The sequence below is a fragment of the Ceratotherium simum genome, chromosome 8 (assembly GCF_057802395.1).
Source record: "Ceratotherium simum simum isolate JZ-2026a chromosome 8, ASM5780239v1, whole genome shotgun sequence".
Lineage (NCBI taxonomy): Eukaryota > Metazoa > Chordata > Mammalia > Perissodactyla > Rhinocerotidae > Ceratotherium > Ceratotherium simum.
The window spans coordinates 81,979,230-82,123,408 of NC_141907.1; the positions used below are offsets into that span (position 1 = coordinate 81,979,230).

Below are 144,179 nucleotides of genomic sequence, written 5' to 3' on the forward strand. Positions count from 1 at the left end.
ATACTTTTTTTTATGCTTCAGTTTTGAGTTTCTGTATGTTTTTATAAATTTTTTTTATTCTTCCCTTTTGAGTTAACAGTATATAGCAGCATTTATCTATGTTAATGCATATCTTTACAAACAATTTTAAAGAGTGGTACAATTTTCTATTAAATGTAGGTTCCATAATTTATTTATCTAGTCCCAGATCATAGGATATTTAGGTTGATCTAGTTTTAACTCTCATAAAGTATGGTACTGTGAATATCTTGGTGCATAGAAAACATTCTTTTTTTTTTTTTTTTGTGAGGACGATCAGCCCTGCGCTAACATCCGCCAACCCTCCTCTTTTTTTGCTGCGGAAGACTGGCCCTGGGCTAACATCTGTGCCCATCTTCCTCCACTTTATATGGGACGCCACCACAGCATGGCCTGCCAAGCGTTGCCGTGCTGCGCGCCTGGGATCCGAACTGGCGAACCCTGGGCCCCCGCAGCGCGTACTTAGCCGCTTGTGCCATTGGGCCGGCCCCCAGAAAATATTCTTAATTTTGAATTTTAGATTATTTATTTAGGCTATCTTCTCAGAAGGGAAATCATATTTAAAGATCTTTTTTAAAAAAAAGGACACTACCATCAGAAATCTACGAGAATGCTTTGCTTTACTGTACTCTTGCCAGCATGGAATAGTGTTATGTATATGACTTCCCATTAAACATGGCACTATGACTATATACATTTATTTTCTCTTCTACTCAAATCTTCATTAAAGAGGCAGTAAAAGAATAAAATATATATTCAAACTCATAAGATCAAAGAAAATGGGAACAAAAACATGAGATTTGGACCAGAGGAAGCTGTGACTCCAGGAGCTGACCAGGAGAATAAAGTGAAAATATGCAGACTCTTTGCTGGGGGTTGAGGAGGTCAGATATATACAACTTCTTGGCAGAAGACAAGAGAATTATTTTCTTGAATAACTTAAGATCAGGAGAAAAGACCACCAAATAATAACATTTTAGGTTCCTAACACAAGGGTTGGCTTGTTATCTGAAATATTCAGACAGAAACTTGGAGAAGAGAAAGGATAAAAAATATAAAAAAGAGCATAAGAGTCATATGGGATGTGGAGAAGAAATTGAATATATGTGTAATTGAAATTTACTTTTAACATATATGTAATGAGAGCTATTGACTAAGAATTTTCAAAATCTGACAAGAGATATCAAGCCATAGAGTCAATAAGCTCTCGACTCCAAGCAGGATAAATACAAAGAAAATCACATCTCAGCACATCGTAGCAAAACTACTGAAAACCAAAGACAAAGGGAAAACTTTAAAGCATTCAGAGAGGAAAAAAAATCACTTTCAAAGCAACAAAAACAAGACTACAGCTGGCTTTTAAATAGAAACCCTGAAAACCAAGAGACATTGGAATGACCACTTTAAAGTCCTTCTGAGGAGTACCTCCACGTGTCCATCTTTATGTCTTTCTTTTCTTTTTTTGTTTCAATGTAACTTTTAAAAATTGAGATATAATTTGTATACCATAAAATTCATCACTTTAAAATGTGCAATTCAGTAGGTTTTAGTATATTTACAAGGTTGTACAACTTCACCACTATCTAATTCTGGAATATTTTTATCATCCAAAAAGAAACCCTCAGTCACTCCCCATTCTCTCTTCCCCCCGACCCCTGGAAACCACGAATTTAATTTTTGTCTCTATGGATTTGCCTATTCTAGACCTTGCATATAAATGGAATCATACAGTATGTGGCCTTTTGTGTTTGGCTTCTTTCACTTAGCGTATAGCTTTGGAGGTTCACTCATGTTGTAGCATGTATTAGCACATCATTTGCTTTTATGGCTGAATAATATTCCATTATACAGATATAACACATTTTTAAAAATTCATGCATCAGTTTATTTCTAGACTCTCAATTCTATTCCATTGTTTAATGTCTGTCTATAAGCCTGTACCACACAGTTCTTTATTTTTCTTGACAGTAATTATGCACCCCTGACATTTATTTACTTGATTCTTGTCAGAACCTCCAAGAATACAAACTCTGTGTTGTCTGTTGTCCAGTGATATATCCTAAGAATCTGGAATATTGCTTAGGATATGGTAGGTGCTCAGTAAATACATGATATAGTTGAATTTGGATTTATTCTTCTGTTTTTAATCATTTCTAAACATAGAATTTTAGAAAATCTTTCAGACGTTTTCTAAATACCTAATTTTATTTCTTTTCTTTTTTTTAAATTTTATTTATTTATTTATTCCCCCCAAAGCCCCAGTAGATAGTTGTATGTCATAGCTGCACATCCTTCTAGTTGCTGTATGTGGGACACGGCCTCAGCATGGCTGGAGAAGCGGGGCATCGGTGCACGCCTGGGATCCGAACCCGGGCCGCCAGCAGCGGAGCTCACACACTTAACTGCTAAGCCACGGGGCCGGCCCCCCTAATTTTATTTGTCAGCAATTCTTTGGCTAATTTTATTACCTTTAATTTTTTACCTTTGCTCTTTGATTCATCATTTTTAAATTTATTTTTTTCCAAATTGCTACTTAATTTCCCTAAGATTATTTATTCAGTCATTCTTCCCTTTCATATTACTTTGTAATACTTTCATCATATATCATGTGTGAGTAAATTCTCATATATAGGAGGGGGACAAGGAGAAACTAACTGGAAAGGGGATGAATTAGAATCTGAACTCAGACATCCCTATTTTTCCCACTTCATCACTCTGCTTTCTCGACTATTTTGTCCCATGGGACTGTATTATTATACTGGTACCTTATATTGTTTTATATATGGTAGAATTAGGCTTCTCTTTTCATTTATTATTTCTCTTCCACAATTTTGTGGCTATCCTTGACTCTTTTTAAAAAATGAATAAAATTGAAAATTATTTCAATAACAATTAACAAAACAATAATAACCTATTTCACTGGTATTTTAATTGTAATTATAACTAACCTATATATTAACTTGGGAGAAAGGGACATTTTTTAAAAAGTCTGTCTTCCTATACATAAATACTTGTGTGTGTTTCCATTTATTTGTCTCTCAATAAGGTTTTCTAAATTTCTTCCTCTTGATATTAACAAATTTTCAATAAGCAACTTGTTGATATTTTTAAAATTGGTATTGTAAAAAACCTTTTTTTGTTATATTTTCTAGTTTCTCACATCTAGTAGAAGTCATTTATAAAGTGTGAAAATCATCCTTTTAAAAGCATTAACAAATATTTATCAACTAATATTTACTATGTCCATTTTTAATATGGTCTTAAATACATGTCATATTTTGAATATTTTAAGAGCCTGTGTATTTACGTGTAAGGTGGGTGTGGAAACTTTTTTCCCCTGGTGATGATTCCACATACACATTGGTAAATCAAGACTAACAGAAATTTTGTTTTTCATACAATTTAATCAAAGCATCTATTAAAATGCATTTAGTGCTTTATAATTGAATAAGAACAAGAAATCATTGCTCAGAGTTGTAAACAGCCTATTATAATCTATTTAAAAATTTAAGAAGTATATTGCAAAAAAGTCACTGTATGGCAATACAGTAAAGGAAATACTGACTTCCAAAGAGGTTTTAGCAAAATATGCTAATTCTATTGCAGTTCTTAAGTAAAAATCACTATTGGAGATACAATTTACCATTTCCATTGTCTAATGAACACATGGGCATTGTACATAAGCACAGGGCTACGTTTTATGTGGTTCATGGCTGACATGTACATTTATGTGATTCCATCGTTCTGTTATTTTGTTACTCTGTGTACAAAGACACATAAAAAATAGACGAGTGTGTACATTATTAATATTAATTGTAAAAACCACTCTAGTAGAATTAAAATACATACATGCTAAAATTAAAACATTTGAATCAAGGTCAAGCTATCACCTCAAAGTAGGTCACGCAATTTTCACAATACTTGTATGGCACTGGCTCTGCCTATAATTAAAAAAAGAAAATTATTTCACTATGCATTAGAAAAATTAACTAGCATACATAAAATATTACTTTGTAAATATCTTGCTTAGGATCAGTCTACATTTCTTGAAACAATCTCAAACTTAGAGAAAAGTTGTAAGTACAGTACAAAGATTAATTTTTCTTAAGCCATTTATGAGTAAATTGCCTACCTGATGTCCCATCACCACCTAATACTGTAGAGTATATTTCCTACAATGAGGACATTCTCCTACATAACCACACACAATTTTCTGATAAAAATCAGAAAATTGCCATTGATAGACTACTACCATCTAAGCCTGTTCAAGTTTTGCCAGTAGTTCAAATAATGTCTTTTAGAGCAAAAGGATCCATTTCAGAATCATGAGTTGTTTTTAATCATCATGTTGTTTTAGCCCCCTTCATTCCAAAACAGTCCCTCAGTCTTTCCTCTATTTTCACAACCTTAACTCTTTTTCCATTACAAGGTAGTTCTTTGTGTAATGTTCCGCAATTTCGGTTTGTCTGATGTTTCCTCGTGATTAGATTTGCGTTATGCACCTTTGGAAGGAACACACATTCTTCTCATTGGATCCAGTCAGGTGGAGCACAATTTCAATGTGTCCCTTTGCTGATGGTGTTTACTTTGATCACTTGATTAAGGCGGTGTCTGCTAGGCTTGTCAATTCTGAAGTTAATTTTCCTCCTTTATAATTAATAAGCATTTTATGGGGAAGTACTTTGAATCCACGTAAATAGTCTATTCCTTATCAAACTGTCAATTTATTCATTTATCATTTTATAGCCGCATTGATTAATTGTTTCCTACTTTATTCAATGGGCTATAATCTACTACTATCATTATCTTTATTTTGGTTCCTTTTAGCAAAGATTGATATTTAGAAGCCGAGATCTGGGCACAAGATATGATTCTTGCTGTTGGGATGCTGCAGGTCTCAGGCTCCGTCAGCGGACAGAGCTGGGGAATGTGTGTGTTTATACACACACATGTACTTACATTCACATCTATATTTATGTCTATAGCCATCTACATGCATTGAAAACCATAGCTCACACCGATTCCTCCAATTCCAGTTCAACACCACAGGGTTTGTTTTAGCTTTCTACCTTTCCATATTTGTAACTGCCTTCCCTGACAGGGAGAAAACTGGCTTCAATTAACCTTAACATATTTATGTATTTGATGGATGCAGGATATACAAACAATCTCATTGCTACTGCAGCCCTCCCTGTGCACATTTTCTTTATACCACATGTGGGCTCCAAACACCCCACATCGGTCTCCCCCTTCCACATGGATGACTTCCTCACTTGGCTCAGGCTCTCACACTCTGCACCTGCCCCTATCCCCAGAGATCTCTTCCTCAAAGCATTCAGGCTCTGACTCCCCATGTTGGTCCACCCCTCTGGGGAGATGCCCACCTTACTCCCATCAGGCTCTGACTTTCTGTGCCCCTGTACAGGCATCCTCCTCACCACACTCAAGCACCGACTCCCTGCGCCAGGCTGTCCCTCTGTGAGAATGCCCTTCTCACCCTGCTCAGGTCCAGACATCCAACTTGAACCATCACTCTGCAGAGATGTCCTCGATACTGTGCTGGGCTCTGACACCCTACTCCAGACCATTCCCCTTGGGGACTCCCTCTTCACACCAAGTGTCGGGGCTTGAGCAGGATGAAAAGGGAGTCCCCAAAGAGAGGCAGCCAGCATGGGTGTCAGCCTGAGCGAGGGGTGTGAGGCGCCATGCTACCTCCTTGCATGGACCCCCTCCACACCGTATTTAGGTTCTGACACCCTATTCTGAGCTGCATGGACCCTCACGCCTGCATAGACCCCTTCCTCACTTCTGAGCTCTGACACCCTGTCCCAGGTGGTTCCACTCACTGTCCCGTGGACACTGTCCTCACCCTGCTTGGTGCTAAGGACTGAATCTCTTGAAAAAAGAGTAACTAAGTGAAGAACTTGCTCTTTTAGATATGAATACTTATTATAAAGCTATAGTAATTAAGGCAGTACAGTATAGAGGTAAGGGATAGCCAAATAGACTAATATAATTAAATAGTCTCAAGACACGAATCCACTCACATGTAGATACTTGATTTAAGGCAAAGATGGCATGCAGAGCAGAGGGGAAAGGGTGGCCTTCAATAAATGAAGCTTTTATGTCCTGTTTAAGAAATCGTTGCCTTCTACAATGTCATGAAGACACTTTTCAATGTTATTGTCTAGAAGCTGTATTGTTTTAGGTTTCACATTTATATCCACAGTGCCCTCACACTGAATTTTTATGTGCCTATCCAGAAAAAAAATATGACCCCTACACAAAAGTCTCAGGGTGGTTAGACTTCTTTCATGGTAGTTAGGTACTGAGACATAGAGTTCCAAGAGGAGTTTAAGTTGAGGCTGCAACTCTCTTGAGGCCTGACCTCAGATGTTTTAATGTTCATTTGATCCAGGGGTGGTGACCTGTGAAGAAGATTGTAGAGGGAAAGCTGCAAATCCTTAGGTGGAGCCCTCGTTGCTTTAGAATGAAGTAGAAAAGGGTTAATCTCTTGGCTAGCAGGTCCATATTACAAGCCACCCATGTGAGATTTTGAAAGTAACATTTCAGGAAAAAAAGCTTCTGGCTTTGTTTCCTAAGGAAGGTAGACACCGCCATGATGTCATTAGAGAATGGGTCCAGTAATGCAGCAGCAGCAGCGTTTGATAACCAATGCCTGCAAAACCCACCTCTGGGAAATGGGACTCCTGAGAAACTGCTAGGTTCTCAACGGGGCTTAACAGCACACACAGTGAAAACGCTTTAGCCACTTTAGTTGACGCAAGGTCAATACTAAGGCATTATTGAGAAGCTAAAAAAAAATGTGGATATTAGGTTGCATTCATATGTGTATATTTCATTCATTTATTTATTTGACAAATATTTATTGAATGTCATAGCAAATACTGGCTAGACCCTGATCAAACTCATTTCTCTTATTTTGAGGCCACAGCTAAACTACACTTTCTAGCCCCCCTCAGTGTAAGACGTGGCCAGTGACTGACTTGTGGCAGTAGAGTGGGCCAGAGCGAAGCACAGCGCTCCCAGGGTTGGCCTGTTACCTCTCAGGCGCAGGAAGGAACGCTCATGCACAAGGTCCAGCCTATTCTCGGGTAAGGATTCCAAGGACTGAGGAAGGGTAGAGATAAAAGATGGATCTGGAATCTCTGATTGACTGAGAGAGCAGCCCTTCCCTGGCTGACCTATAGCTGACTCTGACATAAGAGAGACATAAACTTTGATTTTCTTAAGGCACTGAGAGTTTTGGAATTGTTTGTTATAGCAGTTAGCCTTCCCTGATTAATACTAACGCAGTGCCTATTCTGTGCTGGCCCCCATCCTAGATGCCAGGGACACAACAGCAATGGACAAGAGAGACAAGGTTCCTGCTTTCACAGGATATGTTATACAAAGAAGAGGAGCAGACAATAAGCAGTGACCATTTACATTTGCATGATGCTTTACAGTTTACAAAGTGCTTTCCTAGGCACCAACTCATTTGATTTTCATACCAATGTTTTACAGATGAAGACACAGAAGCTCAAAGATTTTAAGTGCCTTGCACAAGACAAAGAGTTAGGAACTAGACACATGGATCAGAGTTTTCTGACTCCCAACCCATTATTCATACCATGATGCTTCTTAAGAATGAGGATAATACAGAGCAAGGAAAGTGTGAGTCCTTGTCAGAAAATTTCATTATTCAATTTTATTTTAAAAACAACATATTATGCAGAAGTGTAAGAATCTTTATGGCAGCACACTAACAGCAAAATAGGGAAACAAAGTAAATGTCCATCATCAGGAGAAGGCATATATTGTAGTATATTCAGAGAACAGAATACTATATGGTAGAGAATATAAACAAACTGAGTGAGCTGCAAGTATTAACGAGGATGAATTTCCAATTATAATGAAGAATGATGAAGGTAAGATGAAGACTACACACAGTATAATGCCATTATAAAGTTTTAAGACATTCTTGGGAACAATAAACACCAATTTTAGGATAATGACTCCCCTGCAGGAGAAGAAGTAGGGGGATGTGATTGGGGAGGGGTACACTGAGGACTTGGACTGTCTTGGCCATATTCCATTTCTTAAGATAGGTGGTAGGTACAACATGATTCTGGATTCTCTTCCATTTGCCCCACCAGATCCATTTTCTGCCCTTCTCAGTCTGGCCCTCTGTTCTGGGAGGCTGACTTTTATGGTCTATTGTAGATCAATGAGTCTCCTTATCCTTCTAGCTTTAGAGGACTGGAAGGAGGGAAGAGGATGAGGTCCCAGATTCCTGACTTCAGGGTAACCTTGGGCTGGCTTGGTCTCTTGACCAAAAGTCACAACTCCGTTAGAGGCCCTCTCCTTCCAGCTCATTCTGGTCTTTGGTATTTGTCCAGTCTCCTTACTCCTTCAGGCCCAGGAATGGAAGTTGCCCCAGTGTTAACTTTCAGCTATTGCACCATTCCTTTTGGTTTTCTAAGACACTGCCCACGCCTTAGTACATGGTCCCTTTATTAAACTCTTTACTCTTCTCAATTACCAGCTTGAGAGTGTCCTCTGCTTCTTGGTGGGTTCTGACTGATAGACTAGGTATTCTTTTTCTGTCTCTCTGTCTCTCTCTCTCTCGGTCTACACACATACACACACACACACACACACACACACGCACACACCTTTTTATCTTTTTTGTATATTTGAAATAACTCATGTTTACAAAAAACTTAAGAAGGAAAAACATTTATTGAGCATTTATTATATGTCAAGCATTGTGATAGGGTTAAGGGTTGGGAATAGAGAGAGAAGCAAGACATAAATCCTCCTGTCACAAGGAAGCCACGTCTAGTAGGAGAGACAGGTGAACAAGTAAAGGCAATGAAGCACAGTGGTTAAGAGCACGGGATTTGTAGTCAGATAGACTTGAGCTCAAGTCCAGGCTCAGCCACCTACTGGTGCCTGATTGTGATCATAAGCTAGAGAGGTTAAAATGGGATTAGTTCTAGTATCTTCCTCACAGGGTCCTTGTGAGGATTAAAAGTAAATCCATTAGCACCTATACTTGTACATATTTCCATATGCTTAGTATAGAGTAAGTTCTTAATAAATGTTACTTAGAATTATTGTTAATTGCAACAGTAGCATTTTGTACCTGGTTTAGAGGCAGCACCTAGGAGGCACTGACTGGCTAGAGCTGAGGAGGTCAAGCAAAAGTTTAATAGGGGAAGTAATGTCTATGCTAGATCTTGAAGAAACAGTAATTTCACCAAGAGATCAAATAGGGAAAGGCAGAGGGAACAGCACGTATAAGAACCTGGAAGAATGAAATAGTATTGTGTGTTCAGGGCACAATGAGCAGTTTGCTATTGCTGGAGGCTCAAGGCCAAGGCATGAAGAATAGTTAGAGATGAGGCTAATGAGTTAAGCAAGGGGTATAGACAAACAGCCTGGTTTGGACTTGATTCTGCAGGTCAGGAGCATCTAGGAAGGATTTTTAAAACTTTCTTTTTTTTTTTAAAGTTTCTTCTTTTTTTTTTTTTAGGGAGATTGGCCCTTTGCTAACATCTGTTGCCAATCTTCCTCTTTTTCCTTTTTTCTCTCCAAAGCCCCAATACGTAGTTGTATCATAGTTGTAGAGTTGTAGCTCTGCTGTGTGGGACGCCGCCTCAGCATGGCTTGATGAGTGGCAAGTACGTCCGTGCCCAGGATCCGAACCAGTGAACCCTGGGCCACTGGAGCGGAGTGCGCGAACTTAACCGCTATGCCACCGGGCCGGCCCCAAAACTTTCTTTTATTTTGAAATAATTTCAAACTTACAGAAAAGTTGCAAGAATTGTAAAAAAACCTCTGGTATACCCAGGTTCCTCAATTGTTAACATTCTACCACAAATGCCTTATCATTCATTTTCTCTCTCTCTATATATATATACTCTGAACCAATGGTATGACTACAGTGTAACTGTCAAAATCAGGGAATTCTTAAGGATACAGTACAACCAACTTCCTTTATAGCAAAAACATTTTTTCTTTTGGTCCAAAATCCAACCCAGATTCAAGTTGTCATGTCTCTTTAGCCACATCACGTCTCTATAGTCTCTTTCTATATGGAACAGTTTCTCGACTCTTTCTCTGTCTTTGGGACACTGGCATTTTGAAGAGTACAGGTCAGTTATACCATAGATTGTCTTCACTTTGGGTCTGTCTGGCATTTCCTCATGATTAGAATCAGTCATGCATTTTTGGCAAGAACACCACAAAAGATACACTGTGGTCTCAGTGTCTCACATCAGGAGGTGCACAGTCAATTTTGTCCCATTACTGATGATTTTAACTTTGATAACCTAGTTAAGAGAGTATCTTCAAGGTTTCTCCATCGTGAAGTTACTATTTTGCCTTTTTATTTATTTATTTTTTTATTTTTTTGTGTGAGGAGGATCAGCCCTGAGCTAACATCCAATGCCAATCCTCCTCTTGTTTTGCTGAGGAAGACTGGCCCTAGGCTAACATCTGTGCCCATCCTCCTCTACTTTATATGGGACGCCACTACAGCATGGCTTGCCAAGCAGTGTGTCGGTGTGCACCCGGGATCTGAACCGGCGAACCCCGGGCTGCCCCAGCGAAGTGCGCGCACCCAACCTCTTGCGCCACCGGGCCGGCCCCGACTATTTTGCCTTTTTAAGTGATAAATATTTTGTAGGCAGTTATCCTGAAACTATGTAAATATCCTGTTCCTTAACAAACTTTCATCCAATGTTTTAGCATCTATTGATGCTTCTTGCCTGAATAAACTATTACTATAATGGCTGCCAAATGGTGATTTTCTAATGCCATCATTCCTCCCACATTTATTAGTTGACATTCTATTGTAAAGAAGAGCTTACTTTTGTCCCACATTTTTTTTTTTATTAGTGTATTTTTATCAGTATGGGCTCATGGATTACTATTTTCTTCAATGGGTTACAATCTGACACTATCATTATTTATTCTGATGCTCAAATTGTCTCTAGTTTGGCCAGTGGGAGCACCTTCAAATTGGCTTCTGTATTCTTTTCATAGTCTCCATCATTTTTGAGCGCTACCTTATATTCTGGTACAATGAGACTTTCTAGACTTATCTTGTACTTTCCCTGCTCTGGCCCTGGAATGAGCCAGTTCTCCAAGGAGCTCTGATTCCTTTTAGTGGAAAATGGTCTTTAGAAGCCAAGATCTGGAAATTAGGTGTGCTCATTGCCCTTAGGCCCCATTAGTGGTCAGAGCTTTACACATACAGACACCCCCCCCACACACACACACAGAGTCTATGGTCTCTATCTATCAATCAAAACTTTGAGTTCACATGGGTACTTCTGCTTCTACTTCTACTTCCAATACCACATGATTCATTCTAGCCTTCATCCTTTCCATATTTGTAATTCCCTCCTCAGACAGTGAAAATTTGGTTCTCAATGTCCTTAATTTAGTTACTTATTTGATTTCCCCTTTATGTACCAAGCCCCTGATCTCCTTGACTGTCTCCTTATCTTTGGCCTTGGTGGTCCCACAGATGCCATTAGCTCTGTTTAATTGGCCCCAACTCTGCAGGCTCCGGTCACTTCTTTGACCCTGTCTCCAGCTCCACAGGCCCCACATTAGTGAAGGATTTTAAACAGGGGAAAGGCATGATCAGATTTGTCTCTTAGAACTGTCAGTTTGATGGCAGGGTAAATTCAATGGATTGGAAGCAGTTAAGAGGCTACTGTCATGGTCCTAGCAAAGGCTTAAAATGTCCTAAACTAAAGCTGCAGCCAAAGAATAGAGAGAACATGTAAAAGAAATATTTAGAAGATAAAATCTACAGAACTGAGTGATTGATGTGGGGGAATGAGGAAGGGGGAAGAGCTTAAATTTCAACTCGAGAGATAAGAGTAGATAGAGGATGTCGCTAAGCAAGATAGGGAATTCAGGAGAAAAAGCAGATTTAAAAGGGGTGGTGAAAGTGGGTACATAGAAGAGAACTGTTTCTTTTTGGCCATGTTGAATTTGAATCGTCCATGGACACTGGCAGTGTAGTAGCTAGTTGGGCAGATGGCTTTGCGCTTGTGATTAAACACTATCTCAAAACTGCTCTTCTCTGTGCAAAATTCCAGGGAACCTAGTGCCTCAGGGCCAAAGGACCCTTTAGAAACGCCAAATTCTCATCTGAGACTCTTGAAGTCCATTTTTCCTCCTGGAAGTGGGCTGGCTGAACTTTGCCCACAAAAATTAAAACAGAAATTGGATGTCCAATGGGGACTTGGTAAAATCTCAGAATAAAGAGAAGAATAAAACAGGGACTACGACTGACAGAAGTTAGTAAAAATCTCTTACGTTTTGTCACCTTTTTTATACTTAAACAAAAGGGATATAGGTAATGATCTTAAGAACAGCCAGAAAGCTGGTCTTAGGAAGTTGATCTCACTCAGCAGCTTGTCTTGTGGGGGTGAAGAGGACCAAGGAAGAAGGAGCTGCTGGCAAGGCTAACTAATAATGATAATAAGTACCACTTACTAAGTTCTAAAGCACTTCACAAAGTCCATCTCATTTAATTAACATAAAACTCTATGAGGTAGGTACTCTAACCTGTATTTTTCAGACATGGAAAATGAGGTTAAACAAGTTACTCAAGGAAAAATGACTAAGGAAGAGCGGTTGCAGGCAGAGGTTTCAACTCAGGTCTGCCTATCTTAATGCAACATCTGTGCTCTTAACTGCCCACAGCACTGCTTTCCTAAACAAGGAAGCAGCAGCCTCCAGAGCAGACCGCCAGCAAGAGCAGGTGAGTTTCCAGTCTCCCTGTGCCCGAGAAGAACCCTGAGGGTTTTCTGGACTAGAATTTTAAGGAATTCCTGTTCCTCTGTTTGATTAGCCCAATCCTGGACACAACTGGAATTCCCCCTGAGTAGAAGGACAAACATTGCAAGGGATCTAAACATACTATAAACTACAAAGGACTACTGTAAGAACTGACAAAACCATAAGACATGATAGTGTCAAATATATTAAGAGCCATCATATAGAAAAGGAATAGGACTTACTGTTTTTTTCTAAATCTGAGTAATTTATGGCATAGCGCTATGTGAAAATGTAGAATAAAAAATTCTATCAATAACTGCAAATAAGTAAACATTGAATATGCACGTGGATAAGGATTGAAGGTAACAAGGACAACATGGTTGTTGTATTGTGGCCAATTTGTGTCTTGGCTTTGATTTTTTTTTAGTATTGTTCTGCAGAAAAGAAATTTCAACAAATAAAGCAAACACATAAAAGAAGAAATACAAATGCTATAATCAGAAAAATGTTCAGCCACATTATCTAATAAAAAATAAAAAAAGATATCATTTTCCATTTATCAAAATGACAAGCCTTAAAAACAGATAATACCCAGCACTAGTAAGGTCTCAGAAAATAATATCTCTAGTATAATTCTGACCAGAGTGTAAATTTGTATACACTTTCTGAAGAAAAATTTGTCAAACTATAAAAAAACAGTAAACAGTGACAACCCTTTGATGCAGCAATTCCACTTTTTCTTTTTTTTTGTGAGGAGGACTAGCCCTGAGCTAACATCTGCTGCCAATCCTCCCCTTTTTTCTTGAGGAAGACTGGCCCTGGGCTAACATCCGTGCCCATCTTCCTCCACTTTATATGGGACGCCGCCACAGCATGGCTTGCCAAGTGGTGCGTCGGTGCATGCCTGGGATGGGAACCTGCTAACCCTGGGCCACCGCAGCGGAGCACGTGCACTTCACCGCTGCGCCACGGGGACCCCAGCAATTCCACTTTTAAGAATATACCCTAAGTAAATAAGGATATATGCAAAGTTCTAGCTAAAAGAGTATTCACAGAAGCCTTGTTTATAATATATAACAATGAAAAATAACCTAAATGTCTATTATTAGTGAATTTGGTTCAGTAAATTATGCATACAATAGAACATTATGCAGACATTAAAATTATGTGGTAAAAGTATATTTAATGATAGTAAAGGAAGTTTACAACATAATAACTGAGGAAAGCAGGTAACTAAATACTCTGCATGATATAGTCCAGTTTTTGTTAAAAAATATTTTATATATACGTATATATACACATTACATATATACATACACATATACATATATTTGGTGGTTGATTTCTTTTTGCTTATGTGTATATAACACTTAAATTTATTACTTGATTTTATGACATTATTTGTATTGCTTATACATAGCAAAACAAAGTTATTTAAAATAAAATATGAGGTTTTCTCATCTATTAAATATGGAAAGTTTTTAAAAAATATATGGATTATATATTTTTTAACACAAAAAGTTGACAGCACTTAGTTGATGATCAATAAATAGGAGTTCCTCTCTTCTCCCTAGTGACAGTAGGTATTTAAGCACAAGTTACAAAATGGCAGATCTGGGATGTAGTTGCACAGATTTAGGCACCAGGTTTGCATCAGATGACCTCTAAAGCTCCTTTCAACTCTGACATTTCATGATTAATACAATTCTCCCCCATCTACTTCTTAAACAATCAACTGAGAATAATACAAAAAATTATTGTTTGTATTGAATATCTAGTAGCTGTTGTTTTACCATTACTAGCACTGTAGATTGTGAATGCAGGGGGGCAGTGTGGAAAAAAATTTGGGCACGAGGGAGGGCCGATGCAAATCCCAGCCCACCTCCTCAATGACAGCTCTCTGGTTGGCTCCCTTTTTTTGTGAATGAGCGGGGGTGTGTGAGTGGGGGGGGTCCCGAGGCCTCAGAGCAGACGCTATCAGTGAGCAACAGAACTTAAAAAAGGGAATTAGCTCCCTTTCCCAAGGGTAGACCAACGCAGAGGAGTGGAAAACCCTTTCCAACCGCCTGGGTGTGTGGGGCACATTCAGGACCCTGGGGTCCAGTCAGCAAGGGACGACTGGGCAGGGCTTCTCCGCGACGGCCGCACCTGGCTTTCTCTGCCCGGCGCCGGAGGTCGCGCCCGCGGGAGCAGAGACGGGACGGCGCCCGGAGGCGGAGGTCTCGGCGGAGCTGCTCGCCCGCTGCCCCACGTGCGCGCCGGCGGCCGGGAGGCGGGGCGAGGGCCGCGGGGCGGGGCGCCAGCGGCGCGCGCGGGGCGGGGGCGCGCAGCGTGGTCCCGGCCGTCCCGGCGCCCCGCCTCCTTTCGCGTCCAGGCCGGGCGGGCCGAGCTCCTCCCCCGGCTCGGCCTCCCTTCCCTCCCCTGCCCTCCTTCCTCCACCTCTTCCTCGGTGCGGCGCTCCTCCAGCAGCCAGGCAGCATGGCGGCCGTGGAGACGCGAGTGTGTGAGACGGACGGCTGCAGCAGCGAGGCCAAGCTCCAGTGTCCCACCTGCATCAAGCTGGGCATCCAGGGCTCGTACTTCTGCTCGCAGGTAGACGCCCGCTCCCCGCGCCGCCGCCGGCGGACCCCCTCCCTTCTCCGCCTGCCCTCGCGGCGGGTCGCGACGCTCCTCCTCTTCCCCGGGCGGGCGGGCGCGCGGGCCGCGCTTCCTCCTCCCGCGTCCGCAGCCTGCCGCCCCCTCCCGCCTCCGGGGATCCTGGGCCCCTCGGAACGGGGCGGCGCGGGGCGCACGCGGGGCGGGGGCGCGGCCGGCCGCGGCCATGTGGGCCGGGGGCGGAAGCGGACTTGCCCCGAATCGCCCGGCAGCGCTAAGGGCGCCGCGTTTGGGGGCCGGTTCCCGCCGCGCATCCCGGCCAGGGGCCGCCAGGTGTGCGGGCTACCGGGACAGGTGGGGACGCTGGGGGAAGGGAGCAGCGCCAGCCGTGCGAGTCGCCACAACCGCAGCTCCCGGCAGCTCTGGTCTCGGTCGCGGGGAGCTGCGGGGCTGGGTAGTCACTCGTCCCGGCGGGATTGGGGGTCGGCAGAGACCCTCCGGGCTTTGAAGAGTGGGTTGCCTGGGGGCAGTGGGAGTCACAGAGAGGAGGACGGGTGACTCCAGCCCCACGTCTGTCCTTCCGCGCTTGACACTTAAGCAACTTTGAGGGTGAGGATGGAAGAGGGTCTGTGTAATGCGTTCTTTTCTTTTGGCATCCAAAATTATTAATTTAGAAAACCATAAGTGAACAGTATGTCATCTCTCTTTTACTGAATTTCCCACTGAGTGAAAAGGACAGTCCCATTAAGGGTTATGCTTCAAGGCCGTAGTTTTGTGCGCTGGAGCAAACCCGGCCTTGAACGGGGTCCTGACTGAGCGTGTGCTAGTGTTGGCTTTGAGGAGCACTGGTGTTGCGGCTGCTCTGCTCCGCGCCGATTGTTGGCAGGCGGCGGTGGTCTGGCTCTCAGCTACAGTCCGCTTTGTTGAAGAGAGACACGTGAATATTCAGGTATTAGTAGTGTCGCGGGGAGAAGAGCATCAACAAAGAGTCCGAAGGCCTGGTTAGGGCCCTGCACTTGCCGATTACTGTGCGAACTTGAACTAGTCAAGTCACCTAACCTTTCTGAGCTCCAATCCCACCACTGTACGGAGGGGAAGATGATACTTTTCCGTACGTATTTCACAAGGTGGTTCTGAGGCCCGAATTATCCAATGAATGTGAAATGTTGGTAAAACCTAAGGCATTTTTTTTTTTTTAAATAATGTTGCCAGTACAGTTAACACTGCCGTGTATAAAAATATAAATGAATAGAATGGAAACATGTATAAGAACAATAAATACAAATAATATAAATATTTTAAATATAAAATATATAAACGTAAAGGTGCATGTAAAATAAACATATAAATAAAACGCTTAAGGTCACAACACTTGTAGATAAGCCATTGTAAGAGATCCTTGCTATGTGGTATAGGTCTTGTTTTTAGATAGGATTCGATCCTTGACCTTGTTAGTATTTGGAAAAAGTTGGACGTGAAGTGGTGTTGCTTGTTCTAAAAATAGCATTGGGACTACTCAACATGCTAGACCTGTATGAGTCCTTTTGTTTTTTTTGAAATAATTTTCAAATTCTAATTTGTTGAGGACTCCGTGGGACCTGGACTTCAAACAAAAAAACATCAGTTTGCTTTTGGAAGTTGTGACCCATCTGAGTAGCATAATGTGGTTTTACGCTATGTTTAAAGTCAGGGGGCATTTTGTAATGCTAAATGAGTTAATATGTACAGCCACTTACCTGTTGAGGTTTTGAAGAGATCCTGTGAAACCATATTCATCAAGCATAAGTGATATTCTCTTAGGCATGGTATTATTCAGTAGAAAGAACGTTGACTCATTGGAGTTTGTGGGAAAATTCCGACACATTTGTGAAAATTTGTAGGGTTTATTCAGTATGGTAGGATTGGGGGTATTTCATGTTGAATTCTGCGGATATATTTCTGGTACCATTGCTGTACCTGTAGTCAAACATATCCCAAGTGGCTCTCACAGCTGTCTCTCCTCATTCTTATTACCACCTCCTATGATCCGTTTTTTAAATTTCTCACTAAGTCAGTTGTAGTGATCTCTTAATTAATTTTGCTGCTATAGTTCCCCACCTTGCAAACACCCACAAAAAACCAACCAAACAAAACTTTTTGTCTAAAGTTATTTTTCAGGCCGGCCCCATGGCTTAGCGGTTAGGTGCGCGCGCTCCGCTGCTGGCGGCCCGGGTTCGGATCCTGGGCGCGCACCGACGCACCGCTTCTCCGGCCATGCTGAGGCTGTGTCCCACATACAGCAACTAGAAGGATGTGCAACTATGACGTATAACAATCTACTGGGGCTTTGGAGGGAAAAAAATAAATAAAATCTCTAAAGTTATTTTTCCCCTAGCGTAGCACCGTCTGCTTATGCTTATCCCCCCCCCATGACATGTAGAGTTACCGTTGCTTGCAGGATTCTAGCCCCATAGGACCACTTCTGAGTCCAGCTTTATTCTCTTGCACTAACTAGAGGCTATATTGATACTCTTTCCTTCACCCAAAATGTCACCTGTCTTCTGAAATCGCAGCTATTCTTTCAGTCCCAGCTTGAGACTTGGACCAAATCACAAACTTGACCTAAGCCCGTTTCCACATCTGTGGTGAAACTAGGGCTTCTCTTTGCCACTTCTGTGATCATCTTCACCAGGAGTGTGGTCTGTTTTCTCTCTACTCCTTGCTCCTCTGGTCCCCAGCCTGGCTGTCTGGCCAGCTTGTCTTTGGGAAGAAACTGAAAACAAAACTACAAGAGGCCATAACAGAAGTAAGCCTTTCTCAGTCGCTCTCTCACACTACTTTGCTTATTTCCTTTATAACATTTTATACAATCTATAATTAACTCATTTTTTTCCCTTCTTTTTTTGCAGGGAAAGATTCGCCCTGAGCTAACACCTGTTGCCAATCTTCCTCCTTTTTTTTTCTTCCCCAAAGCTGCCGTACATAGTTGTATATCCTAATTGTAAGTCGTTCTAGTTCTTCTATATGAGCTGCCGCCACAGCGTGGCAACTGATAGACTGTTGGTGTGGCTCTTCAACCGGGCAGTGAACCTGGGCCGCAGAAGTTATGCACGCTGAACTTTAACCTCTAGGGCATCAGGGCTGGCTCATTTGTTTTCTTATTCATCTGTCTTTCAGTCAGAAGGGGAGCTTCATGAATAAGCTTTCTTGTTCACTGCCCTATCCTCATTTCTCAACATAATGCTCTGTATGCAGTAGGTGGTCAATAAATGTTTGAATCAATGAATAAATGTATCAAAAGGCAGAATAGAGAGGTAGACTGCTGGATTTGAATCAGTACTCCATCATTTACTAGCTGTGTGACTTTGGGCAAATAACAACCTGTTTTCTGTTATGTGCTTTTAAAATGGGGCCATTAATAGTACCTACCTCAGGGTTTTGGTGAAAACAAGATATTAAGTGTATATAAAACACTTAGCACATTAGTAAGTTGAATCAATGTTAATTTTTTTAGTTGTTATACTGTGTTTTATGCTTGGGAAGGTAAGAATATTTTTATCTAAGATGCTTAATTTTAGGAAAAGTTTTGTTCCTTTAAGTGAGTAAAACTGTTTTACTTGAAAATTGAGCTTTTCACGAGTTCCTGAAGTTTGATTGTATTGCTTTATAGACGTGTTCATTCTAATTTAATGGTAGTTTATATATGTCTTATCTTTCCTAGGAGTTTGTAAGAGTTTTCTGAGGATGGAGGCTGTGCTTTACTCGTTTTTGTCTTTCTCCAAGTGCCCTTGCACACCGTGGGCACTCAGTGCGTTACATGAAAGAAAAGAAGTCGATGGGCCTGACAAGCAAGGCACAGTCAAGCCCTGAGTGAACACCCAGGGCAGATACTCGCTTGTCCTTAAAGGATCAGCTGAGAGGGACCTGAACTTAAAGGTAGAATAGTGTAAGTGGAAGGAGACTGGGTTTGGAGGCAGCCCTGGGTGTAAATCTTTGCTACCTTGTCCTTGGGTAAGTCATCTCTTAATTTTGTAAGAGAGGGCTAATGGCACACCCTCTTTGTGGAGTTGAGGGAAAGGTGAATAAGAGAGAGCGTGCAGAGTGCCTGGCTCAGTCTTCAGGAAGCGGTTTTATTATGCATGTAGCCTCGTGTGTAGTACTATTACAATCAGTTATTAGGAAGGTTTACGAATGTTTAAGAAGTATCATTTGTTTATGAACATTTTGAGCAAATTCTTGCAACTGCTTCTTTCAAGGAAGCAGTGGCATGGTAAGGTAATTCACTGACTGGGTCTCCAGGAAGAAAGGGAGTGGCTAGGCTTCTCGTAGGTTGGAGTTGGAAAGTGAGGAAGGAATTGCCCTTCCAGCATGCAACATCTTTGAAATGCAACCCTGCCCTCTGAAACTCCCCTTCGGTAACAGAGTTCTTGACAATGTGGAGTGTTTTTGGAACTCATCTTCATTATTAATGGAGATGTTACCATATTATACTTTTTATTTATAGGAATGTTCTTTCAGTCCCTCTCATTACCTCCGACCACCCCTAGATATTGCTGTAAGTTAGTGATTGGCTACAACTGTCGTAGCTTCTTATAAACAAAGGATAGGATGAAGGTATAGAGAGGTTGTGATTTTGTTTTAAACAAAAATAACTTCACTAATATATTTATTCTAGAAAAATTAGAAAATACAAGTGAAAAGTTACCTAGTGATAATTTCTGTAAAATTTTTGTCGTGTTCTTACAAACATTTATGTATTCTTATATACATTTATGTGCAGATACTTGTATATGTTTTTATAAAAATGGCACCATAATCTGCATAATCTTAGGGAATTTGTCCATCCTTATGTTTTAACCAATAAATTGGGAGTGTCTGTCATGACTACATTTACATTATTTTTGTAATGGCTGAATAGTATACTGTGTTATAGATGTATTATCCTTTACTTAGGTTGAATTTAGTTTCTTTTCAGTGTTTTAGTTGGTGTTAACTATTCTTCAGTAAATGCTCCTGTAAAATGTAAATCATTTTGATTTGCTCAGGGACATAAAATAATGATAGGACTGGTACATGAACCCAGGATTCAACCATCCCAAGCTGCTAGTTGTTCTCACAGTGTAGTCAGTGAATCATTAGTGGTTTGAGGGCTTTCTGTGGTCACTGGGGATCTCCTTTTATTGACATGCTTATATTGTAAATATTTATGTTGGGGTTTGGCATGAATTACACTTATATTCCAGTAGAACTTGTAAAAGCAAGCATCCTTTGGTTGGTAGGTAATCAAAAGTTGAACAAGTCTTCAACTCTTACTTTTGTAGAGCTTGAAGTGCTAATGGAAACAGGTGTGATCTTATACTGTTCATATGGTTTGTGGATAGAAGTTTTAGTCGATTTCTTTGTGCCTGTGTGTGTCTTTTTCATGTTTGGCATACTTGCAGAATTTTTAGTTTGGTCTTAGTAAATTTGATGGCGGTGACAGACACATCGCACATAGCTAAACACTTACCCGGCTCTAGATGTTAGGAGGGAGAAGCAGTAGCATGGTAACTCCTTCTGTATTAACGAGGAATTGTCTTTGGTGTCAGTAGCAGACCCATTTAGTAGATGTAATATAGGCAGGAATACTCCATAGAGCAACCACTGGGATTCTCTCCATATTAAAGTTTTAATGTAATGGAGTATAATGTAATTATAACCCCTTCTGCTTGGTCCTGAATCTCTCCTGACCTCACAGTTTTAACACAAAGCATTCTCTTATTTATGCTTGGGCAAGTAGTGCACCCAGCTGAAAAGTTGTAAGTCTTTTTATTTTGATTTCTTTGATTAGTATGAGTCTGTATCTTGCTTTGGATAAAGAACAGTTCAACACACTCTGTAAGCCAGGCCTGCTTTCTCAACATGTGTGTTTGAACCCAGGAGAAAGGACCCTGTGAAACTTCCCCTGAATTACACATTGCACATAAGTTCTCTTCTTGCACCACTGTTCACAGTAGCTAAGTTGTGGAAACAACCTAAATGTCCATGGACAGATGAATGAATAAACAAAATGTGGTATATTCATACAGTGGAATATTATTCAGCCTTAAAAAGAAGGAAATCCTGTCATATGCCATAACATGGATGAAGTTTGAGGACATGATGCTAAGTGAAATAAGCCAGAAAGACAAATATTGCATGATTCCATTTATACAAAGTATCTAAAATAGTCAGCTTCATAGAATTAGGGTGGAATGGCGTTTTCCTGGAATGGCGTTTTCCTGGGGCTGGGAGGAGGGGAAAATGGGGAGTTAACTAATCAACAGGCGTGAAGTTTCAGTCAGGCAAGACGAATAAGCTCTAGAGATCTGCTATTCAACATTGTACCTACAACAATGAAAATTGTATTGCTGCTTAGAATTTGTTAAGAGAGTAGGTCTCATGTTAACACGTTCTTACCAAAAAAAAAAGTTCCTTCCTGTTTTTGTCTCTAGTAACTTACCTGTTTTATTGCTAGGTCTAGTAGGGACTTCTTCCTGCCATACCAGACTGTGCCGTGTCTCTTGGAACGCATTCCTGAAAACCCTGTCAGCTGGGGTCTGTTAGTGTGGTATTTATCTGGGTCATAGGCTCAGGCCTCGAAAGAGTGGTTAGAGTATAAATAGTAAGTGAAGTTATGACTTCAGCAGTTTCCTTGTCATCATAAAGTGGGAGGCAACAGAGACTTCTCTGTCTTGTGAACCTGTATTTCATGGTTCTGCCTTGATAGAAGGTGTAAAAGGTAACCCTCTGCATCAGATTCTGGGGCTTACCCTGTTTCATCCATCAGGCTTTGAGCATAACTTATTCAGTAAAATATTAGATGTGAGTGCTATTAGGGTTTAGATATGGCATGGCTTTTTTTCCCCCCTGAATTGGGATTTATTTTATTCCTGATTATTTTGCTAATTGGTTTGCGTATTTGAATACTGATAATTTTGCATTCTTCACTACTAAACAAATATAGAGGAGAATATAAATGCAGTTATTAATGTGAATAATTTAGTGAAGCTTTTGAGTTGAAGTTTATGTTAAAGTCAGGATCTATATAAATACGTATTATTTTTCTTTACTGAATTGTTTTTATTAGATGTTGAGTAGAATAAAAAACAATTAGTAGATCATCCATTGGATCTAAAGAAATGGTACAGAAATTACCTGTATGCTTACCACCTAATTTATTGAAAAGTACATTGCTAGAAAGACAGATAAAACCAGAAGGCTCCTTGGGGCCTGGCCTGGTGGCGTAGTGGTTAAGTTCGTGCACTCCGTTTTGGCACCCGAGGGTTCCCAGGTTTGAGTCCCAGGCACAGACCTGTGCAGCGCTTATCAAGCCATGCTGTGGTGGCATCCCACATATAAAATAGAGGAAGATGGGGACGGATGTTAGCTCATGGCCAACATTCCTCACCAAAAAATAAATAAATAAATAAAAATAAAAAAACCCCCCAAAAAACAGAAGATATTCATTAAAAAAAAAAACCAGAAGGCTGCTATGTGTCCCTCACCTAAGAGATACTCCCTATCCTGAATTTTGTGTTCATTATTCATTTGTTTTTCCCTATGTTTGATTCCTTAGATAATGTATTGTTTACTTTTGAAGTTTTTGTAAATGAAATCAGTGCAAGTATTCTTCTGTAACTTGCTTCCTTTGTTAACATTATGTTCCTGAGATTCATCCGTGTTGCATGTAGCTCTAGTTCATTCATTTTCATTGCTGTATGGTATTCCAGTGAATTAATATATCACAGTTGATTCATTCCTTTGTTAATGGAAATTTGGGTTGTTCCAGGTTTTTGCTATTATAAACAGGGCTGCTCTGAACATTCTTGTACCTAACTCCTGGTGCCTATGTGCAAGAGTTTCTCTTAGATTCACACCTAGGAGAAAAATTCTTGGGTTATAGGCTATGTATATGTTCAGCTTTGTTTTGATGGTGCCAAATTGTTCCCCCAACATGGTTATACTTACACTCCCATCATCAGAAAATTATGTTGTTCTGTATCCTAGCTAGGACTTGATATTAACAGACATTTTGATTTTTGCCAATCTGGTCTTTTGTGTTACTTAAGAATAACAACATTCATTGGGCTATTTTCATATCTGTAAACGTACAAAAATTTAACTGTCCTCAAGACCCTTATGGTTACTTGTACAGGCAGGCAGTACTTAAAAAAAGGTAAATGACAAGGAGGTGCTAAGTGAAAGTTATATTTTTTCTTAATTATTTTATAACTGTATTGTTTCCCTAGCGGTTTTTTTTTTGATGTTTTAATAGTTTATAATGTGAAATTTTGGGTTGTACATTTTTGTTTGTCCATCACCATATATATGTCTCCCTTTACCCCTTGTGCCCACCCCCCACCCCCATTGCCCCTGGTAACCACAATACAGGTTTCTCTGTCCATGTGTTGGTTTATATTCCATGTGTGAGTGAGATCATACAGTGTTTGTCTTTCTCTTTCTGGCTTACCTCACTTAACATAATACCCTCCAGGTCCATCCATGTTGTTGCAAATGGGACGATTTTGTCTTTTTTTGTGGCTGAGTAGTATTCCATTGTATATATATACCACATCTTCTTGATCCAATCATCAGTTGAAGGACACTTGTGTTGCTTCCACTTCTTGGCTATAGTGAATAATGCTGCAATGAACATAGGGGTGCTATAAGCTTCTTTGGATTGTTGATTTCAGGTTCATTGGATAGATTCCCAGTAGTGGGATAGCTGGATCATAGGGCATCTCTATTTTTAATTTTTTGAGGAATCTCCATGCCGTTTTCTATAGAGGCTGCACCAGTTTGCATTCCCACCAGCTGTGTGTGAGGGTCCCTGTTTCTCCACATCCTCTCCAACATTTGTTGTTTTTTGTCTTGGTGATTATAGCCATTCTCAGGGGCGTGAGGTGATATCTTAGTGTTGTTTTGATTTGCATTTCCCTGATGATTAGTGATGTTGAACATCTGTTCATGTGCCTATTGGCCATCTGTATATCTTCTTTGGAGAAGTGCCTTTTCATTTCCTCTGCCCGTTTTTTGATCGGGTTGTTTGTTTTTTTGTTGTTCAGTTGTGTGAGTTCTTTATATATTATGGAGATCAACCCCTTGTCAGATATATGTTTTGCAAATATTTTCTCCCAGCTGATGGGTTGTCTAGTCATTTTGGTCCTGGTTTCATTTGTCTTGTAGAAGCTCTTTAATGTGATGAAGTCCCACTTGCTTATTTTTTATTTGGTTTCCCTAGTCTGAGTAGGCATGTCATCTGAAAAGATTCCTTTATCACCAATGTCAAATAGTGTGTTGCCTGTATTTTCTTCTATGAGTTTTATAGTTTCAGGTCTCACCTTCAGGTCTTTGATCCATTTTGAGTTGATTTTTGTGAATGGGGATAGCAGATGGTCCCTTTTCATTCTTTTGCATGTGGCTGTCCAGTTTTCCCAGCACCGTTTATTGAAGAGACTTTCCTTTCTCCATTGTATGTTCTTAGCTCCTTTGTCGAAAATTAGCTGTCCGTATATGTGTGGTTTTATTTCTGGGCTTTCAATTCTGTTCCATTGATCTGTGTGTCTGTTTTTGTACCAGTACCACTCTGCTTTGATTACTATTGCTTTGTAGTGTGTTTTGAAGTCAGGGATTGTGATGTCTCCAGCTTTGTTCTTTTTTCTCAGGATTTCTTTAGCTATTCGGGGTCTTTTGTTGCTCCATATGAATTTTAGTATTCTTTGTTCTATTTCCGTGAAGAATGTCATTGGGATTCTGATTGGGATTGCATTGAATCTGTAGATTGCTTTAGGTAATATAGACATTTTAACTATGTTTATTATTCCAATCCATGTGCATGGGATGTCTTTCCATTTCTTTATGTCATCATCAATTTCTTTCAATAATGTCTTATAGTTTTCATTGTATAGGTCTTTCACCTCCTCGGTAAGATTTATTCCTAGATATTTTATTCTTTTTGATGCAATTGTAAATAGTATCTTTTTGAGCTCTCTTTCTGTTAGTTAGTTATTAGCATACAGAAATGCAACTGATGTTTGTAGATTGATTTTGTACCCTGCAACTTTGCTGTAGTTGTTGATCATATTTAACAGTTTTCCAATGGATTTTTTAGGGTTTTCTATATTTAAAATCATGTCATCTGCAAATAGTGAAAGTTTCACTTCTTCCTTGCCTATTTGGATTCCTTTTATTCCTTTTTCTTGCCTAATTGCTCTGGCCAAAACCTCCAGTACTATGTTGAATAAGAGTGGTGAGAGTGGGCAGCCCTGCCTCGTTCCTGTTCTCAGAGGAATGGCTTTCAGTCTTTCCCTGTTGAGTATGATATTGGCTGTGGGTTTGCCATAAATAGCCTTTATTATGTTGAGGTACTTTCCTTCTATACCCATTTTGTTGCGAGTTTTTATCATAAATGGATGTTGGATCTTGTCAGATGCCTTCTCTCCATCTATTGAGATGACCATGCGGTTTTTATTCTTGGTTTTGTTGATGTGGTGTATCATGTTGATTGATTTGCAGATGTTGAACCATCTCTGCGTTCCTGGTATAAATCCCACTTGATCATGGTGTATGATCTTTTTAATGTATTGCTGTATTCGGTTTGCCAATATTTTGTTGAGGATTTTTGCATCAGTGTTCATCAGCGATATTGGCCTGTAATTTTCCTTCTTTGTATTGTCTTTGTCTGGCTTTGGTATCAGGGTGATGTTGGCCTCATAGAATGAATTAGGAAGAGTTCCATCTTCCTCTGCTTTTTGGAATAGTTTGAGAAAGATGGGTGTTAAATCTTCTTTGAATGTTTGGTAAAATTCATCGGAGAAGCCATCTGGTCCTGGACTTTTATTTTTGGGGAGGTTTTTGATTACTATTTCAATCTCTTTACTTGTGATTGGTCTATTCAGATTCTCCATTTCTTCTTGGTTCAGTTTTGGGAGGTTGTATGAGTCTAAGAATTTATCCATTTCTTCTAGATTGTCCAATTTGTTGGCATATAATTTCTCATAGTATTCTTTTATAATCCTTTGTATTTCCGTGGTATCCGTTGTAATTTCTCCTCTTTCATTTCTAATTTTATTTACTTGAGCCTTTTCTCTTTTTTTCTTAGTAAGTCTGGCTAAGGGTTTGTCAATTTTGTTTATCTTCTCAAAGAACCAGCTGTTTGTTTTGTTAATCCTTTCTACTGTTTTTTTGGTCTCAATTTCATTTATTTCTGCTCTGATTTTTATTATTTCTCTCCTTCTGCTGACTTTGGGCTTTGTTCTTCTTTTTCTAGTTCTGTTAGGTGTAATTTAAGGTTGCTTATTTGGGCTTTTTCTTGTTTGTTAAGGTGCGCTTGTATCACTATGAGTTTCCCTCTCAGGACCGCTTTTGCTGCATCCCGTATGGTTTGGTATGGCATATTTTCGTTTTCGTTTGTTTCCAGATATTTTTTGATTTCTCCTTTAATTTCTTCAATGATCCATTGGTTGTTCAGTAGCATGTTGTTTAATCTCCACGTTTTTGTCACTTTCCAAGTTTTTTTTTCGTGGTTGATTTCCAGTTTCATAGCATTATGGTCTGAAAAGATGCTTGTTGTGATTTCAATCTTTTTAAATTTATTGAGGCTTGCTTTGTTTCCCAACATATGGTTTATCCTTGAGAATGTTCCACGCGCGCTTGAGAAGAATGTGTAGTCAGCTGTTTTTGGGTGGAGTGCTCTGTATATGTCTGCTAGTTCCATCTCGTCCAGTTTTTCATTTAAGTCGACAGTTTTTTTTTTTGTGAGGAAGATCAGCCTTGAGCTAACATCCATGCTAATCCTCCTCTTTTTGCTGAGGAAGACCGGCTCTGAGCTAACATCTATTTCCAATCCTCCTCCTTTTTTTTTTTGTCCCCCAAAGCCCCAGTAGGTAGTTGTATGTCATAGTTGCACATCCTTCTAGTTGGTGTATGTGGGACGCAGCCTCAGCATGGTCGGAGAAGCGGTGGCTCTGTGTGTGCCCGGGATCCGAACCCGGGCCGCCAGTAGTGGAACGTGCACACTTAACCCCTAAGCCACAGGGCCAGCCCTAAGTCTACTGTTTCTTTATTGACTTTTTGTCTGGATGATCTATCCATTGATGGAAGTAGGGTATTAAGATCCCCTACTAATATTGTGTTGTTGTTAATATCTCATTTTAAGTTTGTTAATAGTTGCTTTATGTACTGTGGTGCTCCTATGTTGGCTGCATATATATTTATAATTGATATGTCTTCTTGGTGGAGTGTCCCTTTTATCATTATATATTGCCCTTCTTTGTCTCTCTTAACCTGTTTTATCTTGTAGTCTGCTTTGTCTGATACGAGTATGGCAACACCTGCTTTCTTTTGTTTGCCATTAGCTTGGAGTATCATCTTCCATCCTTTCACTCTGAGCCTGTGCTTGTCTTTAGAGCTGAGATGTGTTTCCTGGAGGCAGCATATTGTTGGGTCTTGCTTTTTAATCCATCCTGCCACTCTCTATCTTTTGATTGAATAGTTCAATCCATTTACATTTAGGGTGATTATTGATATATGAGGGCTTAATGTTGCTGTTTTGTCACTTATTTTCCGGTTCTTTTGCATTTCCTGTGTTTCTTGTCCCATTTGTTTCAGACTGCCAATTCAGTTTGGTTGTTCTGTCTTATGACTCTTCTAGTTTTTTCTTTGTTTATCATATGTGATTTTGTTCTGATTATTTGTTTAATGGTTACCTTGAGGTTTGTATAAAAAATCTCATGTATGAGATAGTCCATTATCTGATTGCCTCTTATTTCCTTATACGAAGTCAATTCAATCACTTTCCTCTTCCCCTTCTAAGTCGTTCTTGTTACACCTTATTCTATCTTGTGTTGTGGGTGTGTGTTTACAGTGATGAGGTTATATTTATTTTTGGTGAATTCTTTTCTTTGATCTTTGATTTTGGTATTTAAGTGGTTGCTAACCTATTCTGGTAAAGATCTACTATTTTTCTGAGTTTGTCTACCTGTTTTTCTCCTTGCTCCAGGCTTTGTATTCCCTTTCTCTTCTTTTTTTCAGGCCTGAGGGCCTTCTTGAGTATTTCTTGTAGCGGGGGTCTCATGGCCATGAACTCCCTTAGCTTTTGTTTATCTTGGAAAATTACTATTCCTCCATCATATTTGAAGGATAGTTTTGCTGGGTAGAGTATTCGTGGCTGGAAGTTTTTGTCTTTCCGTATTCTGAATATATTATTCCAGTCTCTCCTAGCCTGTAAAGTTTCTGTTGAGAAATCTGCTGAGAGCCTGATGGGAGTTCTTTGTACGTTATGTTTTGTTTTTGTAGCTGCCCTTAACATTGTTTCTTTGTCATTGACTTTGGCCAGCCCTACCACTGCATGTCGTGGAGTGGGCCTTTGCCTGTTGATGTATTTAGGTGCCCTGTTGGCTTCACTTACTGGTATTTCCTGCTCCTTCCCCAAATTTGGGAAGTTCTGAGCTATTATTTCCTTGAATAGGCTCTCTGTTCCTCTTTCCTTCTCTTCTTCCTCAGGAATACCTATAATTCTTATGTTACATTTCCTAATAGAGTCAGATATTTCTCGGAGACTTTCTTCCTTTCTGTTGAGTCTTAGGTCTCTCTCCTCATGTGTGCTTGTGTGTTTATTGCATTTGTGTATATATTTGTTGAAACATTTGAGAATAAGTCACAAACAACATGACACTACACCCATTAAAAATATTCAGCATCCATCTTCTAATGACAGGGACATTCTTCTTTCTTAACTGCAATGCCATGATTACTTTTAAGAAAATTGACAAGAAATCCCTAATATCTAATAGTCAATTCTATTCAAATTTCTCAGTTATCCCCCAAGCATCTTTTATAGCTGTTTGTTTTTTTGTTTGTTCGTTTGTTTGTTTTTGAATCAAGATCCTATCAAAGCTCACAACTAGCATTTGTTTGTCACGTCTCTTAGTCTCTTTTAATTTAGAACCGTCCTCTCATCTTTATTTTCATGATGCTGACTTTTTGAAAAGACTAATCAGTTGTCCTGTAGAATGTCACATTCTCAATTATCTGATTATTTCCTCATAGAGTCTTTAAGTTGTTCTTTCATCCTCTGTATTTTCTGTAAGCCAGAAATTAGGTCCAAAGGCCAATTAGATTCTGTTAAGATCAACTTGACAAGAAGACCCCTAGGTGATGCTGTGTACTTCCTGTTGTGTCACAGCAGGAGGTACAGAATGCCTGGTCATCCCACTCCTAGTGGTACTAAATTTGATCACTTGGTTAAGGAGGTTGCTACCAGATCACCATTGTAAACATATATTTTTCACTTTACATTTACCATGTACTCTGTGGGATGACGATACTCTGGCACTGTGAGAATATGCATTTCTTCAGCAATCTTTCTCCAACTGGTTTTAGCATCCATGATGATACTTACCTGATAATTATTTCAATGTGGGCTGCAAATGGTGATTCCCACCGTCCCGCCACCCCCCATTCTATATTTAATAGCTGATTTTTTTTTTCCATAAGGAAGAGTTTTTCCTAATCAACTGGTCAATAATCTATGTTCCACCTAAAAATGGTAGTATAATATTCCTACTGAAAAGACATGAAATGATAATATACTGTTTACTTCCAGTGGTCAAAAATGTTTGTTTTTGTTTTCTTAATTTTTCAGTTGAGGGACCTTTGGACTTTTTTCCTTCATTCAATATGAAAATCAGTTATAGTCCTTATTCTTTTTTTTGTTGTTGTTCTGTTGAGAAAGATTGTACCTGAGCTAACATCTGTGCCAGACTTCCTCTATTTTGTACGTGGGACACCGCCACAGCATGGCTTGGTGAGCGGTGTGTAGGTCTGCACCCAGGATCTGAACCCGTGAACCCTGGGCCACCGAAGCAGCGCTCGCAAACTTAACCACCGTGCCACCTGGCTGGCCCCAACAGTCCTTATTCTTTTCGATGTTCATATTGTCTCAAATTGGGTCAGTGATACCATCTTCAGAGTGGCTTCTGTATCCTTTTGACCCTTCTCCGTTAGTCTCTGATTGCTTCCTAGCTTTCTGGCACAAGACAAATCAGGTTTACTTTGTAATTTCCGTATCCCAGATCTGGAATCAGTCCTGTCTCCAAGGAGCCCTTGTTTCTGGTAGGAATGTCTTAGAAATCTAGATCTAGGTGCTAAGTATGCTGCATACTACTGGAGTGTCCTTGCCTGTAGGAGAAAGGGTAATGACATATTCAAGGAACTTTGCTGATGGCTCTGTGGAGGAGGCACATAAAACTGCCAAGGGGCAATTTTTCAAAGCAGCATACTAAATAGGTAAAAAATGATGTAGGTAAGGACAGGTCCTAGAAGACCTGAAGGAGGAGAATTAAGAACTGGATTTTTTCGGGCCGGCCCCGTGGCTTAGCAGTTGGGTGCGTGCGCTCCGCTGCTGGCGGCCCGGGTTCGGATCCCGGGCGCACACCGACGCACCGCTTCTCCGGCCATGCTGAGGCCATGTCCCACATACAGCAACTAGAAGGATGTGCAGCTATGACATACAACTATCTACTGGGGCTTTGGGGGAAAAAAAATAAAAATAAAATTAAAATAAAAAAAAAACTGGATTTTAATAAATTAAAAAAAATAAAGAAAAAGAAAAAGGTAAATAAAACGGAGTGTATTGGAGTGAAGAAGAGGACACTCTCTGGGGAAAGGATGTGTTTATGGAAGTAGGAGCAAGCTGAGGCTTGTGCGTTACAGCAAGTAGATGAGCTTTACTGTGCTGAGGACTCCTGGTAGAAATAGAAGGAAATAAAATGATTGTTAGGAATAGAGACCTTGTTGTTCCATTGAGTATATTTTTTTCAAAATGTAAATATCTCCTTTTGTTTTTCATTACAAAAAGCTGTACGTGATTTTTGCATAAATTTAAAACAGAAGTGTATAGAGTCACGTGTCACTTAACAACAGAGATACATTCTGAGAAGTGCATTGTGGGGCAATTTCATCATAGTGCGAACATCATAGAGTATACTTAAACAAACCTAGATGGTGTAGCCTACTACACATCTAGGTTACATGGTACTAGTTTCATGAGACCACTGTTGAATACATGGTCCATCATTGACTGAAATGTTGTTATGTGGTGCATGACTGTAAAGTGAAAACTCCGTCATGATCATATCCTAAGAGAATGTTAATGGTTTGGTTTATTATCTTTCCAGACTTCTATATATGTAATACATCCAGTTTAAGAGCATGGATACTGTATCAAGAGGGTGTGCATTTAAAACATGGCTTTGCCATTAACTAGGTTTGTGTTTTTTGGACATGTTAATTAATCTGTGCCTCAGTTTTCTCATCTATAAAATGGGATAGTAATAATAGTACCTACCTCTTAGAGTTGTTGTGAGAATTAGCAGTATTAATACATAGTAAGTGCCTAAATCAGTGCTTGGCATGTAGTACACACTCAAATGTTAGCTGTTTTTATTTTTTCAAAGCAAAAGTGGGATCATTGCTCTATATTATGTACATGTATACAGTTTTGTAACTTTTAAAAAAAGTATCTTTTTTCTTATTGTGGTAAAAAACACAATATAAACTTTACTGTCTTAACCATTTTTAATTGTACAGTTCAGTAGTGTTAAGTATATTTACATTGGCGTGGAGCAGATCTCCAGAACTTTTTCATCTTGCAGTATTGAAACTATCCATTAAACAACAACTCTCCTTTGCTCCCTCCTGATGCTCCATTCTACTTTCTGTATCTATGAATTTGACTGTTTTGGATACCGCAAACAAGTAGAACCAGACAGTATTTGTCATTTTGTGATTGGCTTGTTTCGCTTAACATAATGTCCTCAAGGTTCATCCATGTTGTGGCATGTGACAAGATTTTCTTCCTTTTCAAGGTTTTGGAGTATTCCATTGTATGTGTATACCACATTTTGTTTATCTGTTCATTCTTTGATGGACATGTGGGTTGCTTCCACCTCTTGGTTGTTGTGAATGGCTCTGCTGTGAACATTGCTTTGCAAATATCTCTTTGACCCTGCTTTCAATTCTTTTGGATATGTATCCAGAAGTGGGATTGCTGGATCATTAAGTAGTTCTAGTTCTAATTTTTTGAGGACTTATACTGTCTTCACTAGCGGTTGCACCATCTCACTGTGGTTTACAATTCCACCAACAGTGGACAAGGGTTCTAACTTCTCCAAATCTCCACCAATACTTATTATTTTTGTTTTTTTTTTTTGATGGTAGCCATCCTGTTGGGTGGGATATGATATCTCATTGTGGTTTTGTTTGTATTTCTCTGATGATTAGTGATGCTGAGTACCTTTTCATATGCATGTTGGTCACTTGTATATCGTTTTTGGAGAAATGTCTGTTCAAGTCCTTTGCCCATTTTTTTTTTTGAGGAAGATTGGCCCTTCGCTAATATCTGTTGCCAGTCTTCCTCTTTTTTCCTTTTTCTCCCCAAAGCCCCAGTACATAGTTGTGTATCATAGTTGTAGAGTTGTAGCTCTTCTATATGGGACGCCACCTCAGCATGGCCTGATGAGTGGTGAGCAGGCCTGCGCCCAGGATCTGAACCGGCAAACCCTGGGCCGCTGAGGCGGAACATGCAAACTTAACTGCTGCGCCACCCAGGCCGGCCCCCCGGCATGAGCATTTTTAAAGAAAAGCTTTCCAGGTGCTTCTAACATGTAGCCAGGTCTGAGAACCACACTACCCCATATCAGCTCCTAAAACTAGTAGATATCTGTTGGTGCTAAAGAAAAAGTGTGTTCTCTTGGGGTGAAAACTCAAGTTTTACCTACTAGTTATAATAGGTAATCAATAGACAGTGCTTTGCCTCTATTAAATAGGTGGAGAATAATGCAGTGAGACAGAATGCTCTCAAACGAGTACCGAACAAGTACGTGTGACCTGTTAGGCTTGGGGATGGGATGGGGAGTGGTGTGGACACTTTATGGGGAAGGTAGCATATGAAATAGACCTGAAGGGATAGTTAAAGCTTCTTAGGACACAGATGTAAAGGTGAGTGTCAGGAGCAGATAGACCGGGTTGTATAAAGGAAAGGAAAGTGTGGTGTTTGGGGAACTCGAGGTCTAGTTTAGTTAGGTCATTGCTATAGTTTTCAGAGATAAGGAGGGAAAGATTGCCCAGTTAAGGAGTCAAAGGTTGATTCTTTAGGGAATGGATAGTAGTCACTCAGGGTTTTGAGCGCTCCTAGTCTGGTAATGAAGGGGAGAAGAAACTGAGTGAGACTGTGGTTGAGAGAAGGAAATTGTTCAGTCTTGGAGAGTTATTAGGAGATATGGGAATGTCCTTGACACTGTCAGTGGTCTTGAAGACCATGACCTGCTTGCCTCATGGCCTCGGCAGGTAAGAGGAAGGTGGGTGTCCTGGTACAGGTGAGAAGTGTTTGTTATGAATATTTGATTCCTTCATTTACTTGAATCCTCATATATCTTGAAATACAGTGTTGTTTTGTGAGACAGTTCCCCAGTTTATTTAATGAGAATAATCCCATTAGTCCTCTTATTAAAAAGCTGGGGCTTGATGTAAGTTTCTTAAACCACTCTGGTTCGTATAAAGCACTCTGAAATCCCTTGAGGAAAACACAGGGGTATTTGCATAGCTACTTTTCAATGAATGTGTGGAATTTCAAGATGTTAGTTGGTGGTGGCTACGTTAAAAATACACTTGGGAGAAAAACTGATGTGGGACAGAGGTGATCCAGTGCATTGTAAGCTTCTTCAGAATACCAGGTAGTCTGAAAAATCTAAAGCGTGTTCTGCTTTTCCAGGAGTATGTTCATAATCTTTTGAAAGTGTTCTTTGCTGAAGTAGAATCAAGGATGATTATTTTATTTTATTTTTTGCTGAGGAAGAGGCACCCTGAGCTGACACCTGTGTCAGTCTTTCTCTGTTTTATATGTGGGATGCCGCCACAGCATGGCTGCTGACGAGTGGTGTAGGTCCATGCCTGGGGAACCAAACCCAGGCTGCCGAAGCAGAGTGTATCAAACTTAATCACTAGGCCGGCGCCAGGGGTGATTATTTTTAAATCTTGGTAATTGCTCCATAGCTTATGACTTTTTAGAATAGATATGAAAAGAAAATAATTTTCCATTAATACTTAGGGTGTGTCCTGTGTTGGTCTTTATATTACATTATCTTGAGTTTTTTACTCTGCGCACCATGAAGTGAGGATGGAGGAGAAGGGTTATAAAATATGGTTACTTTAAAAAATTTATACTGGGGCCAGCCTGGTGGCATAGTGGTTAAGTTCGTGGGCTCTGCTTTGGCAGCCCAGGGCTCGCAGGTTCAGATCCCCGGGCGCGGACCTATGCACCACTCATCAAGCCATGCTGTGGCAGGAGCCCCACATATGAAGTAGAGGAAGATGGGCATGGATGTTAGCTGAGGGCCAGTCTTCCTCAGCAAAGGAAAAAAAAATTTATGCTGCTTTTAGTTTATTCAAAGTTTACCTCAGAATCAGGTCAACAGTAGAGAACACAATGGAATAGATTTTTTTTTTTAATTGATGTTTTAATGGTTTCTAACATTGTGAAATTTTGGGTTGTACATTTTTGTTTGTCCATCACCATATATATGACTCCCTTCACCCCTTGTGCCCACCCGCCACCCCCCACTCCCCACCCCCACTGCCCCTGGTAACCACAGTCCAGTTTTCTCTGTCCATGTGTTGGTTTATATTCCACATATGAGTGAGATCATACAGTGTTTGTCTTTCTCTTTCTGGCTTATTTCACTTAACATAATATGCTCCAGGCCCATCCATGTTGTTGCAAATGGGACGATTTTGTCTTTTTTTATGGCTGAGTAGTATTCCATTGTATATATATACCACATTTTCTTAATCCAATCGTCAGACGAGGGACACTTAGGTTGCTTCCACTTCTTGGCTATGGTGAATAATGCTGCAATGAACACAGGGGTGCATAAGCCTCTTTGGATTGTTGATTTCAGGTGCGTTGGATAGATTCCCAGTAGTGGGATGGCTGGATCATAGGGCATCTCTATTTTTAATTCTTTGAGGAATCTCCATACCGTTTTCCATAGAGGCTGCACCAATTTGCATTCCCACCAGCTGTGTATGAGGGTTCCTGTTTCTCCACATCCTCTCCAACATTTATTGTTTTTTGTCTTGGTGATTATAGCCATTCTAACAGGCGTGAGGTGGTATCTTAGTGTTGTTTTGATTTGCATTTCCCTGATAATTAGTGATGTTGAGCATCTTTTCATGTGCCTATTGGCCATCTGTATATCTTCCTTGGAGAAGTGTCTGTTCATTTCCTCTGCCCATTTTTTGATCGGGTTGTTTGTTTTTTTGTTATTCAATTGTGTGAGTTCTTTATATATTATGGAGATCAACCCCTTGTCAGATGTATGTTTTGCAAATATTCTCTCCCAGCTGGTTGGTTGTCTGTTCATCTTGATTCTGGTTTCATTTGTCTTATAAAAGCTCTTTAATCTGATAAAGTCCCACTTGTTTATTTTTTCTTTAGTTTCCCTAGTCTGGGTAGGCATGTCATCCGAAAAGATTCCTTTAAAACCAATGTCAAATAATGTGTTGCCTATATTTTCTTCTATGAGTTTTATAGTTTCAGGTCTCACCTTCAGGTCTTTGATCCATTTTGAGTTAATTTTTGTGAATGGCGATAGCACATGGTCCACTTTCATTCTTTTGCATGTGGCTGTCCAGTTTTCCCAACACCATTTATTGAAGAGACTTTCCTTTCTCCATTGCATGTTCTTAGCACCTTTGTCGAAAATTAGCTGTCTGTATATGTGTGGTTTTATTTCTGGGTTTTCAATTCTGTTCCATTGATCTGTGTGTCTGTTTTTGTACCAGTACCATGCTGTTTTGATTACTATTGCTTTGTAGTATGTTTTGAAGTCAGGGATTGTGATGCCTCCTGCTTTGTTCTTTTTCTTTAGGATTTCTTTAGCTATTCGGGGTCTTTTGTTGCCCCATATAAATTTTAGTCTTCTTTTTTCTATTTCTGTGAAGAATGTCATTGGGATTCTGATTGGGATTGCATTGAATCTGTAGATTGCTTTAGGTAATATAGACATTTTAACTATGTTTATTCTTCCAATCCATGTGCATGGGATATCTTTCCATTTCTTTATGTCATCATGGATTTCTTTCAATAATGTCTTGTAGTTCTCATTGTATAGGTCCTTCACCTCCTTGGTAAGATTTATTCCTAGGTATTTTATTCTTTTTGATGCAATTGTAAATGGTATTATCTTTTTGAGCTCTCTTTCTGTTAGTTCATTATTAGCATATAGAAATGCAACTGATTTTTGTAGATTGATTTTGTACCCTGCAACTTTGCTGTAGTTGTTGATTGTTTCTAATAGTTTTCCAACAGATTCTTTTTTTATTTTTTAAAGATTTTATTTTATTTATTGATTTTCCCCCCAAAGCCCCAGTAGATAGTTGTATGTCATAGCTGCACATCCTTCTAGTTGCTGTATGTGGGACGTGGCCTCAGCATGGCCGGAGAAGCGGTGCGTCGGTGCATGCCCGGGATCCGAACCTGGGCCGCCAGCAGTGGAGTGCGCACACTCAACCGCTAAGCCACGGGGCCGGCCCTGGAATAGATTATTAACTGAATTGTAGAGGCAGTAACTGCTAAAGAGTTTAGAAGTGTCATTTCCCACTGGGGACAGGAGGAATTTCACAGAGAAGATGGTATTTAAAATTATTGTTGTCTCCTGTACTCTTGAAGGAAGGGAAGGTTTGAATGGAGGAGATAGACAGAAAGATACATGTAGAATTGGGCGCAGGTGGGGCGGCACCAGCTCCCTGCTCTTGTCTCAGAGCACTCTTTTCTCTGTTTTCAATACTGAAGATCGCTCTAGATTTCCTTTTACAAGAGGTCAGTGATCAAGAGGGGTAAAAAGAAAAATGTTTGGAACCCACTCTGATACATTCCAGATGGCAAGCATTTACAATTAGAAGTGAAAAGTATTTGTTTATTTAAAATTCAGGAAGATTTGATGATTGGATCCTGACTGTTGTTGTGTTGTAAATAACATTACCTTCTGAGTGTAGAAACGAGGAACAATCAACAAATAATGGTGAATGTGTAGACATCCCCACTGTACGGTGTGGGTCTCTGAGGACAACTTAGGAAGGCAGTGAGGTTGATGTGTGAGAAAGGAGTGATGTGATTGTCCTCTTGATGCCCGTCTGTCAAGCCTAGTTCACCAGAAGGGTGACGTCCCCCAGGGAAGAGCTGAAAGAGGGGCACTGTGTGTTTTGGCCACTAGGTGGATACTCACTTGTGGGTGGAGAGGAACTTGGTGAGTCACATTGTGAGCAGGAAAGTGTAAATACGTTGCCTTAATGCTGTATCAAGTGGTTTCATGTCTGCTTCAAGTGACAAGATGCCTTAACTCAGAGTAAGATAGCAATCTTTAGATGGAATCTTCATGCAGCTAGAAAATGGCCTTCAATTTAAAATACTGGCTATAGGAAGTGAACCTTAATATAAATGCACTGTACATTTAGAGATTATACTAATTATTATTTTTTAAATATGGTTTTGATTTTTAAAAAGATATGCACATGGCTTAGAGTCAAATATTCTGTAAATTCATACCCCATACAGGTAATCTCTTTCAACGTTTTTTTTCCAGTTTTATTGAGGAATAATTGACATATAACATTATATTAAGTTTAAAGTATACAACATAATGATTTGATATATGTATATATTGTGAAATGATTAACACAATATATTTAGTTTAGTTAATATGTCACCTCACATAGAATTTTTTTTTCTTTGTGATGAGAACTTGTAAGATTTATTCTCTTCACAACTTTCAAATATAGGATACAGTGTTGTTAACTATAGTCATCATGTTGTACATTATATCCCCAGAACTCGTTTATCTTTATTTCAACATTTTAAACATTATTTTAGCATTTAATTCCATATCTCTGAATAACATGATTATATTGCTATGTCTTGATAATTTGGTTGTAGGCCTTCTTGCTAGGCTTCCTGGACTAGAAGAGGATTTAGCTATTTCACCCCTCACCTGCCATATGCTTGTCTTCTGACTTGTAAATGGTTTTGACCACAGAGTCATGTAGTCTACTTGCCACTTAATAGCTTTCTGACCTTGGACAAGTCATTTAACATCTTTGGGTCTCAGTTTTCTCATCTGCAAAATGGGTATACAAATTGGACCTACCTCATATGGTTGTTAAGAGTTAACATATGTAAAGTACAGTCATGTGACACTTAACGGCAGGGATGCCTTCTGAGAAATGCATCGTTGTGCGAACATCACAGAGTGTACTTACCCAAACCTAGATGGTACAGCCTACTACATACCTAGGCTATAAGGTACTAATCTTACATGACCACTGGCGTATATGCGGTCAGTCATTGACTGAAACGGCATTACACGGTACATGACTGTAATTAGAATAGACGAGCACATAGCAAACACTTTGTAAGTTCATCTGTTCTTCTTACATCGTGATTACTTCTCCTTTTCTGTGCAGCTCCTTTGCTTAGCTTTCTGTGTACTTATCTTTAAATTACCCCAGTCCTTCCTTTGGCTTGGTGAACTCTTAGTATATTTAAACATACTTGGTATTCTGTCACTTGGTTTCATGTTCGCGAAGTGTCTTCCAGAGTCTTTTGACCTCTCCAGCCTGTACGAGTTGGTCTCTAACTCGGCTGTATCTTTTTTTTTTTTGCGGGTGGAGGAGGAGAGGATCATCTCTCATCATCCTGGGGTTTTCCTTTACCTTCTCTTGTTTAGTATCCCCCGATTCCTGCATCCTGGTCAATATTTCATAGAAAATTTCTTTGAAAAATCACATTTTGAGAAAATATTTTTCTTTCTAGTGTTATAAAGCATTTGTTTCTAATTTAAAACCACATATGGGTGGCAGGGTTATTTTCTATGGCCTGTAGTTAAAATAATTTTGGTACTACTTTAGAGTTACATATGTCAATAATGGTGAAAGCTATTAAATAGCAATTTTACATGGAATACCTTAGTTTGGACCTAAAATAGGTACTTTCAAATGCAGTAAAGTGTCATTCAGGAATGCTTTTTATCAATTGAGCACTCATTTAATATTAATCGATTGATTTAGCAACTGTTAAACCTTCTATTTATTGAAAGTTTTGAAATAGAGGAACCACAGTGTGGCACGATGGTTGCTAGTTGCAGTCTCTTTAGAACTTACGAGACAGGCCTGTACTTTCTTGAAAAAGGACAGTTTCCTGAACTTTTTAATGTCACACTATTCCTATCTCTTCCTTATGTCTAGTAGGTCTTCTAGAATAAGCAGGTAGTTTTTGTTTTATTTTGTTTTCTTTATTTGAAAATGAGGAAGAAAGGACTTGCTTGTAGCCCACCAGAAGGGGTTTAAAAAACCATGCTGTCTAAGCTTCTGGCAATGTTTGCTTATTTTTATTATTAAGAGGTTACATTTTGCCAATATGAAGGATTAATAATGTGGTGGAGTGCCGCGCCCCCGCCCCCGCCCCAGTTTATCTCTGATTCCTCAGGAGTGATCACTGTTAACAGTTTGCTATGTTTCCCAAGGAGTTTTCAAAGTACATGGTACATCTCTTAATCAGCTTATTATTCAACAGAATTCAGTAAGAAACATTCTATTTTCCTGTCTGTGCTTGATAACATGGGTTACTATAGTGTCTAATAAAGAAATAATTGCTAGTGGTAAGAGAATTAATTTACTTAATATAAGCTCTGTGGATTGAAACATTTAATCTTTTGTAGAATGTTGATTAAGTGGTAAATATGATTCTACTTGAGACCAGTCTTATGTTTCTTTCTTTGATTTTATCCTTTTGCCCGTTCTTAGTATATACTAAGAAATGTTTATTTATTTTTCATATTTATGTTTTTAAAAATCTTAAGTTAAAAATTTTTATTGAGCTTTTTCTTTTAAATCTGTCCTTTTACCTTGATCTTGTCTGCTTCTTCCTCTCTACCCTATTTGCTGCTAGACTGTTTTTGTTTTTCTTTACGATTACTGGTTTATTATAAAGGATACAGCTCTGGGACAGCCAAAAGGAAGAGATGCATAGGGCAAGGTATTGGGAGGGTAGTGCGGACCTTGTATCTTATCCCGTTTACTGAGCTGTTGCTCCTTCAGAGCTCTGCTGCCCTGTGAGCCTTGTCACTGTCTGGAAAGAGAGTGGACTTGGGAGCCAGAGAGCCCTGTTTAAATTCCAGCTCTGCCGCCCAACAGCTGTTGGAGCTGGTTCAGATTATTTAACCCTTCCCTGCTTTAGTTTCCCCACCTGTAAAATGAATATTACTATCCAGTTCCTAGGATTAGTGTGAAGTCTGATGAGATGAAACATGCAAGGTGCCTGACACAAGAAAAGGCTCTCCACAAATGGCAGTTCCCCTTAGCAAATGTCGAGGGGAGGCTCGACTGGCTTTTATCTATAAGAGAAGGTGATGTCCTGCTAACCCAGCTGGATGGGGCCCCTCCTCTGTAGATGGTCACCACTTGGTCCTTTTTACTCATTAAGAAGATGACAGGGCTATTTTCATTTTTTGAGGCAAGACTGAAGCAGAAGTAATGGCTTCCTTCCTATTATCTACTGGCCAGTAATAATAAGAGTTGGTAGTAATAGTGAAAGGGCAGGTAGACAGGACAGGGAAGAAAGAGCAGCAAGAACACTCTGAATTAAAATACCCAGCAGTACATATCGAGAGACAGAAAATGACAACAACTTTGCAAAACAAATATCATTGCATTATGCAGTTGCGTTATGCAGTATTTTAAGGAATAAGCCACCATAGTCAGGGAGGTAGAAATCATTAAATAATATGAAAAGCTATTAATGTAATACATCAAATTATTATGTCAAATACAAAAAAAATATTGCTTCTGTAGATGCTTAAAATGTATTTAAGATTCAACACCAATCCCTAATTATTCTTTTAAGAGTAGAAATAGAAAAGAATATTTCCTTAATATAAGAAAAAGTGTAAGATTCCTCCAGTTTTATTCTTTTTCAAAATTATTTTAGCTATTCTAGTTTGTTTGCCTTTTCATATAAATTTTAGAATCATCCTTTTCTATGTCTAAGATTTCCAGTGTGATGTTGAAGTAGGAATGCTGAGTGTGGGCATTCTTGTCTGGTTCCCGATCTTAGGGAGAAAGCATCGTGTCTTTCATATTAAATACGGTATAATCTTGATATTTTTGTAGATGATCTTTATCTAGTTGAGGAAATTCCCCTAGTTTAGTGAGAGTTTTTGTCATGAATGGATGTTGATTTTTGTTTCCAACTATATTTTGGATTTTTCTGTTTCTCCTTTTGCTTCTGTCATTTTTTGCTTCATGTACTTTGAAGCTCTGTTGTTAGATATATACAATTTAGACTGTTATATCATCTAGTTAATTGACCTTTTTTATCATTATGTAATTTTCCTATTTACCCTTAGTAATTTTCTTTGTTATTGTCACATAGGTCCCTGAGGCTCTGTTCATTAAAAAAAAAATCTTTCCTGTATTTGAATGAGATAGTTTCTTTTGCTCTTTTAGTTTGCTGAATCGGTCTTCTGTCATCTCCATTATGCTAGAGTCCATCTAGTTAGTTTTTTATTTTGGCTATTGTATTTTTCAATTTTAAAATTTTCATTTGGTTTTTCTTTATATCTTCTTTTCTTTGCAAAGATTTTCTCTTTTTCCATTGGTTGCAGGAATGTTCTTGATTGCTTATTGGAGCATTTTGATAATAGCTGCTTTAAATTCTTTGTCAGTTAATGCCAACCATGGTGTCATCTTAGCACTGGTGTCTGTTGACTCATTTCCCTTGAGAGTTGAAATTTTCTTGGTTTTTTATATACTGAATAATTTTAGATTGTATACTAGAGATTTTGAATATCACATTATGAGATCTTGAATCTTGTTTGAATCTTACGGAGAATGTTGGTATTTTTGTTTTAGCAGGTTACTGATCTGGTTAGATGCTGGCTGCAAGTTGTAACCTGCTGTGGTTCCAGTGTCAGTTCAGTTTTCAGAGCCTTTGCAGGGCTATTCAGATCTGTCCAGTGCTTGGTCTGAGACCTGGATGATGGTCTGTCTGTTAGTTCTGTTCTCACAAGCATCACTATTTTGTATTATGAACAACTTTCTGGGGTCACTTTCTGGAGCTCCTTCCTGGTACTTTCTGGTTCTATGGGAATCCTTTTTTTTTGTCCTCTGGCCAGAAAGTTGGGGTTTTAGTTACCTGCTTTGCTGCATACTTCCATGACTGTGCCTGTGTCTGGGGCCAAACGGCAGGAGGACAGAGAGAGAGAAAAGCAGTGGGTTTGGCCCCACCCTCTCTGGACCACAGCTTCACTGATCAGAGAGGAAAGTGCCTCTTCCTCAGAATTTTGGCTCCTCTGTGCTCATGTTGTGGGTGCCACCTCAAGATCACTTGAGGTCTGGGGTATAAGAGGACAGAAAAGAGAAAAGAAGGTGGATATCTGTACTCTTTGAGCACCAGGAGTTCCCTTTCCTGTTTCTTGCCCCAGAATTAGAGGGTTTCTCCTGGAGCACCTGTGTGGTCGCTTCCGTGTTGCCCCTGGTGGTTTGCAGGGGCAGATGGTAAGCGCGTCACCAGTCTGGCCGTGCCTCACATTTGGGTCTTCCCTAGTGTGTTTGCCTGCTGCTACTTACTTTTCGGAGTCCTCACATAGCTGCTGCATGCATTCTGTTCAGGTTTTATAGTTGGACTAAATCTGTGAATCTGTGACTTTTGTCTCCTTTGCGGTGTGGCTACTGATGATGTCTCTGCTCAGTGTTTTATTTTTTATTAAAAAATTTTTTTGTTAAACGCCTGGCTTCCTAGGGGTTGCCTTTGTTTCTGCATATCTTAGTATTCTGCCAAAGGTTGGTCGCAGGTTATGCGCAAACACCTTGAGCCAGCAGGCTTTTTTCCCCCCGTGCTGGTCTGTGTGTTGGCCAGGAGCGCGTGCGAACTTTAGGTTCTGTGGGCTCTTGCATCCGCTTTCCCGAAGACCAGGTGTGATGGGCAGTGATGCTAGGAAGGTACAAAGTCACAGTAATCAATAGCTGCCTCATTGCCATAAGTTTTCATAAGCCAAGAATTTGGACCAGGTTTGACAAACACATGTTAAAGATAAATATTTACTTATTTATTTATTTAATTTTTTAAAATAATTTTATTTATTTATTTTTCCCCCAAAGCCCCGGTAGATAGTTGTATGTCATAGTTGCACATCCTTCTAGTTGTTGTGTGTGGGACGCGGCCTCAGCGTGGCGGGAGAAGCGGTGTGTTGGTGCGCGCCCGGGATCCGAACTTGGGCCGCCAGCAGTGGAGCGTGCGCACTTAACCACTAAGCCACGGGGCAGGCCCAAAGATAAATATTTGGGTGCATCATCTTTTCAAATTTCAAATTTAAATTGCCGTTAAAAATAAAATTGATGATAATTAGAATTGCACACTTATTATTGGCCACACATTTTACACAGTTGTTTTTCCTACGTTCTGCTTGAGGAAGGTGGAACTTAGAGATACTAAGATTTTTTTTCCACAGTGTCTTACACTTAATAAGTGACAAAGCTGGAATACAAGTCTGTCTGACTTCAAAGTCTGTGGTTTTAAGCCACTGCCCTAAACTTAGTTTTGAGATTGAATATTTTAGAAAACCATGTGGGTTTTGAGTTGTTCCTACTTAGAAAGCCATAGTAATAAGTAGGCAGTGTGTTTTTTTGTAGTATTAAAAAATTAAGCAAAGATGCTCATTTTTGTAACATTTTAAATGCTTCTTTTACCTCTTCTCTCTGATGGTTCCTTCCCTCTCCCTTTTCTTGACTTAAATTGGTATGTATCCCCCCTTCTTGCTTGAATTGATATGTAGACTTTTGTTCCTTAAATGAATCACTTGGGATAGAGATGTTATTTTATTTAAGGAGATATGTGTCAGCTTCTGTGAGGATAAAAAAAGATGCTGGATGATGCAGAAGTATTTTGTTCACATAACCTATTTAGAAAAGTTTTATAAGTAGGTTGTGTCAGGTTGCCAACCACATACAGGCAGATCTCATTTTGCAGTTCTGATATGCATGAATTTAGTTACCAGAGTTTAGTTAAACAAAATCAGTCTCCCAAGAACATAGAGCCATTACATAAAGTACAGACTTTACTGCTGGCTCTTCAGTCCTCTGATCACTGGTAAATCGCAGGTGTGCATCTTGATCAGTGACCGATCGTCCACTGCTTTCAGAGCCTCAGTGAGTGGTCATTGTGAATCTGTCGCTCAGTTGTCATGCAGACAGCAAAGCCTGTAGTTGTGTTGCTTTCTTGTTTCCCAGTGATAAACTGACGTGACATTTTACAAAAACGGATAATTGAAAGAAGGAATTGGCCAACAAAGATGAAAGTGCAGCAGAGCAGTAAGTGGTAATGCTGGAAGTGAGATCTAAGTGGAGCATAATGGAGTTGCAGCAGAAACAGCTGACCGTGGGGCTGTGGACGTGCAGCCAGAGGAGCTCTGTGAGGCAGACTTTGACGTAAATGAGGAAAATGGTTGTGATGAAAAGGATAACGGTGTCTCAGGGTAAGTGACACCAACAAAAAACTTTACGTTAAAAGAACTCTCAGAGGTACTGAAAGTGCAAAGGATGAAATTTGGAAGCTGTTCCAAACCTAGAAAGGAGTATGACATTTGCCCAGCATAAAACAAGATACTCCGTTACTTAAATTATACAATGGTAAGAAGGCAAACATTGTTCAAACTGTTCTTGATAAAGTTTTTAAATAAAGTAATAAAGCATTCTGTGGGGCCGGCCCGGTGGGGCAAGCGGTTAAGTGTGTGGCTCTGCTGCCGTGGCCCGGGGTTCGCAGGGTCGGATCCTGGGCGCGCACTGATGCACTGCTTGGCAAGCCATGCTGTGGCGGCGTCCCATATACAGTGGAGCAGGATGGGTACGAATGTTAGCCCAGGGCCAGTCTTCCTCAGCAAAAAGTGGAGGATTGGCAGATGTTAGCACAGGGCTGATCTTCCTCACAAATAGAAAAAGAAATAAAGCACTCTAATTCTCAATATTCCTAATGTTTTAAATTACAGCATACTAAATAAATATTAGTTTTACTTTTTTTTCAGCTCCCTGTATATTTATAACTGTCAGAGTTTTTAATATTTTGACAAAAAAATGTAAAGGTTGTGGAGCAGTTGTAATTTTCTGTATTGATTGTGAAGATTGCTTTGTACAGTTACCGCTTGCGTGGTCATTTTTATGGTTCTTCACTAGTGCAAAGCAAGGACTGCCTGTATTAAAAACCAGTTTTATGAAGTTCTTCAAAACCGTTCTGTGTATTATTTAGAAAAAAGAGTTTTAATTTTGGGTTTGTGGATGGAGATCAGGGATGCCATGAACTCACGTCTTTATCAGGTTGTTCCTTGGTTTAAAACCCTTGAATGGCTTTCTGTTGTTATTAGAATAGACCAGAATTCTTAGTACGATCTGACCCCTGCCTATGTCTTTAGCTCTTGTCTTCTACCTCTTCTCAGAGCACTGTGTATTTTTTCTTTTCAGCCCTTAAGACTTAAACGATCTGGTTAATTGTGTGATATTTGTCTAGAATGGTCAGGAACCTGTGTATGTTGTTCCCTGCTGAATGCCCAGCACCTACCACAGTCATAATGTGCACTTCGTTTTTGTATGAGTGAATGAATGAACAGAATTGTATGCACGTGTTTATATGTGCATGTGTATTTTTTTTTCTGTGAAGGGGAATGATTGCTTTCCCAAGATTCTTGAAGGATTCAGTGATCTAAAAATGTTGAGCATTGCACTACTGGAATTGATACACTGAAATGGATACTCAGCCTTGATGGTATCATTAAACATTAAAGATGTTCAGTTTCTAGTGTCAAACTGCATTTGAATATCTGGACATATAAAATATTATATAGCCATGAGCAAGCATTTAAAATTATTACATTGTCTATAGAACATAAAATTTCGTTTTAAAAAAGGTTATCTGTGGTAGGTTTTATTTATATAATAGCATTTTGAAGATCTCTATCAGTTATTACATAAGCTATATGACAGCAGAGTAGAATTGCTGCTGAGTGGGAGGGAGATTGGTAACTTGGCAAATTTCATCTTCTATAAAATTGTAAATTTCTTCTAGTTTTAAAATTCTGTTTTCTTTTTTACATTACCTGTTGATTTTTACTAGATGTTAATTCATTCATATTTTAAACTTCTTTGAGGGCGTTTCTTTTGTTGTGTGTGGGAGGAAGATCAGCCCTGAGCTAACATCCATGCCAATCCTACTCTTTTTGCTGAGGAAGACTGGCCCTGGGCTAACATCTGTGCCCATCTTCCTCCACTTTATATGGGATGCCGCCACAGCTTGGCCTGACAAGCGGTGGGTCGGCGTGCGCCCGGGATCCGAACCCTGGCCGCCAGCATCGGAGCGTGCGCACTTAACCGCTACGCCACGGGGCCGGCCTAAAGGGGTTTCTTGAGCAGTGGGCATATATATATATGTTTAAAAAATATTTTATATCATAATTAATCTTAATTCACAATAAGGTAATTTAAATGTTTTTGATTGGGTTTATGTTTACTGTCTCAACAGCATAGAAACAAAAAGTCCATAATTAATAAAATAATTTTTTCTAAAATAACTTTTTAGTTGGTTATTCAAATTATTTCACACACCTAGTCAAATGCTTCAAACTTGCAAATCCACCCCCCCCCTTCCTATTTCCCATTCTTTTAGCAGTTTCCTTTGGTCGTTTACTGATTCATCCCCAAACTCTCCCACAATTGTATAGAATTCCTCTCACTACTGTTAAATGCATTTGGCATTTAATCGGTTTTCTCTTGGGAATTTCTCTCTTGGAACTCTGACCTCCTCTGCTCGGAGCTTTTGCTCTCTGGGCTTGCTTTGTGGCAGCCATCCTACACCTCTCTTCAGGCCTCGTCCTGGAGATCCCCTTCCTTTCTCTTCTCTCTTGTCTGCATCACATCTTCGTCTTTCTTTGTTTATTCTCATGTTGTCTCCTCCAGTAGATTCCTGAGAAAGATTGTATGGGAGGTAAAATTTTGAGGTTCTGCATATCTGAGAGTGTCTTGCTCCCCTCTGACACTTGATTTTCAGGTTTGCTGGGTATAGAATTCTAGTTTGGAAGTTGTTTTCTTCGAATTTTTATGTTATTGCTCCATTTTCTTTTAGCTTCCAGTGTTGTTGAAAAGTCTGATGCCATTGGGGTTCATAATCTTTTTTCCCCCTTTTCTCTGGAAGCGTGTTGGATCTTCTCCAGTTCCCAGTATTATGAAGTCTCACATTGTATGCCTTGGGCAAGTGGATTTTTATCCTTTGTGGGCCGTTTCAGTCTGGAAACTCCTTTCAGTTATGGAAAACTTTCTTGTTTCTTTGATCTCTCCATTTTCTTTCTGAAACTTATCGTTCAGATATTAGACTTGGTTTAATCTTTTGTTTTAAAAATACCATCTCTTTATTTTCAACTTTCTGTCATTTTGCTCTACTTTTTGGAGAGATTTTCCTAACTTTGTCTTTTTTATTTTTTTTTAAGATTTTATTTATTTATTTTCCCCCCGAAGCCCCAGTAGATAGCTGTATGCCATAGCTGCACATCCTTCTAGTTGCTGCATGTGGGACTCGGCCCCAGCATGGCCGGAGAAGCGGTGCGTCGGCGCGCACCTGGGATCCGAACCCGGGCCGCCAGCAGCGGAGCGCATGCACTTAACCGCTAAGCCACTGGGCCGGCCCCCTAACTTTGTCTTTATTTTGACATATTCATTGCTACTGTCATATTTTTAAATTTCTAAGATTTGTAATCTCTTCCATAATTACTTATAAAATAGAATCATAGGCTTGTGGAGCAGAAGTGTATCTAAAAGATTTTCTATGAAGGCCCTCGCTCTCCAGAAATCTCTTCTATATTGTTCTTGACATATTTTTTCTCATTTCTCGTGGTCCTTGCTTCTTTATTTCCAAATTTCAGGCCAGGTTGAGGGTATAAACTGTGCCGGTGCTTACTAACAATTGGAGTAGCTTATGATTTTGGATAGGGGGGTTTATATGATGGGCCAAGAATCTGTCTTTAATTTTTTCAAGGAAGAGTGTTTATAGTGGGGCTATAATATTGGCTACGTTAGTGCCTAGGAAACGTGAAAGCCACTCTAGCCATACAGAGTTCTCGTTAGGCAGACATTCAGTTGATTTATTCTAAGCTGGCATAAGGAAAATGGATTGAGAATTGTACCAATTGTAGTTGGTGTGCAGATGATGTACTTGGTGTTAAAGAAACATTGGATTTAAGGCCTCTCAGTGAAGAAAAGCAGGGGTGTGGTGCCCCTAACATGCAGCCATGCTGGGATTTGCCTCTGGGCCTGGCAGACTCTGGGACTGGATTCTAGGGCCTACTCTGAACTTCGTCTTCACTTCCTGACTTCCCCTCCCTGATCTTCTCCTTGTTGACAGACTTAGTGCCATCAGCTAGACTGGAAGAAGGAAAGACAAGTGAAACTCCAGTGTGTCTTGTCGCTTTTGCTAATCATGTCTCTGGTGAGGAATAGTTTGGAAAGGGGAGGAAGAGATGTTGAAATTGTTGACAGAAGTTAGATTTCTTAACATAAGTCATGTACCTTTGCTTGCCTCATTTAAACATTACCGTAAATGGTTGGGAGTTGACTCCATAAATAAGTACATGTAAGCAGAAAAAGCTTCAGAAGGACTGTTGTTGGTCCTTCACCTGGGTCAGTGTAGTAGTCGGATTCATTCCTGTGCGCCCTGACGTTGTTGGTTACTGTGTTAGTTCCTGTGGCTGCTGTAACAGATCATCACAAACTGAGTGGCTTAATACAATGGAAATTTGTCCTCTTGTAGTTCTGGAGGCCAGAAGTCCACAATCAGTTTTAGTGAGCCTAAATCAAGGAGACGGCAGGGTCTGCTCCCTCCAGAGGCTCTTTGGGGACAATCCATTCCTTGCCTCTTCCAGCTTCTGGTGGCAGCCAGCACTTCTTGACTTGTGGCTGCATCGCTCCAATCTCTACCCTCCTGGCCACCTCACCTCCTCCTTTTCTGCATATGTGAAACCTCTTTGCCCCTCTCTTATAAGGACACTCGTAATGGCATTTAGCACCAACCTGGATAATCCTTGTATCCTAAAATTCTTAATTAATCACCCATGCAAATACCCTTTTCCCAAATGAGGTAACATTTACAGGTTCCAGGGTTAGGATGTGACATCTTTGCGTGGCCGTGATTCAACCTACTACACTTACCATTGCCACCTTCACCCCTCCCCCCCGTTTTTGGGTCTGTTATTAAACAGGTGAGTGATTGGTCTGATTATGTCACTGTCTGAGTTTTTGTTTCTCGTAATCCAGTGCAATTTCTAACCAATACATTTTCCAAAAGTAAAGGTGCATAGTTTTTTATGATGTCTCTGATACTATTTTTCTTCTCTGATGAGTCTGGAAGTGGACGTTTCGAGACTGGAACAGCAGCTCCACTAAATCATCCGGGACCCAGGCTTCCTGACGTGTGCTTGTTGCTTTGAAGTTACAAGACTGTTGCTTCACCTCAGGCAGCATCCGGGTTTGAAGCAGGGAGCAAGGAAAGGGCAAAGAGTAGAAAATAGTGCCTCTTTTCTAATGAGAACCTTTTTATAAGAAGGTTTCCAGAAGCCCCACCCAACAACTGGGCTTCTGTTTTGTTGGCCAGACTAGGTCACGTGGCCACCTGTATCACAAGGAGGCTGGGAGTGTTTCTAGCAGGGAATGTTGAGCAGTTTTTACCCAGAGGGTAATGATGAAAACAGTTTACATTTCTGTCTACAACTAGAAGAAGGCTTTTGTGTACATGATCTCATGAATCATGGTTCGTTCTCCAGCATATATTGAGAACCTGTTCAATGCCAGGCGCAGAGATCTGCGAGGGGATGTCAGTGGCTTCCGTACACTGATGCTGCTGTGTGCCACACACTGTGAACTGCTTTCCTGTATGTTATTACATTGTCACCTTTGGTCTGCTCTCTTGGCTTCTCCTGGAGATGTCAACCCACCTTACAGTTGGTATCAATCTCGCTTGATAGGTGAGGCAACTGAGGATCTAAGAAAATGGTTAATAATTATTGCCATTTCCAGATTAAAGGTAAAAGTTTAGAGTTTATAATGGTATAGCTCATACATGGTACAGCTTAATCACACCCACGTTTCTGGTTCCACGTTTGGTGCTGAATTGATGCTTTGAATTGAGTACACACACTCCCATACCTGCCCATCCACACATTGGAGAGCAGAGAGCAAGAGTGGCCTCCAGTTGGGCGGTCCTGGGCTGGAGTCCTAGTTCTGCCAGGGAAGGTTCTGTTATGTGACAGACAAATCCTTTAGCTTGTCTGTGCTTCACCTTTGTCATTTGTAAGTTGCAGGTAATGCCATCTGCCTTGCGGGGTTTTTGTGAAGGTGAGATGAGATAGTGCCAGGCGTGTAGTGTACCTACTTGAGAAATGGTAACTGTTAACGGTTGTGAGCATGGTTGTCTTCATGTTGTAGCTCAGCACTGACTTTCCTTTCTCTTCATGTTCTGTAATAGGTGTGGTAATACTGAAGAAATCTATTATTCCTATTTTAGTTCTTGGAACTTTTCGGTTAGTTGTAATATCCCTTTCTTGTGGCAGAATCAGATGTTTTTACCAGTTTTTTCTGCCAATTTCCTGTAACTCCAGGGTGGAGAGAAACAGATCTTTTTGCCAGTTGTGAGTGGTTTTTGCAGTTTGGCAGCAGATAGGGGTAACTCTACCTCCTTCTTCTGTTAGTGTTCTGTAGCTGCCATGACAGGTTACCCCACACTTGGTGGCTTAAAACAACACAAATTTCCTACGGTTCTGTAGTTCAGAAGTCTGACTAGGTCTCAGGGCTAAAATCAGGTGTTGGCAGGACTGCATTCCTTTTTGGAGGCTCCAGGGAGAATCTACTTTTGCCATTTTCAGTTTCTAGAGGCTACCTGCATTCCTTGGCTCGTGGCCCCCTTCCTCCATCTTCAAAGGCAGTAATGTAACATCTCTCGAAGCCTTCTTCCATCATTACATCTTCCTTTGACTCCTGCCTCCCTTTTCCACCTTTTAACGATCCTTTACATTGATTACATTGGGCCCATCTGGATGAAACAGGATACTCTCCCCACCTCAAGGTCATCGGATTAGCAACTGGAATTCCCCTTTACCTTAGGTGTAACCTAACATATTCACAGGTTCCGAGGATTAGGACATGGACATCCTTGGGGCACCGTTATTCTGCCTACCATATCTCTCATTCTCCCCAAAAGACTGAGCTCAGTTTTAGCTTCAAAAGTGAAAAAAAATTTAATGTTGTGGGTACCTTTTTATACATTTGAAGTCTGTTGCGGTTGTGGTAGCAGGGAATAGGTATGACCTGGGTTTTCTTGACTTAATGTTGCAGGCTGTGGAGGATACAAGGAGCTAAAGGGGGGGCAGTGAAGATTCTGGCCCCAGAGGGAGAAACCGACCTCTCACGGGCCCTTGGGTAAACCTTTATGGAGAGGAGCCTTATCACTGGTGTAGTGTGGTTTGATTACTACATACTCCTAGGGATGTTTTCTTTTCTTTTTTTCTTGGCTTTTCTCTTCTCCCTGACTTACTCTTTTATGTTTGCAAAGTCAAAACATTTGTAAGAATTTGTGAATTTTCTTAATATTTTTAATCATTTATTTGAGTAATTTTAAATTCTTTAAAGGAGGGCCTATAAAAATCAAAGCATAGATAAGATCTGTGGTTGAATTCATTTTTCTGATTTATGACGAGTTCATTACTTGAATTCAATTTATTACTTGAATTCATTTTCCCAATTCAGTACTTCCTACTGGGGTGTGAAATATGTCACATGCACATATTTTCCGAAGTGGAAAGTCTGGTGTTTCTAGTCATTCATCCATTGTGATGGATCAGCAAGTACTCACTGAAACTCCACGTGTGTGGCTCTGGCTCTGTGTGGCCCTGGGGATTCGGTGGTAAACTTGACATAGTCTCTTCCTCACGGAGCTCGCAGTCTGGCAGGCACATAGAAAACAAGCACATAGAAAACAAGGTGGATATGACTAACTAGGAATCAGACTACTACAAATGGTGGAAGAATCGCAAAATCTTCCTTGTTTTTCCCCCTAGTGAATGATTGATTAATTGACTCATGATTTTTTTCAAATACTTCAAAATAATTTGGTGACATAAAATTGAAATATAACTAAGACTAGTATTTATAATATAGGCAAATGTGTCTTATTTGATGTAGTCTAAAGTTTAGATTGCTTTTTGAAATGAATTTTTAAATAGGTATAATCATTTCTTAAGCTTTTCCAAATATTAAATGTAGTGAGGTCAAAAATTTGATTTTTGCAAATAAAATTTCCAATTACTATTTCTTATATACAATGCTCCTTAAAATGTTTCTGATTAAGGAAGGGCTGACACTAATTTTCATGCTTGCTCTTCTAGGAATGTTTTAAAGGAAGTTGGGCTACTCACAAGTTACTACATAAGAAAGCAAGTAAGTAAAATCATACATCTCTATGCCATTTGTTTGTCTTAGAAATGGTTTTTGTGCAGAGACATGAATTCTTCCAGTTCTGAAAGTATATACTTGAATGTTCTGAAAGTGTAATCCCGAAAGCTAGAATTAGGACATTTTTTTAATTCTTCGTGGTGTGTAATCTTGTGAATAAAATGTGGCTGAGTCATGTCTTTGTTCATCTCGTATCACGTATGTAACGTGAAAACATGAGATGGTTGCTAGGATGGATGGGACTTGCTTGAGCAATAGCTGAGAATGTCGTGATCTCTGCACCTGCCTTCCTTTGCTGGAAGTTTCCTGTGCTAGGCAGGGGCACAGGAGCTGCCTGGCTTCGGTTAGCCAAACCTCTTGTTTTTGTTTAGTCGATTTTGATTGCTTTTTCTACTCAAAACTATATTACTTTTGGTAATAACTTTTGGTGTTTTAATGTTATTACTTGCAGTCTCATGTTTAATTTTCCTTTTTGAAGTTACTTTGTGAGACACCGCAAGTGAAACTATTGGCTGCCGCTTAGCTGTTCTGTCAGCCCCACGGGTCTAGCAGCGATTCAGATGGCCTTTCCTGCTCTGGCTACTCATCCTGTGAATTCTCGTTGTCATCAGTGTGGCTGGCTTAAGAGAACCTGTCACAATTACTTGAAAATTGACAGGGCTTTCTCTTCTTTAGCGTTGCCATTCTGATGGGTGAAGGCTTGGGAGACAGCACATGGTTCTTGGTATAAGTTTTCTGTTTCAACTTGTTGATCTTGGTATTTTTTATTCATCTACTTGTATATTTTTTAGGAATTTGCTGATTTAATAAAGTTTGGTAGACTGTTTTATGTATATAATTTATATATATTATTTATATATATTTCTTAAAATTGCATTGAGGTCAGGTTAACTACTGTTTGAAGGAAAAGGAAATAAAAATTTAAAAAGGTGTTTTCTGTGGTTGTGTAAAGTGAAGTCTACATTTAAGGAAACTGCTAGGCTATTGTGATAGGAAATGTCGTTAGAGATGAGGAAAAATGATTGTGAACAAATGAAAGTGTTATTATCAAAGGATAAATGGTAGGATTTGTTACCTTAAATCAAAGTGTAGAGATAATTTATGGTTTAAATAATGCCATTTAACTTTATTTACTCATACTTTAAATACTCTATTTCTAATGTGATAGGTATTTTTAGAGCTTTTTGAGCCAATTATTAACATTTTATAGCCAGGAAGTTAAAGCATAGGGAAGTGAAGGGTTGAGGTGAAACAGTATGTTTTCGGGATGGGTCTCTACCTCAGGCGTTCGCTAACTCATTGAAGTGTGCTGCTTTCTTCAATACTGGGTTCCTAAGGGTAGAGTATTTCATTATGACCTACACTACAAGAGAATTAGACAGTTGATGTTTCCTAAGTAAAAAGAACATAATTATTACTGCATCAGACTGAGACTGTTTGGTTTTACTTATACCTCTAGTGTTGAGTGCCGTCTTTTGGATGGTGTCCTCTTGGATCTTTTGGGATGATTTTCTTCAGGGGTTGAGACTCATGTTCTTGGATCCCTTTGGACTGTGTTGGATGGAGACAGCCCTCAGCTGGCCAGCCCTGTACCTTCCACATCCTAATAAATTGACCCCGACTACAGCATGTGGAAGACAGTCCTAGAGGGGGGAATGGTGTGGGGAGGGCTGATCTCCAGAGCTAAGAAAAGTATGGGGAGAGGGTTTAGGGGAAACAAATGTTGGGCTGGGAAGGAACCAGGGCACCTTAAAAGATGGCACCTTATTCCAAGAAACAATAGTGAGATTACAGATAGCAAGCAGTTCATGTCATGAAGATAATATACTCAGTCTTTTTTTAAGTGTAATGTGTGCTGATCTCTAAGGATGCCTGATTTTTATTTGTGTTCGTGTAGGATATTGGTCTGTAACTTGCTTTTAATATCTTTGACTGGTTTTGGTGTCAGAATATTCCTGGACTCATAAAATGGGAAATGTTTCCTCCTCTTCTATTTTCTGGAAGAGGTTGTGTAGAACTGGTATTATTTCTTCCATAAATGTTTGGTGGAATTCACCAGTGAAACCATCTGGACCTGGAGTTTTCTTGATTGCAGAGGCTAATCAGGCCTCAGGAAAATTTCATGTATGAGTTACATAAATAACTCAAGGGCAGAATTTATTTCTTATGTGTCATAGTAAATAAGACCAGTTAGATTGTGAAGCCCTTAAACGCACATAGTGCAGATGAGATGCTTGAGTGGGTATCTCCACACTCATCTCCTGCCAGAGTGTATGTCGTAGCACTTGCTTTAGTCTGAACTGTGCAAGATGTAGCACTTCACATCTCAATACTATGTTATCCTGCACTCTTTTAACGTATCACTGATACATTCAGTGTGTTTCTTTGTCTCCCATTTTCCTAAAGTAGAAGGTGGAAGCATTTGACAAGTACCTTTTGAATAGCCAAAAATGTGATATAAAAACTGTTAAAAAAATTCTAAATAATACTTTTTATTCTACTCCTCTACCGTTCCAAACCAGTGTGCTTGATTATTGGATTGCAGAGAGGAGGTGTTATGTAATATTTCAGAACTAGTTTCACCAAGCATTGTGAGCTGGATTACTTTAAGCCTCACCTCCAAAGTGCTGAAATCGTAGGTCTGTTGTGAGGATTACAGAAACAAATCCATGTAAAGTGCTTAGCATATGTATAGTGCATAGTCATTGCTCAACAACTATTTAGTAATCATCTCTGGAGGAACAGAGTTAGGATTGTGATCAGAAAATGCTGTCGCAGGCGAACCTTAGACATGTGCAGTGTTCTGTGTCAACTGACTGGAGGAGGCAGCCCACACAGAACCTTTTGAAGAATGAAGCTTGGGTGTGATGTACTTGGGGCCAGACCTTTCACTATTTGACACTACCTGCAGCTTACCTGGCCCTGTTGCACTGTGATGTTTGAAAGACAGCTTACAGGTGTTTATTTGCACTGTCCTGTGCTTTCACAGTCTTTGAAAAAGAACAGTTAGTATGTAGCTTTGTTACCAACCCCAGTCCAGTTCATATTTATTAGGTGTCTGCTATATGCCTAGGATTTAGGGCTTAGATCAAATTGATCCTAAAATGTAAACTGTTACTTTTGGTAAATTTCCCTAAGTAAGTTATACCCAGAGATTAGAAAAGAACTTACCATATTTCAGTCTGGCTTGTCTAGATAGCTTTTGGGTTATACTATTTGTTCGAGGTCTGCTTTCAATTCTTTTTTGAAAATAGATTGTGGAAAGTTCAGAATGCAGATCAGCAGGAGACTTTGAAAGATTTTACATCCTTCCTTTTCTCTGCTCGCTCCCCAGAGTGTGTTAAAACAAAAGGCCTGCCTCTTGATGGCTAGTCTGTCCTAGGTTTCGGGTGAACATTATTCTTGCGGTTCACCTTTCAGGCAACAGCACTTGATGCAATTCATAGCTGAAGCAGGCATCAGTTGGCCCGCATTTCAAACTGTTTTCTGTAATATTTGACCCTAGATGCAATGAATGGAGTCCATTTTTGTCCTGGGATGAGAAACAGTTTTCCTGTTGACATTAACATTCACGGTGGCTTTCTTGAACTCCAGAGGAGAGAAAGATATTTAAAATTCAGCAGCGTAGTAGAGCTTTTCTTTTCTTTTTCTGTTCTCGTGCTGATTTACTATTCTTACTCCATTCTCTTCCTTTACTCTATGTGTAATATTATAGTTGTGTCCTCTTCTCAAGTCATGTGAATGGATGGGCTGTATTTTTGCATTCTTGTCAATTGTACCTCAAGGACCTTTCATCCCAGGTTGACCACATGTTCTGTGGAGAGTGTACTGGGCTGGGAACCAGCATTCCCACATCTCTGCCATGGGAATCACATCGCTTCAGTTTCCTCATCTGAAAAAGAGAAAATTAGACTACGTTGTCTTTTTGTTGTTGTTAACTCTAGTCACCATGCTGTATGTTACACCCCCAGAACTTATTTATCTTATAAGTGGAACTTTGCACCTTTTGACCACCTGCACCCATTTTACCATTCCTCTCTAGCTTAACATGATATGATTCCATGTCTTCTCTAGTTCATATTTTAAATAGATTGTTTAAAGAGGGAATTTTATTTTTCTTATATACTTCTAAAATTATCTGAATTCTGACTTTTAAAACCTATGATAGCATGACAGTAATCAGGAAAAGATGGGTGTGCACTGGGAGGTGTATAGGTTGATACCTGGTATGGGAGGGATTTGAATTTCTGCTGTTTCAAGTTTGAAGTTAGTAGTTTTACTTTGTGGATAAGAGATGCAGTCAGTGTGCTGACATCAGGCACACTGATGAGGGTCTGTTCTGTGTGAGAAGGATTCTTAGGTGCATCTCAGGTGCATTAATACAACATGATGTCTAACCTGGTAGGGGTGTGTGTGTGTGTGTGTGAGATTCTTTTCTTCATTTTTCTATGAGTTTTCAGTAACCTTCTGTTGATTGTTCCCTCCTCTTATCTTTGCCTTTTCCTACCTCCTTCTGTTACCCACTTCCTGAAAAAAGACAAATGATGCTCATAAAGTTTTCAAAGCAATCTGAAATATTGACTTGAAAGCCATGCATCAGCTAATTGGGAAATTTTTGTTTTTTTACTTTAAATTTGCTTTCAGGTTATTTAGAATCTGTTCTAAAGTAAGAGCACAGAATCTATTTGTAATAATCTGCTCTTGGTTGAGAAGTTTTGCTTAGGTTCAGATTTTTTTTTTTTTGTGAGGAAGATCAGCCCTGAGCTAACGTCTGTTGCCAATCCTCCTCTTTTTGCTGAGGAAGATTGGCCCTGAGCTAACATCCGTGCCCATCTCCCTCTACTTTATGTGGGACGCTGCCACAGCATGACTTGACAAGCAGTGCGTCAGTCTGTGCCCAGAATCCGAACCCTTGAACCCTGGGCAGCTGAAGTGGAGCGAAACTTAACTACTACACCACCGGGCGGCCCTAGGTTCAGATTTTATATTTCAGAAAATATGCTTCCTATAAATTGACATTGTAGAGAGAATACCTTTAACATTTACTTGAGAAAAGGTGTTCTACTATGAGCTGTTCCTATTGAATACTATGTGAAAACTTAGAATATGTTTAGCTTAGGCTTTTTCTCCCAAGACAGATCTTGGAGGAGTTGTAGGGTTGTCAGCATAGCAAGGAAGCAGTAGCTTTGGTGATTTAGATGAGGTGGAAGTTGTCTGGATTTTGTGCCTAGGCCCTTTGGCTTGGTTTTCACACGAGTGATAGTTAAAGTGTGCTGCTGCTCAGTAGCTTGACCGCTGAAGCATTTCTTTCTCTCTCTCCCATCCATCCATCTCCCAGAAGATGAACGGGCCAAGCGAGAAGTGTCTTCCTGGATGGTAGAAGGTGATATTAACACTGACCCATGGGCAGGTTATCGATATACTGGTAAACTCAGACCACATTATCCACTGGTGAGTAAATAAGGTAATAAAAATTTAACATTCTTTTAAACCAATTTTCAGTTTCCTAAAAGTGATATTGTAATTTGTATTCCAATTATGAATCATGTAATCAGGATTAAGTTTATGTTCTAGCTCTTTAGCTTTTATGGTACATTAATTGGAAGTTAATAGGGATAATTGGAATCATGAACAAAGTGGAAAAAATTTAGATGAAAGGATTAAAACTTCTTTAATCTTAAAAAAGAATGAGGTAGAATAGATATTTTCTGGCTGGCACAATGATAGTGTATATATTACTGCTTTTCTAAATTTTTTCTGTTTTTGCTGAGGAAGGTTAGCCCTGAGCTAACATCTGTGCCCATCTTCCTCTATTTTGTATGTGGGATGCCACCACAACATCGCTTGATGAGTGGTGTGTAGGTCTGTGTCCGGGATCTGAACCTGCCAACCCCTGGGCTGCTGAAGCAGAGCGCGTGAACTTAACCACTACGCCGCCGGGCTGGCCCCTCTAAATTTTTTTTAATGTGATATATTTCTACCTTAATTTAGATAGGGCTTTTCTGCCACTCCCACCCCTTCCTGTGTTCTTGGCATACGGACTTCAGCGTCTTAACATAGGAATCTACTTAAGTTGAAAACTATTTGTGGGCTGGCCCCGTGGCTTAGCGGTTGGGTGCACGCACTCCACTGCTGGTGGCCCGGGTTCGGATCCCGGGTGCGCACCCACACACCGCTTTTCCGCCATGCTGAGGCTGCGTCCCACATACAGCAACTGGAAGGATGTGCAGCTATGACATACAACTATCTACTGGGGCTTTGGGGGGTAAAATAAATAAATAAATAAATAAAATTATTAAAAAAAAAAGAAAACTATTTGTAATCCTTAAATGTTTAAATTCTCTTTAATTTTTAAAATTTGGAAAAATGTCAAAAACTTAAGAAAATCTCTTTAATCCTACCTCCCAGAGATAATGACCAGGAACATATTAGTGTGTGTTTACTTTAAGACGGTATTTTATTGTTGTTTCTCGTTTGCCAGTTTATTTGGAACAACAGGGGCACCTTGTTGTCTGCGTGTAGTCTTAAATCCTTGATGGCCGTGGCCGCTCTCCCACCATCTTAAATATCCTAAGATATTTAGCATTAGCACTAGGAAAGTAGTGCTTAACTTTATGAAATAGATATGATATTTAAGATGTCATTGAAAACTTTCTTTTTTAATTTAAATGAAATGAATGAACAAGAAAAGTTAGTGCTTTTTTCCCCACGGAAATTTTGTTAGTAAATTTTAATAATGAAAGTTACTTTCATATTTGAATCGGTTTTAACTAACCTCTTTGATGTTTTTAGATGCCAACAAGGCCAGTGCCAAGTTATATTCAAAGACCAGATTATGCTGATCACCCTTTAGGTAAATTCTGCTATGCTGATTCTTCATTTTTCGATTTGTGGGCTTGATGACTACTGCAAAGCAAAGCAGTGCTTTTTTTGTAGAAATTTTTCGGTGCTGGATTTCTAATAAATGTAAACATGTTTTTTTAAAGACACTGGAAAATTCTTTCCTCCCATTAGAAATCTACCCAATTCTGAAAACATCGTTTATGTAGCTGTTAAAGGCTACATTCAACATAATATTGTATTTTGTGTTGTTATATCAAATTCTAGATTTAAAAAATAGTTTTGATTTTCACATGTCCTCCTACCTTAATTAAATCGTATCTGTGTCGATAAAAGCAGATTGTGGCGGCCTCGAATGCATGCCTAACTGAAGACCCTGGGCTGTAGCAGTAATAGAAGTAGTAGAAATGGTGATGATTCTGTAATTGACATTTATTTTTTCATAACTGTGTGTTGGGTTCTGTGCTGAGTTCTTTCCATATGTCCTTCTATTGAATACTTGCAGCCCTCCTGGGGTGGGTTCTGTTGGCTTCTCCATTTTCTAGATAATGATAGTGAGATGCCCAGAGAAGATAGGTAATTACAGCCCAGGTTAGTGGGGCAGTCTCTGACCTAGGGGTCTGTACACGTAACTTAAGTTGGACTATGTGAAATTACTGATTTTGATGTCAAAAATGGTTGAATGTCAGCATTTTCATGTGGTTTAATCTACTAAATTAAGCTGCTTTTGCCTTGTTCTCTAAGTGGGGAATGGCATTAAGTTCTTATGAATATAATTTTAAAATTTGGTTGAACTGGACTATTTCAGATAAATTGAAGGAAAAGACAGTCTGAATAATAGAATACTGTTGAGGATATATAATTTCATTGCTCTCTATTTATATTCTTGAATATAGTTTTGAATTGCGTTTTTGACAAATACATAGACAAGGTAAATTCTGATAGGATAAAATGTTACATAGTGAAAAGTAACTCCTACTCCCCAGAGGTAACCACTGTTAAGTTTCTTGTGGAACTTTCCAGAGATCTTTTATTTTATGTATGTGCACACATTAACACCCTCCCCCCCAATTAGACACAAAAGGAACAAGCTATATATAGCTTTTCACCTTGTTATATTCTCTTACTATATCTTGGAAATATTCTGTATAAGCCCATATAAAACCAGTCCTTTTTAATGACTGAAGTATGTATAGATGTATCATAATTTATTAAACCAGGCTCCTACTAATGTATGTTTAGATTATTTCCAGGTTTTTCTCTTCTACCAATTTGACTACAGTAACTATTCTTGTAATTACATCTTTGTGCACATGTGAGAGTATTTCTGTAGGTTAATTGCCCCAAGTAAAAGAGCTGGATCAAAGGATACATGCATTTTTTATTTTGAGAGATACTACACATTTCAGAGATGTTGCCAGTTGTTACTCCCATTAAAAACGTATGAGAATCTGTTTTCCTCTTTCTTCCCCAGCATAGCGTGTTATCAAGTTTTATGATCTGTGCTAATCTGAAAGATGAAAAATGGTAGTTTGCTGTTATTTTAATTTGCATTTTTAAATTATGAGTAGTTGAGCATCTTTTTTTATGTTAAAAGTCATTTGTATTCTCTTTCCTTTGAGCTGTCTATTCATATCCTTAAGGCTTTTTTTTTTTCGATAGATTACTAGTTTTTTCCATACTGACTTATAAGTGCTTTTTCTGTATTAAGGAAAATAATCCTTTGATGTGTCTGCTATAAATGTTTTTTCCCAAGTGAGCATTTATGTTTTGTCTTTGTTGATAGCATTACATGTATGACAAAATTTCAACGTGCTTCTCTAATAAAACTTATCAGTGTTTTAAGGTGTCTATGGCTTTATGATCTAGAAAGACCTTTTTGGTTCAGAGATTATAAAAATATTTTCCCATGTTTTCTTCCACTATTTTTATGGTTTCACTCTTTTTTGTGTGTGATAAAATTTTTGATCCATCTGAAACTTATTAGGACTTAAAATAGGGATGCAACTTAATTTTTTTCCCAGAAGAATATCTAGTTATTGTTGTTGTCACATCACTAGTTATTTAAAAAATTCAGGCCTTTTCTTACTGATTGAAATGCAACCTATTTCATTATATTAAATTCTCACATGTCTTTGGGTCTATTTTTGGATTCTATTCTGTTTCATTAACCCATTTGTCTAATCATGTGCCATTGCCAAACTCTTTAATTGTTGTAGCTATATGATGTTTAATATTTGGTAGGCCTTGTTGCCCCCACCTTTCCTCTTTTTCAGAATTTTCCTGGCCATTCTTGCATGTTTGTTTTTCCATGTGAAATTTAGAATCAGCTTGTCTGGTTCCCAAAAATATCCTGTTGCCATTTTTTATTGGGATAGTATTAAATTTATAGACTAATTTTGGAAGAATTGACACCTTTACAATATTGAGTCTTCCTATCCAAGAACAGGGTATGTTTTTCTATTTTATTTAAGTCTCTTTTTATGTCTTTTAGTAGTGGTTTCAAATTTTCTTCATTAGGTCTTAGTTAAGTTTGTGCTTGGATATTTTATCTTTTTTAGTTATTCTTGTGACTAGTATCTTCTGTTGTATTTCCTAGCTTGCTGTTTGTATATGGAAAAGTTGTTGATTTTCATATGTTTATCTTACACTCTGCTAACTTGCTGCATTTTTCTTGATCGTCATTTACCAGGTATTCCCTTGTTCTAGGGATATGTATAGTTGTATCTGAAATTGACAAGAATTTTGTACTTTTCATTCTAATCTTATATGTCTTATTTTTTTTTCCTCCTGTTTAATTGCATCTGCTAGTACCCTCAGAACAGTGTTAAATAATAGTATTGATAGTGAGCATCCATGATGTTGCTTCTTGACTTGAGATTTATAATTACCATGTAAAGGTGGTAGCTGGCCACGCTATGAGAATTGTCTTCCTAGATGATCATTTATTTATTTTTCCTTCCTTAATCTATGGCTAATATATTTTTTGGATTCTGTTTGATAATACTTTATTTGGAATTTTTATATCAGTATTTATAAAAAAGATTAGTTTATGGTTATATTCTTTTTGTCAGATTTTGAAATAATTATTATACTGGCTGGCTTCAATTACTTTTAAATGTATGAATAACTTAAATTAAGCTAATTTTATTAGTGAAGGTTCTTAGGGCAATATTTTTCAAACTTTTTTGACTATGACCCAGAGTGAGAAATGTATTTTATAATGTGATTTGTATATATATATGTGTGTGTATAAATTAATAAACATTTCACAACAACTTACCCCTACCCTGTATGATGTAGTCTAATATTTTCTATTCTGTTTATCTACTTTTAAAAAAATGTTAGTCATAGCCCACTGAAGGGTCACCAACTGCAGTTTGAAAAATACTGACTTTAGGTTCCTATTTAAAGAAATAAATGAGTGTAATTGATTCGTCAGTTGTTGGTATATTGTTGCTTCATGAGATGATGATCATGAAAGCAGTTTATTTACTGATCTTATTACCACATTGCCTGTCATATAGTAAGTACTCTGTATTGACTGATTTCTACTAGATCTGGAAGTTTCTTCTTTAGAATTCTTCCTTCAATTTTTTTTTTACCAAATTTACTTTTCATATTGAAAATATTTTTTCAAAAAATCTGACCTGGACCCTCCCAAATTATGAAATACGATCGTGTGAAATAGTGAGATTTGACTATTATTTTGTCATCAAGGAGATAATTATGCTAATAAACACATCTTCCCATTCATTTTGGTTTTACTCACTGATTTTCCTTTCCAGGAATGTCTGAATCTGAACAGGCTCTTAAAGGCACTTCTCAAATTAAATTGCTGTCATCTGAAGATATAGAAGGGATGCGAGTCGTGTGTAGGGTAAGAGGTATTTTTTCCCTGTGGGATAAGACACATTTAAGCGGGTGTTAGACATGAAGTCAGTGATTTGCTCCTTTACAGAGGTAGCAGATGTTACCCTGTGAGACTGTGACTAGCCATCCTTACTTTTCATTAAACTGTTGTTAGTACATAGTTTTGTGTAGCAGTTGTTTTCTACGTAAAGAGCCTATTTGAGAATTAATATGGCAGGTAATCTATATTTCGTTGACAGTCTATTTCTTTTATCTCTTGTATTTTTTTTAAAGAACCAGGTTTTTATAATACTCTGTCATTTTATTTTCATGAGTCATCGTGACATAGGGCAAAGTTTAAGGCTATAATAAAGTTAAGCTAAAGCTCCTGTTGGGAAATACCTATGAAGTATGGTAGTAGTGGCTGGTACTTACTAGGTGAAATCATGTTTATATTTTTCTAAAGAAAAATCATGGATATTGTTCATTTAGAAATGATCCTTAAAGTTTTTATTCAGTGCTTAAAAGTGATTTGATGCTAATTTTCCTTGATAATCTAGAGAAATTTGTATTTCTATCACTTATTTGCTTTGATTCTTTGAGGAAAATCATTTGTGTATTCTCTTATTTTTCTCCCTTCCCTTCCCTCTCCATTGTAGAAATTTGAGATGACTCAACCTTCATCAGTTGATCGATGTTTAGATTACTTAGGATGTGCATTTTCATATAGAAACCAGTCAAGCTTACTTATTAAGCTATTTGCTGGTTAGCCCAATTTTATTTGTATATTTACACACACACACATTTACTGATGGGCGTTAGAAATACAAATGGTTTTGAAATGAAAATTCAGGATTACAATTTTCAAGGTGAGATCCATTTTATGCATCTCTCACAAAATCTAAGGTAGTTATGAAGGGTACAGATTTCTATTTCTGTTTCATTTCTTCTTGATGTGTTGTGTCTTGCACAGCTTGCTAGGGAAGTGTTGGACATCGCTGCTGGGATGATTAAACCGGGTGTGACTACTGAGGAAATAGATCATGCTGTACACTTAGTAAGAACTTCTACTTTTATGCTTTGAAAATTTTTTTAACATTAGATGTTTTAGACTTCTAAAAATTAAGTAAACTTAAGTTCTTAATGTCTAAAGTAACATGGCTATGCTAATTTGAAAGCAGATTTTTACTTTGTTTCAAATATAGAAAATATTCAACAGGAATCATTATCCCTGTCTTTAAGTATCCATGATATTGAGGTCTGAGGTGAGCTTGAAATATCTTGTTTCTGAAACCTCACATTTCATAACATTTTGGTTTAGCTTTTATAAAATGATTAATTTTATTAGTGATTTAGATAAATCTTGTCACTACCATACATCAAATATTCTGAAATAAAAAAGAATACAACTTCTAAAACTAGATTAGTAGAAAAAAGGTGCCCTTTCATATCCATAGTAACAAGGCAATAAGCGGACCAGATAAATATTTGTAGTGAACGTGATATAGGGGTGCCGTTTTATAAAGATCACCTGTCTATCAAGGAGAGACCTTAAAACCCTGTAGTAGAGGAGTACACACATTATATGAATCACAAAGGAAGAGCAGTAACTAGTTAATAAATCATATGGAAGACTAATTAAACCTGCTCTGGTAATCAGACAAATGCAAATCATAAAGACCTACTATGTTAGTAACTATTTTAAAGAGGTTTATATCCATTGCCTATGTGGAGATGATGAAACTGGTTCTCTTTCACGTGAGGGTGGTACTGTGAATTGGGACAACCCTTTTCAAAGGAAATTGGACAGTGTGTCTTGAGCTATAAAAATGTTTATAAAATTTTGTATTCAGAATTTTATAAATCCTGATTTTTGAGTATTGTTCCATATGTTATAAAATATATGGTATGCTATGATAGCATTTTGAGTGCTCTCCTATGGGCCAGGTGCCCTTTTAACGTTTTCTTGTACTAACTCATTTAAACTCTATGAGGTAGATACTATCATCTCCACTTTATAGATAAGGAAACTGAGGCAGAGGGAGGTTAATTAACTTATGCAAGTTTACACAGCTTGTAAGTGACGGTGTTGGCATTTTCAGTGAAGACCATCTGCTTCTGTGTGCTTTTCACTACTGTTGATACTGCTGTGAGAAGTATAGAAGTTTATCATTAAACAAGGGAATAGTGACAGGCAGGTAGCTCTTGTCTGTAATAGTTTTTGTAATTGAGGAAACTTAATTTAAATTTCCAATAATAGTGGAATTGCCAGTAAAATTATGGTATATTGCACAAATTGTATTATGTGCAACTATTTAAAAATTATTAGTCTGAAGACTGTGTGGCAGAATGGAAAGAGAAATTGTGTATGCTGTGACTGCTGCTGTGCAAACATCCAAGTAAAATAAGACTTATTATGGAAAACCAGACCATTTTCTTAGAGATTCTTTTGTTGTTGCACATGAACGTAGTGGTTACAGTGTCTCTGGAAGTACTTTACCATCTCTTAATTATACTAGTATTCATTTTTTGGTCATAGGGATATAGGCTTATCTGTATACAAGAAGTTATAATTACATTAAAAGCACATGTTAATATTGAGTTTAAATATTATCTTTTTGTTTTCATTAATATATTTTTCATAAGGAGTAGTTAATTCTAAACTAGAATCTTCATATAGTAACATTTGTAATATGTGAATTTGGTTTTCCTTTGTAAACTGGTTTGCCTACAGTCTATCTCGCTGGCACAAACCCTACAGTTTAATATCTACTACTATTTTAAAAATAACATATTAAATAAGTTCTTCATTATGAGCATCTGTACAACAAATTTTTTTACACTTTTCAAATTTTAAAATCTAGTTAACTGCATACAGCTTAATTTTTTTCTTTTGCACATTCCAAATTATTTTCTTTGTATTTTAATTTATTGTAGGCATGCATTGCAAGAAATTGCTATCCTTCTCCCCTGAATTATTATAATTTCCCAAAGTCTTGTTGTACTTCAGTGAATGAAGTGATCTGCCATGGGATTCCAGACAGACGGCCCTTGCAAGAAGGTGATATTGTTAACGGTAAGAAATATGTAAGTGTGACTTTTGTCACCGTGAGTAAAGAAAACAAGGTTTTGGGAGTCTGATAGTGACTTGTGTTTTTCTTCACTTGCTTCCTGTCTTTAGCTTATCTTTTTTCATATTTAAAATTTAAAATCTTAAATCTGTGGAGACCTTTTTTATGGTTTTAAGATACTGCTTTTAAGATACTTCTGTTGTGATGTGTTTGGTACAGCATATATTTTTTTAATACAGATTATCATATGTGATAGGTAGGTGAAAAATGTCAGTGACATGTGAAAGTAATGTTAATTCAAGTAGGATTTTCTTTTCTTTTCCTTCCACTAATGGTTTTGAAGAGATCAGGGCAGGCTTGTTTACATATAAAGAGAAATCCATAGTAATATATGAAGATCGTAAGAAAAAAGCTGAAAATTCTGCAGAAGTGTTTTCTTTGATGTAAGAAATTTGGAAAGTGGCTTTAAGGACCACTAAGTTAAGCTGTCTTGGGAAGCTGCATGTGCAGAGGAAGAAGCTGCCAAGACATTTCCCTTTGTGATTAAAAAAAAGTATTGATGGAGAAGGCTCCCCTAGGTGGTATTTTTAATATTGGTGAACTTGGTCTCTTGAGTAATGAGATACCTTCAAGGACCTACATATCAAACAAGGAAGCATGAGCCCAAGTGTTAAATGCTGCAGAGAATGTGCTGACCGTGTTGCTGGCTGTGAATGGTAGCGGAGACTTAACTGACACTGTTTTTATTTGCATTTTTATTGCTTTAGTTACAGTATCTGTTTATAAAGTTCCATAGGTTTTGAGGGGTCTGCCCAACCCTGTTTTTCATATAAACCCCGTTATTTTTGTTATATGCATATGCATTAGTTTTTTCAGGAATGTGTGTGTTGTGCTAGAGCCAGCACATATACTGCAATACTGTAGGTTGATTGAAAATTCCTGGTTTAAGAATACTCATTTCGTGTGCCCTCTAGTATACATTTTGTGTATTATAGGGGTGTGATTGAAATCTGTATTCTTAAACATGGGGACAAAGAGAAGGATGGATATTCACAAATAAGTGAAAGGCAAATGAGTTTTTGAAAAATAAGTGTGAAATAGTGTATTTTTCTGTTTCTTGATTCACTAGGAGGAAAAAAAACTCGTTAAAGATAATATGTGAAAGCAGTATTTTCTCTGTAATGTCAAAATGTAGCAAAGTCCTGCATTTAGTGTTATTAACACGGGCTATTGACCTTGCATGAGTGTATCCTTGCTTCATTTTTCTTCTGCCGTAAATGATCGAATTACTACTGTAAGGGTATAAAAGCCCACTGTCTGGCTTGTGCTGCATGACCTGTCCCTGTTCTCCACAGTGGGTTTAGTTGCATTACAGACAGGGAGCGTCTCGTTGGGCAATAACTCTGTATCCGCTGGTATCTGATTTGAGAATGCAGAAGTTTTCTTTCTTGTTAAACTGCTTGATGCTGTGATGTTGGAGAAACTCGACTTCAGATTTGAAATAAAAACAAAGTGATCTTTATATTTTCACACTTTTTTTTTTGTAGTGGACATCACTCTTTATCGCAGTGGTTATCACGGGGACCTGAATGAGACATTTTTTGTTGGAGATGTGGATGAGGGAGCACGGAAACTGGTGCAGACCACGTATGAGTGCCTGATGCAAGCTATCGATGCAGGTGAGCCTCAGAGCAGGGGCCGCGGGAGCTGCTGTGTGTGGATGGGCCTTGGTGACTTGCACTGCCCTGGCGCGCCTTTTCCCCGCCAGCTCTGTCTCTCCCTACCTGGGTTTCAGCAGGAATGGGTTTAAGGATGTTTTGGGAATCCCTTGATGAGGATGGACCGGATGATTGCTTATCAGCCTTTGTCTCTTCTGTGATTTATCTTCTTTTGCTCTGGCTGATAAATGAGGAGGAATGTATGGATAGTTCTTGAGTGCAATTTTTTTTCTACTTTTTTTTTTTTGTTTTTTTGTTTTGGTGAGGAAGATTAGCCCTGAGCTAACATCCAATGCCCATCCTCCTCTTTCTGCTGAGGAAGATTGGTCCTGGGCTAACATCTGTGCCCATCTTCCTCTACTTTATGTGGGACGCCGCCACAGCATGGCTTGACAAGCAGTGTGTAGGTGCACGCCCAGGATCCGAACCTGTGAACCCCGGGCTGCCGCAGCGGAGAACGCACTTAACTGCTACGCCACTGGGCCGGCCCTTTTTCTACTTTTTTATTCTTTTGTAAGTACTGTGTTCTCATTGTAAAAAATTAAAACAAGATGCTAGATGATGAGAGAAAAGTGAATGGTCCTCCTTTACACTTGTGCCTCCTCTTTCCCTTTCGTATTTCTTTTCTCCAGAGGCATCCACTTTTAACATTTAGGTTTTTTCTCCCCGGTGCATTAACACACACACACATGCACACATGCCTATGTGTATGTGCTAGTTAGGTTAAATGGAATCATATTATTTGTAGTATTCTGTAATTTGGTACTTTTTAAACTAACAATATCTTAGAGATCTTTCCAAATTAGTGTATGTGCCTGCATGCATAGATCTACATATTCCATAGTCTAAAACTTTCTACAACCATTCCCATACTGGATTTTGGTGTTTTCCAGATGTCTTGATATTGTAGTGAATAATATCTTTGGGTAGAGGCATATTTCTGTAGGATTTTTGTCAGGCTATCTTTGTCCATACATCAGAATTCATCCAGATTTTTTTGATTTTTGCTGTTATCTTGTGAGGAGAGAGAAGGAAAGGCTTGTTGCAAATGTTAACAGACTATTACTAAAAGGACAGTTTGAGGGCACACAACTTTTCAGTTGAAATTCACAGCATTTCAACTTTAATTGTTCAGTGTATTATTTGCACCTCGCCCCCCCAAATAAACCTGCTATATCATCAACAAAGTATTGAACAGGACAGGGTTCTTAGGCAAACATATAGTTATCTCTAATAATGTAGATTCATTATTGTGGTTGTTTTTAGTCCATTTAACATGCATGGGAGGTGAAATTTACTAATTTAATAAAGTTGGAGGAATGGAAAATGAAAGCATGTGATATTTTCATGTATCAATATGTGAGATTTTACTTATTACTCTTGATTATGTAAAACCTTTAATATTCTTGGTAGTATTGTCAAATGAACACTTTAGTGTTTAGTTTCTCATTTGTGGAAGCTTTAGTTTTAAATGATTTTTAGGGTTTCTGCCAAATAATGTGTTCAATGTTTATATCCTTTTTGCTTTTCTGTGAGTTGATTGAAATAGTCAGACAGCTGGGATGTTGTTTTACAAAGACACAGGAATAAAACTTGCCAGGAAACTACCAGAAACCAAAATCTTCATAATAGTAGGCAGGAAAGAACAAAAATTGGTTAATCTCTGGAAAGTGCTATTAAAATACACCTTTGTATGTGTCATTTCGGCCCCTTATCTTGCACTAATGTAGCCGCCTGCTGTGGTGCAGAGCACGGGAGGGCTGGCCAGTTGCTGAAATGAGCCTGCTTATTAGGCTTCTCCTCCTGCACATTGATGGCATTTTGAGTCTGATAATTCTTTGTGGTGGGGGCTGTCCTGTGTGTTGTGGGATGCATATTAGCATCCCTGGTCTGTACCCACTAGATGCCACTTGCAACACCACTCTTAGTGGTGACAACCAAAAATGTCCCCAGATATTGCGAAATGCACTCGTGGGACCAGAATTGCCTCTGCTTTGAGAATTAGGGAGGCATCTCCTTTCTCACCCTCCCTCGTTATCGTTGAACAGTGGTTTTCTTTATTGTATACTGTGTAACCTGGGTTAAATTTTGCTTTCTTTTCCACCTCCTCGGGCTAATGGGAAGGCGTGGATGGGAATGCAAGAAAATCAGTATGGAAGTCAACATGGTTCCTCAAAATTGTTATCCTTCCACCCCCCAAAGAAGTTAAACTTGAATGTATGGTTAAGAGCAAGTAAATGTTAATTAAAATGATTCCATGAGCTGTTTGCCCAGCAGTTTGATTGGCTGGAGAAGATATGTTGTACCTGAACCTCAGGTTAGAAATCAGATGGGCAGAGTAGGAGATGGTAGGGAGTTGGAGGACCCCAGAATCACGACTGGAATCCTCAGGAGTCAGGCAGCAGCCAGATCCTGGGGTCTCAGTGCTAGGAGAGTCATAATAGCAAAGAGAGCCACTTCTGTTTTGGTTTTTATTGAAACAGTGGTAAAAGTCATAAAAAGTAAACAGGGGAGGTAATATTTAGTGAGAAGTACCTTTCTGTACCCTACCTCCAGGACCTTTTGCAGAGGCAACTGTGCATAATTTGAGAAGCACTTTTATAGGAGTAAAGAAGCTCAGGGGAAGCAGTTCTTTGAGAAGATGGCCAGGCTCTGGGAAGGAGAGGAAGAGATGTGTGTTTTCCATTCTCTTGTTTATTCAGAAAGCAAATGTGCCTCCCCCCAGCCCCTTAGTACTGCGCACGTGTCTTCTGCATCAAAGGAGGAAGTAGAGGTGCTACTGGTTTGAATCTCAGCTTTGCCATTTGCTGGCAGTGTAGCTTCTCTATGCCTCGGTTTTGTCATCTGCAAGTTTCAGCTTGTAGGCATATAAAGCATTCAGAAAGGTTCCTGGCAGTTAGATGGTACATTGCTTAGTAAATGTTAGGTATTATTACTCTTTGTCATGAGCCTTCTCTTTTCTTTTCAGTGAAACCTGGCGTTCGATACAGAGAATTGGGAAACATTATTCAGAAGCATGCCCAAGCAAATGGGTTTTCAGTTGTTCGAAGCTATTGTGGGCATGGAATCCACAAGCTTTTTCATACAGCCCCCAATGTTCCCCACTATGCCAGTAAGTACCATCCAAAGATTTGGTATTTGCTAACCATTTATTCAACAAATATTTATCTAAACTTTTAATAGGACCTCCTATTTTGTATTTATTAATCTATTAGGTGTTATAAATAGACCCTCCAAATGTATATTTGCTTATCGCAATACACATTCATATCTTGCTCACATAACAGTCTAAAGCATGTGTGTTTGTTCACTGTGGGGGGTGAGGCAGTTATTCTGTGACCTAGCCTCTGTCATCTTCAACCTATAGCTTTCAAGAAGGTCGCTTTGGGAGTTGTCCCCCTTATCTGTAGATACTGGGGAGGAGGAGAAGAAGCATGGAGGGGTATGCTTGGAGGTTTTAATAAGCCAGCCTGGAATTGGCATAAATCACTTACATTTACTTTACGTTGGCAGAGATTTGGTCACATGGCTACACTAAAGCAACAGAGGTTGGGAAATGTAATCTAGCTGAGTACTCTGGAAGAAAAGTAAACAAATTTGGTGAACAGCCAACAGTCAGCCACATGTCTAGGCATCAGTATTCTGATTCCTTAAATGAAATTGGTTTAGCTTGGTTTGATTTGAGTCCTTAGTGTGTGTCTGATACTGTATTATTTTTTGGTGTAAATAGAGGGGTATAGACAAAGTACCTTTCCTCAAGTTGAGTGCTGTCGGGTAGAATAACAAAGGAAGTGTAGGGCAGTTAGTGCCTTCCAGAAAACTTTTCTCTTAGAGAGGTAAGGCATGCAGAAATAAGTCTCTTATTTAGTGCTGGAAATGAAGGCTGTCCACAATAAGTGACCTAAGAAGGAATTTAACAAATATGTATGAGCTACTGCTGTGTAGACACTTTCATGTATCTCCTTGTGCTTCAGTTTTCCCATCTGTACAATAGTGGGGAATGCACCCGCCCCAGACCTGTTATTAGGATTAAATGAGATAATCCATGGAAAGCACTTTAATGTTAACTTTTAGGATGATGACGATGATATACATTATGTCATTTGATCATCATAACTCTATGAATAATTTCTTACCTCTATTTTAAAAAGCAGATTCTGTGCTTAGAGATGTATTTATTTACTCAAGTTCACACTAACTAGTAAATAAATGCCAGGGCTAGGCCCGGTGCCTGGGCTCTGTCTGGCTTTCTGGAGTCAGGCTTTTCTCCTGTACTTTGCATTGCCTAGTAAGGACTGCAGCAGGTTGGTGCTGGGTCCTGTGGAGAAATAAGGAAGGGCTGAGAGTTTGGTTTCGTGGCGATGAGGGTGAGCATTCCAGTTGCAGGGGAAACATGATGGGTGCTTCGAGTTGAGACTGAACAGAGACGAGATAAGCTTGGGCTGAGTATTATGTGTTAAGAACTAGCAGTAGGCAATGCCAGACTGAGGATATTTGGCTTCATTTATAGGGATTTGCATAAACAATTTTGGGCAGAATGGCAAGATGAAGTTGCTATTTTTGGAAGACAGATTTGGCAGCGGCGTCTAGAATGTATTGCAGGTACAGCCTCGCCAGGCTGGTCAACCCGATGCACGGTTGTTGCCTTAGTCCAGTGTGAGGTGGTCAAATCCTGCACGTCGGTAGTTGTGAAGAGAAAGGGAGATGAGAGAAAGCTCTCAGCAGAAGCTGGAGAAGTCCTTTAGAGCACAGCATTTGGCATATATCAATGAGTGTTTATTAGCAGACCACATAGTTCTTTTTATTTAAGCTGTGAATTGTGCTTGAAATAAAAGCTAGCAACAGAAAATTATTAGCCGACTTCATTCCTTCCCGGTGAGCCCTGTAGTCACCTGATGTGCGTTCCCTCTAACAGAAGGGAAGAAGCTATTCTGATTACGGTGATCTGTGCGTGCATGCATGTGTGTGTAAAAAGAGCGTGTGCAGAGGAAGGAGTGAAACTAGTCCCCTTACTTGCAGAGACGACAAACTCAGGTTTAGGTATGGATTATGTAGAGACTGTTATGGGAGAATGGGATATGGGTCAATGATGATGGTGTCAGCGAAATATTGTGCCACTGATATACAAGAGATGCCACTTGAGTTTCATATTAAACCATTTCATTAGAAATAAGAAACAATTCTGAAAAAAGAAGCAAGGACCAGGTATACTTCATTTCATACATTTGATATGTTTATGAAAAGTCAGGTTTATATAAATCAAAATATGTGGTGATCACTTTAGGGAAGTGTTAAAGGAAACTGCTGAGGGAATCTTTGTACCGCAGAGGCCTTTTGAAATGGAAGTGATGATCTCTGCTTTGGCTTGTAACTCCATATTCCTAGCCAGCTGAGGGTGGAGCCAGGACGTTGTTGTGTAACTTCCCTCCACCCATCTATGTAAGAGGAATCCTTGTTAGAGGAGCATTTATTTGCTTCTTGGTTTAAGTCATTATGGTTGGGAGATGATGATAATACTGTACATTTAGAATGTATATTACAATAATTCTGTGAGGTAGACCACTTAAAAAAATTTTTTTAAGTACTTAGCACATTGTCTGCAATAGTGTAGTCACTCAGATAATATATATTTGTTGAGTGAGATACGTTGAGAAATTGAAACCATGAGTCGAGATGAGTGGGAGTTGTAACTTTTCTAGAATAATGAATCAGTGGCAGAAACAGGAGTGGAACTTAGATTCTCTGTATCAGTGCTGTCCAATAGAAATATATTATGAGGCACATTTGTAATTTTAAAATTTCTAGTGGTCATATTCAAAAAGTAAAAAAAATAGGTGAAAGTAATTTTAGTAGTATATTTTATTTAATCCATTACATTTAAAATATTATTTCAACATTTAATCAATGTAAAAATTATTGAGGTATATTATGTGCTTTTTTGTCTTTGAAATGGGCGTGTTTTTTACTTACAGCCTAGCTTGTTTGGACCAGCCACTTTCCAGGTGCTCAGTGGCGCCGGCGCCCGTGCTGCTGGATGGGGCAGCGCAGCTCTACATTCCTCTGTCCTTATTTCTTTCCAGGACATCACACTGACACTCTTGCCATTAGATTTTGATATCCCCAAGGAAACATGACCAATTCTGTATATGTATAGTAAATGGATGTCATTTGGAGAGAAAGTTCATGAGATTAGAAATAAAAAGTCAAAATTATTTTTGCCTCTCAGATTTTATAACAATTTAGAAACTCCAGATTTGGAATCTGCAGTAAGTGTATTTTGGCAATACCTAAGATAGTGGAAAGCAGCGCGTAGCTCTTCACCAGGATAGATGTGCAGGAATATACCCATGTGGGTGCGACTAGGTTGTACCCAGAAGGAGGGGCGTTTAGCAGAGTGAGCCTCAGTGGACCCATGTGTCATTCGTTACCCAAGTTGTGGTCAGGAAGACCAGCAACCTTACCAGGAAACACTGAAAGCCTGCTATCTGGTGGTCAGGCGGAGCAAATGCAGGCACTCGTTCACTGAGGCTCTTACTAGTTCTTGTTTTTTAATGGGAAATTTAAACTGGTTCTCCATTTCTGTCTGAGATTGTGTAAAAAGGCCTATCTCTATTTTAAAATTCTGGCCTTTTTGGGGGGATGCCAGGTCTGGATACTTTAATTCATGGTTGTGTTTCTTACGATGGTTCTGAAAAATTACTCTCATATTAATCTTGCACAAAAAGCTGAAAAAGTGTTTGGAGGGAGAAATGGAATTTCTGTTTTCAAATAAAAAGGAATAGTCTTTTCAGCATTTAAAAAAAATAGGTTAGTGTGCACAGGCTTTGTTCCCCTTAGAAGATAAGAAAAATGAAGACAACGTACAAACTGTGAAAATCATGCAGTTGTTCCTGTGGGCTGTGTCCCCCCACCCCCAAGAGGTAGGAGACTTCTGGCGTAACCTGAAGCATCTGTTGTCCTCCTGTAAACTGTTATGCCTAGATGAGTACTGGCACTGTGCTTGGTTCCACGATTGAATCCTGCTGTAACACAATCGGTGGTACTTTTCCTTTGATAGAAGTGATAACCACCTCTGAAATCCAGCCTATGGACAGCTCTGTATGTTCCTAGAGAAAACATAGGAAGAATGGAATGTGCCTTGGACAATATCTGCCCACAAATCAGTAGTTATCAGTAAAATGCCTGTTTGTTGAGTGATCTCCTTTAAGAAAGGGGAGTCAGGAGAGGAGAAAGTAATTAAGAATCACTGATGGCAGTATAAGTTGTGTGCTCTTCCCAATGAGCTGTTCAACACTGTGGTTTTTTGCTGTGTTTTGAGACTTTTTTCCTTTAATTTCAGAAAATAAAGCAGTTGGAGTGATGAAGGCGGGCCACGTTTTTACAATTGAGCCAATGATTTGTGAAGGTGAGAAAGAAGGATGCTGTAACATTCTTTAACTGAAATTTTATTTACTTTTGGTTACTCATGATCAGATTAGTAGTCTGCTCTACTTACTTTCTTTTTGTTTTCCTTTCTGCTCCCTGGCCCATCTTGAACTTGTTTCAGTGTTGTGTAGAGAACTGAAAATTCTAAGAGTTGGCAGAAATGAACAGTACTTTCTACATGGTAATTCTGCTGCCAGTAGATGCTGAAGTACTTGAATCCTGGTCCCTTTTCATAGAGATCTGTCAAAGGGTGCAGTGTAGTTGGGAGCCTCCATCAAACCTGTTTAGAAAGTTCTTGCTTGATATGAGGTGTCGGGGAGTGGGTTGTGGGGGAGAGGAAGGAAAAAGAAGTTGAGCCACTCACTTTAAGGGAGACAATTATATGATTTAATTCTCCACAACTTATGAGGTGGTGCTGTCCCCACTGTACAGAATAGCAAACTGGTCTTTGAAGAGGTTGTGTAACTCGCGGAAAGACGCCTAGTTAGATATGTGGCAGAACTTTTTGGAGTCTAAGCTCGCGAGCTGTTCTTCCTCTTCAGGGTCTGCACGCATGTCACTGGGTGGCGTCATACCGCTGTGTGGAGAAGATGCAGCACAGATGCACTTAGTGCTGGAAGTTTTCTGTCCTCACTGTTGTTATTCCTTGTGACAGGCAGTGATGACAGACTCGGTGTCATGATTAGAGCTCCTCCCTGAGATTGTCAGAGTCATAAGTGGGGGCTGCTTAGTGAGGCCTTCACCTTTCTTTCCCACCAGCTCTTCATTGGGATTAGGGGTTGCAGATTGAGGCAAGAGTAGTAGGGCTAGTGTGTCTTAATGGAGATCTCCTCTCTGGATCCTTCCAGGCTTTTTTATAACCTAATCTTGGGAGTGGCATCCCATCACTCCACCAGCTTCTGTTCCTTGGAAGTGAGTCACTAAATGCAGCCCACCCTCAAGGCGGGGAGCATGAGGGGAGTGTTGGAGGTTATTGTCGACACGGCCTCTGAACCAGATCCTCTGTTGCCTTTTCTGTAAAATGAAAATTACAGTGTGTATCCTGCTGACTCCCCAGGGCTGCTGTAAGAATTAAGTGAGATGATGTATGTTAACACGAAGTACCCTGTATACTTTAAAGGGCTGTACAACTGTAAGGTATTGTTTTTGTCATCCTCACGGAATAAGAAAGTTCTGATCGTGTGTAACCAGTTCCAAGGGCAGTAAGTATATAAGCAGAGAAAGGCAAGACTGTGAAGGGAAAGTGTGGTTTTGGTTATATACCTATTTTCATTAACTGGCATCTGGTTGGTGAGACATAATGTGGTATTTCCAGGAGTAAGCAAGTAACTTTGTATAGTGCTGGTTCAGATAATCAAATTATAACATATACTTCAGTGTAACTCAGCTAGGCTAAATCCAGCTCCAGAGTGGGAAGTCTCAAATCCAAAGAGGAATTTGAATTTCCTCAGAATAGTAGCCCAACATGTTTGACTTGACATTAGTAAAGAACCTGTTTTAGCAGATCCCGATAAAATCAAAGAAGTACTATGTCTTAAATCCATTTATGAAGAAGTCATTCATTACACTGAAAAATATCCATTTACTCATCTTTAGATGTTTGACAAAACATGAATTAACTTTCCTTTTTTTTTTTTTTTAAAGATTTTATTTATTTATTTTTTTCCCTCAAAGCCCCAGTAGATAGTTGTAAGCCATAGCTGCACATCTTCTAGTTGCTGTATGTGAGACGGCCTCAGCATGGCCGGAGAAGTGGTGCCTCGGTGCGCGCCCGGGATCCGAACCCGGGCCACCAGCATCGGAGCGTGCGCACTTAACCGCCAAGCCACGGGGCCGGCCCTGAATTAACTTTCTTTAGGCTACCTCATATTTTTATTTTAGACTGGGATTTCATGTTGCAAAGTAGGTTACTTCACTGCAGAATTGATGTTCTGGGATTTGTCTGAGTCAGTGAGACCTAATCTTTGATGAAGGTTACTCAAAATGAATGTATTGATTATTTTGACATCTAATTTGGAGACAAGAAAGTCTCTGCAAACACATGTTTTTATAGTAGTATCCAGAATTGCATGACTTGCTCATTCTATCTTGGCCTCCCCTCTCTTCCCCTCCCTCTCCCCTCCTCCCCACCCTCTCTAATGTGGCGTTTCATTGTCTCCTGGCTTCTTTCACTGTCGCTTCATTTCCTTTCTCTAGTTTCAACCCCTCTCTAGCCCATTCTGCCTCATCATAATTTTTTTATTCTCTCACCGATCTCTGTTCCTTTCTCTTTGCCCCTCTTTCTGGTTACCGGGGTGTGGTCTACAAAAATTTCACAGTATAATCTGTTCTCACCATTTATGTGCTGGCCATTTTAAAATTATATCAGGAATTAAGTGCTATAATAAAAGTATAAAAAGTTACCTTATTTCCTTTACAATATACATTGGCTGTAGTTTAGTCAGATGCCAAAGTTATACCAGGAAAAAGCCTAATTCATTAATTCAGTTTTTTACTCAACAGTTCTGTGATGAGTAGTATCAATGTTTTCTATTGGAAACATGTGCCTTTATTTTGGAAATACTACCATCTGATTTGATATTTGGGATTTGATGAAAAATGTGAAGTTATAACACACCTGAGGAAATTTAAAGATCATTGCTTTATTGGACTAAAGACCAAAATGAAGTTGGGAAGGCTTTAGCTAAAACAATTGAAGTGTAAATAGGAATCTTAGTGGTGAATTTTCTAGTTGGTTTCTGCAATATCCACGGATACAGGAGTACATGCGAATACACTTACCTAGAAAGTTTATTTAGAAAGCTCACTGAGAATTAAGAAATTGTTTTTGTTTGTTGTGTAAGGTGGATGGCAGGATGAGACCTGGCCGGATGGCTGGACCGCGGTGACACGAGACGGAAAGCGGTCTGCTCAGTTTGAGCACACGCTGCTGGTCACAGACACTGGCTGTGAGGTCCTGACCCGGCGACTTGAGAGCACGCGGCCTCACTTCATGTCCCAGTTTTAACGTCTCCGAGAGGGTGTGTCTCAGTAATGCCTTCTGGCTGTGCTGTCATTTCACGGAGAGTACAGAGTGGAAGAGGACGTTTTTTATTACTTGTTTGTTTTGACTGTAGATAAGGAAGGACTACAGCATTTGATGTATGTCCTCAAGAACTTATCTTGGGTCTGAAAAAGCTGAGAAGAATAAAGTAAACATTTCTTAACTCCTTTCAGTGCCTCCCTCTCCCCCCCAAATCTCTGTGCCACTGTTTTCTCAGTTACCCTTTGAGCACTTTTACGTAAACCTGCTTCTAGTTGTTTCTATCACTGCCATGACTGGGCTGTCAAGAGCCGGCTGATTGTTGAAGATGAGAAGCCTTGAAACTTTAGCAACATACGTTGCTCCCGATTTTTTTATTATATATGTATGGAAATATATATATACACATTTTAAATTCCATATATGTAATTAGCAAACACTATGTGAGTTGGGGTTTGTGTGGCTTCTGCTCTGACAGGGTTCTCCACTGTCGTGAGTGGACCCAGAGTCTGCAGGGATTTAACTCCCGGTGGGGAATTGGCTCCCTCCTGCCTCATGCTCATAAACACCTTTGTACTTGTGTGTAGGGAAGCCCTGGGTCAGTGAGACTCTCTCCAGTGTGGACTCTTGTCAGTGAGTGCACGTGGCAAAATTCACTGTGGAAAAAGGTGGTCAGGTTTTAAAAAATCTAGTTTGTGGCAAAAATAGCCGTATGCTAATGCTCCAGGTGGTTGCTGGCTGTTGCAGAGCATGAGAATTTCGTAATATGTTGCTATTTCAGACCTTTATTTGGTCAAAATGGGAGGGAAAAGCTGCCCTTCTTCCCCGCTCTGTTTTATTTCCAGGGCATACCTTGGAGATATTCAGAGAAGGGTGGAGGTTGCACTGTGGAGGCTGAAGGGGAAACAGTTCTGAGATCTCGCACAGTGAGCAGAGGAGGTCAGGTGGGCTGTGAGACTGGACTCTGAGTAAACCTGGTAGTGATGAGAAGGACCTTCATTGAAGACTGGACTGTCCCTTGCAGTAGAGATGCAGTGTCCTTGGTGTCCTGAAAACACACTTCACCTTTACATAGTTTGGGAACCTCATTTGTAATGACCTCAGCTGCCCGATATCTATCTATGTTCCTTTCAGTAGTTTAGTCTAAATGGGAGTGTATCCAGTGAAGACATATCAGATCAAAGTCATTGTCATTAGAGTGTACTTGATAACTGGGTATCTGATACCTTTCTTATAAGATAATTTGATACCACTGACATGTTATACTTGTATGAGAACATCTTTCCCAGAGTGCCTCAGACCTTTATTGCTTTAAAGAATTATGATAATGTTTTCATTACTTTTATTATTTTAATGATTTAGTAAAGTGACTGAATCTGGTATAGACTTTTGGGGGTATGTGTGTGAAATTTTTTATCAAACTGTAATATTTGTGAATGCAATGCCTTGCAACATGAATGTTAATATAATAAGTGAAGGGAGATTAAAAAGTTTGAATGATTATCCTGCTACGTAGTCATTAACTTTGCTAAATTTGTTTGGGATTTCAGATGGAAGTGGTGGGAATGGGGTGGCTGATTTCATAATCTAAAATAAACTCATAACCATTTGAGTAAAAATACTTTTTCAACTTTAATGGCTGTATAAACATTCCAGTACTGTGTTTAGTTCAGCAGAGTCTACCAGCAGCATTTGAGATGCAACTGTATTTTTGAGAGCTTTGAAGACAGAGAATGCTGAACGTTTAGGGGAGCATTTTATGTACTGATAGTGGAATTCACAGTGCAGACTCATTCAGTGTCTATCAGAAAATAAGCTCAAGGAAAAAAATCTTGGTGGGATCGTTTACAGCATTGGTGATGATGCTGTACTCGGTTTGTGAGATTTTAAAACAATATGGGCTCAAGTCTTATTGTATATGTCTAATTACAAATGTTTATTAGATTTAGATGAGAAAACATCTAGTTTCATCATTCTGCCAACTTTTCAAAGTAAGTCAATATATTAACTTTTAAAAAGAATCTTTTTTTTTTTTTTGCCCCTACCAGTCCTCTATCCCCTTGGAATTATGATTTAAAAGAAGGGAAACATGTTTGCCTTTTATCTTCACTTTATGTCTTTTGTGATAAAATGGATAAAGGTACATGAACCATTCACCAACACCTTCATACCATTTGCCCTCCACATGTGTGAATTAATAGGAAGAGGAGGTTTAGGCATTCGTTTGCCATGTTAGCTTGATTCCTTGGTTTGTCCTATAGCTGCTTCTGGTTTTTCATTGGGTTTGGTTAAAATCGAGAGTAGGATGCTCCACTTTGCTAAAGCCCCAAATGCACCTTCATATCTGTAAGCTATTTCTTTATTTTTTTTTTTACTTCCAACTTTTTATTTTGAAGATTTTCAAGTTTACAGAAAAGTTGGTAGTACAATGAAACAGTCATATACCTTTTCCTGTATTCAACAATTGTTATTTTGCCGATCTCGCTATAAACACTTTTCTTTTGAAAGAAGTGATGTCATACTTCACCCATTGCTATTGCATCCTGTCTCTCTTAAAACATAAGGACGTTACCTACGTGATCATAGTACGATTATCATACCCAAAGAATTTAGCAGTGATACAGAATTGTCTAATGTATATAGTACACATTCAAACTTGAGTCTCAATTTCCCCCTAAATTTTCTTTAAACATTTCTTCTTTCTTTAAATCCAGGATCCAATCCCACGACATGTGGTTATTGTGTATCTCTAGTCTTCTTTTATCCTAGAACAATCTTCCCACCTTTTTTGATCTTTTATGAAATTGACACCTGAAAAAGCAGGCCAGTTAGCTTGTGGAATTCTGTATTTCTGTGATTGTTTCTCACAGGTAGGTTCAGGATAAACATTTTGTCAGAAGACTCCATAGATGGCACGTGGCATGTCCCATTCATTTCGTCCCATCACACCAGGAGGCACATAATGTTGTCATTGCCAAGATAAGTTTGATCACTTGTTTTCTGTCAGATCTTTCCATTTTAAGAATATGCTTTTCTTAAGCAAATAATGTGGGAGGAAATACTTGGAGACCATTTGGATGTTGTGTTCACTCAGTGGTTTTAGCCTTCATTGATAATCCTTGCCAGAATCCATTATTTTATTACATTGGTGGCTTAAATAGGGACTTTCTGAATCTAGTATTCCATCTACATTTATTAGCTGGCACTCTTTCACAAAGAAGCACTTTTTTTCCTCCCCCTTCCTGCTTTTTTTGAGTATCAATGTGGATTCATCGATTCTTTTTAAAAATTCCATTTAATTACTGTAATTGTTCCAGATTTTGCCTGCAAGAGCACCTTTAAGCTTATTCATAGGTCATTTTGACCTATGCCTCTCAGTTTTGGAGCACTTGCTTGCTTTTTGCCAAAGCAGGATGTTCTGGGTTTATCATAGAATTTTCCTGCCCCAGACTGAGAATTGGCTATTTCTCCAGGGAGCCCTAGTTTCTTTTCACAGGGAAATGGTATTTGGAAATCAATATCTGGGTGCTACTGGGGTAGGCCCTTTCAGGGAACAGAGCCAGGAAATGCATTTTTTATAAATCATGAGTTCATTCTGATACTTTCATTTCAAATCTAACACTAATCTTCCTCACCTTTCCCTGTTCCACATTTTTATCTTCCTTCTCCCATGGTGAGAACCTTGGTTCTGCACATCAATATTTACTTATTTGTTTGATTCTACAAGACATGTAAAAATTATTTTAGAATTACTACATCAAAATCACTACCAGCAATAAACTTAAGTGGAAAATTTGTGATTCTTTTATTCTTGGAACATATCTCACTAAAAGAGTACATACGGAGTATTGGTTTAAAAATTGTTTGAAGTAATTTTGATTGTACTGTATTCTAAATTTCATAAATCTTGAGCTACTTTTTAACAATGAATGCAGTGAATCTCGGGGACAAAAGATACAGTAGGGTGGGGAGGATATTTTAGTGATCTGGAGTTAGAAATATTAGAATCGTGGGGCCGGCCCCATGGCTTAGTGGTTAAGTGCGCGCTCCACTACTGGCGGCCCGGGTTTGGATCCTTGGCGCGCACCAACGCACCGCTTCTCTGGCCATGCTGAGGCCGTGTCCCACATACAGCAACTAGAAGGATGTGCAACTGTGACATACAATTATCTACTGGGGCCTTGGGGGAAAAAAAAAAAGGAGGAGGATTGGCAATAGATGTTAGCTCAGAGCCGGTCTTCCTCAGCAAAAAGAGGAGGATTAGCATGGATGTTAGCTCAGGGCTGATCCTCCTCATGAAAAAAAAAAAAAAAAATACTGGAATCGTTTGAGATGCTGTGATAAAATTCTGTCTACATTTGATGGTGTTTGACTTCTACCCAGCTCTCTAGTGACAAGAGGAGCAAATTATACCACTTGTAATGTGGGTATGTAGGCCATTTTCCACTGTAGTAGAAAAAAAAGTCTGGACATTAGTGTTTTAAGAACAAATTGTCTCACAATGTAGGCTGCATTATGCTAATATTCTAAAAGTTATGTATTTTGCTTCATTTTAATGAACATCTAGGGAAGGTGTAGCCCAGCAGTACAAGCTCAGTGCATGGAAGTTCTCTGGCCCCGCTGCATTTGAGGGGCAAAGCAGCCTTTGGTGGCCGCCACCTCGCTTCTTCCTTTTGGGAGGCCAAGTATGAAAAAGAATAATAGTGGTTTGCATTTGGTTATTTTGCAAAAGAAAACAGGAATAAGGTGGCATTGTCTACCTGTTATCTGATGCTTTTCATTTTGGGGAATGTGGATGAATAACAACAGAATCTATATACAGCAATTCTGTGGTTATATTAAAAAAAGTGTCAATGCTAGTATATCTTACTAGAATGTGCCACAAAGTCAGTATGTGGAGCACTCAAGAAAGGCTACCTGAAAAAATTTTCAATTATCACTAATATGTTTGTTATAGTTCAAAGTATCGTAATCATTTTTCCTATGGATGTCCAGCCTTTTTCCTACTGTAAGGCTTTTAGTAGAGTAATTGCTCCCACCTCTGGGTGATTAGCCCTTTTCCTATTACTCCAGCCTCCTCATCCCACTCCCAACAACAAACACATGCCAGTACTTACTTTCCAAGTCTTTTAGGCATGTTTGCACTACGGTGTCATGAGAAGAGCCCAAGACCAACCATCACAACACCAGGGCTCTGATTTCTCAGATTTTTTTTTTTTTTTTTTGCTGAGGAATACTCCCTCTGAGCTAACATCTGTGCCAGTCTTCATCTATTTTGTACATGGGTCGCCACCTGGGATCCAAACCCACGAACCCAGGCTGCCGAAGTGGAGTGCACCAAACCTAACCACAGTGCACGTGGCCGGCCCCATTTCTCTGATTTTCAAGCTGGTTGGATGGCCAGGGCGAATCACCGTACTTCTCTGTGGAGAGCTATTTGTGGGGTGATACCACAACTTAGCAACTGTTTTATTCTATATGTAATGTGACTATAAAGCAAATTTGCTTTATTTCAGTAGTTAGGCCAGAGGTCAACAGAAAATTCAGGCTAGAACTTTTAAAACATTTTCAGTAAATCTGAGCCCTGGGTGATTCTGAGGAAACAAAATAGTTTGATAAAAATTAGTCTGCTTAAATGCCCATCCCACCTGCCTTGCTCCCATAAAGAAAAGTTACACCCAAAGAAAATTTGTATAATGGAGGACTTTGTATGTCCCTGTTCACTCTAGTTGTTTCTTTAAAGACACGATTCCCTTGGTTTAGTTCTGTGCATTTATTATCCAAATAACTGTTTAAATATACTTAATGATTTCCAAGTGTGTTTGTGGTGTACTTTTTCTAAAAGGTATTTTCTGACAATCAGATTTTGCATGTTAATTGAAACAAAATTGGTTGAATCCAGAGTTGGTCTTTTTCCCAGGTCAGTAAAGTGTCTCTAGGCCCAAAGAATTGTCAGTTACTTTAGGACTTTGATTACCAGCCGACTTGGCAGATGGTAGCCAAGCAGAATATGTTCTAAAGCATTCCATGTATGTAAAATATGTCTCCCCTTCCCCAAATCAGCAAAACATTTTGAGAATTAGCAGCTATGTATAATTTTGCATTCAAATTGACTAAGTGGAAGTAGCATTATGTATATTTTTTGGAGTTTTTTTTGTTTGGTGTATGTTACACACACGTTGACTGGCTCCACTGTGACAGTTTTGGACATAATGTGGTTTTTTCCTCACCTCCATGCCCCAAAACTCCATTATTCCACGTGTTCTCCTTTATATGTTAGTTCCCTGTGCATGTAGTAAAGAACTTGTTCCATGTCAGACATGCATGTATATGGACTTTTCCAGTGAACGTCACTAGGTAGGTTAAATAGAAAGCAGAATAGCCCAACATGCTGAAAATGGAAATGCAGGCAAGATTTGAAAAATGTTAGGAATATGAAAATTTTTCAATAAAAAGCTGCTTAAAGTTCTTAATATAAAATTTTAGATCCTTAAAAAAAATACTGTTTACTTGCTTTCAAGCAAGTGGAATAACCATGTGTTAAAATTATATACTTTTTGTCCAAGAAAGCAGTTGAAAGACATTTTCTGAAAACTCTCGACAATGCTTCTAAGGTGGTAGAATCCTAATTTTGAACAACCAGGATAGATTCTGACACGTACACAGTGAATGGATTTTAGCTCTGTGTTGTATCTATACTTTCTTACAAAAACTATTTGGTTCAGTAATATACATAACATCCTAGATGCCATCCAAGAGGATGTATTAAAAGGATCTTAACAAGAAAGACTATACTATAGTCCCATGATCCAAGAATCCTTATGGCAAGGATCTTATAAAATTGGTTCTTCATACTGTTTCTTTGAGAGAGACAATTGTGCTTTCAGCCAGGAAATGCTCACACTTGTTAACTGAATTAGCTGGCTTAAGAGTATGTACTTAACTGTGACAGAAATGAAAAGTAAACTCCCTAATTGGCCAGCTACAAGAATTTGGAGTTACGTTATTTTAATATCTTAAAACTGGTTTACTTTTTCACATTGGTGAATATAAAAATGTTTGCCATTCTCTCATGTATGAGAAGAAAAATAAGGGGGGAAAAAACTTTTTAAAGGAGTATTAGCTCTCCTCCATTATTATGCTACGTGACCATTTTATTGCAATTACCTAAAACAACAGTATACTTTGTTCCTGGAAGGCTGGGCTAAACCAAACCAGATTAAAAGCACATTTCCTACAGCTGGGGGAGAAGCTGGTTTTAATTTCCCCTTTCTTCCAGTTCACTCAGGACAATAGTTGGGCCATTTGGGCCCCTCCTGTGTCTCCTGCCCTCTAGGTAAATGAGGTAAGTGAGGTTGCATTGCCTGGCCCTTCAAATGCACCAAAGAAAGATAAAAAAAAAAAGTCCTAGCCATAACTGCCACTTTCCTACTTTTTAATCAACTGAACATTGCTCTCTCAGAAACATAACCTTTTGGGAGCAATTAAGCCACCTCAATCAAAAATATTAAAACGAACAAACCCCACATGGTTTCAGTTCAATCAAAAGATACCTATGTGCGTGGCATATCTAATGTGCTGATACAAAAACAGTCTAAAATACACTATCCTGGGGGAAAAAAGGGCACAGAATAGCCTTGATGGTATTCCTTTGTGTAGTTTTAAAGTGTATGTATAAATGCTATTATGTGCACAGAGTGCAGAGAGACTTCTGGGAAGATACATAAACTTAACAGTGGTCACCTGTTTTTAGGGGAGAGGGGAGCGGGGAACGGGGAACGTAGCTTTTCTTTCTCATGTAATTTTCTCTACTATTTGAATGTTCTAACTCTTGGATATGTTGCCTTGGAGTTTATTTTTTATGTCAGTGTTAAGACTATGATATTTTTGTTTGCTTCTTTATACCGCTCAGGATAAAGAAACGTAAATGTTACTTAACAGTCCAGAAAAAGACTGATAGATTTGACCATATTAAAAATAAATTTAAAAAATATAAAATATATTAAAATACAAAACTGACAAAGGATTGGCATCTAGAATAAAGAACTTTTAAAAATTACTCAGAAAAAGAAGTAATCCAATAAAAAAAACAGGCAAAGGATGCGAACAGATAATTCACAAGAAAGGAAATACAAATGGCCAAGAGAATGAAAAACTTTAGTAACTGAAGAAAATGCAAACTAAAGTCACAATGAAATACCATTTCACATCCGATTTGCAAAAATTTCCAATCACTTTGGAGAGTAATTTGGCAATTTCTAGTGCATTTAAAATGTGCTTAGCCTATGATACACATCCTAAGTAACTAATACACTGAGCTAATGTACAAGAATGTTCCATCACAGTACTGTTAGCAATACAGAAACAATTTTGGAAACAACTTTATGCAGTCAGTTGGAGAAGAGATAAATCATGGTGGCTCATATAACTACTACTGCACAGTATTAAAATTAATGAATGAGAGCATCACAACATGGATTAATCACACAATGATTGAAAAATGAAAGCTGCAGAATAAGACAGTATCAGGTTTAAAATATGCACAACAGTATTGAAGGAGAGGGTTTATGGATATGATAGTAAAAGTATAACACCATGCATGAGAATGATCATTGCCAAATTCTGGACGGTGACTACCTCTGGAGAGGAAAGGCAATGTGGTCTGGAAGTGCTAAAATGTTAGGACTTAACAAAGTAAGTGCTGGGAGGTCAGATACTCAGTATGTAAATAACAGTGTTTTCCATACACTTGAAATAGTTCACAGAGCCACCACCCACACACATACACCTACTTAAGCAAAGAAAGTAGCTTCAATAGTAAACTTGAGTGCCCACTGTGGGCCAGATGCCATATGTCTGAACAAGGCCTGGTGCCTGCCCTCAAGAAGATAATGGCACAGAAGCAGACTCAGGTTCTGACTAACTTGGCCACTGATGTCTAGGGAAGTCTGTTCTTGAGTAAATGGGCCTGAGACACTTAAAAGTTACGCGAAAGTTACTGAGGATGGCAGAAGACAAGGTTCAGATACTTACTATAGCCCTGCTTCCTCCATCTTTCCTTTAAAGAATGAAGATGATGGGGAGAGGAACAATGAGAATGAATTCAGAATAAAACAGAGATGACAACTTCCACACACAAGCAGAAATTACTTTTATTTTGTTAAAGTATTCCTTAATGAGCTAGCAATTATTCAGGTGAAGAAGACAGATTTATGACTGTATTAGCCTTGTCCCTGATTAAAGACTTATGAAAATTTATTACAGATTATACACAAAACATTATTCCCTAGAGTAGGTTACTGAAGGTCTAAGAGGCTGTGAACTTGAAAAAGCTTCTAGCGGCTTGTGTGGCGGCTCCAGTGAGACCACAGGACTTCCATACAAGGATGGACATATTTTTCTCTTTCGAATTTAAAGCTTTACAACAGTTCGGATGCTGTAAGAGAAGGAAGCAAAAAACACAGGTTTTGAATGATATCTCTTAAGACCAATAAAATTGTATTTTTTTAACCCTTCTTCTTCCATAAACCCCAAATCATTACTACATTCTATAATATATAGCTTAAGAGGAATGAAGCTTACCTCTTTCCTGCATGCATCAGTTCAAAGGCTTCATTAATTTGGTCAAAAGATAAATTGTGAGTCACAAATTCATCAACTTTTATCTTTTTGGACATATATTCAGTCACCAACTTTGGGACACTTTCTACACTCTTCCATCCTAAAAGAAATCATACATCTTTTCATTAATTTTTCCAAAAAATCTCTACAGCACGCTTATTACTTAGTGGGTGACACAAAGGTATTTAAGAGAATAAATTGTTTCATGAATTAAAGAGGAATGAAAATTTCAAAATCACCATAGAAAGGAGGAAGAATTTAATGCACATCTTCAGTTAAGAAAAAAATAAATGCCTTTTGAGTGTTTTCCTTTTTCTGTATTAAGATGTAGTAAAATCTCATTAAGTCTCAATTGAGACTTTTAAATTACCCAGGATAGAACTCTGGAAGTCTTAGAACAAACTTATTTAGGTCTACAATCGCAAAGATTTCTATAATGATGACATTCAATGAATAAAAAAATTGATGTGACAGATGACTTTCTTCAGTTTTAAATTCAACAATGAAATAGGGATAGCATCTAAGAATAGAAAACCATGAAACTGAAAAGCAAAGTAGGAAATCTTTGCCTACGTGACAAGATTTTAAACATCAGATGCCTCAATTTTTCACTTGTATTGAAAGCAGCAATAAATCAACAAAGAAGCTTTCTCACCTTTTAAACCAGCGATGCTTTGGACCATATTTCAAACCTTTTTTGAGCCTTTTCCAAATCTCCCTCCTTATATCCTCTACCAATTATTTTTTCCCTATAGACTGCGGGGCTTTTTCTTGCTCTTTTAAATCTCCTGGTAACTGAGACAACTACAGCCAACACTATCCTGTAGACTAAAACTTCCCTTTACATCTGTGGGTCATATGTTAGCAACACCCATAGGGTGCCAATGCTCCAGCTTATTTCCCAATAAGCATGTGCTAGGATGAGGCTTCAGAGGAGGCCAAACCCCCGCTCGGCCTCCCAGGCTTAGAATGCCGTTTGAAACACAGCTAGAGACCCGGAGATGATGCTCCTGACATGCATGTCTGGCTTTAAAAGTCTGAGCTAAGATACTCAAGTGTGGCATACATCTAGGGCTTTTGGAGAGAAGGGTTTAGTCAGCTTGACATTTTCTATGGCAAATTCTGTAGTATAAAAAAGAAAAGCCCTGGCCAAACTCCTCATTTTAGCACACTTTCCTAGTCTTTTCTCCTGGCCTTCAAAAAAGCTGGCATAGGGGCCAGCCTGGTGGCGCAAGTGGTTGGGTGCGCACAATCTGCTGTGGCGGCCTGGGGTTCGCCGGTTCGGATCCCGGGTATGCACCAATGCACCGCTTGGCAAGCCGTGCTGTGGTGGCGTCCCATATAAAGTGGAGGAAGATGGGCATGGATGTTAGCCCAGGGCTGGTCTTGTTCAGCAAAAAAAAAGAGGAGGATTGTCAGATGTTAGCTCAGGGCTGATCTTCCTCACAAAAAAAATAAATAAATAAAAAGCTGGCATAATATGAGGTAGAGGATCCTAACAGACACCTTGTTAAACACAGATCATTCAAAACTCACGCTATGTGATTTTTCCTAAGAGGATGATGAGAATATATATATATATTTTAAAAAACCTATTCGTTCACAGTAGTTGGGATATACAAACATGTTTTGATGTTTTTCTCTTCCCTAGCTGAGCAACCATGAAAAAGATGGAAACTGTTTCTCAGCATTCTACTGGTAGGGAGGCAACCCTAAACAACCATGTTCTTTTAGAATCACACAAGGGAACAGTGATCAGTCTGGCAGCTTTTCAATTTCGTTACAACGTTTTGTCTAATTTAATAGTTTCAGTTTAAGACTTAGTGTTGGTTACTGATGAAGTCAGTACTCTTCAGACAGAGGTGTGGTCACATCCAGTGATCACTGCACTCTCTGGAAAAGTGAGTAAAAATGCCAATAACCTACTGAAGTCCACAAAATGACACAGTGTGGCTGACACTACTGTTGGCTTATCCCGCAACCAGCTTCTCACTCCTGCCCTACTCCCAACTCTTTCCTCATGAACAGAATAGTGTTTTTTTTTCCTGTGTGTAAAAAGTGGCCTTGTGCTTCAGGAGAAGCTGAGCACCTCTCCAGCCCCAGAGGTAAGTAATTGAGTGTGCAACTCTTCTATTAAAATAACTTTGCATGTAACATCTTATGATGAGCAGGCAGTCCATGAAAATTCTTGTTAAGAAAGGTAGCCTGGCATTAAAATTCTGCCAGTGGAAAGAACAAAAGAGAAAATGTACTCATCTCATCCACCAATTTACCTCCAAAGGCAGTGCCTTTCCACGTGCGGCCTGTTACCAGCTGGAATGGACGAGTGGCGATTTCTTCACCTGAAGCAGCCACTCCAACCACCACGCTGAGGCCCCAGCCTTTGTGGCAGGCCTCCAGCGCTGCTCTCTGCAGGCAGAGATGTGACCAAATCAAAGAAGTCAGTGCATTCTGTTGAGAATATCTGCTTCCCCAGAAACTTCAGGGGGAAGAGGGTGGTGACAGAGCTTTTAAAAAATATGGCAACAAAATGATCAAACTGAATGTCTAGTAAATTTAATTTTACTGAACAATTTTAACAGGTATTTAAAAAAATTACTAACTTGGCTAAATATTAACACAAATTGAAAGACGTGGAAGCTTTTATTTGCTGTCTATTTTTAAAAGTAAATCCTAGCTCAAAATTGTAAAGATTTTAATAGAAGAAGCAGGTTAGGGGCCGGCCGGTGGCGCAAGCAGTTAAGTGCGCGCACTCGCTGTGGCGGCCCGGGGTTCGCCGGTTTGGATCCCGGGCCGACCCGGGCACGCACTGACGCACTGCTTGGCAAGCCATGCTGTGGCGGCGTCCCATGTGAAGTGGAGGAAGATGGGCACGGATGTTGGCCCAGGGCCAGTCTTCCTCAGCAAAAAGAGGAGGATTGGCAGATGTTAGCACAGGGCTGATCTCCTCACACACACACAAAAAAAGCAGCAGGTGGAGAAGAGTAACACTTTTGCTTAGTGTCTACTTTGTGTCAAGTAGGTGCTATTACTATGAGCACCTGACACAGGAGGACACTGAGGTTTAGAGAAGCTAAGTTGTTGCTCAAGGTCCCTGAGTGAGCATGTGGGTGTACACCTACTTCCAAAGCCTATGCTCTCTACCACTGCATCATCCTGCCTTTTCATTTCACAAAACAAACCTGACAATTAAGCGTACACTGAAAGGCAAAGAACATTTTTCTTCATCTTTCCCCAAGCCATTCCTGAATCATTTCCCATACACAGTTCAAATAGTTATATTTCCCTTCTTCTATTAAAATAAGTCTTTTCTGGGCCGGCCCCGTGGCTTAGCAGTTAAGTGCGCGCACTCCGCTGCTGGCGGCCCGGGTTCGGATCCCGGGCGCACACAGACGCACCGCTTCTCCGGCCATGCTGGGGCCGCGTCCCACATACAGCAACTAGAAGGCTGTGCAACTATGACATACAACTATCTACTGGAGCTTTGGGGGGAAAATAAATAAATAAATAAAATCTTAAAAAAAAAAAAAAAAAAAGTCTTTTCAAGAAACTTTTCCTTTGTAAGAACAAAACAATTTTTAATCTTAATTAAGGAAACTGCATTTAAAAAAAGCAGTTCCACACAAAAAAAGGAATGAAGTCAAACATACTTACCATGACCTTCACATTACCAATACACTCAAAGGAATAGTCCACTCCGCCATCAGTCATCTCAATGAGCACTTCCTGGATGGGTTTACTGAAATCCTGGGGGTTAATACATTTAGAGGCTCCAAACTCCTTGGCCCTTGCGAATTTATCTTTATTGATGTCCACACCAATGATCTGCGATGCACCAGCTACCTTACAGCCCATGATAGCCGCCAATCCAACTCCTCCCAGGCCAAAGACGGCACAAGTAGAGCCAGGCTCCACCTAATGGTAAACATAGTCTATAAGGTACTCATTCCACAAGAGTCAAGGAAATCACTAGGTTTCTTATAATAGATGGGGCTGATTTCACTATTCCAGTAAAGCTTTGTTCTATCAAATTAGAAGGCAGAAGCTAAAACCCAGGCCAACACTTACCTTGGCAGTATTCACAGCAGCACCATAACCAGTTGAAATGCCACAACCCAGAAGGCAGACTTTATCCAAAGGTGCTAAAGGATCAATTTTAGCAACAGAGATATCAGCCACAACTGTGTATTCAGAGAATGTGCTGGTTCCCATGTAATGTAAAATTGTCTTTCCTTTGCATGTAAACCTACTAGTACCGTCTGGCATTAATCCTTTCCCTTGAGTCACTCTAAAGAAAAGAAAAAAGAAAAAGGCGGGGTAGAATCATGTTTCTTAACACCCCTAAGAGAAAGAAATCAGTTTAAAAACTAATGACCAGTAAACAGTTAGAAAAGTGTGCTAAGATCAAAAGTCTAATTTCTAATGTATTTATTAATAATTTAGCATCTTTCAGCAATGCCTTATTAGGGAAACTTATTAAGAGATTTATAATCTTTTTTATTTTTTATTTTATTATTTTTTTTTGTGAGGAAGATCAGCCCTGAGCTAACATCCATGCCAATCCTCCTGTTTTTTTTGCTGAGGAAGACCAGCCCTGAGCTAACATCTATTGCCAATCCTCCTCCTCCTTTTTTTTTCCCCTTTTTCTCCCCAAAGCCCCAGTAGATAGTTGTATGTCACAGTTGCACATCCTTCTAGTTGCTGTATGTGGGACGCCACCTCAGCATGGCCGGAGAAGCGGTGCGTTGGTGCAGCGCCCGGGATCCGAAGCTGGGCTGCCACTAGTGGAGCGCGTGCACCTAACCGCTAAGCCACGGGGCCGGCCCCAAGAGATTTATAATCTTAACCTATCTTTTCCAACATTCAGTATCCTTCTCTTCTGGGTCTTACTGTCAGAGTATCAAAATAATTTTAACAGGTATGACTTATGGATCAGATGAAATTATTTTAAAATTCCATCATAAAACTCAGTGAGCAAATATAACTTCATAAAGCATAAAGCCAAAACCAGCATGTACACAAGCAGTGATCACTAGCATTTATCCAGATCAGAAGATGAAAAGAGATTGCCAAACTGGCTATTTCAGCTCTTTCAGGCCTTCTTCAAAAGTGTAACTGTCCTCAAGGATTCAAGTTACGTTTTCCCTTCATTTAGTTTTTCTGTCTGTGTAGTTGGTTACACCAATAAAAGGAAACAAATTCACAAAGGCAACCAATGTATGTGGTAACAAAAATTATTTTTGATATTCTAAATAGATAGGTGATGTAGTGTCTTGCTTATAGGAGGATATGCCCTAAAGTCCCACACACTTAGGTTCAAACCCTGTGTGATCTTGGGCAAGTTAATTAACCTCTGTGCCTTAGTTTCCTCACTAGAAAATGCAGAGAAACAATCGTATCTTTCTTAGATTGCTATAAAAATCAAGTGAGATGTTATGTAAAGCATTAGCATTAGTGCCTGGCACAGAGTGCTTAATAAATATTTCTTATTTTTAATAATAAAAAAAAAACCACTATGGGGCCGGCCTGGTGGCGTAGTGGTTTAAGTTCGCGCGCTCTGCTGCGGCGGCCTGGGGTTTGCAGGTTCAGATCCTGGGCGCGGACCTACGCACTGCTTGTTAAGCCATGCTGTGGTGGTGTCCCATATAAAGAAGAGGAAGATGGGCATGGATGTTAGCCCAGGGCCAATCTTCCTCAGCAAAAAGAGGACGATTGGCATTGGATGTTAGCTCAGAGCTGATCTTCCTCACAAAAAAAAACCCCCAAAAAACCCACTATAATTTGATGTACATTCTTAGATAAATCCTTTGGAATATATATGGATAAACAAATATACAGATAAAGAGAAAAAGGATTGCCTCTGGGTTCAAGGGTAAATACATTTCCTTTGCGAGAAAAACAAAAATATGACCAGAAACAAAGAACAAATAGGTGACAAAGCTCTGCCACAAATAACTGTTTCATCTCCATGAGAGCAAGGTAAATTTCTTTAGCCCTCCTTAATGTGAGGAATCACTTCTGTCCCAGAGGAGTTTCATAAACAAAAGGTTATGTGGGATACAGTTTAAGCTTTGAAACGACCTGTCCCTCTAAAAGGTTACCAACAGCCACAAAAAACACATTACCCTTATTATATTTGATGTGTCACAACATTTTTCAGACTGTTTGAAATTCCCTTTCAAAACAACTAGATTTGTTTTAGATTCTAGCTTTGCTGAAAGTAACTGTATTTACATTATAAAATAAATGGAACTTTGTTTTCCAAAAATATAAACTAATTTTGTCAATGGCATTAGAAAACAAATGGCGAGAACAAACGTAGCTTCCACACAGTGCTGGTGTGTATCCTATGACTCAGCAATTCTGATCCTAGGAAAACACCCAGAGAAAGTAGTGTATTTATCTACCAAGAGACACATATAAGAATGCTCACAGCAGCATTAATCACAACAGCCCCAAACTGGAAGCAACATTAATGTCCATCAACAGGAGACGTTATGAATGAAAGAAACCAGACAAAAGAGCAAATGTTGCATAATTCTATTTATATGAAGTTCTATAGTGAAAGAAATCACAATAGTGGTTACCTTTGAGGGAGGCAGGTGTTGACCTGGAAGGGACATGAAGGACTGTGTGGGGCGCTGGAAGGGTTCTCTATCTTGATCTAAGTGATGGTTATAACTATCAGGTGTGTATATACATACAAATTCATTGACCTGTACACATAAGAATTGTATTCTTTAAATACTACATATATGTATGTATGTTCTACCTCAATAAAAAAGGAAAGAAAAAAAGGAGACAAACACAAGGAGATCTTAAACTGCCTCAAGGAAGTAGCTCTTTAAGTGCTGTTACCTCACTACAATAAAGGAAGTACCTTTTCTGTGTCAGAGGGTTATGTTATTTCTTGTGGTCTTCCCCAGTAACCTTAGGAGGTAAGTTTTATTACTTCAATTTCATGGACAATAAGCAGGCTCATAAAAATGATTTCATTTAATTTCCTAAGCGTGTCCCTCTTTACTGCATATTTTAGCACATTTAGCCTAGTGTTATGGAGGGAGAATGGGTTCGGAAAATTCTGTTTTCTCTCTTAATAGTTGATGATACTGGGCAAACCACTTTATTTCTGAGTCTTAATTTTCTCATTTATGAAAATAGGGATACTAATGATGATGGTGAGGTTACTATAAAGATGGAATAATTCATCTAGAATGCTCTGTATAAATTGCCACACAATTACTTACTATTATCATTATTAATATGACCTCTTAAGAATAAAATAAAAAGATACTAACCTTATCTTTTGGCAAAGGTTTGTTTTAGGATTTAGACAAAATTTGCATTCTCCACACTGTGGGATGTAAAGTGGGATGACAGTATCACCTGGAAAACAAATTCGAAGACATTATCCTCAATAGGCAGCATCTGCTTCTAAATGAATACCCCGCAACTTCCCATTCCTGTCAACATGTGCGCCTTCGAAAAGTTCACAACCTCAAGGCTTAGAATCTCACCTACATAGCATCATTCAGACACTGCCTTCCCATGCAAAAAATACAAGTTTCAAAATTATCTAAATGAAATCCTGAAAACAATAACTGGAGAACAAGGTTATGTGCTTCAAAATACTGACTCATTGATGCATCTTTAAAAATTCTTGCTTAATTGGACAAAATTGGCTTTGGAAAGGTACTTAAAGTTTCAGATGAACAGCAGTCTGCAAAATCAGAGAGAAAAACCCTCAAATATTTGTGCTTCCCAGATGAGGAATAAAATCAATCTCAACAACTTACTTAGGCAATAACTTGTTCATAAATAATGTGTTAATTTATCAGAAATATAATTTCCCTATAGAAATAAGCCAAAACTGTAAAATAAGTGGTTCAAATACCCTCCTTACCTGCCTTCAGCTTAGTAACTCCTTCACCAACACTTTCCACAATTCCAGCACCTTCGTGTCCCAATATCACTGGAAAACTCCCTTCAGGATCAGCCCCACTCAGGGTATAGGCATCAGTGTGGCAAACCGCAGTGGCAATAATCTATCAGGATATTACAATAAAGAGCAGTTAAGTGTGTGTGCCTGCAATTTGGAGTGAAGTATAGGTCAAAGGAAAGGCACTTTTACTTTAATACCGTATTTCATTGATTCTAAGATAACATTTCTTTCATATTTTAACCACTAAAATCAGCATGCGCTTACAATCTATGGCATCTTAATTAGACCTGGCAGCATTTTTTTTAGTGGCAGATAAAAATAATGGTGCATTTATGTGCAATGAAATACGGTGTGTCTATTCTTTCCAGTGCCTGTTAGCAAGAGAAGGTAAACAAGGTGACCTTTCAGGCTCAGTGCCTTCAGGTGTGGCAGGAATAGCACCTGTGTGCAAAGCAGATGCTGGCTGCCTTCTGTTAGGAAATGTGATTTCTCAAAAGGTGCTCAGACTACTTCTGAAACATGCCAGCCTGCTTGGTCTGGGCCAAAACTCAAAGCTTTTAGTGGAACCAACTTCCCTTTTTAGCAGCCACGCACAATTTCTACTTAAATAAGCCCTTTATCCTTATCTCTCTTGCTTTCAAATATCTCTTATCTTTCCAAACTGCCAAAAGCACAGAAAGCAAAAGCCTCAGAGTGTTTATATTTGTGCTTCTCACTTGTATACCCACTTCAAATATAACATTCTTTGCTATTTGTTAGCTGCTTCCTAGGGAAGACAGCTGAACTCAGTGTGCCCCATACAGCTCATCTTATGTACATCCAAGACAAACATTTTCTTTTTCACTGGGAAAATCACAATCATATTAACTTCTGAACTTAAAGAAAAACATACAAACTATTATAAGATTTCAGATTCCTGGGTCTGGGTTGAAAAGGACCTTAAAAAGTTATTTGGCCCTGAGCTTCGTGACTTGATATGTGTGATCCCTGGGGCATGACCCAGTACATTTGCTGTGTATCTGGGGGTAGGAAGTGGGAAGTATACTCCAACTCACAGCAAAAACAGCTGATTTTTCTGGAATGTTAGTTTTATTCAATGGTCACTACTTTAAAGCATTAATTTTATTTCAAAACAAGCACAGAGTAGAATGTTGAAAAACACTCAGCTGGCTGCCTTGTGCACTGTGCCTCTCTCCAGGGGTAACTTCACTTCTTGGCACAGCAGAGGTTGAGCAGCACTGGAATAATGAATCCCCTGAACTCTGGCCTTGTCTGCAACAGTCAGTACATTTTAAAGCTCTCTAAGCAAGCTGACTTCACTTCCTTGTTGCTCCAGTCGATCAGGAACCTCTTCCCGAATCTTATTTGAAGTCTCTTCTAACAAAACTGAAGACCCTTTCTTCTTTTGTTTCTAACCTCTCACCACATATTTTAAGTTATGGGATCAGTACTAAGGGGAGCATCCTACAAAATCACCCTAAACCCAGTCTACAGAAGATAAATTGCAGTAATCCAGTGATCCCTGGGGAAGGCTGTTCAGCCGAATATCAAAGCTAAAAAGATGGAGACGAAAGCTACAAAGGTGAGAGGGATAAAATAAGAGGAGGATGTTGTGACTCCAAGATTGGATGACTTTCAATACCTTCTCCTTGACACTGTCTTTTGGGATTTATCCTCTGCAGACCACAGAGGATTCATCTATCCAGAGACCTAATCCCAAGTCCCTTCCAGGGCCTTAGGTGTATCATTACCTTAATTCGAACTTCGTGAGCCTTTGGGGGTGCCACTTCTACCTCCTCGATGGAGAGAGGCTTTCCAGCCTCCCAGGCAACTGCAGCCTTGCACTTGATAACCTGAAAAGGGAAAAAAAGAGAGCAAGTTGGTTTGTCCTCCTGAACTAATAGTAAACCACCTCTCAGTTAATTCAGACACCAATGAATGCAAATCTTAGAAAGTATATCACAGATTCATAAAGAAACATATACCTCTAAGTGATACGGAGAATTGTTCTGCATGTTTTTAGATTTCATATAAATAATACTCATTAAAAATAAGATTTGAGATGACCCCATGGTCAGATATAAAAGCCTCTGTTAGTTAGGAAGTTTTATTCATCAAATATTTAATGACCCTCTACAATAAAGAAGCAGGAGTAGATTAAGAATACAGGTTGCAAGAGACTCTGATTCAGTAGGTCTGGCACAGGGTCCAAGGAATGTGAACGCTTAACATGTGCCCTATGAAATTCTTTTGCTCAGGCTGGTGTAACACTGGTATAGTGTAAAACTGCAGGGTGGGAAGAAGTGTAAGGAGTATCAGAACAGGGGAACTTAAAAAAGGCCAGTCTGAACTGAGATAAGCTGTAAGTGTAAAATATACCTCGATTTTGAAGAGTTAGCACAAAAAAAGTAAAAATATTTCAATAATATTTTAAAAATATTGATTACATGTTGAGATAGTATTTTGAATATATGGGATTAAACCTTAATCCCATTTTAATGTGGCTACTATAAAAGTTAAAATTACATATGCAACTCGTACTGTATTTCTATAGAACAGTGCTGCCTTAGAGTTTCCAGTCAGTACAACCCTCTGCTACCAGAGACTCAAGTGTAATGAGGAGGGTTTTGATCAGTTCACATCATGCTTATGAAATGTTGACAGAATAAAGGTTGAAAACCACTGGGTTTATAGGAGACAGACTTGAAAGTCAATAATTACAAAAAGTGGGATTTAAAGGGAGAGGCACGGGGCTGGCCCCATGCCCTAGTGGTTAAGTTTGGTGCACTCAGCTTTGGCAGCTAGGGTTTGGTTCCCAGGCGCAGACCTACACCACTTGGTGGGGGCCATGCTGTGGCAGCAACCCACATACAAAATAGAGGAAGATCGGCACAGATGTTAGCTCAGGGTGAATCTTCCTCAAGCAAAAAAGAGGAGGATTGGCAGCAGATATTAGCTCAGGGCAAATCTTCCTCAGCAAAATAATAATAATAATAATAATAATAATAAAAGGCAGAGGCACAAAGTGCTAGAGATGGCAAAAAGTGGAGAAAGAGTATAACTTTGGTTGGTGGGTTTGGGAAAACTTCACTTTTAACTAGGATACCAAAGGATAAGGAAGAGTTAGTTACAAATGGTGATAAAACACCTACATATACGGTGACTGAAGAGTGAATGAGAAGGTATATGAAGCCCCTTATACAGTCCTTGGCACAGTGTAGCTTTGCAAATGGAAGTCAACAGTTACTAGCAGCAGCAGAACAAAGAGTGGAGGAAAAGGAGAGTGGACCTATATGGAGAGATGAGTGGTTTGTGTAAATTGGTGAGGCTGGAAATTATTCCTGGTAAATTAAAATGTAGATATTAAAACTGATGGTACAAAGAATTCAGATGCTGCATTAGAATGTTTTTTCACCTCAATGTACCATAAACCTCAAAACAAAATTCCAAAGGTCAAATTCAGAATACTAACAATGAAGTCATATATTCTTGAGATCTGAAGCAAGATGAAACAATAATACATCCATATCTAAGTTTTATGCACTGCCTCCTTGAAGAATGTTTGAAAGGAGTTTAACCTTTTCCTTTCAATGACAATTCTAAGGAAAATAAAGCCCCACTCTAAATCCACAGGCAACTGCCCTACTTCAGCTTTCGAACTACTACAGGAATTATAAATTTTCACCTTCTCTGAATAAAGACACTTAGTAGTAAGAAAAAACTGCTGATCTATTAAGTCTGAAAAATTGTTTAGAGTTTACCATTTGTTTTCAACGCCAACACTTAAGATTATAAATCTTTCCAGAAAATTTCTAAAGTTTGCAAAGCATTAAAACAATCAATAACCGATTATTTATATTATTCGTGTATTTCTGCCTTTCTTTATTGTCTAATGTGTATTTCAGGAACCTGGAATGGCCAGGTTTGTCAGGGACAGACCTGGATCGGAATCCTGGCTCCCTATCCTTAGTGATCACTAAGGACGACCAGCCTCAGTTTTGGGCCTGTAAAACGGGGACAATACTTCGCAGAGTTCTAACATGAGGATTAAAGGATATAAAGCTCTGGTTCCTAAGTGCTCAAAAATGTTACTGAAAGACCCAGGAGTCTTCCCTAAATACATTTCTTGGTGGCGCAATAATTGCTCAATTATGAATCACAGTCACCAAACAAGCAATCTAGAGGTCAGGAGCACGGGTTCTCGCCGCAGCTCTGCCACCTGGAAGTGTGGCCCCGGGCTAGTTACTTAGTTTTGCGGACCCAACGCGTGGCCGCCCCTAAGCCGTTTCCACCCGGACGCCAACCGCCCCCGCCTTCGGTTCGCCCCCGCCTACGGCTGCCTGAAGCAGCACAGCTCGCTCAGGTCAAAGCTTCCCCCCTTCCTGCCCGCCCGAGGCCCCGTTTCAGCGCGGAGCCCCGCGCGCCCCCCGAGGCCAGCGGCCCGGTTCCACCGCGCGCTTTCCCTCCCTCCCTCGCTCGCACTGGGCCAGCGGGGCGGCCCGCGCTACCTGGTTCGCCATTTCCGAGGGTTCCCGTCGGCGGGGCGCGCGGGGGCCGGGGTGTAGGCGGGGCGCGCGCCGGCGCAGGGGCGCGGCGCGCTGCGGCGGGGCGGGGCGTGGGCCGGAAGCGGGGTCCGGGGGTGTGGCCAGGCGCGCCCCCCAGCCGGCGCGCTGGTGGTCTCGCTTGGAAGGCTGGAGGGGGTTCCGTGATGGTGGATGGCGGCGCCTCGTGGCCAAGTCGGCAGGCTTGCTGCAAAACATCTGTGTCAGAGAAGGGTTTTCCGCGTGGCTTTAGCCCGGGCGGCGCAGATGATGCTTACAAAGGAGAGGTGTGGAAGGGGGCCCAGGAATTTCACTGGACGCACGCGAGCGACAGGGGGACTGCACCCTCCCCGTGCGCTGTACACTTTGTGTGCGCTGCGTCTTGAGGACACAGATGAGTAAACCAGAGCCCTCCAAGGGACTCTCCATCCCCAGGGGACACTGAGCTGTGAGAAGAATGATAAAGGGGACACACGGAAAGGGGGCCCCATTCGGCAAACTTCCCAGGCTCCTATGCTCCTGAAGGGTGAGGAGGATTTTTGGGGAGAAAACTTTGCAAGGAGGGGAAGAGGCGCGCGAAACGTCTGTGGAACGCGGACGCCTTGCATGTGTTTTAAGAGTGTGCTAGAGTGTAGGAAGTGGGAAGGTGGAGTATTTGCCAGTGTACCCCACAACTCTGACTGTTGTGGACTCTGAATTTTATTAGATAGCTCTGCCAGACAGACCCCTCTCTCTGCTTCTTGGTCTTTGTCATGGCTCCTTTTCCTCAGTACATGCCTGACGGATTGGCGATGTCAAAAATTCTGTTCTTTCTCTCCCTTCACTGTCTCATCTACACCATGGCTTTTTAACTTCTCTCTGTATAAGGACGACTTCTAGATTATTATCTCCAATCAGGATGGCTCGCATAAACTCCAGGCTTAGACGCACAATTGCTTTGTAGACGTCTGTCTCCCTTAGGATATTTCACAGTAACCTCAAACTCTTCCAAAACTCATCTTGTCATCCTTTCTCCCTAAAGGTACTCTTTCTGTGTTTATGTGTGGTACCACCATCCACCTAATGCCCCAGCCAGAAACCCGGGAATCACAACTTCTCCCTCTCCCTGTCTTTCTCCTGTATTCAATCTGTCACCAAACCCTGAATAACTCTCACATCTTGTGCCTCCTCTCTCCCCCGGTTGCTGCTGTCTTAGTTCAGGCTCTCATCATTTCTTACTGGGCTTCTGAAAAAGCCTCCCATCTGGTTTTCTTGTTGCTAGACCCCTGAATCTAATGTACTTCTAAACTAATGCCCCCTTAGTGATCTTTCCAAAACATACATCAATCTAAGCCATTTCCTTTCACCTCTAATAATTTTTGAATGATGTGGGTTATAATGGGTGAAAGGGGTCAAAAAGTACAAACTTCCAGTTATAAAATAAGTCAGTCATGGGGATATAGTGTACAACATGGTGACTATAGTTAATAATACTGTATTGCATATTGGCAAGTTGCTAAGAGAGTAAATCTTATAAGTCCTCATCACAAGAAAAAAATTTTTTTGTAATTGTGTATGGTGATGGATGTTATCTATATAAATAGACTTATTTTGGTGATCATTTCACAATATATAGAAATATGGAACATTATGTTCCCTTGAAACTAATATAATGTTATATGTTAATCATACCTCAAAATAAAATAATAAGCCAAATAAAATAATAATATTAAGGAGAAATAGTTGAAACAAGATTGGCAAAATGTTCATAATTGTTGAAGCTGGCTATGAGCATATAATAATTTAATATGCTATTGGGCCCGCCCCGTGGCTTAGTGGTTAAGTGCGAGCACTCCACTGCTGGCGGCCTGGGTTGGGATCTGGGGTGCCCACCAACGCACCGCTTGTCCGGCCATGCTGAGGCTGCATCCCACATACAGCAACTAGAAGGATGTGCAACTATGACATACAACTATCTACTGGGGCTTTGGGGGGAATAATAAATATAAATAAATAAAATTATAAAAAAAAATATGCTATTATCTATACCTATGTGTAGCTTTGCAATTTTCTCCGGAAAAGTGTAATATAAAAGTAGAGAGAGAGTTGACCATAGGTTGACATAGGGAACCAGAAGAATATAGCTTGGTGGTTCTCCAACACTTTGGTTTCAAAAGCTCTTTATTCTGTTAAAAGTTATTGAGGGGCCGGCCCCGTGGCTTAGCGGCTAAGTGCCCGCGCTCCGATGCTGGCGGCCCGAGTTTGGATCCCGGGCGCGCACCGATGCACCGCTTCTCCAGCCATGCTGAGGCCGCGTCCCACATACAGCAACTAGAAGGATGTGCAGCTATGACATACAACTATCTACTGGGGCTTTGGGGGGAAAAATAAATAAATAAATAAAAAATCTAAAAAAAAAAAAAGTTATTGAGCACTCCAAAAAGCTTTTGTTTATGTGGGTTGTAGCTATTGATATTTACCAGATTAGAAATTAAAACACAAATTTTAAAGATATTTATTTATAAAATTTTTTTGAAATAGCAATAATAAAGCCATTGTATGTTAACATAAAGAATATAGTGCTAATAGCCAACAGGAAATGACAGACACAAGGAAGGTTAGAAAAAATTCAGAATACTTTGCTTAGAGGGAGGGAAGATCCAAGAAACTAATAGTTGTTGTCAAACAGTTTAAGAACACTCACGTGAAAGAATAGGAATTTGTTCTGTTTGTCATCAGATTGTGGCATTGAGATAAGTAGTTAGACTTCATGAGAAAAAAAAATTCTTCTATTTAAGAATCTTCAAGGGTTGAGAGAGGGATAAAATCCAAACTTTAGCTGGGCCAGCCATGCCCCACATAAGCTTGTTCCTGCTTGTCTCTCCATCCTTCTTTTCTTTTTTTTTTGTGAGGAAGATCAGCCCTGAGCTAACATCCATGCTAATCCTCCTCTTTTTGCTGAGGAAGACCGGCTCTGAGCTAACATCTATTGCCAATCCTCCTCCTTTTTTCTCCCCCCAAAGCCCCAGTAGATAGTTGTATGTCATAGTTGCACATCCTTCTAGTTGCTGTATGTGGGACGCTGCCTCAGCATGGCTGGAGAAGTGGTGCGTCGGTGCGCGCCCGGGATCCGAACCTGGGCTTCCAGTAGCGGAGCGCACGCACTTAACCGCTAAGCCACGGGGCTGGCCCATCTCCATCCTTATTTTCTACTATTCTGTCACACAAGTTTCACACCAACCTTATGGAACATTTTCAGTTCCTTAAAAGGACTGTCCTCTTTCTTGATTCCAGACCTTTGTATATGATAGAACTTCTGCTTGGAATGCAGCAAGCATTTTTCTAGTGAAAAAAAGACCTTTTAGCATAGAGTTAATTTCCTTTTCCCTGTTGCAGATATATTGTCTATCTGCTGGGAAGAAACACTTGAGTTTTTATGGTGCCTTGCTTGTTGGAACATAACTTCCAATCTTGTTACATGTCAGACTGGAAACTAAAAGTCTGACATGTAACAAAATTGGAAGTTATTACTCCATCCTAGCAACAAGTAAAAAGCTAAACAAACTGAAAAATCAACAACTCTTCTTAGATCCATTAGAGAAGTGAGATCACAGGGCGAACCAATGACCCCAGAATTGGAGAGACAGACAGATGGATCCAGAGAAGCACAACTTACCAGAGCAGAAACCCATCTCCATGGGACCCAGTATTGGGGATAGCAAACCTGAAGTGTAATTGATGAATTGCTCGAGGCTCATTGTGGACAAGTCTGAAAGTTAAAAACTCCGGAGGGATACAGTCATAGAGGGGCTCCCACAGTTCTGTGACTTTTACCTCTAGGAGCTCTACCAGTTTCTCACAGTGAAGACTGGAGAAAAGTCCCTCATGCTTCTGCTAGGGGAAGGGGAAAAAGAACCATTTTGAAATATGCCAGAGCATTCTGTTCTTCTTAATAAGGCCTGCTCTTAAGAGAGACTATTTTACCAGAGCCTAACTTACTGAGGTATTATCGGAGTTTAACTGATATTGGGGAAGGGAAATACCCAACTTCAGCACCCTCTAGAGATCTTGTACCACTTGAGATGGTGGAAAAAAAAAACTGAGAAGAAATTGTGAAGTTCACAACCAGGGGCACAGGCTCACTAAAAGACTGAGATCTAATCAGGACTATAGAACACTTCCCCTTCTCCCACATCTTACCACTATGTTAGTAAAGACCTATTTAATCCTTTTTTACCTGGTAAGTGTATCATGTCTTCCTTCCAACAAAAAATTATAAGGCATACTAAAAGGCAAAAAACACAGTGTGAAGAGACAGAGCTAGCATCAGAACCAGTCTCTGATATGGCAGGGATGTTGGCATGATCAGATCATGAATTTAAAACAACTATGATTAATATGCTGAGGGCTCTAATGGAAAAAGCAGATAACATGCAAGAGCAGATGAATAATGTAAGCAGAGAGATGGAAATTCTAAGGAAGAAAGAAAAAGAATTGCTAGAGATAAAAACCACCTTAATGGAAATGAAGAATGCCTTTGATGGGCTTATTAGTAGACTATGCATAGCTGAGGAAAGGATCTATGAGCTTTAAGATATGTCAATAGAAACTTCTAAAACTGAAAAGCAAAGACAAAAAAGACTAAAATAAATGGAAAAGAATATCCAGGAACTGTGGAATGACTACAAAAGATGTAGCATACACATAATGGGAATACCAGAAGGAGAAGAAAGAGAGAAAAGAACAGAAGCAATATTTGGAGCAATAATGACTGAGTATTTCCCCTAACTAATATCAGGTACAGGCACAGGAAGCTCAGAGAACACCAAGAAGGCTAAATGCCAACCCCCCCCCAAAAAAAACCAAAAAAACTACACCTAGGCATAACATATTTAAACTACAGAAAATCAAAGATAAAGAAAAAAATCTTGAAAGAAGCCAGAGGGAAAAAACACCTTATGGATAAAGGAGCAAAGATAAGAATTACATTTGATTTCTCCTCAGAAACCATGTAAACAAAAAAATAGTGGAGTGAAATACTTAAAGGGTTGAGAGAAAGAAATGTCCAACCTGGGGGCTGGCCCTGTGGCCTGGTGGTTAAGTTTGACATGCTCCACTTTGGCAGCCTAGGTTTGGTTCCCGGGCACGGACCTACACTACTTGTCAGTGGCCAGCCTGTGGCGGTGACCCACATACAAAATAGAGGAAGATTGGCACAGGTGTTAGCTCAGCGCAAATCTTCCTCAAGCAAAAAAAAAAAAAAATGAGGAAGATTGGCAACAGATGTTAGCTCAAGCCGATCTTCCTCAGGGGGAAAAAAATGTCCAGCCTAGAATTCCATATCTGGTGACTTTATCTTTCACAAGTGGAAGAGAAATGAAAACTTTCTCAGACAGATAAAAACTGATGAAATTTGTTGCCAGTAGACCTGCCTAACAGGAAATGTTAAAAAAGAAGTTCTTCAGGGAGAAGGAAGATGATATAGGTCAGAAACTCAGATCTATATAAAGAAGGGAAGAGCACTGGAGAATAAATAAGTGAAGGTAAAATAAAAACTTTTATTTTTCTTATTTTTAATTGATGTGGTAACAATTTGTTCAAAATAATAGCAAAAATCTATTTGATAATTATAGTTATGTAAAAGTGAAATGAATGACAGCAATGATACAAGGGACAGGAGGGAGGAATTAGGATTATTTTGTTACTTGTATGGTGCTAGCACTACCAATGAAGCAGTATAGTGCTATTTGAAAGTGAACTTGGATTAATTGTAAATATATGTTGCAAACTCTAGGGCAACCACTAAAAAGAAGTATAAAAAGAAGTATAATTGATATACTAAGAAAGGAGAAAAAATGGAGTCATATAAAATGCTGCATTAACACCAGAGAAGGCAGAAAAAGCGGGGAAGACATATTAGTAACAAAGAACAAGGTCAACAAATAGAAAACAGTAGCAAATATGATAGATAGTAATCCAGCTATATCAATGATCACTTTAAATATCAATAGTCTAAATGTACCAATTAGAAGACAGATTGTCAGTACAGATCAAAAAATAAGACCCAAATATATGTTGTCTACAATAAACCCACTTTAAATATAAAGACACAGATTAAAAGTGAAGGAATGGAGAAAGATTTACCATGATGACACTAATCAAAAGAAAGCTAGAGTAGCTATGTGAATTTCAGACAGAGCAGACTTCAAAGCAGGCACTATTATGAGGGATAAACAGAGGCGTTACATAATGATAAAAGGGTCAATTCTCCAAGAAGACGTAACAATCCTTACTGTGTATGTGCCTCACAACAGAGCTTCAAAATACATGAGGCAAAAACTGGTAGAACTGCAAGGAGAAATAGATAAATCCATTATAACAGTTGGAGACTTCAACACCCCTCTATCAGAAATGGACAGATCCAGCAGGCAGAAAATCAGTAAGGACATAGTTGAACTCAACAGCACCATCAATCAACTGGATATAATTGATGTCTATAGGCTATTTCATCCAACAACAGCAGAATGCATTTTCTTTTCAAGTTCACATGGACCATCTAGCAAGATAGACCACATTCTGGGCTACAAAACACACCTTAACAAATTTAAAAGAATAAAAGTCATATAATGTATGCTCTCTGACCACAATGGAATTAAACTAGAAATCAATAGCAGAACGATAGCTGGGAAATCTGAAAATTTATGAGATTAAACCACACACTTCTAAATAACACATAGGTCAAAGAAGAAATCTCAAGAGAAATTAAAAAATATTGGAACCTAATGAAATCGAAAACACAACAAAATTTGTGGGATGTAGCAAAAGGAGTGCTTAGAGGGAAATTTATAGCATTGAATGCATATGTTGGAAAAGAAGAAAGATCTAAAATCAATCATCTAATCTTATACATTAGGAAAGTAGAAAAAGAAGAGCACGTTGAATCCAAACTAAGCAGAAGAAAGAAGTGATAAAATTTAAAATACAAATCAATGAAATTGAAAGAAGGAAATCAGTAGAGAAAATCAACAAAACCAAAAGCTGGTTCTTTGAAAAGATCAATGAAGTTGATAAGCCTCTAGCCAGGCTAATTAAGAAAAAAAGAGAGGAATGCAATTGCTAATCAGAAATAAAAAAGGGACATCACTGCAGATCCCATGGACATCCAAAGGATGATAAAGTAATACTGTGAACATCTTTATGCCCACAAATTTGATAACCCAGATCAAATGGACAATTTCTTGAAATATACAATCTGTCCAAAACTCACACAAGAAAAAATAGACCATTTGAATAGGCCTATATGTATTAAAGAAATTGACTCAGCAATTAATAGCCTTCCAAAACGAAAAGCACTGGGCTCAGATGGGTTCACTGATGAAATCTACCAACAATTTAAGGAAGAAATTAATACCAATTATCTACAGTCTTTTCCAGAAAATAGAAGCCAAGGGAGATAAATACTTACTAATTCATCCCATGAGGCCAGCTTACCCTAATACCAAAATCAGACAAGCCATTATAAGAAAACTACAGACCAATATCTCTAATGAACCTAGATGGCAGAAGTCCTCAACAAAATATTAGCAAATTGAATCCAACAAGACCAAGTGGGGTTTATCCCAGGTATGCAATGCTGGTTCAACATTTGAAAATCAATTAATGTGATCCATCATATCAACAGGCTAAAGAAGAAAAATCATGTGATCATATCAATAGCTTATTTTGAACTGAAGGACTCATTAGGTGAAAATGACTTGGTGTTTTAGACTTTGTAACAGACAAGTATGTATATACTAGACATAATCATATAGATTTCAGAAAGTGAAGCATATTTCACAGAACTCACAAGTACTGAATGAATTGAAGGAAAAGTTCATGAAGCCAAAAATGTCTGCTACGTTTTGAGCAGAACTGGCTTTTGTTTTTTTCCAGCGCTATTTGACATTGCTTGGGTACATACTCCATAGAGAGGTAGAGAGGGCCACTGCTATAGTCCCCATGAATTGGAACAGAAAACTGTCTGAGCTGAAAGCAGCCACAGATAGGTTGAACATGAGGGAGCCAGAAGTGGTTGGTACTAATTCTATTAAATACTGAGGTTTTGTACTGAGAGGTATTGAAACTATCAAACCCTTTCTCTTGGGAAAGCACACATACACATGGCATACAGAAGAGATGGACATCTAGTTTGCAGCTGCAGATCTGAATTGTGCAATTTTTCCTGTTACTTTTCAAGACCAACACATATCACAGAATTGGGAGGTCAGAGACTCTTCAGGGTGTCTCTTTGATCCTGAAGAAGTAAATTTTCCTTATTTTTTTGTAGTAATTTTATTGTAGTAATTTTATTGTAAGTTATCCGTTATTGTAAGTAACCTGAGCATATCTTTTCCTGACAGGAACTTTGGAGACTCTGGGACTCTGGAAAACCTGACAGGCTGGAGAAGTACAAGATATAATTTCATGATTAAATGTAACGGGAAATTAAGATGGGACTTTTTATATTGTCTCAATTTTGGCTAAGAACTCCAAGGCCAAGCAATATAGATCCCAAAATTATCACCACTTTATAAGGCAAGGTTCTCGACTACCTTATGTAGGGCATGCTAAGAAAATTTCTTCTGCCAGCATTAGCTCATCTCCTATCTCTGAACTTCATAAGAGAGGGTAAAGAGTTCATGGGGAAGGGTGGAAATGGTTGGGAGGGAGAATTTCTTTGGAGAGAGTTGTCGGTGTGCCATAAATGCCCTTCCCACCTCCTGGTAAAAGTGATGGAAGCACTTCCCCCTCATCTGAAGCCAAGAGAAGAAAACCACTCAAAAAGCTTAAAATGTTTTCTTTGGAATCTGGAAATAAAAATTTAATAAAAAATAAATAAAAAATTTAAGGCTAGGGCTGGCCCAGTGGCCTAGGTGATTAAGTTCGGCGTGCTTTGTTTCTGCGGGCCAGGTTTGGTTCCCCACATGGACCTACACTGCTCTGTTAGCAGCCATGTTGTGCTGATGGCCCACATACTAAAAAACAGAGGAAGATTGGCACAGATGTTAGCTCAGAGGAAGATTGGTGTAGGTGTTAGCTCCAGCAAAAAAAAAAAAAGAAATCTTTAAGAAAAATAATAAATATCTAACATAACCCAGTTATCTTAATTTGGTTTATTATATTAATTAAAAGGAATGATTAATTGTAATTATGATTATATTAATATCACATGATATTATGTCATATAACCAAAAGTCTAGAGGGAGGTGGGTAAATTCTGCTGCTCAGTAATGTTAGGGCTCTAACCTAGAGTTCAGCGTGTCTGCCATTCCCTTGTCTTTTCCATCATGGTTGCAAGATGCCAGCTCCAGCCTGTCATGTCCTTACATGACAACATCCAAAGGCAGGAAGGAAAAGGTCTTCTCTTTACCCTCCCCACCCTCTTTTTTTTAAATCAAGAGGGAAATTTCTCCCCAGAGTCCCACAGCAGACTTCCCCCCCTATGTCTCACTCACCAGAATGGAATCATGTGTCTACCCAAATCAGTCACTAGCAAAGGGGAATGGGATTAGACCAGTTATGGTTTAACTCCTGCAGCTGAGGGAGAGTCCCACCTTCCCTGAGCTCATTATTGCCTGATTCTTGAATAAAATTGGGGTTCTGTTTGTAAGAGAGAACTGAGGAATGGCTACTGAGTAGGCAACCAGTGTGGGCAACTCCATCTCTCGTTTATAGTGTGACCTGAAAAACTGCCAGTTTTGAGTAGAGCCTAAAGCAGGAGTCTCCCCAGCTGGTCTAGACTGCTGTGAGGTGACTTGCATGCTTTCCTTTTATGGACAGAATGTTTTTTAAGTGTCATGGCAGGATGTTGTCTGGAGCCTGTGGCAAGCTCCAATAGTAGAATCATGGTGGAGAACCTGAAGTTTTAGAGCAAAGTCATGCTCCCTTCAGTCCTTGTTCTGATTAAAAATGCCTGACCATGGGACACTAGGTGATCACGCCATCTGAGTTTCTCACCATGAACTGGGTATTATTTGATCCACAGAATTATAAGGCTAGACATGCCCAGGAAGATGGCATTATCAAGTGGAAGTGATGTATGTAGGACTGGACCAAAGCAGATCCTGAAGGCACAGTAAATTGCCTGAGCAATTGTCTCACACTCCTAATGCACTTCCATCCCTTGGGGAGATTTCCTATGATCAGCTCATAGAGGAGGAAGAGAATTTCAGCTTGGTTTCCAATGCTTTGCACAATATTCTGGCAGTTGGTAGGGGTAGACTTGGTAAATCTTGCTGAGGTACAGAACTTCAAGCATTATATCTCTTTGAGTCCTCTTTGACAGGAATGAAATGGCCTGAGGTATGGATCTACAGCCATTAATAGACAGTAATTAATGATTTGGTCAGATGATCAGGGACTTTGAAGGAATGAGGTTGTAAGATTGGTAGTAAGGAAAAGAGATAAATGTGGATGGACCTTACATGATGGGCACTGAGTGTGAGGATACTTATATTCCAAGTGAATCTCACCACAAGGTCTGATTTTGGAAAAGATTGACAATAATCAGGTGAACAAAGTGATCCATCCTGGGGATGTTGTTCAGTAGGCCACCCAAGTGCTTACTCAGTGGACTTATAAATGTAATGGCTATAGAGGTGACCATGGGCCCAACAGCAGAGACATTCCTTATCAAGACTATTCTGGCTCTGCCACTGCTGAATGCCCAGATTGATAGCAGCACCTACCAACCCTGGGTCCCCAATATGCTACAATACCTAAGGGAGACTAGGCAGCCACTCTGTGACAGATTGATTACATTGGGTCCCTTTCTTCATGGAGGAGGCAGAAATTTGTTGTCATTGGGATCCACCCTTATTCAGGATCTAGTGTGGTTTTCCCTATCTGATATGCTTTTCCTTGTATCATCATCCATGGATTTATTAATATAAATGAAACATAGATTCAGACTCTCAGATTAAAAAAAATTAAATATAGCAATGGCATAGGCTTTTAATTATTACATTATTATAGAATAGTTAATTCCATGTTATGTATGTGGAAGAAAAGGAAAGTGCTAATAATTCTAATTTGGAAGAAAAATTAAAAGACTGCTTAGAAATATAGAGATGTCAATTACAATATTATTACCAGATTGAAACCTTATCAGTAAGACCATCAGAATTGCAGATTCCTCTTGGAGGTTATTTTCACAGGACAAGGCAACACTTTCTAAAGCCTTTGGAGTCTTACAAGACCTTCTGGTTCAAATAACATTTATATTAACACACAATGAATTTCTTTTTAACAAAAAACAGAAGACATTCTAGGAACAGTTAGGAATATTCACATGTCTGCATATTGCTAAGGAGCACAAATTTATATCCTTGGAAACACTCTTAATACCTTATCAAGCCAGGTTTTTTGAAGCAGCTTATGATGCAGAATTGAATTTCTCTTTTCATAGCTACAAGAAGGGACATCTCTTTCTCAAACTCCTTTGGTTAATTATAAGGACTTTCATTTTTAAGGTCAGGTTCTAAAATTTTATTGGCTACATTATAAGCAGGCCTATAGAACAGAATTTTATTGGCAGAAATGGAGAAAGGGGTTATAAATGTTATTTAATAATAATAAAATAAGGATATAATTTTTTCTATATTATTAAATGCCTTATTTACTTATAATTTCCTTCTAAAGAGACCTTGAAACTTCAGAAAAGATACACGGTCTGTCCTTGGGTTTAGAGTGGTAGAATAAGAGTAATCTGGTTTAATAGCATTCCAGAAAGGAAATATTTTGGGATTTTATAAAGCTCAATATTTGTCAACAATGGAGATGACTGACTAAAGAGTATATAAAACAGCGTGCATTTACTGGTATATTATTCAGAATAAGTGTATTCTTCAGAATGCATGTGGAATATTGAATTAAAGTATGCTTAGAGATATTTAATTAGGAATAAAGAGGCCACGGTGGTAGGGGAGAAGGGGTTATGTCAGCTGTTTTCAACTGTCACAGGGCCTGAGGTTACTCTGTGATGCTCCAGAGAGCAGGACTAGGGAGGCAGACCTTGGCTTTAATTATAAGGAAAAAAATTGGCCTGTGAAGGTGTTTAACCCAAGTTTGACTGACCAGCTCTTAGGCATATTTTTAAAAAGTAATTTACTTATTGAATTTGGAATCGGAAACCATCCATCTTTCTTGACCCAACTTTTTATTTTGAAAACTTTCTCAATTTCAAAATTTGAAAAACAGGACAATGAACACCTCTATGTCCTTCACCTAGATGTACCAATTAATATTTTTTGTCATGTTTACTTTCTGTCTCGCGCGTGAGTGCACACACACACTTTTTGATGAGCCATTTTAAAGGAAGTTGCATGTCTCATGAAGTTCACCCCTGACTTCAGCAAGTATCTGCTAAGAACAAGGACATTCCTCTGCCCGTTACCATCCATCCTTAAGATAATGTTCAGCTTGAAGATTCTATGACTCTTCAAGATTTTTCTGACTTGCTTATGAAGATGAATCTTATGAAGATTCTCATAAGCAAGTCAGAAAAATAGTATCTATAACACGTGATTCTTTCAATGAGGTAATAAATTCTTCCCTGCCTGCCTAACAGGGTGCGTTACTGGAAGGCCTGCTATCTGCAAGGCACTCAAAGAGTGTGAAAAACGGCCCTCCCTCAAGAAGCTATGCTTCAGTGAAAATGTTGGAGAATCAGATGGAATAATGCATAGGAAAGTACTTTGTAAAATGTCAACTATGATAAAAATGGAAATTGTTATTCTCTCTCTTTTTCTCCATCCTCTTAAAAGACATTAATGACCTCTGACAATATCAGTTATCATTTTTAGGCAGATAACTACAAATCAAACTCTCTAGAAGCAACTGCCTTCCATCTGGGTGTCTCAGCAGCTCTTTGCCCACCTGCCAGCCTTGCCTCCAATATCACTCCATCTGGTAGCGGCACAAACCTTCTCCCAGGGTCTCAGGCTCCCAGTGACCTGAAGGCATCTTTGATTCTGCCACTCCCTGTGCTCCCAGCATCCTATCTGCGCAGATTTGACAAACCTACCCCTGTCTCTGATCCTAAATCAGGTCCCAGCTTTCCCTTCCTACTGCTACTCTTCAAACCAGGCTCCCTTGATTTCTTGTCTGTGTTGTTTATAGCCGCCTACAGGGGTCTCATTCTCCCATCCTTACCCTCTTTGATCCACACTAATCTGAGTTTGATAGCCCCTTGTTTGAATAACTGCCATGGTTCCTGCTGCCTACCCTTTCAAAACAAATCCCTTCATCTATCATTTAGGTTCCACAATAGGAACCCAATCTAAGTTTCCAGGCTCATCTTCAATTACACAGCGGCATGAACACAATCCACCCACCAAAGAGCATTGCTCTTTCTTTTGTAATCATGTCCTGTGCTTTCCTGATTATGTGCCTTCACCCTTGCTGCTCTCTCGGCCTAGAAGACCCCCCTCCCCATTCTATGCCACCTCCTTCCTAAAGGCTCTCCAGAGCTCTCCAAGTGACTCTGAAGCACAATGGAAAACATTGTACTTGACCTCTTTTATGGCAGTCATTATATCCTGTCTTGTAGGGTGGTGGTCTATGGCAATATCTTATTCCCTTTACTGAGCTGTTGCTCCTTCAGAGCTCTGCTGCCCTGTGAGCCTTGTCACTGTCTGGAAAGAGAGTGGACTTGGGAGCCAGAGAGCCCTGTTTAAATTCCAGCTCTGCCGCCCAACAGCTGTTGGAGCTGGTTCAGATTATTTAACCCTTCCCTGCTTTAGTTTCCCCACCTGTAAAATGAATATTACTATCCAGTTCCTAGGATTAGTGTGAAGTCTGATGAGATGAAACATGCAAGGTGCCTGACACAAGAAAAGGCTCTCCACAAATGGCAGTTCCCCTTAGCAAATGTCGAGGGGAGGCTCGACTGGCTTTTATCTATAAGAGAAGGTGATGTCCTGCTAACCCAGCTGGATGGGGCCCCTCCTCTGTAGATGGTCACCACTTGGTCCTTTTTACTCATTAAGAAGATGACAGGGCTATTTTCATTTTTGAGACAAGACTGAAGCAGAAGTAATGGCTTCCTTCCTATTATCTACTGGCCAATAATAATAAGAGTTGGTAGTAATAGTGAAAGGGCAGGTAGACAGGACAGGGAAGAAAGAGCAGCAAGAACACTCTGAATTAAAATACCCAGCAGTACATATCGAGAGACAGAAAATGACAACAACTTTGCAAAACAAATATTACCAGATGCATTATGCAGTATATAAAGGAATAAGCTACCATATTCAGCTAATTTATTTTAGGGAGGTAGGAATCATTAAATAATAGGAGAGCTATTAATATAATACATCAAATTATTACGTCAAATACAAAAAAAATAATTGCTTGTATAGATGCTTAAAATTTATTTGATAAGATTCAACATCAATCCCTAATAACATTATTTTAAGAGTAGAAATAGAATAAAATATTTCCTTAATGTAAGAAAAAGTTTAAGATTAAAACCAGCAGCCAGCATTATATTTAATAGTAAAACATTAGTTATATCCCCATTAAGAATATGTACAAAAGAAGGAATGTTATTTAATATTGTTCTGAAAGTTATGGCTAATGCAATAAGATGTGAAACAAAATTGAAGGTATATTATTAATAATAAAGAGATAAAGTGATATTTATTTTGGGATGAAATCATATAAGTCCAAAGATATAATTTAAAAATTGATTAAACACAATGGGATGAATGTAAGATAAACAGAAATCAAAAGCATTCCAATATAATTGAAATAATCAGCTAGAAACTTTTCAATATAAATATGTAATATATATAAATATATGTAATAAATATAAACGTATATAAATATGTATAAACATTTGAAATAGTTTATAAAGATTTTGAAAAGCTTTGAAATGGTCTAAAAAAGATTTGGGAGAGTTGTGAGAAAAAATGAATACAGACAGCCCACACACAGTAGCAAGAAAAAATATAAAACATCTTAGAAGTAGCCTTAATGCATAATGTCTTTCATCTATTCAAAGAAAAGAGCAAAATTTTATTGAGATATATTCATTAAAGTTTAAGAAAATGGAAAAATATACTGTCTTCCTGAGCAGAAAGAAATATAAGTACTTAAATATTTTCAAAATAACATAGGTTTAATCAAGACATTCAATGAGTATTTATGGAGCACTTACTACATGCCTACCAAAATTCTAGGTACTAGGATAACCATATGGGCAGTGAATACCACAAAGACTCTGCCCACATGGTGTTTAGATTCTTATGGAGTTGACACACCAAACAAATAAAACCTTACTATACTATAATGTCAGGTACTGGTATGTGCTTTGAATAAAAATAAAAGAGGGTTAAGAGCTAGAGAATGAAAGGAGGGGATGCTATTTAGAATAGGGTGATCAGGAAAGGCTTCTGAGGAAGTAACATTTGGGCAGATATTTGAATAAAGTGTAACACAGAGCCACGTGGCTGTCTGCAGGAATAGTGTTTCTTGCAGAGGGAGCAGCAAATGCAAAGACCTAGACGTGGAAACATGCTTGATGCCTTCCAGGAGCAACAAGTAATCTGGTGCTGCTGAAGCAGAGTGAGTGAAGTGGGAGACTAGTAGGAGATGAGGACAGAGGTAATGTGGGCTGATCATATAGGGCCTTGTAGACCATATAAAGACTTTGGGTTTCAAGTTTTGTCCTAAGTCTGATGGTAGCCATTGGAAGATTTTGATCAGGTGAGGATGTGATCTAATGACATTGTTTTTTTTTTTGGTAAGGAAGGTTGGCCCTGACCTAACACCTGTTGCCAGTCTCCCTCTTTTTGCTTGAGGAAGATTGTCCCTGAGCTAACATCTGTGCCAATCCTCCTCTATTTTGTATGTGGGATGCCGCCACAGCATGGCTTGATGAGCGGTGTGTCGGTCTGCATCTGGGATCTGAAACTGTGAACCCTGGGCTGCCGAAGTGTAGCACGTGAACTTAATCACTATGCCACCGGGCTGGCCCCACTAATTACATTTTTAAAAAGATTTGTCTTGTCTCAGTGCTGAGAATAGACAGGGTAGAAGTGGGGGGAAAATTGTAAGAGTAGTTAGGAGGCTATTTCAATAATTGAGACTGGAAAAAATAGGCTTGTACTAGGGTAGTAGGGGTAGAGGAATCAGAAGTGGATTCCAGATATATTTTGGAGATATACCTAAAAGATTTGCTGATGGGTTGGGTAAGAGGGAGAAAGAAAGAGAAGAATCAAGATTGGCCCCTAGGTTTTGTGTTGAAGCAACTGGTTGGATCACAGTGTTAGTTAACTGACGTAGGGAAGACTGGGAAAGGAGCAGGAGTTGCGGGATTGAAATCCAGAGCTGTGTTTTGAACATGTTAAGTTTGAAATGTCTATCAGACTCCAAGTGGAGATGTTGAGCAGGCAGTTGCTATGAATCTAAAACTCAACTTCTCAGGCCATCGGCAGATAGATGGAATGTAAAACCAGTGGATTGGATGAGCTCATCTATGGAGGCTAGAGATGCCTGGGGCTCACCAACATTTAGAGTTTGGGACAAGGAAGAAGATCCAGCAGAGAAGACTGAAAGGAGGCAGCTAGTAAAATAGGAGAGAACCTGGGAGCATTTGGAGTCTCCGAAGCCAAATAAATGGTTTCATATAACTCTCATCAAAATATCAATGATTTATTAACTGACAAAATCATTCTAAAACATACCAGAAAAGCTTAATGCTAGCACCTAGGATAATGGACCATCCCACTACATACTTTCGTAACAGCTGATACAGACATGATGTTTTTATGACCTAGTAAAATGAATGAAATCTTTCTTAAAAATAAGCGATTTGCTTATGTAAGCGTTCTGTCTTCTGCCATATAACCCCTCCATTTTTGTACTGACACACTTGTTTTAGTCACCTTGCTGGTGCCCTTGTAGAAAGTTAATAAAATGTAGCACAAGCTTGAGAAAAATTTGTCTGAGAAATTTTGCTTTTGATACTCATAAATTGATCCTATTTCATATAAGAATCTATTATGCCCTAAGGAAGCCTATTAAATTATTGGGTAGGCATGAATTATTCAATAAATGGTGTTGGGACAAGTGTCTAGAAATATGAAAACTAAATTGATTTGTCACTTTATTCCACATGCAAAAATAAATTCTAATTGATTAAAAAGTTAGATATTTAAAATTCAAACAATACGATCTGATGTCAAGATGGTGGTGTAGGTGGACTCTGAACTCACCTCCTCCCATTGACACAACAAATTTACAACTACTCTTGGAACAATTACCCCTGAGAGAGAACTGAAAAGTGGATAAAAAGAACTCCTACAACAAGGGACAGTGCTGACTGAGGTGGAAGAGGCAGAAATTCCTTTATAGAGAAGAAAAAGCCACCTTCTAGCCATGGTGCTCCATGGCGAGCTGGGAGCAATCTTAAGGTATGAAGCCTTTTCTGGAGGAGTGGGGGATCTGAGCAGGAGAGCTTTACCAAAATAAGCAGCTTTTGGACTCAGCACAACTGAGACAAGTATCATAATATCTGTCTTTGTTGGCTATTAACAACAAGGGGGAATACCCCAGAAAGCTACTGGACATAAGGGGGAAAAAAAGCCTGCTCTTAAAGGGCCCACACACAAATTTACACGTTTTGGAAAGCAACCTAATATCACCAGAAAGAGAAGTGCACAGTCCTTTGGTGAAAGGACACTCACATGATAGGCTCTGGGTGCATTTCAGTGAGAGGTGAGACCTGCCTAGGCTGGGACCACCTCCCCAGGGCCTGAGACATTGGTGACAGTCATTATTGTGACCTAGTACAGACATGCTGACAGATGCTGGCAGACACTATTGGAGTTCTTTCCCTGGCCTGTTAGTGCAGGGATCTACCCCATGCACTAGAGCACTGATTTAATCCAGCTCAGCCAGGGCAAGCAGCCCTCTGTAGGGACTGGCCCTAATCAACAGCAGGCCCTCGGGCTACCTGTCAGCTTGCTTAGGTGGGGTGTCTGGAACCTCTGCAGCCAGGCAAGTGAGTCCACCTCTGTGGGGCAGGACACATGCAAAGGGCGGGCCTGCATTGGTGGAGTGTGTGGGGCCTCTGCAGTGGGGCAACTGGGTCTGCTTCAGTGGGTCAGGGTGTGCTCATGGGGCAGGACTACATTGATGGGGTGTGTGAGCCTGCAGGTGGTGGGGCTTGTCAGCTGCAGCAGACTTGTGCGTCTCAAACAGCCACATAGGGATTGGACCCCATCTTCCAATGCCTAAAACAATTGGGTGCTCCCATGCCTGGGGCTGGCCCCATTCACCTGCATGCCTGAGAGAGCTGACGATAGCCTTGCAGGCTGGAGGCCAACAGCAATTGTAATCCCCTGAGCCTAGCAACCAGCCATGCTGGTGGCCTACTCACTTAACAGAAAAACTGCAATAGGAATGTGCTATTAGACCTCGCAGCTAACTGTGCTGGGGCTCCCCATGCCCGATAAGTGACTGAAGGGACCATAGAGCCACACACAGCTGAGTATTACAACCAGCCAGCCAGGGGGACAGCCCAGCCTCCCCGGGCACCTGCAGCAAGAACAGCCCTGCCACAACAGAAGGACACACGTAGCCCACACAGGGAACAATCCTGAAACAATTGGAACTGGCGACGAGAGTGAAGCACACTGCTGGGCCTCATAAGGCGTCTCTCACATAAGGCCACCTCTCTAAGATCGGGAGATGTAGCTGATCTACTTAATACATAGATATAAGCACAGAGAAAGAGGCAAAATTAGGAGACAAAGGAATATGTTCCAAATAAGGGAACAGGACAAATCCTTAGAAAAAGAACTAAATGAAACAGAGGTAAACAATCTACCTGACAAAGAATACAAATAATATTGATAAGGATGCTCACTGATCTTGGGAGAAGAATGGATGAACTCAGTGAGAACTTCAACAAAGAGTTGGAAAATATAAAAAAGAACAAACCAGAAATGAAGAACACAGTAATGGAAATGAGAAATTCACTAGAGGCAATCAACAGCAGAGTGGATGATACAGAAGAATGGATCAGTGAGCCAGAGAAACAACTAGAGAAAATCACCCAAGCTGAACAGATAAAAGAAAAAGGAATTAAAAAGAATGAGGACAGTCTAAGGGACCTCTGGGACAACATAAAGCTCACTAACAACCATATTATAGGTGTCCCAGAAGGAGAAGAGAGAGACAAAGGAGCAGAGAACATATTTGACGAAATAATAGCTGAAAACTTCCCTAACCTAAGGAAGGAAACAGACATCCAGGTACAGGAAGTACAGAGAGCACCAAACAAGATAAACCCAAAGAGTCCCACACCAAGACATGTTATAATTAAATGTCAAGAATTAAAGATGAAGAGAGAATCCTAAAAACTGAAAGAGAAAGGCAAGTTACATACGAAGGAAACCCCCTAAGGCCATCAGCTGACTTCTCAGCAAAAATCTTACAGGCTAGAAGGGAGTGGCATGATATATTTAAAATGATGAAAGGAAAAAACCTACAGCCAAGAATACCCTATCTGGCAAGGTTATCATTCAGAATGGAAGGAGAGATAAAGATTTTCCCAACAAGCAAAAACTCAAGGAGTTTTATTACCAACAAACTAGCCTTACAAGAAATGCTAAAGGGAATTAAGTGGAAAAGAAAAGATCACAAATAGGAATAAGAAAATTATCCAAAAAAACCCCCCAAAACAACAACAACAAAAACAAAATCAAAATCTCTGGTAAAGGCAAATATACAGTAAAGGTAGATGATCAACCACCTATGAAGGTAATATGAAAGTCAAAAGACAAAAGTACTAAAATTATCTATTTCCATGATAAGAGGGTAATGGATACACATGCCCAAAAAAGAAGTTAGATGTGATATCAAAAACATAAAATGTGGGAGGAAGGGAGTAAAAGAATAGAGCTTTTAGCAAGAGACCATCAACTTAATATAGATTTCTATATATGTAGGTTATTATATATGAACGTCATGGTAATCACAAACCAGAAACCTATAATAAATACACAAAAAATTAAGAGAAAGGAACCCAAACATAATACTAAAGAAAATTATCAAACCACAAGGGAAGCGACAAGAGAAGAAGAAAGGAACAGAGAAGAACTACTAAAATACCCAGAAAAAAAGTAACAAAATGGCAATAAGTACATACTATCAATAACTACTTTAAATGTCAATGGACTAAATGTTCCAATAAAAAGGCTTAGGGTGGCCGATTGGATAAAAAAACAAGACCCATATATATGCTGCTTACAAGAGACACACTTCAGACCTAAAGACACTCACAAACTGAAAGTGAAGGGATGGAAAAAGATACTCTATGCAATTGGCAATGAAAAGAAAGCTGGGGTAGCAACACTTATATCAGACAAAGGAGACTTTAAAACAAAAATTGTAACAAGGGAACAAAGAAGGGCACTACATAATGATAAAGGGAACAATTCAACAAGAGCATATAACACTTGTAAATATCTATGTACCCAACATAAGAGCACCTAAATATATAAAACAATTATTAACAGACATGAAAGGAGAAAGAGATGGCAACACAATAATAGTAGACTTTAACAGTCCACTTACACCAGTAGATAGATCATCCCAAGAGAAGATAAGTAAGGAAACACTGGCCTTAAAATGACACATTAGACCAGATGGACTTAGTAGATATATACAGAACATTCCATCCAAAAACTGCAGAATACATATTCTTTTCAAATCCACATGGAACATTCTCCAGGATAGATCACACATTAGGCCACCAAACAAGTCACAATAAATTTAAGAAGATTCAAATAAAACCAGGCATCTTTTCTGACCAGAATGGTGTGAAACCAGAAATCAACTACAGGAGAAGAAAATTGGAACAGCTACAAATATGTGGAGGTTAAACAAAATGCTATTGAAAAATGATTGGGTCAATGAAGAATTCAAAGAAGGAATAAAAAATACCTGGAGATGAATGAAAATGAAAATACGACATGCCAAAATTTATGGCATACAGCAAAAGTGGTTCTAAGAGGGAAGTTTATAGCAATATAGGCCTACCTCAACAAACAAGGGAAATCTGAAATAAACAACCTAACAGTGCACCTAAAGGAACTGGAATAAGAAGAAAAAGCAAAGCCCCAAATCAGTATAAGGAAGGAAGTAATAAAAATCAGAGTGGAAATAAATAAAATAGAGTCTAAAAAGATAATAGAAAAAAAATCAATGAAATGAAGAGCTGGTTCTTTGAAAGGATAAACAAAATTGACAAACCTTTAGCTAGACTCACCAAGAAAAAAAGAGGGAAGGCTCAAATAAATAAAATCAGAAGTGAAAGAGGAGAAATTACTACGGACACCTCAGAAATACAAGACTATAGGACAATACTACAAAAAGCTATGTGCCAACAAATTGGATAATCTAGAAGAAATGGATAAATTCTTAGAATCATACAACCTTCCAAAACTGAATTAAGAAGAAGTAGAGAATTTGAGTAGATCAATCACCAGTAGGGAGATCGAAACAGTAATCAAAAACCTCCCCCAAAATAGAAGTCCAGGACCAGATGGCTTCCCTGGTGAGATCTACCAAACATTCAAAGAAGACTTAATACCTGTCCTTCTCAAACTCTTCCAAAAAATTGAAGAGGAGGGGAAGCTTCCCAACTTACTCTACAAGGCCAACATTATCCTGATACCAAAGCCAGAGAAGGACAACACACAAAAAAAGAAAATTACAGGCCAATATCACTGATGAACATCATTGCAAAAATCCTCAACAAAATACTAGCAAATCAAATACAACAGTACATTAAAAAGCTCATACACCGTGATCAAATGGGATTTATCCCAAGGATGCAGGGATGGCCCAACATCCGCAAATCAATCAGTGTGATACATCACATTAACAGAATGAAGAATAAAAAAATCACATGATCATCTCAATAGATGCAGAGAAAGCATTTGACAAGATACAGCATCCATTTATGATAAAAACTCTGAATAAAGTGTGTATAGAAGGAAAGTATCTCAACATAATAAAGGCCATATATGACAAACCCACAGCTAATATCATTGTCATTTGTGAAAAACTAAAAGCTATCCCTCTAAGAACAGGAACCAGACAAGGATGCCCACTGTCACCACTCCTATTTAACATAGTATTGGCAGTCCTAGCCAGAGCAATCAGGCAAGAAAAAGAAATAAAAGGGATCCAAATTGGAAAGGAAGAAGTGAAACTGTCACTATTTGCAGATGGCATAATTTTATATATAGTAAACCCTAAAGAATCCACCAAAACCTTTTAGAAACGATAAATGAATACAGTAAAGTTGCAGGATACAAAATCAACATACAAAAATCAGTTGCATTTCTATACACTAACAATGAAGTAGCAGAAACAGAAATTAAGAATACAATCTCATTTACAATTGCAACAAAAAGAATAAAATACCTAGGAATAAACTTAATGAAAGAAGTGAAAGATCTGTACACTGAAAACTATAAAACATTGTTGAAAGAAATTGAAGAAGACACAAAGAAATGGAAAGATATTTCATGCTCTTGGATTGGAGGAATTAACATAGTTAAAATGTCCATACTTCTACAGCAATCTATAGATTCAATGCAATCCCTATCAAAGTCCCAACAACAATTTTCACAGAAATGGAACAAAGAATCCTAAAATTTATGGATTTTTATTTATGGAACTGTTTATTTATGGAACAACAAAAGACCCCAAATAGCCAAAGCAATCCTGAGAAAAAAGAGCAAAGCTGGAGGTATCACACTTCCTGATTTCAAAATATACTACAAAGCTATAGTAACCAAAACAGCATGGTACTGGCACAAAAATAGACACACAGATCAATGGAACAGAATCAAAAGCACAGAAATAAACCCACACATCTATGGACAGCTAATCTTTGACAAGGGAGCCAAGAACATACAATGGAGAAAGGAAATTCTCTTCAATGAATGGTGTTGGGAAAACTGGACAGCCACATGCAAAAGAACAAAAGTAGACCATTATCTTACTCCATACACAAAAATTGACTCGAAATGGATTAAAGACTTGAATGTAAGACCTGAAACCATGAAACTTCTAGAAGAAAACATAGGCAGCACGCTCTTCGACATCCGTCTTAGCAACATATTTTCAAGTACCACGTCTGACCTGTCAAGGGAAACAATAGAAAAAATAAACAAATGGGACTACACCAAACTAAAAAGCTTCTGCACAGCAAAGGAAACCATCAAAAAAACAAGAAGACAACCTAACAACTGGGTGAAGATATTTGCAAACCATACATCTGATAAGGGCTTAATCTCCAAAATATATAAAGAACTCATACATCTCAACAACAAAGAAACTAACAACCCAATTAAAAAAATGGGCAAAAGCTCTGAACAGACATTTCTCCAAAGAAGATATACAGATGGCCAACAGGCACATGAAAAGATGTTCAACATCACTAGTTATTAGGGAAATGCAAATCAAAACTACAATGAGATATCACATCATGCCTGTCAGAATGGCTATAATAAACAAGACAGGAAACAGCAAATGTTGGAGAGGATATGGAGAGAAGGGAACTCTCATACACTGCTGGTGGGAATGCAAACTGGTACAGCCACTATGGGAAACAATATGGAGAATCCTCAAAAAAATTAAGAATAGAGGGGCTGGCCCGGTGCCATAGTGGTTAAGTGCGCATGCTCTGCTGCAGAGGCCTGAGGTTCAGATCCCGGGCGTGCACTGACGCACTGCTTGTCAATCCATGATGTGGCGGCATCCCATATAAAGTGGAGGAAGATGGGCACAGATGTTAGCCCAGGGCCAGTCTTCCTCAACAAAAAAAGAGGAGGATTGGCAGATGTTAGCTCAGGGCTGATCTTCCTCACACACACACACACAAAATTAAGAATAGAACTACCATATGATCCAGCTATTCCACTGCTGGGTATTTATCCAAAGAACATGAAAACATGAATGCGTAAAGATACATGCACCCCTCTGTTCATTGCGGCATTATTCACAATAGGCAAGACTTGGGAACAATCTAAGTGTCCAACAGGGATGAATGGCTAAAGAAGCTGTGGTATATATACACAATGAAATACTACTCAGCCATAAAAAAGATGAAATCCAGCCATTTGTGACAACATGGATGGACATTGAGGGTATTACGCTACATGAAATAAGTCAGAGGGAGAAAGTGAAGTACCATATGATCTCACTCATAAATAGGAGATAAAAACAACAACAAACAATCACATACAGACAGAGATTGGATTGGTCGTTACCAGAGGGGAAGGAGGGAGGGAGCAGGGAGAAAAGGATGATTAGGCATAGGTGTGTGGTGATGGATTCTAATTTATCTTTGGGTGGTGAACATGATGTAATCTACACAGAAATAAAAATACAGTGATGTACACCGAAATGTATATAATGTTATACACCAATGTTACTGCAATTAAAAAAAAGAAAAAAAAGAAGAGAAAAAAAGAGAGAGGAAAAAAAAGAAAATAGGATCTAAGAGATGGAAAATGTTAAAAAAAAACCCACCAGAGGGCGCTGCAGTAGCATTTAGAAAACAATGACAGTCTAATAAGACTTTTGAGGAGACAGTGAATGTATCTTAAAACTGCAATTTTTTTCCTTCTCAGATTGTATTGCCTTCTAAATTCAAGTATTGTTCATGCTATTATTTGGCATTCTTTAAAGATTTTTAATAATTTCAGACCAAAAAATTATTAAAAAATTAAAAAGTAAAGACCTATATATCTTATGTTAGAGACTCCAAACCTTTCAAATAATTTTTTTTTCCTTTGGAGGGGTCAATTTCCATTCCAGTTTTGTTTCAGTGGCTTGACGCCCTAGAAATACTTTAACTTGTGTTGCCTTGAGTGTTTCAAAAAGTAACATTTTAAAAATGAATGAACGTGAGAGCCTTTGGTGAAAGCAGACAACTGTCAGTAGTTTGCAGATTTTTTTTTTATGTCTTTAGAGTATAGTTTTTAAGTGGAAGTTTTCTACATGTTGCCAAATGTGTTATTGGTACATGATTTTGTTTCTGGAGTATTGTATAAAGATTCTGCATTCATTTCTCATTTTAAGAGAGATATATCTGGGTAACTTAGGCATTAAGTGTACATTTTGAAAATTTATACTATAATTACATTTATTAGGCGTTTCAACTGGATGCATGGATGAGAAAAAAGCCCTCTCCTGCTGAAGGAATGATCAAGGTTAAGCTTTAAACCCCATACACTAAAAAACAAAACACAAAAAAACCAAACCAAAAAAAAAAAAAACAACCCATACACATCATTCTGGGTTTTCACTGATTTTATAAATAATTCTAACAGCCTTGTTAAGAATAACGAGTTGATTTTTTTTTTTTTTCCCCAAATCACAGAACCAGACATGGAAAATTAGAAGACTGTTAGAGGCAGGGACACTGACTGCAGCAGTGATAGAGAGAGAGAGAGGGAGGGAGGGAGAGAGAGAGAAATTACTGGTTCACAGTTTAGCATCAAAATGAATGCCCAGAATAACTATCTGAGTTATTAGGATTAGATTTGCAATTCTCTAGGAAACAAGAGAGCATAGAAAATGTTTGGGAAACATTTCATTCAAAAGGGCTAATATAGGGCCGGCCCCGTGGCTTAGCGGTTAAGTGTGCGCGCTCTGCTGCTGGCGGCCTGGGTTCGGATCCCAGGCGCGCACCGGCGCACTGCTTGTCCAGCCATGCTGAGGCCGCATCCCACATACATCAACTAGAAGGATGTGCAACTATGACATACAACTAGCTACTGGGGCTTTGGGGGGAAAAATTATATATATAAAAAAAAGGACTAATATAAACTATTTGGATACTTAGGATAAACCTTGATATCCAGCAACATATTTATGGGACATCTCTAATAGATGGAGGGATAGATTCAAAGATTGTTTTGTCTTCTAGGAGTTACAAACATATACTTGGAAAACTAAGTGGCAGCAGCATGTGTTAAAATCTCAATAAAGACATTAAGCTGTTCAGGAAGAAGAACAGCTTTGTGGCTGCCAGGATCTGAAAAGGAGGGGGTCGCAAGCTGACCTGGGGAAGTTCGAGGAAGCTGAGGAGAAGAGGGGAGGGGATGAGGAGAAACTGATGCAGGGAACGGCATGAGGAAGGCCAGCCGCCTGTGGAGTGCATCCTGTTCCCTGCAGTGCCGACAAAGGGAGCATTTACAGACAATCAACTGGCTTCCGTTTCTAATGAAAGAGAATCTTAAGTAAAAAGAAATATAAGTTTCTACTTTGAGATATCACTGCCTCCCTCAGCCAAAGCGGCAGAGAAGTTTATCTTCTCTCAGAGTTCAACATGTGGTAAACATTTTTTTAAAAAACTGGTGGGTTTCAGAAATTATGCTGAGAGCTAGTCTTTGTTACTCTGATCCAAATAATTATCTGTCTTATCCTTAAAATGTCCATTGTAGCATCGATGAGTATAATAGTTTGAAAACTCTCATTTTTCTTTTCATATAAATCTTATTATCTGTTAAATCTTGTAACTATAAACATTTTTACTTACCACATTACTTTTATAAGTACATTGCTCTTTGTCACTTTTAGTGGACTATGGAAAGTAGATTATTCAGTGCAAATTACAGATCATTAAACTCTGTAAAGCTATAAACATTATATGTTGTGATAATTATCAAAGGTGAAAAAGGCAATTATTTAATAAAGATCAAAATTTGAGAATATATAGATTTTAAAAAAATCTTTATTTATATATATATTCATTTATATAGCTTCTGATATTCCACTTCTTATGATTATTGTTCACAGTGGTCAAGTGGGGCTAAGAGAAAAGAAATTAACAGATGTTAAAAAGGAAATTATTTAGCAGCCTTTTAAAGGAGTAGGTTGTAGCTTATTGAAATTTAGAAATTACATAATATCATTATGTACATAAACGATATATATAGTTTAAAGATATGTATCTTATGTACATATATATAATAGTGATTTTTTCTAGTAAAAATCTTTTTATTATGGAAAATTTTAAACACATACAAAAGTAGAGAGAACAGTATAATGAAATCCCATATATTTCTCACCCAACCTTAAAAATTATACACATATGGTGAATCTAGTTTTATTTATTACCCTTCATTCCCCACACCCATCTCTCCAGAACTAGTTTTAAACAATTCTGAAACATCATATGATTCTATTCATAAACATATCAGTTATCATAGTTATTTAACATAGGGCATATTAATGTTAAATGTATTTTATGGATACAAATGCTGTAATCTTTATAGCTATTTGATTTTGAGATGTTAACTGTAGATATTTGTTTAAACTCTGGGTGATCCTTGCTTCATCATATCAAATTAACCAGACAGGTTCAGAGTCAGTTAGACAGTATTCCAAATTGTTTCTGGTGTCTTCAAAAGATCAGGACTGTCCGAATGCTGTTAATAATAATAAAACAATAATCAGTATAATTTTCATGATCAATTTAACCAAAACCCACAAATAATTTTTGTTTTTTTGTTTCAGGATTTGTTTTAATCTTTTTTTATAGATGCCCACTTTGGTAAGCCTAATTTCTTTTATCTTGTCATCCTCTTTCATTCATGGCATTAATAATACTTTCCATATAGTTCTAGTGAGCTGGGGGAAAATTGGGGACCCTCACTTGACCCTGGGCGAGGTCCTTGTTGCCCAGCGGTTCTGTGGAGAAGTAAGCATGCCAGGGTTGTAGCGAGGTTTCCACCGTGGACTAGTCATTGCTCTTGGCTCTCCTGTAGCCAAGGGCAAACGGGGCTTCCAAAGAGGGTTGGTGTCCTGGGATGCTACTTTCTGAGAACCCAAATATTCCTACTCCTGGATAACTCCTTCAACAAGGAGAAGCAAAGAGGGGATAGGCCTCAAGGACAGAGAATTCCTTATTTCAGGCCTTACTGCTGGAGTCGTGGAATCCCTGGCATCAAGAGGTTGCCATGCACGATTCTATTCTTCACCAGGGACTGTGCAGGGAGACCCTGTGTCTTTTCCTCACCGTGAGTCAGGGTCACTGTACCTTAATAAGCCAGCTGGTCATTGTGTCCCATCCCCAGCCTCCACTTCGTTGCTTCTATGCAGTTGGTCTGGTAGGAGGGCCTATTCTCAGCTGTGCTTCCTGTACCCATATGGTAAGCACCCCCAGGGAGGCCCATCCTCTGCCTTCTCTGTTGTCCACCTTTCCATCTGTGTGGGCAGTCAGGTGGTTTTCTCAGCGGGCCAGAAAGGGAGTAGGAGGCCTCATTCCGGTGTCTACTCCTCGGCCTCCATTCTACCACTGATTACCAGGCCTACTTAAAGAGCATGGGAGACTTGCCCAGCTATTAATAAAGTAATGCAACATTTTCCGTTTGGCTGCCACTTTGCACTCCTTGTGAGTATATTCCATGACTGAGAACTCTAGGGGAAAGGGGGTAGTGGTGGAGAGGCTACGAGCGCCAATCTGAGGCCCCAAACCCCAACCCAACTCCTAACTTGAGGACTACTGCTTATGGGGACATTGAGATCGTGCAAGATATTGTGGGGGTTATATACTACTTAGGAGATAGTGTAGCTTAAAAAATAGTTTATTTCTTTATTGAACTTCTTTTTGATATGTTGTAGCTAACATGTTTGCAAATTACGGAGTTCATTTCAGTAGGGATGTTTTCTTAGATTTCCTCCCCATGAAGTAGCCTGGGTCCTCACACAGTGGACCTATTTTCTTCTTTTGCAACATTTATTCTCTGCTTCAAACTCCTGTCATTTAACTTTAGGTTATTCCCCCTCTCTTTTGTGGTCTTCTTTTTTGTTGTTGTTGCTTTTTTGTCCTGCATCTTTTCTGTGCAACATTGTTGCTGATGTTTTTGCCCTTTGCTTCTATTGACCAAGGCTGTGCTTGATCATCTTAACCAAAATCATTGATCCTAGTCTTACCCACTCCTCAACCACTAGAAATCCCTTAATTGGGACGTTTCTGTAAGTCAGTTCTCAGGGTCTATGCCAAGGCAGCACAATATAGCTAAATTGTGGATAGAATGTATCTTATAGCAGACACACGACAAAGCAAGAGAAGAGAGTTGGGGCATACTTTTAGATCTGACACCTGCCACTCCTGCTCCCTTCTCCATGGTTTTCACCTGGTTCTGATAATGAACAGCCTGGAGTGGACACTCTAGGTCAATCGCAGAGCATAATGATTCCAGACCCAGGGCTATATTGTACGAGAGGGACCTGACATTATACTATAGAAACCTCTCTTTCTAGGGAGCAGCCCCAACTGAGTTAACAATTGTTTGTTAAAGAGAAAATGTGTCAGTTTATACCACCACTCTATGTTGGAACAGTGAATGGCAGTGTACATTATGGAAATAGAGTAGAAGCTTTTCTTTTTTTCCAAATGGCCATTATTTAATCTTTTAAGCATGTCTAGTACCTCTAATAATGTGGAAAGCATCATAAAAGACAAACTAGTTATTTCTTAACAGCAAATAAGAATAGAATCATCATAAAGGTTTTTCAAACCACTCACCCATCTGTTTGGTAATTTACCTTTTTCCTTGGTGCATAAGGTCAAATGCCTCATTGATTTTGTCAAAAGGCAGGGTGTGGGTCACCAATACATCCAGATCAAATTTCTTATTCTTGTAGTCAGTAACCAGCTTTGGGACAGAATCGACACCTTTCCAACCTGCAATTTAATCAAAATGCCTAATAAAGACAAGGTGCATGAACAGGTAGTTTAATCAGTGTTTGTTGAATGAATGAAATTATTAGGTCAGATTTGGGTTGCTTCAAATAGATTACCCCTCCCATCTTTAATTTTCTGTACTTTTAGTCTATTTAAAAATTTTTCCTCATAAAAGAAATTCAAGATTATTTTCTATTTCTAAATAAGGAATTATCTCGATTTGGTCAAAGTTTAACTTTGTTCCTCTGTGTTAGTTAATTTTAATGCAAATTGAATTTCAATTTGCAAATTGTAGTTATCCTTCTCTACAAACTCTGTTTACTTTCAGGTACTTAATAGAATAGCTTTTATGTAGTCTTTAGAGGTGTTCTAGACACTCAATATTTAAACAACAAATTATATTCCTTTCCTTTCAATAATCTTCATTATAAGAATTTGAGTACTATAGTCATGCCCCACATAACCATGTTTCAGTCAACAATGGACTGCATAAGTGGTGGTCCCATAAGATTAGTATCATGTAGCCTGGGTGTGTAGTAGGCTGTACAATCTAGGTTTGTGAAAGTACACTCTATGATGTTTGCACAATAATGAAATCGCCTAACGACACACTTCCAAGAATGTACCCCTGTCATTAAGTGACACATGACTGTATTATGGAGGAAATTAAAAGAAAAAAAAACTGACCACCAAAGGTTGTTCCATTTATAGTACGGCCCATTATTAGCTCCAGTGGAGAAATAGTCAATCCTTTGTCACCAACGGCTACTCCAATGAAAGTACATGATCCCCCACCTACTTTTGTGCAGTCCAGGGCTGCTCTCTGGAAGGTCAAACAAAAAAGACTAGCTGGGCAAGTAGAAAAGTAGAATATGAATTCCAGTGGGGGTATGTAACAATGCTTTAGGGAAAATTTATACAACTCTGCATATAAGATAATGAGATTCAAGCTAATGAGGTCATAGTATTGTAGATTGAGACTTGAGGCTCCAGTGTTTTGTTTCAGATAGAACATTCAATAAATATTTCAGCTTCCTCAAAAAAGATATTGAAAAGAAACAAAACATATTATTTTACCCTGTTTAATACCATAGTTATGCTGAACCTAGAATGTATATCATTGTATATCAAGAAACATAAACATATGTGAAGTCAGTAAATATTTATGGAGGACATTTTAAACTCTAATCAACAAGTTTTCAATGATCTACCATGGGTATATACTAAAATATTTGCAATTCCAGGGGCATACGGTCACAATCTTTAAAGTCATGAAGAAAGGGTGAATAAGTATTCACTAGATCCTAGGAAATGAGGTACACACTGTAAACTTAGTAGATCTCAACGTAGGATAAATAAAAGGAAATGCTGTTTAAAACAGAGGGCAATACTGTTAAACAGAAAATGACACCGACTGCTGCTCATCAAATATTTCATCTGCTTCCCTACGTTTCCGAGCTCTCTTGCAGTTAGGTAGAGTCATGTGACTGATTCTGGCCAATGGACTATGGGCAGAAGTGATGTGTGTCATCTCCTAGCCAAAACAGAAGAACCAGTGAACAACCGGCCAGCTGTCCCTTCTGCTGTAACAACCAAGTTGACCTCATGTTGAGATTGTGAAGCCACAAGTTTGAACTTCCTTGATTGCTGAGTCACCGCATGGAAGACAGTGGTGCAGGGGAGTTTCATTTTTTTCATTTTCATTTCTTTGCATGAGAGAAAGAGAAAACATTGTAATGTTAACCTACTGCAAGTTTGGGATTAATATAAAAATGCCAAGGATTGAAAATGTAAATAAGTTTGAGAAAGATATAAACTTATGGATGGTAATTCCACACTGAAGTCCTGTGGTAAATAGATGAATATTTAAAATCTTTTGAGACTAATATTATAGAAAAAAAGTGTAAACTTTGTCCCATATCAATGTCAGCAGTCAACTTGGTTCTGACCTGTTGGGGCAATTTTTCCTTTTACAAAAGTCGCAAATAGGAAGCGTGGCTCCTTTTCATCACTGATCACTGTATGAAAGGAGCAATGTGAAGTACAGTAAATTCTCTCCCTCTTCTCTCTCTGTCTTAAAAGTGATGGAAGATACAATGACCTAGAACTTTTAGAGTGTGTTTTGAATTTTTTATTTGAATATGTGTTTATTGTTTTGAGAACTCCTAACATTTCTAAATAGAAACTGTTCTACTTTCTGCACTTTTTATATGGCAGAAACATTTTTATTTATACTGTATAGAGAGATCCATGGAGAGGGGGAAAGACCACAGGTGCTACTTGTCACCTTAAGGTAGCTGCTTATATTAACTCTTGTTTTTTTTAAAAATGTTTTTCTTGTTGCCTTTTCTACATTTCTGAGCTTTGCTCCAAGCAAGGAATTAGCTTACATAATGATGACTTAGTTAAAATGGTTACAAATGCAGGGTTTTATTTAGAAGCCTCTGATAACTTTTGATGAGAATTACTTTTAATTCTGAACTCCTTATACAATTGTCAATTGTCGTAACTTTCTAATTGTTCCTTTGGGTTCTTTAGGCTGCCTTAGAGCATTAGAGATCATTGAAATAAAATTTATACCCATTACTGGAATCTTCTCTACTGCCCAGAAATTTAGCTCTCTCTAATGATGGAAACTTTTGGTGGAAGTTTTTTTGTGATTTTTTTGTGATTAAATAAATTCCTTCTTTTTATTTGGATTCTCTAGGGTAATTCTATTCCATAATTTAAAGTGCATTTCTTGGTATAATAAATCAGTTAATAACAGAACCTGCCAAGTTTTAGATCAGTGGTTCTCAATTTGAGAAACTTATAAAAAATATTGGTACCCAGGCCCCAACTCATGAGAATATCCTGGGGTATGGCCCCTTCATTGGTACTAAACAATAACAGCTCCCCAGGTACTTCTCAAGCGTGGCCAGTTTTGAGAATCTCTGTACTAGAAAAGTAAGATAAATAGGCTGAATTTCGATGTTTGTAAAAAATTTGAGCTGTGGGAAGTGGAGGAATGGGTGTGGGACTTTGCAGGCTGCAAGTGCCCCCGACCATTGAGAAGGCAGGGCCTGCAGCTGTGAACACAGGCAAGCTGTGCAGGACAAGGGGTGGCCCACGCGTGAACTTGCAGTAAGAGCTAACATTTATCGAGTGCTCATTACCTGCCAGATCCTCTTTTACACAGTTCTACGTATTACAAGGAAGTCATTCTGAGGGGGAGAGACCCAGGAACTGCAGCCTGCTGCTCTCAGCAGCTCTTCCTGGTCTCTATACTCTTCTGGGGAATGAATCAGTCGGGTGAGAACCAAGGGCAAGAACCAGCGAAGCCTGCTCATGGCTGAATACAGAATTTTATGCTTTACACCTTCCCTAGAGGAGGCTTTTAGGAGCCAGGCTGAGTGAAGGTGTAAATAGAAGGGAATAGTGCCATAGCTACTTCACAGCTCACACTGAGGAAATAAGAGGAATCCACAGACACACCATTAGTCGATGAATTCTTTGGTCATTTCATTAAAAAGCAAAACAAAACACTACTTAGTGTCTTTGAGCAAATGTGCGTTAGGTGAATATTGGCTGGCGTATAAGGCTGGGCACTCCGGCAAGTAACCTGCCCCGCAGTCTGGAGTAGAATAGATGGGCTGCTTCGAGGGCAGCAAGCAGGGGGTGGCTCAGGGCCATGCTCAGAAGGGCCCTGCAAATTATGCAGCTGTCCTGAGACAAGGAGAAATCTGAGTGATATACAATTGCAGTGCTTAGGAAAAAAAGATTGACTTTTTAATTTTGCAGTGTGTGTGTATGTTTTTTAACATACTGAAAACTGCAGAAATATTAACAACATTAATATTAAGTAGGAATCAGTAATCTTTATTAATAAATGATTAACTACAATATACTATATGATGTATAATATCTACTATGTTATTAAATATTGCTTATTATAGAAATATATAATTTATATACATATATAAATATATTATTAAATATAACATAAAAATACATTTATATACATATTGTCAATGTTTATTAATGTTAGTAAATATTATTTATTATATACTCTTATAAAAAATGTACATACCATGGTTTCAGATCCACCCGCACAGTCAAGGGCAAAATCCACTCCTCCTTTGGTCATTTCAATGATGACCTTCTGGACGGGTTTATCTAGGTCTCTAGGATTGAGGCAGTCAGTGGCTCCAAGGGCTTTGGCCTTTGTAAACTTCTCACTGTTGATGTCAATAGCTATGATTCTGGAAGCTCCTGCCACTTTACAACCCGTTATAGCAGAGAGACCGACGCCTCCTAAGCCGAAGATCGCGCAAGTAGAACCAGGGGTGACCTGCAGGCAGGAAAGTCATAAATTAACTTTTAAAGCAGCCAGTAGCACTTTTTTTTTTTTTTTTTTAAGGGACAGAGCAAGGTGTGGGCAGGAACATATAAATAAGACTGCCTATCATAAAACTAAATGATATAGCCATTGGGGGAAATCTGCCAAGGTGGATGGCTAAGTCACTAAATTTGGAGACTCGTTTGAGGGCCATTAGGATTATCAGTTCATAAGGAGCAAACCCAAATGAAAATCATTCCCTTGTTTTCTCTTTCCCTTCAGTGTTATCAGAACAAAATTCTAAAGCCTCCACATTTTAAAGAGTTTATTGATTTCCTTTTTTTATAGATAGAATTTAATAGATATTTGATATCTATATTTCTAATAGGCCTTATTTGGTTACGTTAATATAGTAGTTGATTTTGAATGTCCACTAGTATTACTCTAAACGTGAATTAACTTACTTCATCATCCCAAATCATCAATTCATTTAAATGGAATGAAGTCCAAATTTCTTTGCATGGCATTGGAGGGTTTTTATTATTTGGCTCCCGTTACCTTCCAATGTCATCTCCACAGTATTCCTGATGCTACAGCCGCAACAAACTGTTGCACTTTCCTTTCCTCGTGCCTTAGTTCATGCTGTTCCCTCAGCCTGGTGTAATTTTCACCAGTTTCCTTTAATTAAAATATTACCTATACTTCTAGGCCTGACTGAAATGTCACTCTCCCCATGAAACTTAATTCTTGATTTTTTAATCAGAAATTAGTGCCCACCATTTTTGCTTTCTCTATATCATGTAATTTTTAATCTCCTTGATTGTTTGATTTTGTGTGTGTGTGTTCTTTAAAAGAGTGTAAGTTCTTTAAGGCAGAGACTTTTCATCTTCCACATTGCTATCAAGGAGTCTTCTGTATGTTGGGTCTTTACTAAATGTTCATTGCATCGAATTAAGTAGAAACTTAATATACAAGATAGTAAGGAAAGCTGCTGTAACAGGAATATGTGATTCTGTAGAGTGGTATAGTGGCAAAAACTACACACAGAGAGATGCTTAATCAATATTTTCTAATGATGATGGGAAACAGTTAGAATTAAAGCATAAACAAAAGGGAAAGAGAAAATCTGCCCAAGAGAAATATTGATACATTCTAAATTGGAAGCAAAATTACTAAGGAAGAGAGAGAATGCACACCTCTTACTTTAATTTATACATGGTATTAGGCATGCATATACTGGCTTCTGCTGCTCAGGGGAAATAAAAAATATATTTTGTAAATACTCAGAATATTGTTCTATATACACTATGTACTATTTACTATAATGTCGTAGCATATATTTAGTATATTTCCAAACATACTTCTCCTGAGACTGTGTTAAAAAGTTTGTCTCTAAGTCTCCTTGAAAGTGGAAATGCATTTGCCCATTGCAGCAATGTTGTTCACAGTAGCTGGATTCTCAGGGTCTATATTAAGGCTCTTGCCTTTTGGCTAGAATTACTGATACTTCGCTTCCCCTAACTTGTTCCTGTCAGATTCATTTCTCGTCTCTGAGCATCTCATAAGGGCTTTAGCTGTTCCTCATAGTGGGAAGAACAGGTCCTGGGAATTTAGGTCAACTTTGACTAGATTTAAAAGAAAATTACAGCTGAATCTTTAGTGTTAATATCTCTGAAGAAAGATTATAGTAGTAGAAGATGATAGTCTGCATGGAGTCCAGAAAAGGGGTGTATGTGTGGCCCAAAGAGTAATAATTCTTACCTGAGTCTCCAATACTATCTAGAGGAGACTGTGCCTTGACTGCCAAGGTCACATCAACTGTTAACTCCACCCAACTAACAACACCCTTCCTCCGGGAGCCTGTAGATTGTAGTTTGGCTTCTAATACAGTTTCTTAATTTTTATTGATGAATGAATGAATGAATAAATGAATTTTTAGAGGGAGACAATATGCTGATGGCCAAGAGTAGCATTTCTGTCTGCTTGGCCAGTGTAATTCTCAAAAAAACGTCGTACCTTGATATTCTGGCTACTAGGTGAGCCTCTTATCTTCGTTAGGGTGACTTTGTTTCCTTGACATTGAACATCTCTAGGTAACCTGATAAAAAGGAATTTTTGTATTGCAAAATCGAGGACCAAGCCTCACCAAGATGTCTTAAGGGTTGCATAGGAACCTAGCTTTATTTATTCATTCACTGAAAAATTGTCAAGCTCCTACTATGTGCCAGGCACAGGGCTAGGCTCTGGAGATACCATTATGAACAAGACAGAGTTCTTGCCCTCAAGGAGAAAATAGTCTAATAGGAAGGATAAATAAATAGAAAATTTCTCAATAGCGTGATAAGACGGAAGACAGGGATAAACATAAACACTTTGGGAAAAACTGGAGGGGTACCGATTGCATGCCCGAGGCTGGAGCAGGTTTCCAACAGGAAGTGACAAATACTGTAGCATACTGACAGAGAAGGTTAATAATGAAAATGGGGTGAAATCTTCAGATTTGTTGTTTAGAGAGACCACTCTGGTTGCATTTTGCTGTGTGGAGTCAAAGGACGAAGACTAATGTCAAGGAAGTTTAAATAAGGAGGTGGTTTGAGGCATCCAAGTGGTATCGACATTTCTCTAGCCTCTCAGTTAAACAGCTTTGTAAAAGCATATAATGCTAACATGGGATTCCCGGGACTCATCTTGCCCATCAGGGCTGCCATCTGAGACCCTCTTTTGAAGCCGCAAAGGGATAGGATGAGAAGCAGAGATGAATTAGTACAGTTTGAGGGAGAGGAATCTGCAGCCTCAGGGAGAAAGGAGGGGTGGCTGTATGGAGACGGGTGGGAATTACTCTAGCTTCTCTTGTCTCTTGCCTGGGTCTGCAACCCCTGATGAGTGTTCATAATTAGGGGACATATTTAAGCAGGCTATTTTTAAATCAGGGATGGTCTATAATCTAACTGTCCTATAATTAGATTATAGTATAATAGTATATAGTATAATAGTATTATAGTATAGTATAACTATACTATAATCTAGTGTAGGAAAAGAAATTAACCTGAACTGGGTGCCAGCCACTGGGCCAGATGTCTTACGTATGATTTAATGATCCCCACAACTATTTGTAGTGGATATTATCATAAAGAGGTAGGAGTAGAGAGGTTAAATAACTTGCCTAAAATTACAGTGGTAATAAATGACAGAGCCGGGGTTTGAAGATAACTCTTCTCTGTTTTATCACACTGCCTCCTAGTAACTTCTCTTCTCCACAGCATAGTGATTAAGCATTTTACCTTGGCGTTGTTGAGTGCAGCTCCATAGCCAGTTGAAAACCCACATCCAAGCAGACAAACTCTTTCTAAATTTGCATCATCATCGATTTTGGCAAGATTTTTATCTGACACTACAGTGTACTGAGAGAAAGCACTGATCCCCATGAAATGGTAAATTGATTTTCCTTTGCAGGTAAACCTGCTGGTTTTGTCTTCCATTAGTTCTTGATCAACAACAGGACTTTTGTCTAGACTAGGAAAAAAAAAAAGATACTAGAAACAGAAAATAAATGGACCACTGATTACTTTCCTGAAAAAAATGTTAGGCATTATATATTTGTTGTGACAATTCTATGACATGGAAAAATTGAGAAAATGACTTGAGACTCTTCACCTAAATATGTAGTCAGAAGTGGTCTAAAAATAATAATGATAATAATAAACTTTGTTTTTTTTTTGTGAGGAAGATCAGCCCTGAGCTAACATCCATGCCAATCCTCCTCTTTTTGCTGAGGAAGACTGGCCCTGAGCTAACATCTATTGCCAGTCTTCCTCCTTTTGTCTTCCCCCTTTTCTCCCCAAAGCCCCAGTAGACAGTTGTATGTCGTAGGTGCACATCCTGCTAGTTGCTGTATGTGGGACACTGCCTCAGCATGGCCGGACAAGCAGTGCGTCGGTGCGCCCCTGGGGTCCAAACCCAGGCCGCCAGTAGCGGAGCACACGCACTTAACCGCTAAGTCATGGGGCCGGCCCCAATAATAAACTTTTTAATGAATACTTTTTATGTGCCAAAAACTCTTTTAAGGGCTTTACATGTATTAGTTCTCAAAAAGATTTTATTATGGAAAACTCAAACACACATAAAAGTAGAAAGAGTAACATAGTGAATCTCCATGTAGCCATCTCCCAGCTTCAGCAACTATTAACTCATGGCTGATCTAGTTTCATCTATTGCCCGCCTCCCTACACCAGCAGCTATTCTACTGTCATTGGACTGTTTGGAAGTAAATCCCAGACATTACTATTTCATCTGCAGAAATTTTAGTATGTATCTCAAAAATATAAAGATTCTTTTAGGTCCACACATTGCATTCGGCCTCTTAAGTCTCTTTTTTTTCTTTTTAATTTATTTTTATTGATGTCTTAATAGTTTATAACATTGTGAAATTTTGCTTGTACATTTTTGTTTGCCCATCACCATATACATGTCTCCCTTCACCCCTTGTGCCCACCCCCTACCCCCATTGTTCCTGGTAACCACAATACAGTTTTCTCTGTCCGTGTGTTGGTTTATATTCCACATATGAGTGAGATCATACGGTGTTTGTCTTTCTCTTTCTGGCTTATTTCACTTAACATAATACCCTCCAGGTCCATCCATGTTGTTGCAAATGGGACAATTTTGTCTTTTTTTATGGCTGAGTAGTATTCCATTGTATATATATACACCACATCTTCTTGATCCAATCATCAGTCAAGGGACATTTAGGTTGCTTCCACCTCTTGGCTATAGTGAATAATGCTGCAATGAACATGCGGGTGACTCAGCCTCTTTGGATTGTTGATTTCAGGTTTGTTGGATAGACTCCCAGTAGTGGGATAGCTGGATCATAGGGTATTTCTATTTTTAATTTTTTGAGGAATCTCCATACTGTTTTCCATAAAGGCTGCACCAGTTTGCATTCCCACCAGCTGTGTATGAGGGTTCCTGTTTCTCCACATCCTCTCCAATGTTTGTTGTTTTTTGTCTTGGTGATTATTGTCATTCTAACAGGCATGAGGTGATATCTTAGTGTTGTTTTGATTTGCATTTCCCTGATGATTAGTGATATTGAACATCTTTTCATGTGCCTATTGGCCATCTGTATATCTTCTTTGGAGAAGTGTCTGTTCATTTCCTCTGCCCGTTTTTTGACCGGGTTGTTTGTTTTTTTGTTGTTCAGTTGTGTGAGTTCTTTATATATTATGGAGATTAACCCCTTGTCAGATATATGTTTTGCAAATATTTTCTCCCAGCTGGTGGGTTGTCTGTTCATTTTGATCCTGGTTTCATTTGTCTTGTAGAAGCTCTTTAATCTGATGAAGTCCCACTTGCTTATTTTTTCTTTAGTTTCCCTAGTCTGGGTAGGCATGGCATCTGAATAGATTCCTTTATGACCAATGTCAAATAGTGTGTTGCCTATATTTTCTTCTATGAGTTTTATAGTTTCAGGTCTCACCTTCAGGTCTTTGATTCATTTTGAGTTAATTTTTGTGAATGGCAATAGCACATGGTCCACTTTCATTCTTTTGCATGTGGCTGTCCAGTTTTCCCAACACCATTTATTGAAGAGACTTTCCTTTCTCTATTGTATGTTCTTAGCTCCTTTGTCGAAAATTAGCTGTCTGTATATGTGTGGTTTTATTTCTGGGCTTTCAATTCTGTTCCATTGATCTGTGTGTCTGTTTTTGTACCAGTATCACTCTGTTTTGATTACTATTGCTTTGTAGTGTGTTTTGAAGTCAGAGATTCTGATGCCTCCAGCTTTGTTCTTTTTTCTCAGGATTGCTTTATCAATTCGGGGTCTTTTGTTGCCCCATATGAATTTTAGTATTCTTTGTTCTATTTCCGTGAAGAATGTCATTGGGATTCTGATTGGGATTGCATTGAATCTGTAGATTGCTTTAGGTAATATAGACATTTTAACTATGTTTATTCTTCCAATCCATGTGCATGGGATGTCTTTCCATTTCTTTATGTCATCATCGATTTCTTTCAATAATGTCTTGTAGTTTTCGTTGTATAGGTTTTTCACCTCCTCGCTAAGATTTATTCCTAGATATTTTATTCTTTTTGATGCAATTGTAAATGGTATTGTTTTTTTGAGCTCTCTTTCTGTTAGTTCGTTATTAGCATACATAAATGCAACTGATTTTTGTAGACTGATTTTGTACCCTGCGACTTTACTGTAGTAGTTGATTATTTCTTATAGTTTTCCAAAAGATTCTTTAGGGTTTTCTATATATAAAATCATGTCATCTGCAAATAGTGAGAGTTTCACTTTTTTATTGCCTATTTGGAATCCTTTATTCCTTTTTCTTGCCTAATTGCTCTGGCCAAAACCTCCAGTACTATGTTGAATAAGAGTGGTGAGAGTGGGCAGCCTTGTCTCGTTCCTGTTCTCAGAGGAATGGCTTTCAGCCTTTCCCCATTGAGTATGATGTTGGCTGTGGGTTTGCCATAAATAGCCTTTATTATGTCGAGGTACTTTCCTTCTATACCCATTTTGTTAAGAGTTATTATCATAAATGGATGTTGGATCTTGTCAAATGCCTTCTCTGCATCTATTGATATGACCATGTGGTTTTTATTCTTCGTTTTGTTGATATGGTGTATCACGTTAATTGATTTGCAGATGTTGAACCATCCCTGCATCCCTGGTATAAATCCTGCTTGATCATGGTGTGTGATCTTTTTAATGTGTTGCTGTATTCGGTTTGCCAATATTTTGTTGAGGATTTTTGCATCAATGTTCATCAGCGATATTGGCCTGTAATTTTCCTTCTTTGTATTGTCTTTGTCTGGCTTTGGTATCAGGGTGATGTTGGCCTCATAGAATGAGTTAGGAAGTGTTCCATCTTCCTCTATTTTTGGAATAGTTTGAGAAGGATGGGTATTAAATCTTCTTTGAATGTTTGGTAAAATTCACCGGAGAAGCCATCTGGTCCTGGACTTCTATTTTTGGGGAGGTTTTTGATTACTATTTCAATCTCTTTACTTGTGATTGGTCTATTCAGATTCTCCATTTCTTCTTGGTTCAGTTTTGGGAGGTTGTATGAGTCTAAGAATTTATCCATTTCTTCTAGATTGTCCAATTTGTTGGCGTATAGTTTTTCTTAGTATTCTCTTATAATCCTTTGTATTTCTGTGGTATCTGTTGTAATTTATCCTCTTTCATTTCTAATTTTATTTATTTGAGCTTTTTCTCTTTTTTTCTTAGTAAGTCTGGCTAAGGGTTTGTCAATTTTGTTTATCTTCTCAAAGAACCAACTGTTTGTTTCATTAATCCTTTCTACTGTTTTTTTGGTCTCAATTTCATTTATTTCTGCTCTGATTTTTATTATTTCCCTCCTTCTGCTGACTTTGGGCTTTGTTCTTCTTTTTCTAGTTCTGTTAGGTGTAATTTAAGGTTGTTTATTTGGGCTTTTTCTTGTTTGTTAAGGTGGGCTTGTATCGCTATGAGTTTCCCTCTCAGGACCGCTTTTGCTGCATCCCATATGGTTTGATATGGCATATTTTCGTTTTCGTTTGTTTCCAGATATTTTTTGATTTCTCCTTTAATTTCTTCAATGATCCATTGGTTGTTCAGTAGCATGTTGTTTAATCTCCACGTTTTTGTCACTTTCCCAGTTTTTTTTTCGTGGTTGATTTCCAGTTTCATAGCATTATGGTCTGAAAAGATGCTTGTTATGATTTCAATCTTCTTAAATTTGTTGAGGTTTGCTTTATTTCCCAACATATGGTCTATCTTTGAGAATGTTCCATGTGCACTTGAGAAGAATGTGTGGTCAGCTGTTTTTGGATGAAGTGCTCTGCATATGTCTACTAGGTCCATCTCGTCCAGTTTTTCATTTAAGTCTACTGTTTCTTTATTGACGTTTTGTCTGGATGATCTATCCATTGAGGTAAGTGGGGTATTAAGATCCTCTACTATTATTGTGTTGTTGTTAATATCTCCTTGTAGGTTTGTTAATAGTTGCTTTATGTACTTTGGTGCTCCTATGTTGGCTGCATATATATTTATAATTGATATGTCTTCTTGGTGGAGTGTCCCTTTTATCATTATATATTGCCCATGTTTGTCTCTCTTAACCTGTTTTATCTTGAAATCTGCTTTGTCTGATATGAGTATGGCAACACCTGCTTTCTCTTGTTTGCCATTAGCTTGGAGTACTGTCTTCCATCCTTTCACTCTGAGCTGTGCTTGTATTTAGAGCTGAGATGTGTTTCCTGGAGGCAGCATATTTTTGGGTCTTACTTTTTAATCCATCCTGCCACTCTATATCTTTTGATTGGAGAGTTCAGTCTGTTTACATTTAGAGTAATTATTGATATATGAGGCTTAATGTTGCTGTTTTGTCAATTATTTTCTGGTTCTTTTGCCTTTCCTTTTTTTCTTGTCCCATGTGTTTTGGACTGCCAATTCAGTTTGGTTTTCTGTCTTATGACTCTTCTAGTTTTCTCTTTATTTATCATATGTGATTTTGTTTTGATTATTTGTTTAGTGGTTACCTTGAGGTTTGTAGAAAAAGTCTTTTACATGAGATAGTCCATTATCTGATGGCCTCTTATTTCCTTATACTAAGTCAATTCGATCTCTTTCCTCTTCCCCTTCTAACTTATTCTTGTTACAACTTATTCTATCTTGTGTTATGGGTGTGTGTTTAGAGTGATGAGGTTGTATTTATTTTTGGTGTTTTCCTTCCTTTGATCTTTGATTTTGGTATTTAAGTGATTGCTAACCTATTCCGGTAAAGATCTACTATTTTTCTGATTTTGTCTACCTATTTTTCTCCTTGCTCCAAGCTTTGTATTCCTTTTCTCTTCTTTTTTTCAGGAATGAGGGCCTTCTTAAGCATTTCTTGTAGTGGGGTTCTCGTGGCCATGAACTCCCTTAGTTTTTGTTTATCTGAGAATGTTATTATTTCTCCATCATATTTGAAGGATATTTTTGCTGGACAGAGTATTAGTGGCTGAAACTTTTTGTCTTTCAGTATTTTGAATATATCATTCCAGTCTCTCCTAGCCTGTAAAGTTTCTGTTGAGAAATCTGCTG

At 38.9% G+C, this 144,179-nt stretch overlaps 3 protein-coding genes across 4 annotated transcripts in view; 1 reads left to right on the forward strand and 2 right to left on the reverse strand.

Moving 5' to 3' along the window:
* The first annotated feature begins 15,258 nt into the window (after nt 1-15,258).
* METAP1 (methionyl aminopeptidase 1) lies at nt 15,259-109,666 on the forward strand. 2 transcript variants are annotated; one of them, XM_087434628.1, is made up of 11 exons: nt 15,259-15,420; nt 52,944-52,995; nt 58,349-58,461; nt 59,803-59,863; nt 63,639-63,730; nt 64,676-64,759; nt 66,640-66,778; nt 68,321-68,452; nt 71,460-71,603; nt 75,831-75,896; nt 109,421-109,666. In XM_087434628.1, exons 1-11 carry the CDS (start codon nt 15,307-15,309, stop codon nt 109,453-109,455), a joined length of 1,032 nt encoding a protein of 343 aa, XP_087290754.1. In that variant the 5' UTR covers nt 15,259-15,306; the 3' UTR covers nt 109,456-109,666. The 2 variants fall into 2 exon arrangements, with proteins under 2 accessions (XP_087290754.1, XP_087290753.1); XM_087434627.1 differs by lacking the exon at nt 109,421-109,666 and adding an exon at nt 78,760-80,439.
* ADH5 (alcohol dehydrogenase 5 (class III), chi polypeptide) lies at nt 88,073-101,092 on the reverse strand. The gene is made up of 9 exons (XM_087434629.1): nt 101,010-101,092; nt 98,253-98,354; nt 96,463-96,604; nt 95,858-95,945; nt 92,628-92,847; nt 92,214-92,474; nt 90,833-90,968; nt 88,521-88,659; nt 88,073-88,374 (listed from the first exon to the last, which is right to left on the reverse strand). The coding sequence occupies exons 1-9, from the start codon at nt 101,019-101,021 to the stop codon at nt 88,350-88,352; spliced, it is 1,125 nt and encodes a 374-aa protein (XP_087290755.1). The 5' UTR covers nt 101,022-101,092; the 3' UTR covers nt 88,073-88,349.
* An 18,456-nt stretch (nt 109,667-128,122) lies between the features above and the next one.
* Nucleotides 128,123-144,179, reverse strand: part of ADH4 (alcohol dehydrogenase 4 (class II), pi polypeptide) — a 23,487-nt gene continuing 7,430 nt past the window's right edge. The window contains 5 exon segments of the mRNA XM_004430987.3: nt 128,123-128,524; nt 130,647-130,785; nt 131,473-131,608; nt 134,855-135,115; nt 138,385-138,616. Of these exon segments, the coding sequence (XP_004431044.3) occupies nt 128,464-128,524; nt 130,647-130,785; nt 131,473-131,608; nt 134,855-135,115; nt 138,385-138,616 (829 nt within the window). The 3' untranslated portion in view covers nt 128,123-128,463.

Excerpts from the sequence above, each read along its gene's own strand:
- METAP1 (XM_087434627.1), top strand. The coding sequence starts at position 15,307 with ATGGCGGCCGTGGAGACGCGAGTGTGTGAGACGGACGGCTGCAGCAGC. Across the intron at positions 58,462-59,802 it reads TCAGACCACATTATCCACTG|ATGCCAACAAGGCCAGTGCC; the intron begins GTGAGTAAATAA and ends TGATGTTTTTAG. Across the intron at positions 71,604-75,830 it reads CAATGTTCCCCACTATGCCA|AAAATAAAGCAGTTGGAGTG; the intron begins GTAAGTACCATC and ends CTTTAATTTCAG.
- ADH5 (XM_087434629.1), bottom strand. Across the intron at positions 95,946-96,462 it reads AGTTACTAAGCTGAAGGCAG|GTGATACTGTCATCCCACTT; the intron begins GTAAGGAGGGTA and ends TTTGTTTTCCAG. Across the intron at positions 92,848-95,857 it reads AACCTTTGCCAAAAGATAAG|AGTGACTCAAGGGAAAGGAT; the intron begins GTTAGTATCTTT and ends TCTTTTCTTTAG.